This window comes from Artemia franciscana, chromosome 1 (genome assembly GCF_032884065.1).
Source record: "Artemia franciscana chromosome 1, ASM3288406v1, whole genome shotgun sequence".
Classification (NCBI taxonomy): Eukaryota; Metazoa; Arthropoda; class Branchiopoda; order Anostraca; family Artemiidae; genus Artemia; species Artemia franciscana.
Window position 1 is genome coordinate 46,654,339 of NC_088863.1, and position 144,179 is coordinate 46,798,517.

A 144,179-nucleotide genomic window follows, 5' to 3' on the forward strand; every position below is an offset into this window, starting at 1 on the left:
TCATTCCCAAAGACATAGTTTATTATGGTTTTCGACTATGCTGAACAAAATGGCTATCTTAAAATTTTAATCGGTTGACTTTTGGAAAAAATGAGCATGGGAGGGGGCCTATTTGCCCTCAAATTTTTTGGTCACTTAAAAAGGGTACTAGAACTTTTCATTTCCGTTAGAATGAGCCCTCTCGCGACATTCTAGGACCACTTGGTCGATAAGATGACCCCTGGGGAAAAAAAAACAAACAACAAACAAATAAACACGCACCCGTGATTTGTCTTATGGCAAAAATACAAAATTCCACATTTTTTAGATAGGAGCTTGAAATTTTTACTATAGAGTTCTCTGATATACCGAATGCGATTGTGTGATTTTCGTTAAGATTCTATGACTTTTAGTGGATGTTTCCTCCTTTTTTCCAAAATAGGGCAAATTTTCTCAGGCTCGTAACTTTTGCTGACAAAGACTAAATTAATTGAAACTTATATATTTAGAATCAGCGTAAAAATTCGATTCTTTGATGGATCTTTTAGCATCAAAATTCCGTTTTTTAGAGTTTCGTTTACTATTGAGCCGGGTCGCCCCTTACTACAGTTCCTTACCACGAACTGTTTGAAAAGAAAATAATTCGGTATTTCGGGGCTTCTGACATTATTACTCCTTTGAGGAAGTTAGGCTCAAAATTGAAAAAGGATTATATTTTTTCTCTGGGCCCCTTCCACCTCTTAGTTCGTTTATTTGCCCGTTAGTTTTCACCTGTTTTCGCTTTATAGTTGTGTTATCTCTTAGCAGTTCTTTCGTTAGTTGAGTTATGGTTGTGGTATAATGTTTTATCGCTTGTATAGTTGTGTTATTTTCAAATTATACTCCATAATAGAGAGGCTCCGAATACCCAGCATTGTATATAAAGCTCTTAATTTGAGGTTTTTTTTAACGTGACCAGATTCGTCCTGCGCCCTTTTCATTGAATTTTTTCCCCCATGGCATATTTCTCCAAGGAAAGATCCTCCCACATAGCCTCTTCCCTCAACCCTACCCCCAAAACCAAAAAAATCCCCCTGAAAACGTCTGTACACTTTCCAATAACCATTATTATATGTAAACACTGGTTGAAGTTTGTAACTTGCAACCCCTCCCACGGTGACTGTGGGGGAGTAAGTCATCCCCAAAAACATAGTTATTATGATTTTCAACTATGCTAAACAAAATGGCTATCTCAAAATTTTGATCCGTTGACTTTGGGAAAAAAATGAGCGTAGGAGGGGGCCTAGATGCCCTCCAATTTTTTCGGTCACTCAAAAAGAGCACTAGAACTTTTCATTTCCGTTAGAATGAGCCCTCTTGCGACATTCTAGGACCACTTGGCCGATACGATGACCCCTGGGAAAAAAAAACAAAAAACAAATAAACACGCACCCGTGATTTGTCTTCTGGCAAAAAATGCAAAATTCCACATTTTTGTAGATAGGAGTTTGAAACTTCTACAGAAGGGTTCTCTGATACGCTGAATCTGATGGTGTGATTTTCGTTAAGATCCTACGACTTTATAGGGGTGTTTCCCCCTATTTTCTAAATAAGGCAAATTTTCTCAGGCTCGTAACTTTTGATGGCTAAGACTAAAGCTTTTGATGGCTAAGACTAATGGCTAAGACTTGATGAAACTTATATATTTAAAATCAGCATTAAAATGCGATTCTATTGACGTAGCTATTGATATCAAAATTCAATTTTTTAGAGTTTTGGTTACTATTGAGCTGATCGCTCCTTACTACAGTTCGTTACCACGAACTGTTTGATATTAATATTTGTGATAATAATAAATTAAGTTTTAAAATGTATAATAAAACGGACGATTTTGATTTTGAAGTGATTAGTTTCCCATTCCCTGAAAGTAATATACACTCAAATATCACATATTCAGCGTTTTCCCACAGTTACTTCGTTATGCAAGGATTTGTAGTAATTATATTGATTTTAAAAATAGATGTAAAATCTTAAGCCAAACATTGATATCAAGAGGTTTTCTGCAAATAAATTAACTTGGCAATTTAAAAAATTTAGTTTTCATTATAACGAACTTTTGAATAAATATCAAAAGAATTATCTAGAAATACTTAAAGAAATTTTCAACTAATTTCGGAGGTTCGAGAAATGTTGTCGCAGCGCCATTTATTTTGAATTGTGTTTCTAATTGAGCGGATTTTTTTTTTAAATTAGCCACATGGTAAAGATAAATTCTATAATTTTTTAGTTCATTCAGGTTTTCTGCAATGTGTTAATATTTGTGATTTGGTAAAATTTATAATATTTAGTTTACCTATTGTTGCTAAAAAGATGGATATATTAACAGGATAAGCTTGTTTTGGTTTTACTTGGTTGTTTTACATTTGCTGTTTTTTTTTCTTTCATAGGCATGAATTTTGGGGGTGATACCTGACACGGGGATGCCATGGATATTCTGTGGTAGCCACAACACTGTGCTGGGTAGAGAATTTAAAGTGGCGAAACCCTATATAGACCAGTTTATTCTCCTGATGAGCCCTTGTGTTGGATTTTGCCTCTGAATTATTTGTCTATATTATTTTTTCTATTGTTTGGTAAATGACGACTTATACTTATTGACGACATGACTGCCTGTCCATGGATTATTCTTTATGGTTGATTGTGTATGGCTATGCTGTTTGACCTATGTGATTGTATGGATGAGTAGGGTTAAGGCCTCATTCAAGTGCTGGTCTATATTAATCACTAATTTAGGATAACAGTCTTCCTTTTCTCCTTCTGTCTCTCTCTCTCTTTTTTTTTGTGTTTGTGTTTGTGCTGTTGCATTGGTGATTTCTCTTTTAATGATATATATATATATATATATATATATACTAGCTGTTGGGGTGGCGCTTCGCGCCACCCCAACACCTAGTTGGTGGGGCGCTTCGCGCCCCCCCAAGCCCCCCCCGCGCGCGTAAGTCGTTACGCGCCATTGTAGTTGTGTCCCTGTGTCCCACCTGTGAATAGAGATAGATATAAATATATGTTTTTAACTACGTAAAACATGCGAATATACAACATTCTTCGCTGTCCCATTGTCTGTGCATATAATAGATTGTCAGGTTTACTAACTCTTGAACATGCAACATATAATTGTCCATGGGAAAAACAATCCGTATTCAGATCTATACCTCATTATTCTAATGATGTGTCCTGTGTCCCGGTCGTCATTTTATATTCCCTGTGTCCCGGTCGTCATTTTTTTCCCGGTGTCCCAGTTTGTAATTTCTCTTTGAGTGTCCCGGTCGTCATTTATATTCCCTGTGTCCCGGTGTCCCGGTCGTCATTTGTGTCCCGGTCTGTAATTCCTATTCGAACAATCCCTGTGTCCCGGTGGTCATTTATATATCCCGCCTGTGCCCCGGCGTCCCTGTTGTAGTTGTGTCCCTGTGTCCCGGTCGTCATTTATATTCCCTGTGTCCCGGTCGTGATTGTGTCCGGGGTGTCCCAGTCTGTAATTTCTCTTTGAGGTTCCCGGTCGTCACTTATATTCCCTCTGTCTCGGTCTAATGACGTTACCGTCAAAGCAAAAATGACGACAACTAATTTCATGACGTCAACCGACACAGAAACATGACGTCACCTGATCCACAGATCTTCAGACAGACAGACAACTTATTTTTATATATATAGATATACTAGCTGTTGGGGTGGCGCTTCGCGCCACCCCAACACCTAGTTGGTGGGGGCGCTTCGCGCCCCCCCCAAGCCCCCCGCGCGCGTAAGTCGTTACGCGCCATAATAGTTACGCGCCATTGTAGTTGTGTCCCTATGTCCCACCTGTGAATATAGATATATATATATATATGGTTTTAACTACGTAAAACTTGCGAATATACAACATTCTTTGCTGTCCCATTGTCTTTGCATATAAATAGATTGTCAGGTTATCCCCTGTTTCCCCCGGTGTCCCCGTTGTAGTTGTGTCCCTGTGTCCCGGTCGTCATTTATATTCCCTGTGTCCCGGGTCCCGGTCATCATTTGTATCCCGGTGTCCCGGTCTGTATATACATTCGTTTTTTAGTTTTGTTTTCTCCTTTATTTTTTTCCTTTTTTTTTCTTTTTTAGCTTATTTAGATTTTTAGATTTTTTAGTTTTTTTTATTAGTTTTTAGTTGGTGGGGGCGCTTCGCGCCCCCCCCCAAGCCCCCCCGCGCGCGCAAGTCGTTACGCGCCATAATAGTTACGCGCCATTGTAGTTGTGTCCCTATGTCCCACCTGTGAATATAGATATATATATATATATGGTTTTAACTACGTAAAAACTTGCGAATATACAACATTCTTTGCTGTCCCATTGTCTTTGCATATAAATAGATTGTCAGGTTATCCCCCTGTTTCCCCCGGTGTCCCCGTTGTAGTTGTGTCCCTGTGTCCCGTCGTCATTTATATTCCCTGTGTCCCGGGTCCCGGTCATCATTTGTATCCCGGTGTCCCGGTCTGTATATACATTCGTTTTTTAGTTTTGTTTTTCTCCTTTATTTTTTCCTTTTTTTTTCTTTTTTAGCTTATTTAGATTTTTAGATTTTTTAGTTTTTTTTATTAGTTTTTAGTTTTTATTTCTTTTTAGTTTTTTTGTCCCGGTCGTCATTTATATCCCCCTGTTTCCCCCGGTGTCCCCGTTGTAGTTGTGTCCCTGTGTCCCAGTCGTTATTTATTTTTTAGTTTTTTACCTTTTTTTAGTTTTTTAGTTTTTTAGCTTTTTAATTTTTTTATTAGTTTTTAGTTTTTTTTGTAGTTTTTGCCTTTTTTTTAGTTTTTTTAGTTTTTTAGCTTTTTATTAGTTTTTAGTTTTTTTTGTAGTTTTTTGCCTTTTTTAGTTTTTTTAGTTTTTTAGCTTTTTATTTTTTTTATTAGTTTTTAGTTTTTTTTGTAGTTTTTGCCTTTTTTAGTTTTTTCAGTTTTGACGTCACCTGATCCAGTTTTTCAGGTGACGTCACCTGATCCACGATCCACAGATCCACAGACAACTTATTTTTATATATATATAGATAGTTTTTTTTTTTTTACTTATGTCCTGGTCGTCATTTATACTCCCTGTATCCCGGTGCTTTGTTGATTGCTAATCGAACATTCCTTTTGTCCTGGTCGCTTTCTCTTTGAGTGTCGTCATTTATTAGTTTTTTTCCTTTTTTTTTTAGTTTTTTATTGGTTTTTACCTTTATTTTAGCTTATTTTTCAGTTTTTTCCTTTTTTTAGTTTTTTTTTATTTTTTATTTTTTTTAGTTTTTTACCTTTTTTTAGTTTTTTTAGTTTTTTTAGTTTTTTAGCTTTTTACTTTTTTTATTAGTTTTTAGTTTTTTTTTGTAGTTTTTGCCTTTTTTTAGTTTTTTCAGTTTTTTTTTAGTTTTTTATGGTTTTTACCTTTATAGTTTTTTTAGTTTTTAGCTTTTTTATTTTTTTTATTAGTTTTTAGTTTTTTTTTGTAGTTTTTGCCTTTTTTTAGTTTTTTCAGTTGTGACGTCACCTAATCCAGTTTTTTCAGGTGACGTCACCTGACACATCCATCCACACATCCACAGACAACTTATTTTTATATAGATAGATAGATATCTATCTATCTATATCTTCTATATATATAAAAATAAGTTGTCTGTGGATGGATGTTGGGGTGGCGCGAAGCGCCACCCCAACAGCTAGTATATAAAAATAAGTTGTCTGTCTGTGGATGGATGGATGGATGTGTCAGGTGACGTCACCTGAAAAAACTGGATTAGGTGACGTCAAAACTGAAAAAACTAAAAAAAGGCAAAAACTACAAAAAAAACTAAAAACTAATAAAAAAAATAAAAAAGCTAAAAAACTAAAAAAACTATAAAGGTAAAACCAATAAAAAACTAAAAAAAAAACTGAAAAAACTAAAAAAAGGCAAAAACTACAAAAAAAAACTAAAAACTAATAAAAAAAGTAAAAAAAGCTAAAAAACTAAAGAAACTAAAAAAACTAAAAAAAGGTAAAAAACTAAAAAAATAAAAAATAAATAAAAACTAAAAAAAGGAAAAAACTGAAAAATAAGCTAAAATAAAGGTAAAAACCAATAAAAAACTAAAAAAAAAGGAAAAAAAACTAATAAATGACGACACTCAAAGAGAAAGCGACCAGGACAAAAGGAATGTTCGATTAGCAATCAACAAAGCACCGGGACACAGGGAGTATAAATGACGACCAGGACATAAGTAAAAAAAAAAAAACTATCTATATATATAAAAATAAGTTGTCTGTGATCTGTGGATCGTGGATCAGGTGACGTCACCTGAAAAAACTGGATCAGGTGACGTCAAAACTGAAAAAACTAAAAAAAGGCAAAAACTACAAAAAAACTAAAAACTAATAAAAAAATAAAAAAGCTAAAAAACTAAATAAACTAAAAAAAGGCAAAAACTACAAAAAAAACTAAAAACTAATAAAAAAGCTAAAAAACTAAAAAAACTAAAAAAAAGGCAAAACTACAAAAAAACTAAAAACTAATAAAAAAAATAAAAAAGCTAAAAAACTAAAAAACTAAAAAAATTAAAAAAAGGTAAAAAACTAAAAAAACTAAAAACTAAAAAAAAACTAAAAAAGGTAAAAACTAAAAGAACTAAAAAAGAAAAAAATAAATGACGACACTCAAAGAGAAAGCGACCAGGACAAAAGGAATGTTCGATTAGCAATCAACAAAGCACCGGGACACAGGGAGTATAAATGACGACCAGGACACAAGTAAAAAAAAAAAATTAACAAAACTAAAAAGAAGGTAAAAACTACAAAAAAACTAAAAAGAAAAAAAAACTAAAAACTAATAAAAAAACTAAAAAATCTAAAAATCTAAATAAACTAAAAAAGAAAAAAAAAGGAAAAAAATAAAGGAGAAAAACAAAACTAAAAAACGAATGTATATACAGACCGGGACACCGGGATACAAATGACGACCGGGACCCGGGACACAGGGAATATAAATGACGACCGGGACACAGGGACACAACTACAACGGGGACACCGGGGGAAACAGGGGGATGTAAATGACGACCGGGACACCGGGACAGGGAATGGTCGATTAGCAATCACCATCAACAAAGCTCAAGGGCAATCATTAGAATCATGAGGTATAGATCTGAATACAGATTGTTTTCCCATGGACCATTATATGTTGCATGTTCAAGAGTCGGTAAACCTGACAATCTATTTATATGCAAAGACAATGGGACAGCAAAGAATGTTGTATATTCGCAAGTTTTACGTAGTTAAAACCATATATATATATCTATCTATATTCACAGGTGGGACATAGGGACACAACTACAATGGCGCGTAACTATTATGGCGCGTAACGACTTACGCGCGCGGGGGGGCTTGGGGGGGGCGCGAAGCGCCCCCACCAACTAGGTGTTGGGGTGGCGCGAAGCGCCACCCCAACAGCTAGTATATATATATATATAATATATATATATATATATATATATATATATATATATATATATATATATATATATATATATATATATATATATATATATACGTACCTAGTTGGTGGGGTTACGCGCCATTGTAGTTGTGTCCCTGTGTCCCAGCTGTGAATATATATATATATATATATATATATATATATATATATATATATATATATATATATATATATATATATATATATATATATATATATATATATATATATATATATATATATATATATATATATTAACTACGTAAAACATGCAAATATACAACATTCTTTGCTGTCCGATTGTCTGTCCATATAAACAGATTGTCAGGTTTACCAACTCTTGAACATGCAACATAATAATTATCCCTGAGAAAACAATCCGTATTTAGATCTATACCGTATTTTTCTAACGATTGCCCTTGAGCTTTGTTGATGGTGATTGCTAATCGAATATTCCCTGTATCTCCGTCGTCATTTATATATCCCCCTGTGCCCCCGGCGTCCCCGTTGTAGTTGTGTCCCTGTGTTCTGGTCGTCATTTATATTCCCTGTGTCTCGGTCGTCATTTGTTTCCCGGTATCCCAGTCTGTAATCTCTCTTTGAGTGTCCCGGTCGTCATTTATATTCCCTCTGTCCCGGTGTCCCGGTCGTCATTTGTGTCCTAGTGTCCTGGTCTGTAATTTCTCTTTGAGTGTCCCGGTCGTCATTTATATTCCCTGTGTCTAGGTCGTCATTTGTGTCCCGGTGTTGCGGTCTGTAGTTTCATCTTATAATGACGTCATATACAAAGCCTTATATACTTATAATGACGTCAAATGCAAACCCACAAACAAACAAACATGCATATATACAACTTATTTTTATATATATATAGATACAGTTTCTTCTTTAGTTTTTTTCTTTTTTAGTTTTTTCTTTTTTTAGTTTCTTCTTTTTATTGATTTGTTTTCTTCAATTTGTCAATGTTCATTCTAACATTGACATTTGGAAAAATCTTTACGTGCCAAGCATGCTAAAGCTCCAACAATTTATATTAAACCTCAAACTTTGGGGTATCTGTTTTAAGGTTTTCAAATTACTTTAATCTATTGTCAAAATATATTGAAATATTTGTGCAATTCCCAATTTTTTTTAGTTTTTTTCTTTTTTTTTAGTTTTTTAGCCTTTTTTATTTTTTTTTTATTTTTAGTTTTTTATCTTTTTTAGTTTTTTAAGTTTTTCTTTTTAGTATTTTTTTTAGTTTTTTACCATTTTTTTTTTCGAATTACTTTAATCCATTGTCAAAATATTTCGAAATATTTATGCAATTTCCAGTTTTTACATTCTAGTTTGTTTTCTTTTATATATATATATATATTATATATATATATATATATATATATATATATATATATATATATATATATGTGTGTGTTTTAACTACGTAAAACTTGCGAACATACAACATTCTTCGCTGTACCATTGTCTGTCCATATAAATAGATTGTCAGGTTTACCGACTCTTGAACATGACATGCAAAATATAATTGTCCATGGGAAAAACAATCCGTATTCAGATCTATACCTCATGATTCTAATGATTCCCCTTGAGCTTTGTTCATGGTGATTGCTAATCGAACATTCCCTGTGTCCCCGTCGTCATTTATATATCCCCCTGTGCCCCCAGTGTCCCTGTCTGTATATGCATTCGTTTTTGAATTGGTATATGATGAAATTTTTAGTTTTTTTCTTTTTTTCTTTTTAGTTTTCTTTTGGTTTTTACCTTTTTTTTTAGATTTTTTTTGTTTTTTTTTTCTTTTTTCTTTTTAGTTTTTTTTGTAGTTTTTACCTTTTTTAGTTTTTTTATTTTTATTTATATTTTTCTAGTTTTCTTTTTCTCCTTTATTTTTCAGTTTTTTTCCTTTTTTTATTTTTTTTTATTTTTAGTTTTTATTTTTATTAGTTTTTTACCTTTTATCATTTTTTTTAGTTTTTAGTTTTTTTAGTTTTTTTATTAGTGTGTAGTTTTCTTGTAGTTTTTGCCTTTTTTTAAGCCAAGGTTCGAACCTGGAACCTCTTGAACCTAGAACCTGGAACATAACGCCTTACCAACTCAGCTACATCGGCTTGAATACATTCGTTTTTGAATTGGTATATGATGAAATAATTCAGACGTCATATGCGGACAAACACGATGTCACTCGACAGACAGACAGACAACTTATTTTTATCATGAAAAGAGAAATCACCAATGAAATAGCACAAACGCAAAAAAAAGGAGATACAGAAGGAGAAAAGGAAGACTGTTTTCCTAAATTAGTGATTAATATAGACCGGCACTTGAATGAGGCCTTAACCCTACCCATCCATACGATCACATAGGTCAAACAGCATAGCCATAGACGATCACCAATAAAGAATAATCCATGGACAGGCAGTCATGTCGTCAATAGGTATAAGTCGTCATTTACCAAACAAAAGAAAGAATAATATAGACAAATAATTCAGAGGCAACAACCCAACACAAGGGCTCATCAGGAGAATACACTGGCCTATATAGGGTTTCGCCACTTTAAATTCTCTACCCAGCACAGTGTTGTGGCTACCACAGAATATCCATGGCATCCCCGTGTCAGGTATCACCCCCAAAATACATGCCTAGGAAAGAAAAAAAACAGTAAATGTAAAAAAAACAAGTAAAACCAAAACAAGCTTATCCTGTTAATATATCCCTCTTTTTAGCAACAATAGGTAAACTAAATATTAAAAATTTTATCAAATCACAAATATTGACACATTGCAAAAAAACCTGAATGAACTAAATAATTATAGAATTAATCTTTACCATGTGGCTAATTTTTAAAAAATCCACTCAATTAGAAACACAATTCAAAATAAATGGCGCTGCGACAACATTTCTCGAACCTCCGAATTTAGTTGAAAATTTCTTTAAGTATTTCTAGATAATTCTTTTGATATTTATTTAAAAGTTCGTTATAATGAAAACAAAATTTTTTAAATTGCCAAGTTAATTTATTTGTAGAAAAACCTCTTGATATCAATTTTTGGCTTAAGATTTTACATCTATTTTTAAAATCAATATAATTACTACAAATCCTTGCATAACGAAGTAACTGTGAGAAAAACGCTTAATATGTGATATTTGAGTGTATATTACTTTCAGGGAATGGGAAACTAACCACTTCAAAATCATCTGTTTTATTATACATTTTAAAACTTAATTTATTATTATCACAAATATTAATATTTAAATCTAAGAAATGATCTTCATGACCAGCGCCATGACTAGGCTTAAGAATAAGCTCTGATGGATATATATTTTTAGAAATATCAATGAAATCCTTACAATTTAAGACCAAAATATCATCTAAATATCTTTTATTATTTGACAAAACATGTATTAAATTAATTGGATTATTCTTATCCATCATATATTTATATTCTAGTTGACTTAAAAACAAGTCAGCCATAAATGGGCTGGCATCCCCCCCCCCATGGGAATTCCCACAATTTGCTTGTACAAATCACCCCCAAATCTTATATAAGTATTGTATAAAACCAATTCTAATAACTCAAAAATCATATCTTGTTTCAGAGTTCAATGCGTTAACAGCTAAAATTGGATATTTAATGAACACTGCTAAATCAGTGAGTTTCTTGTCAAGTGAATTAATTTAAGATTTCACAATATTTGGTTTGGGATCACAGAGTTTTTTAATCCTGACCTAAGCTTCATAATTAATTCAGTGACCTTGTTATTTCGCAACAATTGCCTTGGAATTATAGAGACTCTTAATCCTGACCTATGCTTCATAATTAATTCAGTAACCTTGTTATTTCGCAACAATTGGCTTGGAATTTGTAATGTCATATATCAGTGACCTACATTTATAAATTGAACGGTTTAAATTGTGTGGTGGTTGAAAACAGGTGCCTTGAAAAGATGCCAAGTATTAGCGAACAATCGGAGGATCTGAATGACTTTGAACAGATATATTCGCCTGTGTTAAATTTTGTCCAAAGTAATTGGCAGAATTCGATTTCCGAGAAGGAAATTATTGAATATGGAGTGGATTTTTTTGCTTCACCAAAAATAGTTGAAGCTAAGGCTGATTTATGGTCGAAACTTGCGCCTGATGAAATTCCCCCTCGCCGCAGTGGTGCAGAGTCTGCAACCAGTAATATTAAAGACATTCTCGATCTTTTGAAGAAGTGTGATGAAGCTAGTATCTCTATGCCAACTTATGTTATTAAACTTCCAACTGAAGTTCCAGTGTTGCCAGCTGTTGCCTATTCACAATTAGCCTCTAAAGTTTCTAAAGTTCATCAACTTGTTCAAATTGTGTCAGCAAAGTTGGACAATTATAGCCTCAGTTACCAAAACCTATAGGCTCTAATCGCCAGTCAACCACTATTGTCGTCTCTCAAGTGCCGTCTCATCTATTGGATCCAATTAAAAGGAAAGACGCTATTGATAAAATCAGTGGCCATGAACTTGTATCCAGTATTCGCCCGGTTCACGATAAGTGGTATGTAAATATTGATAAATCTTCTGCCGAAGACTTCCGTGCATCTGTTCCCGTCATTCTCGCCGGTACGTCAACCAAAGAAATTTCTAAGAAATATTCGGCCATTATAAAAGGTGTTCCAGAGGATTATGCGATTCAGTCTTTCACAAATTGTAGCGGTATTGTTGCTGCCAAAAGGCTTGGCTCTTCGAAAACAGTTAAGCTTGATTTTGTTGATTCTTTTGCTAAAGCAGCTTATTTCAAAGACGGTGTAAGAATTGGTTATGAATTCTTTAGACTGAGTGAGTTTAAGGAAATTCCAAAGTGTTGTTTTAAGTGCCGATCGCCCCATCATTTCCATTCTTCTTGTCCCAGTCCTGCGCCCAAATGTGCTCGTTGTGCCGGCCCTCATATTAGTTCAAAAGAAAATCCATGCAATGCCTCACCAAAATGTGCCAATTGCAATGGTGAACACGTGTCCTTTAGCATTTCATGCTCCGTTCTCCGTGGTTTTGCTAGTCAACAAACCTCTAAATGACTTTACAAATGTCAATCATATCGCACAATATCAATGGCACAAAAAATAAAGATGCTTATATTGACGATCTGTACGAGAACTTCGACGTTATCTGCCTGCAAGAAACTTTGTTAACTGCCTCTAGCAGAAATTTCCTTCATCGAAGCTCTGTTCATTCGGTTTTTACTTCTGATGCTGTTACCACGCGTGGCCGCCCTTCTGGAGGCCTGGCCTGTATTTTAAAAAAAAGTATTGATCTTTCGAACCCATCCCTTTTTTACTCGGATAATCATATTCTTGCTGTTAGAGTAAATAGTACTGTGTTTGCTAATGTTTATCTTCCATATAAAAATAATACAGTGGAGTCAATAAATAAATTTGCTATTACATGCAAGTCTTTAAAGTCCGTGATGAATCGTGTCAAGGAAAATAAACTTGATTCTGTAGTTCTTGGTGACTTTAACACGGATTTGGATGAACAAAGTTATCGATCCCGAGAAATATTGGAGTGCATGCCCCCTTACGTGATTCTGAAGAAAGATTTATCATACTCCTATATCCATCAATCTGGTAGTGTTTCTAATATTGATCACATAATCAGTTCATCACAGCTAAAATGCTCGATTATTCATGTTGATATTGAGTCTGATGACATTGACCATCTATCGCTTTCATTTACTACTGAACTGAAACGTAACCTTCGCAATGTTGCCCCTATTGGGAATTCTAAATGGTTTAAATGTAGTAATTGGAAAAGAGCCGATATTGCTTTATATATGTTGTCTTTATCTACACTGCTTAATTGTATTCGTGTGCCTTATCATCTACCCCAATTGCAAATAAAGAGTAGTAAGCGTGATCTTGATAGATATTATGATGATATAATTAGATGTATGAAAGAAGCTGAAAAAATTGCGGTTCCCCAGGAACGTATTCGTATAAAAACGCGGAAATCTATATGGGCTGCCGATCCTGAATTAAAGAATTTTATAAATAAGGCAAAACTTTGGCTTCGAATTTGGGTTGATTGTGGTAGACCTATAACGGGGTCTGTTGCGGATATAAAGCAGAAAACAAAGAATGATTATAAAAAGTACCTTAAATCCATTCGTTATAAGGGTATGGAATTTCCAGCCTCTAAAAAGGATTGGTCTAAATTGATCAATTCTGAGAAGCTGGATAAAAGTGATCTTTATAATAGTGATTCGATTTCTAGTTCAACTTGGTATGTTTACTATTCGGGAATTTTTTTCCAAAATTAATTTTTTTTGTGCAGTCACATTATTCTCAGTTACTTTCTAAAATTCTACCGCCTTCGCTTCATCAGGGCCATATTATTCCAGTATCAATAACTGCTGTTGAAAATGCAATTAAGCAACTGAATTCTTCATCCATTGATATTGATGGTATTAGTGTAAATAATATAAATCCAAAGTGTGTTGTTCTTTTATTTCATTTGCAGTTGTTGTTCCAAATGTGTTTAACATCTTCTCTGGTTCCGGATAGCTTTCTTTGTGGAAATGTCACCTCAATTCTAAAGCGGGGAAAACTCCCTTCTCAATGTTCATCTTATCGCCCTATAACCACTACGTGTAACTTGAGTATAATTCCTCATTTAAATGAAAATATAAATTTCGGATCGAATCAATTCGGGTTTCAAACTGGTATTGGTTGTCAACATGCACACCGTGTTCTTTCTTCCGCCCTTAAGAATAGCATGGCTGAGGGGTCCCCACTTTATTTGTGTACTTTGGACCTTTCTAAAGCTTTTGACAATGTAGTTCACAGTCAAGCTTTTTTTTCCCCTTTTTAATAATGGTGTAAATCTTTCAGTCATTTTTCTTCTTCGTTTTTGGTATGAGAATTCTTTTCTCCGAATTAATAAGTCTGGATCTTCGTTTGTCCGTTTATGTCGAGGTGTCAAGCAGGGAGGGGTTTTATCACCAAGTATATTCAAAATGTTCATTTCTGGTTTTTAGATGAAATTAGATCAAATTATTTTATTGGACTCTCAGATGTTTCTTATCTTGCTTATGCAGATGACCTTTTACTTTTGTGTAAAAATAAGCAAGGTCTCTCGTTTATGGTCTCAAAAGTTTCACGTCTATTTTCTAATATTGGTCTTTCTCTTAATGTTGAGAAATGTGAATTTCTAGTTTTTAATGGTCCGACTTCCTCTAATGCTCCCTTAGCTTGTTGCGGTTTTTCAATACCCTTTGTTTCCACCTTTCGGTGGTTGGGTATTACTGTTACAAATTCAATTTCTTGCCTACGGCAGTGCACTGTTCGTGATGTTCAAAAGAAAATTCAAACGGGCTATTCTAAGATAGTTGCTTATCGAGGGAAGTATAATAGACGTGCACTCGGTAGACTATATGCTACATTTTGTGATCATTCTGTCCTTTACCTTTCTGGCCTTTATCCCCCTCCAAAGAAAAAAGATATTAATCAGATTCGGATTTTTTATTTCAGATATTGTAAATTTTTACTTTATCTCCCCCCTTGGTATAGCAATAGGAAGATAATTCGTAAGTTTGATGTCCCCGATATAAGTGCAAAGTTGGCCCTCATGTATGGAAGGTTGTAGGAATCAGCTTTTTATCGTTTATCGCCTCATCATCTTTTGGTCCGTCTGTTCGGTTAATCTCATTGTAGCATAATGTTTTTTCTATTTGTAGTGTATTTTACTTGTAGTGTATTTCATTTTTTTTTCTTTTTGTTACTCCACAAGTGCCATAACTTGTTATGATGTGGGTTAAAAATAAATTATTATTATTATATCCAAGCTGTAACATCTCAAGTTAACTGTAGTATTAAAGCAATTTGTCCATATAGCTTTTTTATTATAAGTGTCTATTTTTAAGAACCTTTTACTAGATAAGAGGAAAGATTTCTTGATAACAGTTTTTAAATTATCAAACACTACATTAAGTGATAAATTAGTATACATTGTCGCAAAATCGAAAGACTCAATTCTTTTAGCTGAAACCATTGTTAAAGAATCTATCACCTGCAGTGAATTGTTAACACTCCAATATAGATTAAAATTCGAAAAATTTTTAATACCAGAACAATAGGTTTTAAGTTTATTTACAATTTCCTTTAAAATTAAAGAGAGGTCAGTAGCAGCAATGCGGGTTGGACATTTAGCTGCTCCAGCAATAAACCGTGGTTTATGGGGATTCCTATGAAATTTTACAGTACAATATAGGAAAGGGAACTTTTTATCATTGTCATTTATTTTAATATTAAAATTTTTAAAAATTATATATTCAGTCTCTCCTTTTTTTTGTGTTTGTGCTATTGCATTGGTGATTTCTCTGTTCATGATATTATTCCAGGTTGGATCCAGTGCTGGTGGAGAAAATTTAATTCCCTGTCTGTATTTCTGTCCCGGTCTGTGTTTTGTTCTTGTTTTTGTTTTTTAGTTTTTTACCTTTTTTTCTTTTTTCAGTTTTCTTTTTCTTCTTTATTTTTCAGCGTCACTATGAAATACATATCGCCGAACCTTTGTTTTTTTTTTAACTAAAATCCGGTAGGAATTGATGACCTTATCCAAGTCAAAATCCCAAACCCAATCATCATCGCTATCATTTCCAGTTTTGATATGTTTTGACTCTCGCTGTCCAGGTGGATTTTCATCTAACTGTGCGGTTTTCCGTTCTTTAGCCGCAAGCCTGTTTTCTTGCTGTTCTTGTGATTCCTCGGCACGCTTTCTTTTCTTACTTTTTCTATCAGCCGCAAGTTTTTTGGCATAGACTCTTTGAGCAGCCTCCTCGGCTGTTGCCATAGTAGGTTCTTCGGTCATTTTACAATTAAACATTTTTCCGTCCACGATCTTCTTACAATTAAAAATTTGTCTTTGAACGATTTTCTTAAATACTTTTAATGACGTCGTCGTCATAACAAACATGACGACAACTAACTTCATGACGACATGACGACATGATGACATGAAGTCACTCAACAGATAGACAGACAGACAGACAACTTATTTATATATATATATATATATATATATATTTATATATATATATATATATATATATATATATATATATATATATATATATATATATATATATATATATATATATATATATATCTTATATATATAGATTTATAAATAGAAGAAATAAACAAACAATATATAGCACCAACATTGCTTGTTAATTATCCAACGACGACATAATTTGAAATATATATTATTAAACCCAGCTATGTTGCTTGTCATTACAATTCCGTTTCTCGTTAGTTGCTGGAATGTTGATTAGTTTGGTTTTAATTTGGAAACAAAAATGATGATCTAAAATTTAAATTTTAAGTAATTCCAAACAATCAGCCTTCCTTTCAATTCATACATTGTTGTGTGCAATGTTAAAGTATTTCAATATTTGTGGCATTAGATGTCTTTGTATATAATGCAGTTGTTTTTTTTCTTTCTAGAGGATAACAGACGAAATCAATATTTCAAAAGAAGTTCAGTTCAAGGAAAGTATTCCTAACAAATTAGATAACAGTGAGTAACTGAAGTCGAAGACGAAAGTAACTATGATGATCAATGAAGATATAAATTACTGTTTAATTAATGCGGTTCGGGAAGGAAACCTAGAAAGAACAAGGGAGCTACTCAGTTTTAACAACCCTTTGGGGAGTACCAATTTAGTTATCTTAGCTTGTGAACATAATAAGGTGAATATTTTAGAATATCTACTTAGCAATAATGGTAAAATTCTCAGTAACTTCTCCCTTGACGCAAGAGAAGCTGCTATAGTACCAAGTGATGAAGATGAAACCTGCCATAATGCCTTCTATTATGCTATACGATCTGGTAATGTTGAACTTCTTGATATACTTATTAGTAAATGGCCTGGCAATTACTTTTCTGTTCATTTGAGTGAATTAGATGAAATTCTTTCTCGAACTTACGAAGAATTAAAACTTAAGAATGTTTTATTGTCAGAAGAGATGGAAATTTTTGTTGAGAATAAGTTAATAGACCTCCGTTTTTTCTCCAATTCTTTTGAAAAAGATAAGAATGTAAAGAGTAATTTTAATAGCATAAGAGAGAGGATTGAGTTATTACTTCACAATGTTAGCGTGTTAAGAACAGAATACTGCAACAGAGAAGAAATAGATGAAAAGTTTATATTTATATCGAAGTTTATTGCACAAAATATACATATATTAAAGCGACAGTTGAAATCTTCCTATGACAGAATGCCTTGGGAAGAAATGGAGTTCTGTTTGATAAGCTTTGTTTCATTACATTTAAAACGACAAGAAATCAATTTATTTCTTAATGCCATATTGAATAAAAAAAAAATACTCAACCACCTGGAAAATTTTTCTGGGAAACTTAAAGAGGAAAAAGATTATTTAGAAACTGTGGACCTGAAAACATTTGCTATACTCCCAAAATTAAGTCGTGAGCAAGTTGTTTCTAAGATCGTTAGTAGTTTTCCTCAATTTGGAGAACTATATAGCGATTATCAACAAATTAGAGACATTCATTCTTTGAAGAAAATAAGTGATTATATAAAACTAGTATTATCTGCTGATCTTAAACAAAAGGAAGGTGAATTGATTATTGCGAGGGTCCTACAAGTTACTGGTGAACATTTAAAAAACACTCTAGAATCTCCAAAGTTATCTAAGACTACAAGTGAACTTCTTCTTCTGTCATTACCAAGGGACACAAGAAAAATCATCATAGATTTACGTAATTCCTTATCACATGCATACTCACTCTCAAAGAGAATAGAGATTGAGGATAATTCTAGTGTCAACTTCTTTGTTGGGGTTCAAAATGATCTTAAAAGAATCGATGATGTAATTACTGACATTTTTCAAAGCAAAAAAATGCAAATGATTAGAATGTTGCTAGTTAAAATTAAAGAAAGTGAAAGCTTGGAAGACATAAAAGAAGTTGCAGGGATGTGTACTAGCGTTGAATTAGATGAAAGAGATGAAATATTTACAGAGTGTTTTGAGTTGTTGGAACATGATAAGCTAGGAGAACTCATTCAAAAATTTAGGAGTGTTATTAGTGAAAAGACAGATTATGAGAAGTGGCTCTTTAATAAAATTGATAGCATTCAACGTTTTGCAAAAACTAAATCAATAAGTACTAGAAGTGACTCTTCAATTGCAACTACGTATTTAATGAGCTTATTTCTTATTTTGAAAAAAATTAAGATAGATCATAACGATATAAGAGTAATGAAGTTTTCTACAAATAAAATAATAGAAAACATTCCTTTCCAAATAGAGTCCCATAATCTTGAAGAAATCAGCAAAGTTTCCGTGGAGATTTATCTTAGTTTTCGGTCAAGAACACCAGAAGACAACATAGGTGAACTAGAACTATTGTTAGGTCAAATTCTTAATGCTGCTGCATTTAGAACAAGTGACATGAAATGGGTTGAAGAGTTAAGAAACAAGTTCAGTGATACAAGTTTATTTATTAATAAAAATAAAAAAAATAAATCCGACAATATAACAGAAGAAAAATACAATAGCTTGCTTGAACGTAAATTGTCTCATCTGAAAAGTGTTTTAAGAAGTAACGCATTATATGGCACATTAAAAGAAGAGCTCTTATCCTACAAGAGAAATAAAAAGATGCTTGGAGTAGTAGAAATGCTTGTACTAGATATACTGTCTATTTTAAGTAGATTAGGTAAGCATCTAGAAAATACACTATTTTTTTTAGATAAAAACACTCCTTTATTAACTGGAAAAGGTTTGCGGAACCACATAGCCCACTATAATGATATAGTTGATGTGCTGTCATCTGATCCTTCAATAGCGGTTATTTTGAACGCTAAAAAACTGATTACAGAGAATATAAGAAAAAGCAAGATAAGAATCGGCAAGTCAGTAAAAGACAATCCTCCAAAACTTAAAAACAAATATGATCAAAACATTGATATTATCAATAATCAGGGAAAAATGTTCGCAGCGTTGAAAGAAGGAAATCTTGAGGACTTGAAGAGTTGTCTCAGAAAAGGATCAGATATCAATGGAAGAGATATTAACTCAACGACATCACTGCATTTTGCTGCTCAAGGACCCAGTGTTGAGGTTTTAAAGTTTATCGCTGATCAAGACGTAGACGTCAACACTAAGGATGTGAATGGACAAAGTGCACTTCATGTTGCTGCCGCATATGGAAGGGAAAATATTATAGAATTTCTTATAAGAAAAATAGGTGCGTATTTTGATGACCCAGACAATATTGGCCAAACAGCACTACATGCTGCTGCTGACAATGGTTACAAAGATGCCACTGAAGTTCTACTGAAAAATAATGCTAATTCGAACATCATAGATCATTTAGGATATTCCCCTTTACACTATTCAGTACTAAATAACCATGTGGATGTTGTTAAGATTTTTCTGGAAAAAGAATTGAATGTTGACAGCAATGAGACTATGGGTGGCTTTACGTCGTTGCACATTTCTGCAGAAAGGGGTCATTTGGAGTTAGTGAATTTTCTACTTAAAAATAAGGCAGATGTTAACAGAAGAACTGACAGAGATGTGACACCATTACATTTAGCAGCACTTAATGGTCATCTTCTTGTAGTAAAGGCCTTAATTCAAAAGGGAGCAGATGTAAATGCTTTAGTTATCGAAGGTTGCACACCATTACATTATGCTGTAGAAAATGGTCACGAACAAATAGCTGATATTTTACTAGAGCATAGAGCTAACGTTAATGCTGTTGATAAGGCCTATAATTATGCTCCTTTACACTATGCAGCAAAAGATGGGCATGAGAAAATTGTATCCGCCTTACTAAAAAACAATGCAAATTCTATCATTGCCACTGTGGATGGTCTAACACCACTACATTTGGCAGTACTGAGTTGTCAAGTAAAAATAGTTGCCACTCTCCTTCATTATGGAGTCAGTATTTGTGCTAAAGATAAACATAATGCAACACCATTACACTGCGCAGCAAATAGCGGGTGCAAGGCAATTGCTGAGCTTTTAATAAGCAAAGGAGCAGAAATCAATGATAAAACCGATACTAAAGCAACACCATTACATATAGCTGCTCTTTATGGTCACAAAGATATTATTGAACTCTTATTAAGAAATAAAGCTCAAGTTAGTGCTCAAGATATTATGGGTAATACAGCACTGCATTTAGCTGCTATGAGCGGCACCAAAGATGTCATTGACCTTCTCTTACAAAATAAAGCTGAAGTCAATGCTAGAACTAATAATGAAATCACACCGTTACATGTGGCTGCTACCATTGGCAATTTAGATATCATTGCTTCCTTGATAGAAAATAAAGCTGAAGTAAACGCTAATGCAGAATTTGGTCTTACACCTTTAGATGCAGCTGTCCTAGGGGGCCACAAACATGCAGTTAACCTTTTAATAAAAAATAAAGCTGAAATTAATAAAACTGGTTTTGCAGAAAGTACAGAAAGCACACCATTACATTTTGCTGTAGCAGGAGGTCATAAGGAAATAGTTGAAATTCTGGTCGCAAAAGGGGCTAATGTTAATGTTAAGCGTAACAAAATAACACCATTGATCTCTGCTATTCAGAAGAATCACAACGAGATCGTCAAAATTCTTATAGAAAATGGAGCTAATATTAATGCAGAGGGTTGTAAAGCCTTGTCTTTGGCATCACATGCAGGTTTTAGGGACATAGTAGAGATCTTATTAAAAAACAAGGCCAATGTTAATATCAGATGTAGTGAAGATATTCCCGCTGCTCCCTTACACTTTGCTACTATAGGAGATCACACAGAGATAATAAAGGCTGTTAACATCAGATGTAGTGAAGATATTCCCGCTGCTCCCTTACACTTTGCTACTATAGGAGATCACACAGAAATAATAAAGGCTCTAATAGCAAGCGGAGCCAATGTTAATGCTTTAGCTTTTGGTGGTTTAACACCACTACATATGGCAGTACTAAACGGTCATGAAGAAGCAACTAAAGTTTTGATAGAGAATAATGGTAACATTAATATTCGGGATGTCGAAGGAGATACACTACTACTTATAGCCGCAGGATATGGGCATACCAATGTTGTTGAAATCTTACTAAGAAATGGAGCAAAAACTAACATAAAGGACAATAAGGGAAGAATGCCCTTAGAATTAGCTGTTGCAAATGGTCATTTGGGAGTGGTGAAAGTAATACTTAAGCATGAAAAATTAGATATAAATGCTAAAGGTAACGATGATTGGACGGTATTGCATATTGCTTCACAAAAAAACAACTTAGAAATTGTAAGATATCTTTTAAGTGAAGGGTCGAATATCAATGCTAGAACCAAATCTGGCTCAAAGCCAATACATATTGCTGCAAGAGAAGGTCATAAGGATACTGTGCAATTATTTCTTAGTAAAGGAATTAATATTAATGACGCTGGTGCTGGCGATCAAACATTATTACACTATGCTGCATTTATGGGTCATTTAGAGGTTACAAGGTACTTGATAACGGAAGGTGCTGAAATCAACGCAAAAGATATCTTCGGCTCAAGTCCTCTGCATACTGCTGCTAACTTTGACCATAAGGACGTTATTGAATTTTTATTAAAAAATGGGGCAATTTATGATATGGTTGATAAGCTTAACAGAAAACCTGTAGAAATGAGTACCAACAAAGACACAATAAATTTACTAACGTTAACAGAAATGTTAATTCAATATGTGAAGCGGAATATGTCTTCAGAAGTTGAGAAATGTATCAAAGCAGGAGCCATTGTCGATGCAAGAAATATTGCCGGCAGGACGTCATTACATTATGCTGCATGGAAAGGCTATGAAGGAATTATTGAATTCCTTTTACAAAATAAGGCCAATCCCAATGTGGTTGGTAGCAAGAAATCTAAACCTTTACATTATGCAGCAAAATTTTCTCATTTAAAAATTGTAAAAGTCTTGTTGTCCTACGGTGCAGTGTATAATGATGCCTCTGATAGTGGCAAAACACCATCAGATTTATGTGTAAATACTGATATAACTATAATTCTCAACTTAATAAGTGAGTCATTTAGAAAAGTTAAAGAGTATGATGTTGAAGTTATTCATGACCTCAACAAGATAAAGGATATTGATACAATAAAAGCAATTATGAGTGCTCGTAACAGAGATAACCAAACGCTAATAACTGCTGCAATGCAAAGTAATTTTCCCGAAGTCCAACAGTTGAAGGAAATATTCCAAGAAAAAGTATCTACTCAGATTGATAAAGCCTCAATCCTCTCGTTTCAAGGAAGTTACCAAAAAGCCTTAAGCATTTTGAAAAGTGTATTTGAAAGAAGAAAAGATATTTTAGGACCAGACAATCCTGGTACATTAGATATTCAGGCAGAAATAGCAAAAGTGCTATATAAACAAGGAATGTATCAAGAAGCATTAAATATACTTGAAGATGTTTTTCAGAAACAAAGTGAAATGCTTGGTTCGGATAATAAGGATACTCTAGGCACAAGAAGTTTCATCGCTTTAGTGCTGCATAGACAGGGGAAAAATGAAAAATCTTTGGATATTTTTGAAGAAGCGTATAAGAAACAAAAAGAAGTACTAGGGCTAAATCACTCAGACACCTTAAATACTATGTTTCATATGGCTTTAGTATTGGATGGTCTGGAAAAATATGAGGAAGCCTTAAATATCAACATTGTAGTTTTTGAAAAGCAGAAAGATAGACTAGGTGCAAATAATTCAATCACTGTTAGTGCCGAAAATAATATAGCAATGGTACTATCTAACCAAGGTAAATTAGAGGAGTCCTTAAAAATCTATAAGGAGGTTTTTGAAAAGAAAAAAATTATTTTCGGTGTTAATCATACCGATACCTTGAGAACACTAAATAGCATTGCTGGAGTACTTTTCAGACAAAATAAACAGCATCAAGCCTTGAATACTTATCAAGAAGTTTTAAGCATCCAAAAAAAGGTTATGCAACAGAATCATCCAGAAGCCTTAGCTACTCAACGTAACATCGGAAACATTCTATTTGCTCAAGGTAAGTGGATCAGAGCACTTAAAGTCTACAGTGAATGTTTTGATCAAATCAAAGCTGTTTTTGGACCAAGTCATCCAAATACCTTAGATATTTTACAAAAGTTAGAACTGATTAATTTTAGATTGAAACTTGATGGTCAAGAAGCATCAGAGATTCTCCGTTATTTGCAGAAAGATATCAACATTGCTGCTAGTAAAGGTGATAGACCAACTGTTCAGCGTCTTTTAAAAGATGGGGTTGATCCCAATGACAAAGATAGTGATGGAAGAACAACGTTGCATTTTGCTGTTGACTATGGAGACTTAGATATTGTGAATACCTTAATAAAAAATGGAGCTAATATTAATCAAACAACTAATAAAGGCAATACACCCTTGCACACTGCTACTTCCAAATGTAACAAAGAAATTGTTGATGTTTTGTTAGAGAATATCAGTCGTGACAAATTAAACGACTTCATTAATGCTAAAACTACTTTTAGTGGTACTACATCTCTTCATATTGCCGCTAAAAACGGCTCCTTGGAAATTGTAAAATCTTTATTAAAGCATGGTGCAACTTATAACATTGAGAACAAAGATGGGAAATTACCTATTGACCTTTCTAAGGACCAGAAAGTTATTGATTTGCTGAAATTAATCGAAGAACTGTTTAGAGATATAAAAAATGGTAATGTTGAATCGATCAGCCGACTTGAAGAAATAAAACCTAATGAGGTCTTAGCTATAACAAATGCTTGTAATAATCAAGGCAATAAATTATTGGTAGTTGCTATAGCTAATGGACAAAAAATTGTTGCAAGTAAATTGCTAGAAATGCTAAAAAGATTTCAAAAATAACAGAATGTAAATATAGAATGGAGTTGAATTTCTTAAGCTCTGAATAATATTGCTAGAGACCTTATGCCCAGCCATGGTTAATGATAATTTCTATTTAAGTACTTAAGATAGTAATAATAAAGGTCTACTTCATGTTTTGTTTCCTGTAAAATGCATATAGACTCTATATCGTCTTCTAAAATATAGAATCTGTTTTAATAAGTCATTCCTATACTTACAAAAGAGAGGAATACGTATAAAACTTAAACGTAACAAAACACGTAAAAACGGAACAAAATTAAATATAAACCGATTTCAGTTGTGTTTTTCAATTTTTATACCCCCCCCCCCGGAAAAAAAATATTTTTGTATCGTTGTCTTTTAAGTCTCTATTCCAAAAAAGGCATGACTACTCCTTGCGCTTGAAGTTTAAATATTATGTAGTTCAAATGGCAAAATCAAACGTGTATGTACTTTAACATGGGGAAAAGATTTTACCACTGCAAATGACAGCAAGAAAGGCAGAGGCTGAAGTTGTTACGGTGTTTTTAAATAAAAAACTGTTGCAGATTATTGTATATAACTGTTGCAGATATTATGGTGCTATTATTAGGCTTACACAGAACGTTAAGGGTCTTGTACTATCTTACTTTACACAGAACAAAGATTTGTCAAAGATAAGAAAGTTGTTTTATGCAAAAACTTTTAAGGCATCAAGCTGACATTGATAATCAAGACAAAATGGTAAAACGACACATTTTATTACATAATAATAATCTCTTGAAATCGTAACATGTCTTGGCTATGGTTAAAAAATCAACGATTGTTAAGATGAATTATAAAAATATTAAATAACCGTTAATTCGCATTATAAATAGATAAATCGATTGTTAAGCATATTATAAAAATATTAAATGATCGTAAAGATGTATTATAAAAACATTTACTGATTTCTAAGGCACATTACAAAAATATCAAACGTTGTTAACGCGCATTAAAGAAAAATATTGGATAAATATTAAGACACACTGTAAAAAATTTTAACGGTTTTTAAGGTTTTTAAAATTTTAACGGTTTTTAACGGTTTTAATATATACATTTAGAAATATGTCTGGCAAATTTTTTATATTACAAAGTGCTTTTCCCTTTTTTAATTGTTTTCCAGTAGCTACAGTTGTTCATATATATTGTATTTTTGGTACGGTTTATATACCTGTGTTTTTTTTCCTTTTTATCTTTTGCTGTTTGTACTCTTTGTATTTCCTTTTTTGTTTTCTTTTATATTTACTGTTTTTCCCTTTCGTTTCCATTTTTATCTTGTCGGTTCTGCCAAATTTACACTTTTCCCGTTGTATTCTAATGACCTGGCTTTTCGCTTTACCTGAACTTTTGTTTTTTGCAATTATCAATCTGTTGTTTAACACTAATTATTGGCTGAATAACTATCTTCTATTAAAGTAAATCTTTTGTAAAGTTTGGCCTTATCTGAGCCCAATTTATGGGGAAATTCAAAATTTAGGATATATAATGTATTTATATATCATTTTAAAACTAATAGCATTTAAAAACTAAAATTACTGCACTAAATTTTCTAACTAAGTTTTGAGAACAATAAAATGACGTTTATTTGTGGTTTATTGTCTAAAGTAGCATTGTTTACAGTTTTTAAAATCTTTTGTTGTATGTTATTGTCAGTTTTTATTGTCATTGTATATTATGGTTAAGTTGTTTATAAAGTGTTAATTTGTTAATAATGACCGTAAGAGAAATATCTTGAATAAAGCTGGTTGATGCAATATTCATTTATTTTTAATATTTGACTGGAAATAAGGGAAGAAGATTCTACCCTCTGTTTCTTATCTACCTTGTGGACGAGTCATATATCTGACAAAGCTCTATTTAAGGTATATCTCGTTCAGTTGTGACACCAATGTGAAAAAATGACATTCCGTAGAACAGCGTATCTATTATTAGATTTTTATTCTTAATTTTAGAAAATTTTGAGTTAAAAAAGCTCAATTTCAGGACATAGTCTCCTAAGAAATATGACACTGGAACTTGCACCCTGTTGCAAGCGTAGAACAACATTTTTTATTGACATTATTATAACATTACTATGAATTGTTTATACATTGTTTATTCGTATTGACATTATTGTTGTACGAGTTATATTTTACACAAAGCTTTGGTTGATACAAGTTGATACAAGCTTTAGTTGATGCTCATTTTTAAAGATTAAGGAGAAATAGAAAGGGAAGTCTTATTTCATCAAATAATTTCATTTGTTTTTCTATCAGCTTTTAAATTGTGTATCCCATTTTCTTTCAATCCTAAGCTGTGAACTGCCACAAGATTTCAAAAACTACAGTAGAAGAGGAATGTATTGTACGGAATATTAGATATTTATTTTTATTTTTTAATAACTATTTCCAAAAAGTGCTACTTAGGAGTTCTTCAAACCTTCTAACTCCTTTCCTGAATACGGCCTTGAGCTAATAGTATGAAACAGCTTTAAGAGACGTAGGTTTCCTTTGAAGCTGTAATTGTCTTTGGGATTAAAAGTTGTCTTTAGACTATTAATGCAAAATTTTTTGTTAGCGAAAAGCAGTGTTAAATTTAACTTATTAGTTCTGCTTGTTTATTTTCACCATTCAATATGGCAACACTGAAGAAATGGAATTTGCGTTTATTAATGAATATGGACACATTTAAAAGTCTGATATACTTAATCTCTTTACCCATCGTATTTATAAGGTTTGTATACAAGGTCTATAAATTTTTGTATTTACGGTCCATTCGACTGTAAGGTTTAAATGAGTAAAAATTAAGTGAGAAAATCACAACAAAGTTGGGACTGGTAGATCATGAGAAATAATTATAAGCAGTGATATAGCGTTGCTTAAGCAAAAAGCGGCGTGGACACAATCTGTTATCTACTTTTTTCTGACTAAGGCATTTCGTATAGAAAAAAATGTCCTAGAAACTTCAAAATGAGCCCATTTGATTTCAAATTAAAGGATCTGGTACCCTTTTTAAGAGTTAAAAGTGATGGGAGGGTAACCACCCCCCCCCCCTCTCCAAACACTCATCACTTCTCCAAATACATTTAATCCAAATTTTGAGATATAAATTTTGTTCAGCATAGTTGACAGGTCAAGTAATTATGTCTTTGGGGATGATAACTCCCCTCACAGCCCTCAGGGCAAGGCCTATTAGTCATAGTAGTTCCCCATTAGTATCATTTAAGGTTTTATGAATGGGATGGTCGAATAAACTTTGGAGGGGGCTCATTTGATTAAAAGATCAAAAGTTCTAGACTTAAGAGTCAGAAGAAATTGGAGGCTAAATAGCCCCCTCCCCATGTCCACTTTCCCCGAATGCATCCAATCAAGATTTTGAGGAGCCCAAAATACTACTACTAATGCTGCTAATAACTCACCGCACCAGGAAGCCACCTGAGGCCAACGCAGCTACGTATGCTCCTCTTCCAACCCAATCTATTCAAAGCCTCCCTCTTGACACCCTCCCAGGAAGTTCCATTTACTTCAAATCCTTATATATGAAATTCTCCCGTCCCTGAAGAAAACGACCTGCTTTCTGTTCAGCCCTAGAAGGTTGGCCGAAAAGGACAATCTTCGGACATCTGTCATCCTTCATCCGCAGAACGTGGCCTAGCCATCTAAATCTTTCTTTCATCATAGCCCTAGAATGAGTGATTGAACAACATTTTTCGTACAGCCTACTGTTTGAAATACGGTCAATAAGCTGGGTACCCAGAACAATCCGTAGGCAATTTCTCTAGAAAACATCTAGTAAATTTTCATCCAGTTTTTGGAGCACCCATGCTTCAGAGCCATATTTGACCACTGTCATCACTGTAGTTTCCAATATTCTAATTTTTGTTTGCAGACATATCTTCCTATTCTTCCAAACTTTATTTAACTTTGAAAATACACCCTGAGCCTTGGCTATTCTACTTTTAATAACTTCACTGCTCCCACCGTCTTTATTAATAATACTACCACTTTTACTACCACATAGCACTCGGTACATAGTACTAGCACCCTTTGCGAAAAACAAAAGGACCAGGTTATGCATAGCCACCAGTGAGTCAGAGGCTTTCGGGTATAATCATACGGACGTAGCCTCACACCGTTGTCCGTTCGAAAACCTGCGGTTTCTATCGTACTTTGAAGGACTTCTATAGACACAGCTTTGAATGTCTGTAGGATAAAACTAACCTATCCCACTGAAGTTTAAACCAAGTTCACGTTATTTGTAGGTGGGTGAGCAATCCTGCACTTGGTGAATGCTGCTTTGCAATGATACGAAGAGCCGACATCGAAGGAGTGAAAAACGACGTCGCTATGAACGTTTGGTCATCTGTGCTCATCTGTGTGCAACATCATGTTGGTCATCTGTGGTCATCACAGTGAGTTATCACTGTGCTGGCTTTTCTGACAACTCTTGCTTAAAACTCTTAAGGCGTGAAGGATCGATAGGCCGTGCTATCTCAATTTGTGCTCGTAGTGTAAGTCGGGATCAAGCCAGCATTTGCCCATTTGCTCTAAGGTTTCTCTCTTTCCTGAGCTGGCATTAGCACACTATGTGCATCCAGTTTGTCAAAATGAAGGATCTCCAATATCTCAGGAACGGCTAAAGGCATTAAGTTGAAACTTTTAGGGCATATTGAGCTACATCAAAACATAGTATGTGTGTCCTTTTCATCATAAAGCCGTATACAATATCTCATGAATGGCTAAGGATATGAAACTTTCATGGCATATAGGGAAGATACTGAAATAGATCAAGACATTGTGCGCATCCAGGTTGCCAAGTGGAAATATCTACAGTGTCTCGGGAATGGCTAATGGTATTTAGCTAAAGTTTCTAAAGGATATAGAAACTCAACAAAAATGTTGTTTAAAATATGGTGCGCAAACAAAAATAAAGGTAAAGATCTAAATAAAAAGGGGCAATTACCCCCTCTTCCCCCTCATAGAAATACCTCTGATGAAGGAATAACTAAAATGGTTAGAAATCACAGCGGAAAGCCAAGTCAAACAAAGCCTTGTAAAAGCCAAGACGTCTTTTGCACTTTACTAAAACAAATATATATTCAGTATTTTGTGTTTAATAAAGTTCATTAGTCTAATAAATGTTCGTTAGTCTTCTGCGAGGGAAAGAAGGGGATAGATAGTGCCACTCTTGTTTTTAAACCATGTTTAGCCTTGAGACAAAATGTCATTGCTGTGTTGTTGCTGATGCTCAGACAACAAATACAAACAGATCAAAATAAAAAGTTGTTTTCAGTAAAGCGTAAATGACGCTCTGGAGTTTTGAAGGTTTTGAGGGCGTTAGCTCTACTCCTATTTGTGGTAATATTTGCTTGTTTTAAAGTTGCCCCAATAATTGTAACTTGTTTTCGTTTTTGATCTCATTTATCCGTTGGTAGCGATTTCGGTTCGTTCTGAGTTTGTATTAACATTTGAATTTATATCTGCTCGTCTATTACTAAATTTTGCTCCTTTATTTTTTTTAACTATGACTTCATTTCTGTTTTTCTTATAACTTCATTCCCGCTTTTCTTTTTCTTATTCTTTACTTTTGTTTGAAAATCCTTTTTTGGAAAATTCTTTTTGATTAATACATGGAACGAGCTCTTTTTTCGAAGCGCTATGATAAAAACAAACTTAAAAATAAAGTGAGAGTATTGAATTTTCTAAAAACTAGGCTGATAGAAGGGTTTGAAGTCACTTATCCTACAGGCATATTTCCAATATCCTTATCAAGGAATATTTACTGTAAGCAAAATATATAAGAAATTTCCTTAAATTTTGTTTTCAATTGGATGCATAAGTTGGCATCTAAACTAGTTAGACAGCGAAGATGTTTAGTTACTTAGCCGGGAAATAATAAAGCTTAAAAATAATTTTAAGCCTTTTAAATACCCGGGTCGGTCTCATTTGATCTGAAATTTGGGGGGGGGGTATTTTGAATGAACTACCATAAATAGTTTGCTAGCTCCTCCATGAGGATATGAAAGAAAAATGGTGGTAAACTTTTTTTCGTTTACTACCCCTATCCTCCTCCCCCAAAAGTTACAATAATAAACGAAGCTTGGGCTGGAGAAGGGGCTTGAAGCTTCATACAGTTTATTCCTGGAGTTAAATTTTTGTAGAGGTACCTTAGTTCAGGGTGGTGAGGTCAGTTATTCCCAAATTTAATATTCTTAAGGGAATGTTCTTGGATATGTGTTGAAATTAACAATAATCCTACCTTATATATAGGCCTTATATGCAATGGTGACAGTTCACAGAAATATTAGGGCGGATAAATGTATTTTTTCTGTCTAAGGGAAGGGGGGTATTTTTCTGGTATTTCCAAAAAAAAAATACCAACATGGTTCCTTTTTGAAATTTCAGATGGGAAAAAATATTCAGAGGGCAAAAGAAAAATTCGAGTAGAATAATAATCGAGACCTCCACTTGACCGTCATCTGTCCACAGAACTAAATTAATAATTGAAAATTATCAGATAAATGTCCTAAGAACAAAAAAAAATTCAAAGACAAGCACTAAATCAAAATCTAGTGGGAGGCCAATATATGGAAGGAAAAGTTTCTCCACAAATTTATACCACTGCTTATGAACTACCCACCTTATATACTGCCTTACTTGCAAGTAGATATTATTGTATTTTGTAGTTTGCTCAGGTACTGGGATTGGCAAAGGGATATCCCATTTTAGGATGTCTTTGGGCCCCAAAATTAGCAAACTTCTACTCCGACTCTAGATCCTAAAGAGCGCCAGCCTGGGTAACGACGAGCCACATTAAGTCAGCACCAAAATAAGTTTCTTCTCTCAGACTTGGCTTTAATAGGCAGGTAAAGTTTATATACACCGCTATATTTGACCACGTATTTCCTTTCCTTTAAGATTATTAGTATTTTTAAAGGAAATTAAAGAACATACCAGGAAAAAAAATGTTAGTTACGAAAATGGAATAGGTTCCATTTATAAGCAAGTCAAAAAAAATTTTATCAAGGAAAATTTGGGAGGAAAATGTACAGTAGTATTGCGATCATATCATTGATTATCTTAGTTTTAAATTCGTGTTGAGGAAGTTCATTGCCCAGATAATGAGGGGTAAATTTCAAAGGTTATTAAAGGCAGTGGAAGCCACCCTAACTAAAAGTTACAACGTAAGCCACTTCAAGCTATATTCTATTCCTAGTTTTCTATCACTAAGGCATAAGGTGCTAAATCATACTGTCTATTTTGCGGGAAGAAGACGAGAAATAGTTGCCCTTACCCGTATCAGAGGGATAACTTTAATGAACATTTTTAATCATTTTTCATAATTGCGCAACGTTCGTCAAGTCTCAAACAAAATGAATTGGGTAAGTCTCTAATTTAGGGAGGGGGGGGCTATTAAAAGTTTGAAGAGGGATAAATTCTTTTATTTGACAATAGCAATCACATTACTGGATAATTTGGTCACATGTACAATAAGTGTTATCAGCAGTATTTCTGCTGATAAACTTTTGAAGATTTTTTTTTACCATTTTTGATTTTTTAATCTTCTCTGAGAGTAAAAAGTGTTTAGTTTTACTCTAAGAGGAAAATTTGTCTTATCTAAGATTTGAACCTTACTCCCCATTTTATTATTTCAACTTTTGGGCAAAGAGATTTTTCCCAGATTAAAAAGCGTAATTAAGTACGCCAATATAAGAACTTTCTTTTCACCTTGAGCGCAAAAAACTTCAAATCGTGCACCGAGCCCGTATTCAAAATACGTGTCTCCCTTCCATAAGGGCCAAGCATTAATGCACTTTTGTGTAATCCGTTTTTAGATCAAATTAAATAAAAAAACAAGTATTTTTAACTGAAAGTAAGGAGCGACATTAAAACTGAAAACGAAGAGAAATTACTTCGTGCATAAAAGGGGATGTTCCCTCCTCAAGGCCCAGCTCTTTACGCTAAAGTTTGACTCTTTCTCTCAATTCTACTTTATGAAACAGTAAATAACTTTAGCGTAAAGAGCGGGACATTGAGGAGGGAACAGCCCTTTTTATACACGGAGTAATTTCTATTCGTTTTAAGTTTTAATGTTGCTCCTTAATTTCAGTTAAAAAAACTTTTTTTTAATTTAATTTTTGAACATTTTTGAATTAATGCATGTTTGATTTTGGCTATCTGCAAATGAATAATTAGAACGAAATTTGCGTTTTTTTTTTTTTTTTTTTTTTTTTTTTTGTAAATGGCTTTCTCTTAGTTTTGATCAGATGATTTTGAGAACAAGGGTGGGGGTGGAGGCCTAGTTGACCTCCAATTTTTCAGTTACTTAAAAAAGCAACTAGAATTCTTAATTTTTAAGAAGCATTTTTATTAGTAAAAAATATACGCAACATACGAATTAACTTACGTAACGAACTTCTATATTCGTATATTTTTATTATGTATTTGAGGGAGTTTGCCCCCTCGTTAATACCTCGCCTTTCACACTAAAGCTTTACTTTTGTCTCAATTCTTTAAGATTGATCCATGAATCACAAAGAACGTAGAATAAATAGTTTAAATTACAAAAAATACTTTAGCATACAGAGCAAGGATTTAGGAAGAAATGAACCCCCCATATGCTTAATAATCTCTGTTCGTTTTAGTTTTTAATGCTGGTCCTTACTTTCAGTGGAAAAATGCTTTTCATATTTATTTTTTCATTGTTTTTTTTAAACAATATTAGAAAATCATGTGCCCCTTCATGGAATTTCTCTTCTTCCATGAAAAGTTCCTCTAAGGAAAGATCCTCCTACGTAGCCTTCTCCCCTCACACCCCCCTCCTAACCAAAAATTCCCATGAAAAGGTCTGTACACTCCCAAATAGCCATTACTGTATGTAAACGCTGGTCAAAGTTTGTAACTTGCAGTCCCTCCCCCGGGGACTGTGGTGCAATAATTCAGCCCCAAAGACATAGTTATTATGTTTTCGACTATCCTGAACAAAATAGCTACCTCAAAATTTTGATCCGATTATTTCGGGGAAAAATGACATTGTACATAGGCGTGGGCCTATGTGCCCTCCAATTTTTGGGTTACTCAAAAAGGGCACTGGAACTTTTAATTTCCGTTAGAAAAAGCCCTCTCGCGACATTCTAGGAACACTTGGTCGATACGATCGTCCCTGGGGAAAAAACCACAAACAAACAAATAAACACGCACCCGTGATCGGTCTTCTGGCAAAATAAAACCAAGTTCCACATTTTTGTAGAAAACTTGAAACTTCTACACTAGGGTTCTCTAATACGCTGAATGCGATGGTGTGATTTTCGTTATGATATTGTGACTTTCAAGGGGAGTTTTTACTATCTCCCAAACAAGGCAAATTTTCTTAGGCTCTTACCTTTTGATGAGTAAGATTAAATTTGATTAAACTTACATATTTAAAATCAGCATAAAAATCCAATTCTTTTGATGTATCTATTAGTATCAAACTTCCGTTTTTAAGAGTTTCGTTTACTATTGAGCCGGGTCGCTCCTTACTATACTTCGTTACCACGAACTATTTGAAAAGCGTAAAATCTTAAGCATTACGGGATTGTTTTCCCCTATTTTCATATTTTATTGAATTTTTCAACCTTCCACTTCTATTCTTTCTAATCTATTTTTTTCCAATGAAAAAGGTAGAAATTGTTATTAAGAACAATCTCAATGATATGCGATTTTTTTTAACTCCTGGCTATACATATATATATATATATATATATATATATATATATATATATATATATATATATATATATATATATATATATATATATATATATATATATATATATATATATATATATATATATATATATATATATATATATATATATATATATATATATATATATATATATATATATATATATATATATATATATATATATATATATATATATATATATATATATATATATATATATGATTTAAAAAGAAAATTTTGAGCTTCTTTGGCCATTTACTTTGGGTAATTACAAGTTGAACCAAATTTTGTCATCCACTGCCACGCCTTACTAAGCATTTATTTTAGTCGTTTTCTAGAACCCAAGGTAAAAAGAAAAAACAACAACAAATGATTGATAAGCTTTTGATGCTGTTTTTAGGAAGATTTTGAAGCTGTTTCTTAGGAATTCTCTGGAATCTTTTTTTCGGTTTCTCTTTAGTGTGAAATGGCAGATAAGCAGAAGTGACATGAGAAAATAGACTTGCTTCACTTTGTCAAAGGATATATCTGAAAAGGTTTGAACATTTTGTGAACAGCTGTTTCAAAATTAGCTGTTTCAAAAGTACCAGTTCAGGGGGTGGAACAGTAGTATGGCCTTATCAAGGCCTGTCTTATCTCATTAGAATAACCGAATAAGCAAAAAATTAGAGCAATGACCTACTATCATGAGCATGGTACAAGAGATACATCATTAACATAATCCAACCAGCATCTCATTAATTCAACCTTCGCTGAATAAGAGGAATTATCAGTCACTATAAAACTCAATATTCAGTAATATCATGAAAATTATATATACATATATATATATATATATATATATATATATATATATATATATATATATATATATATATATATATATATATATATATATATATATATATATATATATATGTTCTTTAGGGTTGAATGAAATTGATACTACGACACCCACTTGGGTAAAGTAAACCAGATAATTTTGTTTTCCTCTATGAATCAATTTTTATTGCATTTTCTAGAGAAAACTTAAGGTCAGCTTTGTCCCAAATCCATGAGCCTCAATGCCTCTCCCCCCAGATTTTTCCCCCTTCTTTTTTTTCTATAACTTAGAAATTTTGGGATTTTTTGGACTCTTTGGAATTTCTTAGACTCAGAATCAAATGTGCAGATCAAAATTTTTTGTAGTCTCTTTTGCCCAAAGCTCGATGAAGGTAAGTTTATTTGAATCAAATTTGTGGTTTAAACTTTTTTTTTAGTCAGTTTTTCCCAAAGCTCAATGAAGGTACGCAACTTTCAACCAAATTACATAAAAAAACTAGTTTTTTTAACTGAAAGTAAGAAGCGACATTAAAACTTAAAACGAACAGAAATTACTCCATATATGAAATGGGTTGTCCCTCCCGCAATCCCTCGCTCTTTACGCTTAAGCTTTTAATTGTTTTAGACAGCAGAATTGTGGCAAAGAGTCAAACTTTAGCGTAAAGAGCGAGGGATTGCGGTGGGGACAACTCATTCCATATACGGAGTAATTTCTGTTCGTTTTAAGTTTTAATGTCGCTCCTTACTTTCAGTTAAAAAAACTAGTTTTTTTTATGTAATTTCTGAACGTTTTTGAATTAATGCATGTTTGATTTTGGCTCTCCACACATAAATTATTAAAATGAAATTTGCATATTAATTCCTTTTTTGGCTAAATGGCTTTCTCTTAGTTTTGATCAGACGATTTTGAGAAATAAGGGATGGGGAAGGAGGCCTAGTTGCCATGCAATTTTTCGGTTACATAAAAAGGCACCTATAAATTTTAATTTTTAACTAATTTTTTTATTAGTAAAAAAATATACGTAACTTAAGAATTAACTTACGTAACAAACTTTTATATTCTTTAATTTTTATTATGTATATGAGGGGGTTCGTACCCTCGTTAATACCTCGTTCTTTACACTAAATCGTAAGTTTTGTCCCAATTCTTTAAGAATGACCCCTGAATCAGAAAGGCCGTAGAATAAATAGTTGAAATTACTAAAAATAATTTAGCAAAAAGAGCGAGGTACTTATCTCCTCCTAAATACCTCGCTCTTTATGCTAAAGTATTTTTAGAACCCCTCATATGCGTAATAATCTCTGTTCGTTTTAAGTTTCAATGCTACTCTTTACTTTCAATTGAAAAAACTTTTCCATGTCTATTTTTTCATTGTTTTTTTTTATAGTAATTTTAGAAAATCCTGCGTCCTTTTCATTGAATTTCTGTTCCCCCATGACATATTTCTCCAAGGAAAGATCCTCCCACATAGCCCCCTCCGAGGGGGTATAGTCATTCCCAAAGACATAGTTATTATGGTTTTTGACTATGCGGAACAAAATGGCTATCTAAAAATTTTGATCTGTTGACTTTGGAGAAAAAATGAGCGTGGAAGGGGGCCTAGGTGCCCTCCAATTTTTTCGGTCACTTAAAAAGGGCACTATAACTTTTCATTTCCGTTAGAATGAGCCCTCTTGCGACATTCTATAGGACCACTTGGTCGATACGATGACCCCTGGGGAAAAGAAAAAAAAGCAATTAAACACGCACCCGTGATTTGTCTTCCGCCAAAAAATACGAAATTCCACATTTTTTTAGAAAGGAGCTTGAAAATTTTGCTATTGGGTTCTCTGATACGCCGAATGCGATGGTGTGATTTTCGTTAAGATTCTGTGACTTTTAGAAGGGTGTTTTCCCCTATTTTCTAAAATAAGGCAAATTTTTCAGGCTCGTAACTTTTTATGACAAAGACTAAATTTGACGAAACTTATATATTTAAAATCATCATGAAAATTTGATTCTTTGATGTATATTTTAGCATCAAAATTTCGTTTTTTAGAGTTTCGTTTACTATTGAGCCGGGTCGCTTCTTGCTACAGTTCGTTACCACGAACTGTTAGATATGTGGTTCAAAATGTTTTGCACCCTGTTTTACCCAAAGCTCGATGAAGATATGTTTCTTTGAGTAAACTGTGTGGTTCAAAATGTTTGTACACTCTTTTGCCCAAAGCTAGATGAAGATATGTTTCTTTGAATCAAATGTATGGTTCAAAACTGTTTGTACTCTGTTTGCCCAAAACTCGATGAAGATACGCTTCTTTGAATCAAATTTTTGGTTCAAAATGTTTTGTACTCTGATTACACGTCTCTCTGTTTGTCTTTGTGAGTTTGTGTGTCTAACTCTGTGTGTTTTTATGTGTTTGCTTTTTTTTTTGCCTTTGTGTTTTTATGTCTTTTTCTCTGTGCCCGTGTGTTTGACTGGCTGTTTTCTTGTCTCTCTCACTGTGTTCTGTGTATCTGAGCGGGTGTTTGCAAGCTACTGTGTTTTTGTGTGTGTTTCTATGTCTGATTCTGTGTGTTTGTCTCTCTCTCTCTCTCTCTCTCTCTCTCTCTCTCTCGTCTCTCTCTCTCTCTCTGTCTCACCGGGTGTTTACTTGTCTCTCTCCCTTTTTGTGCCTATGAGTTTGAGCGGGTTTGTGTGTTTTTTGCTTTGAATCTGTGTGCTTGTGTGTGTTTTTGTGTATCTCACTCTCTTTGTCTGTGTGTCTGAGCGGGGCTTTCCTTGTTTCTCCTTGCGTGTTTGTGCGTGCAACTCTTTGTGTTTGTGGAGTTTTTTTCTTTCTTACTCCTTCTGTGCCTGTGTTTCTGAGCGAGTGCTTTTTTGTCTCTGTGTCTGTCTTTGTTGGTTCTGACGTCTGACTCTGTGTGTTAGTGGGTGTATTTGTCTCCCCTCTCCGTGCCTGTGTGTCTGACCGGCTGTTTGCTGGTTTGTTCCTCCCATCTGATTCAAAGAAAAGTATCGTTATTGAGCTTTGTACAAAACATGCTAGATGAGAGAGATGCTATTGATGCTAGATGAGAACTGGTAGGATGAAAAACACCTGACCTTGAACCCACAAATCCGTAAAAAATACCTTGAACCACATATTTGATTTAAAGAAGCATATATTCATTGAAATTTGTATAAAACAGAACACAAAACGTTTTGAACCACATATTCGATTCAAAGAAATATATCTTCATCGATCTTTATGCAAAACAGAAAACAAAACATTTTGAACTACATATTTGATTCAAAGAAACGTATCTTCATCGAGCTTTGCATAAAACAGAGTACAAAATATTTTGAATTATACCTTCGATTCAAAGAAACGTATCTTCATCGAGCCTTAGGCAAAACAGAGTGCAAAACATTTTAAACCATACATTTAATTCAAAAAACGTATAACATATTGCTGAAAAACGGCTATCACAAGCCCAAATGGGCCAAATTTTTATTTTAGCGTCAATAAAACAAAGAAAACCGAAAACAAACAACAACAACAAAGTTATAAAAGGGTCAATGTCGAATAAGTAAACATTTCAAAAATAATTAAACAATTAAAACTCAAAAATTAAAATATCAATGCGAAATCACCAAAATGTTGAAACAAAAAGAAAAACTCGTAAAATTAAAAAGGGAATAAAATAATTTGAACAAAAACAATTTAGCTATACGACCACAAAATAGAAAAATCGACAATTGCAAAATGAACACCAAAAATATAAAGTGAAAAGGGAGATAAGAGGAGGGGGTAACTGATTGAATATGTCAACCATGTAAGGAATGAAAGTAGCTCTTCAGTGGAAATTTTTGTTAGGCAAGGAGGGGGATTTTTTTGAAGCAGAACACCAGAGGCGGGGTCTAAGGGATGAATATAGACTAGGAAAAAGGTTAGCTTTCTGAGGGTTGGGAAAAGAACTTACTCTTTTGAAAATTTTTACTCTTTTTTCATTAAGGGTAACTAGATTGGCTCTCTGAAAAAGCGAAATATAAGGCACTTTACCGTTATTAAAGATAATTCGTAGGCAATTTTTTGAAATGCCTCTATTCTTTCCGACAATTTAACGGAGATTCCAGGAGGCCAAACAGGACAGGTATAATTGAGAATTGGTTGTAAAATTGAGAAGAAAAATCCTCAAACAATGAGATTTGGGACATTTAAATTTCGTATGGAGTTTAAAGAGGGAAATGCAGCAATGCATGTTTTAAAATATCATTAATATAGCAATCCCATTTTAAGTCGCATGAGATTGTAACACCCAGTAATATCACAGTGGTGACAGACATTCAGGGGGGTTAGGCAGGAGAAAAAAGGGGGAGTTTCGAAGAAATTAATAATGAAACCGTTGACTTTAAGGGGTTGACTCTCATATCATTAGAAACAGCTTCGTCTAATATTGATTCCTAGATGTCCATTGGGCTACTTTTCAAATATTTGAAACATTTCTCTAAGACAGTTAGATCATCAACAAATTTTAACCTATTTGGGATATCGACACCAAGTATGTTTATCGTTGTAAGAAATAAAATTGGGCCAAAGAGGGGTCCCTGGGGCATGCCATTACAGATTGGGAGGAGGACAGAATATACATTCTGGTATTTGACGATTTGAGTTCTATTGGAAAGGAAAGACGCAATCATTCTAATTAAATAGGGGTCAACTCGAAAGTCATTGGACAGAAATCTACCAATATATTGAGGTGGATTAAATCAAAATTTTTGCAAGTCCACTGCAATAACATTGAGCCAGGTATTCGTTTTTTCAAGTGTGCTAGATATTGTGTCCATGAGGTGAACAAGATAGTGGGTGGTAGATGTAGAGCGTAAGTTTCCAAATCATTTTTTGTCAACATTTGGGATTATCCTCACTTTCAACCATTCATCTAAATAGCTTTCATATAACTCGGAAAAAAATGGAGGTACTGGGACAAACACCTTCAAAATCTTGCTTGATACCTTATTTTTTTACGGGAGCAATGAAACTTAATTTTTAACAATTTAGGAACTTACCACTAGAGGCAATTTCTTTAAAAAGTAAGGACAAAGGCTCTGAAAGATTTTCAGCATAGGTTTAATTAGTACAATCAGGATGTCTAGTGGACACGTAATGAACTTTTTAAAGTTCTTAAATTTTTGTCTCCGCATCTGAGGGTGAAAAAAAAAGAGGAAATTGAGAAAGAACAGATCATAAAGAGTGTCAAAAGGGATCATTGGATATAACTGAAACCTCTTATTGGAAACAAAAATCTATATTATTATGTGTTTTTCCATATTTATTTTTTATTCCATTATACCATTGTTTTGGCTTACTATAAAACAAATCTTTGACTTTACATTTGTAATATAAAGAAGCAGATTTACGAATTTCTTTTTGTGTGCTTACGCAGAGTTTGCTTTGGATGTTTTCATTTTATGTAATTTTCATTTATTATGAATCTACATTTCATTATGTAGATTCATTTTAATTCTAATAAGCTTTTTCAATTGGCTAGTAATATATGGTTTGTCAATAGACCCTGTTTTTACTTTTTTCTCAGGGAAGAAATCTATGCATTTTGTCTGATAAAATTTTGGAAGTAAGAGACCTTAACATTAATGTCAATGCTCCCGCTGAGAGTCAGTCAGTTAAATTAGTTATCCAAGATCCAAATCCCTACTGGCTATAATTGGAAATTGGGCAATAAGAGAATTCAGCAACAGAAAAAGCATAATTAAAGCTAGAGAGAAGTCTACTTTAGGCCATTAGCATCGCCTTCTAAAAGAACACCAAGGTTCGAGAATTTGCAAAAGAACAAAGTCAGCACTACTAGGCATTTATACCAAATCCCTCTTTATCTAGTCAGATTACCTAGTCTTTATCATTCTTCATCGTTCTTTATCATACTAGTCCTCTTTATCTAGTCTTTTATCTCCCCCACTTTCAATGGTTTTCATACAAGCTGTGAAAAGATTAGCAAGGCTGTAAAATACCCAAACGATTTCATCATAATCTGAAACGTTGGGAGAATGAATTAAGGAAAAGATAATTACCTACAAATAATTATATACCACCTCCCTCTTTATCTAGGGAATTGTCATGAGGACACTTTTTCATGAATTAGGAGTGGTTATTAATAGTCAGTAAGTCATGGACCTCTGTTGCGGTAATTACATCAATTTTGTGCATAGGGGCCCTTGTTCGATCAACTGGTCAAGATCCAGGCGTTCGGCGTCCGTAACAAGGAACTTTGGGAAAGTAAAACGGTTACTAAAGAGAGTTCAGGTGTTAAGGACGGGAGTTGCTTAAAAGAGGGGGGAGTTGGTAATCGGGTAGGGTTTCTTCATTGTTGAGGCTTCTCCTGTGCTCAACGAACTTTGATGAGTAATTTTTGCTTGGTTGGTGTTTACTTAAAAAAGGACGGCTAAAATGAGAGGAGTGACTCTCACAATTTTTATCTTTTACAGACATGCGCATTGTTCTTCCTAGGGGTAGATAAAAGAAGGGGGAATCTTGACATGAGCTTCAGTGCAACCAAAACAGCGATTACTGGAAAAAACGGTAAAAATACTAATATGCTTAAAATTGCACACAAGCATACTGCATTTGCTTAATAGGTAGAATCCACGTAAAAGCAAAATATTGCAACGACTAACTCTACAATTACCACTTAAGAATTGTTTACCAATGTTCAAGGAAATATCATCTTTGGTAAGGTCAGGGTTCATACGGTGATTTCCTTTCTTGAGGTTGGGAGCAGCTGTTATAACTGTATGATTATGGGTTTACTTTTAGTCAAGTTTGCAATTCCCATGCTTGAAAAACTTGCAATCTTCTTTAGGACTGCTACTATGATTATTTTTTGTATGAAGCACGATCGTGTCCAAAAGTCCAAAAGCTCCAAAAGGCACGATCGTGTCACGCTTGCCTGAAGCACGATCGTGTCCAAAAGTAAAGTCATCTCCTATTTTGCACGAACCAGCCAAAATCATGTTTGCACATTTACCTATGTGAGACAAAGTGAGTTTCTTATTCGCCAGGTTATTCCCTTCATTTTCTTCAAAAAAAAAATTGGATTTCTGGAATAGGATTAACAAGGTCACTACACTGATTAGTAGAAATATAATCGCTCAGACATGACACAAGGTCAAAGGGATTAGCCAGCTTATGAATAGTTGATGAATCTTCAAAATTTTTAACCTGACAGATCCGGTCACTAGCATTATTTTCTTTATTTTTGACCTCTATTTGATTGGTGTAATTGTTTTTTGGATTTGCCTTCGTCTGACTGAGTAGAAACAAAGGAGGGTTAAGAATATCCAGTTGGGGAGGAGTATCATTACATTGTACTGTAGACAGGGGGTGAGAAATAATTTTCAAAATTTGTTTTAAAGCCTCTTTTATCCTGTTTTTAGTTCCAACAATGAGAAATCCGGGGTGAGGAAGTCAGGTTTCATAAAGCGAAATTCTTTTTGACACCCAAAATCTCTAATAAGGGCATTCTGATGCATTGATTCATCGTTTGGAAGACTGGAAAAAGGTTTGGTCTGAACTGATGCCTTACGTGAGCAGGGGAGCAAGTTTTTACGGGGGTACAAACAATGGAAGAAGGGTCAACAAAAAATTAATGTTATTTTTAGTCTTGCTGGAGGTTTCCCGAGAGGAAACTGCCTCTTTATGACGGACACATTGAGAAGATGGAATCTTCTGTGACATGAGGGGCAACAGTGATTCATTATTAAGTTCTTTGGGGATAGTAAACATCCTTTCTCTTGAATTAGGAGAAGGGTGTACGAGGGGAAGGTAGAACAGGTGAATTCAACAATTTACCTGTAAGATTGAAGTATTCTTTGAGGAACAATCAGGACACAACCCTCTATCCGTCTAATTAGCTGCATCAATTTTTACATACTTTTCAATGAGTTGAAAAATACTCTCAGTCTCCATTCAGGATAGACTAGTTTTTGCTTAGCGAAAAACTATTCCTTGTAATTTTTTACACCAAGAGGCAAACAGTCAGAAAGTTAAACTTGAGGTGTTCACAGGTCGGATGCTAGATCAGAACTGGTAGTTTTATGGAGCTTTGTCAAAAACAGAGTACAAAACACTTTGAACCACACAATTGATTCAAAGACAAGTATCTCTATCGAGCTTTGAATATAATAGAGTAAAAAAAACCATCACCCATCGACCTTTCAGGAAAACAGAGTACACACATTCGTATCAAACATTGGATTCAAAGAAACGGACCTCCACCGAGCTTTGGGAAAAACAGAGTAAGAAAAAATTGACCGAAACAGTTTATTCAAAGAAAAGTATCTTCATCAAGATTTATATAAAACAGAGTAGAAAATATTTTGAACCACACATTTGATTCAAAGAAACGTATCTTCATTGAGCTTTGTACAAAACAAAGTAACAAATATTTGAACCAAACATTTAATTCAAAGAAGCGTATCTTCATTGAACTTTGTACACAACATAGTGCAATACATTTTGTACCACACATTTAACTCAAAAAAGCGTATCTTCATCGAGCTTTCTGCAAAAAAAAGTAAAAAACACTTGATATTTACTTCAAAGAAGCATATCCTCATTGAAATTTGTTCAAAACAGAGTGCAAAACATTTTAAACCACACATTCGATTTTGAATCACTCATTTAATTCAAAGAGGCATATCTACATCAAGCATTTTGAACCACACATTTGATTCAAAAAAGTATATCGAGATTTGTGCAAAATAAAGTGAAAAAATATTTGAACCAAACAGTTGATTCAAAAAAGGGTATCTTCATTGAACTTTGTACAAAGCAGAGAACAGAAAATTTTGAACCAAACATTTGATTCAAAAAAGTGTATCTTCATCGAGCGCTATGCAAAACAAAGTAAAAGAAAAAAAATACTCGAACCATGTATTTGATAAAAAAAATCCTTGAACCGCAAACCTTTGAAAAACAAAACAAAAAAAAAAACACCTGAACTTGAACTCACAAATCCGTAAAAAAAAACCTTGAGCCACATATCAAACAGTTCGTGGTAACGAACTGTAGTAAGGAGCGACCCGGCTCAGTAGTAAACGAAACTCTAAAAAACAGAATTCTAATTCCAAAAGATACATCAGATTTTCAGATTTTCATGCTGATTTTAAATACATAAGTTTCATCAAATTTAGTCTTTGTCATCAAAAGTTACGAGCCTGAAAAAATTTGCCCTAAAGGTCATAGAATCTTAACGAAAATCACACCATCGCATTCGGCGTATCAGAGAACCCTACAGCAAAATTTCAAGCTCCTATCTACAAAAATGTGGAATTTTGTGTTTTTTTGCCAGAAGACAAATCAAGGATGCATTCCCCAGGGATTATCGTATCGACCAAGTGGTTCAAGAATGTCGCAAGAGGGCTCATTCTAACGGAAATAAAAATTTCTAGTGCCGTTTTTAAGTGACCAAAAAAATGGAGGGAACCTAGGCCCCCTCCCACGCTCATTTTTTCCCAAAGTCAACGGATCAAAATTTTGAGATGGCCATTTTGTTCCACATAGTCGAAAACCATAATAAATATGTCTTTAGGAATGACTTACTCCCCAAAAGTCCCTGTGAGAGGGGCTACAAGTCACAAACATTGACCAGTGTTTCTGAACTAGCTTTCATGGTGTCAACATCTAAACTAATCGGATTATTTTTCATTTTCACATACCTGATAGTCTAAGGTAGGAATTTTAATCCCACTTGCTAGATCTCGCAGTATTTGGCAAAATACCAGTTTTTAATTAAAACTTGTGTGACGGTTTATCAAGGGGTCAACATCTATTGATTTCACATATTTGATAATCTGTGGACTTAAATTGAATGTAAGGAGAGAGGGGATTGTAGGAGAGGAAAGAAAAAGAAAAGAAAAGAGAGGAAAGGAGGAAGGAGAGAGTGAAGGTGGAGTAAAGGAGTGAGGCAGGTTAATTTTAGAAAGTTTCATTAAGTGACATTCATTAAGTGCTGATTTTTTCTCAGAACAAGCAGAAGAGGGGAATGAACCCCCCGGACGTGCCGGATTGTACCCGCCGGTATTCAATTACCCGTAAATTGCGGGGAATAGGTGAGGGGGTCCTTACACTTCCCTTGTTCCTGGGTTATTTCAGTAACTTGGGTATTCAGTATTCATTCAGCGCTCGGCGCGGGCACTTTAAATAGACACTCCTGGATTATTATTAACCTGCCCTACGGGTAACGACTTGTGCTTGCTAGAAGACTGATTGCAGAATAGTTACGGTAGTGACGTAAACATGGCTGGCTGCAGTTATGTTCATGCGCCAGTATTGAGCTTTATAGAAACGGCGCTGCGATATCAAGACAGCGTAACGAAAGATGCAACAGTGAATACAGCGGTGAAGTTTTTTACGAGAGATGCTATCCGTGAAAACCACGAAAAAATAAACGAGATAGCGGATAGTTTTGGGGAGCTGTATGTGAAAGAAAGACGTAGTCACTCTTCGAGGGAAACCCTAGTCAGTGATATGTATGATACTGTGAAATTACTGAGCTCACTCCCCGAATTTAAGACCCACTTCACCCTCTGGAAATTATCTGAAGTACCGAAAATTCCACAAGACACTTTTACAACATTGTGCGTGAAAGTTAACGAATGCACGGATATGATTGACAGTGTTATGGAACAGTGTAAATCTATCCTTCTGTCTCAGAATGATTGGCCTCGTCTCCCTCAGCCCGAAAAATCTTTACACCGGGTTTTCATCAGCAATGTACCTACCTCAGAAATAGATTCCTGTTCCAAGCAGAAGCAGTTTGTCAAAAGACACGCTAGTGATGGAGGCATTGATCATATTCAACAGACCAAATCCGGCCTGGTTGCGTACATGAACAGACCCAAGTCGGCAGCTACTCTCGCCAACTCCCTCAAGTCCTCCCCTGATATAAGTGCTTCTTTTCGTAAGGAAAAGTTCTTCGCGATCGCCAAGTTTGTGCCCCTTGACACAACAGATGATGATATTCTCTCTGTTAACTCCAAATTAGTCAGTGCCAAGCGATATGGTCAATCTGAGACAATCAAACTTACCTTTAGTGACGCTGACTCCCGAAATGCAGCAGTCAAATATGGGTTATTCATTGATTATACTCACATCAAAGTCCTCCCATTCAGACAAATTCCCAAGCGATGCTTCAAGTGTCAGTCATTTGATCATCTTGCTAAAGATTGTACCAATAGCATGCGATGCTCCAGATGTGCTGGACCCCACGAGAACAGTAGAGAAAGCTCTTGTGACTCCCAAACAGTGAAATGCGCTTTGTGCCCTGATACTAATAATAGCCATCCTAGCTTTAGTCTACAGTGCCCATCAGTCCGACGAGCTATGCAGAAAGTTTCTCCTCAAACAAGAAAATTAATGAACTGTCTATACTTTGCCGCAATGTTTACGGCCATAATGCTGCCAAATTAGACTACATCAAGAACTTGTGCCTTGCATATAATATTGTTTGCGTCTAAGAACACTTGTTAACTACCGATAACTTCGGGCTCTTTAAGTCGGTTCCTAATAAATCCGGCCACATTCATGAGGCTAAGCGCTCTAGCGCTAGGGGCCGACCTAGTGGTGGACTTGCAATATTCGTTGACGAGAGCATAGACTGTCGTAAACTTGAGTCGTGCGATTTCTATATAGCTGTCGAGTTCTCAGGCCCAAGTGCTTTTACGCTAATCAATGTATACCTACCAACAAACATGAACACGGATCATAGTGAAAAACGGTATGCCGAGGCTTGCGGTCGAATTGGAAGGTTACTCCGTAGGCTGGGAAGCTTGCGTTTTTTAGTCTGCGGTGACTTCCAGTGTGACCCCTTCTCAAAAGGAAAGTTACAGGACGTTCTTATGGCATGTATTCTGACTGATTGTTCTCCAAATATTAAAGATCAAAACTTTACGTTCATTCATAATTCAAGAAGCACAAGTAATATTGATCACGTCTTTTCTAACTTTTCTATTACCTCGCCTGTACATGTGGATTCAGAGCATACCGCAAGTGATCATCTTGGTCTTAAGTTTAATGTTCCTTTTAGTCACGATGTGAAATCAAAAAGCCCAGATTATACAGAGAGACGCGAGTGGAAAAATATTAACCTTAGTCTGTACCAGTCGACGTGTGACGAAATTTTGGACAAAATAAAAGTCCCGTTCCAGCTTCTTGCCCATGGGTGCGATGACAAGATTGCACTCGATACATACTGCGCTAAAATTACTCACGCGCAAAAACTTGCTGAGTCTGCAGCCGTACCTAGTGCAGTTATTAGGAAAGGTACAAGGAAAAGAGGATGGAGCGACCATCCTTACGTGTAGCATGCCAAATGGAGGTCTAAGATGTGGTATTCTGTGTGACGCGACTCCGGCAAGCCGAGGACTGGCACTGTCTTCAATCCCTTTCGTAAAACAAAAAGAGAATACAAAGCATATGTGGATGAGCTGAAAGTGAAGGAAGCAGAAACTGCTTCGGAAGAGGCTATCTGTGACCCACAAAATATGTGGAAAAAATTCAAAAATAGTAAAGTGCAGTCCAAGCCATGTGCCATGATACCTGAGGAACAGTGGTTAAAACATTATTCGAAGGTCTTCGGGTCTAAAGATACTCCTTTGGAAAAGGAATATGATGAATCGCTTAAATTGCGTCTTGATTTACTGCTGAAAAAGAGATATTACTTTTTCATATCCGTGAATGATGTTTTGAGGGCTGTTCGCCAGTTAAAGGTTAACAAGGCTCCAGGTCTTGACGGTGTCAGTAGTAATCATCTGCGCAATGGTTCACCGCTTTTGATCCAGCATATGCAACTACTTTTTCAGATGTGTATAGATAGTGCCACCGTCCCCAAATCGTTTTGTACCGGAGTCGTTACAAACATCCTGAAGAAAGGAAAAAACGCAAATGAGTGTGGAAGCTACAGGCCGATTACTGTCTCAAGTACATTGAGCAAGGGGCTGGAAAAATTGGTCCTTCGCGAAGTTATATCGAAGTGTGTGATAGACTACAGGCAGTTTGGGTTTCGAAAGCATCTCAGCTGTGCTTTCGCCCATAGACTTCTAAAGCGTATTCTTACCAAGGCTGATTCACTTGAGTTATCCGTACATATATGTAGTGTTGACATTTCCGCTGCATTTGATTCAGTGATCCAGTCTGCTGTGTTCCACACTTTGCTAGATGCCGGTGTGAACGCCCATATAGTAGCTATGTTATCATTTTGGTACTCTAATAGCTATATAAGAGTGAAACTTGGGCTTGAAAAACTCAGCGAGCCAGTTAAACTAAAGAGAGGACTTCGACAAGGCTCTGTCTTAAGTCCGATATTATTTAACACGTTGACTTAGGTTACAAAACAAGGTTACCTAAGGTTACAAAACAAATTTCTGACGGGCTAATATTTGATACTTGTGATTTGAGTTTAATAAGCTATGCTGATGATTTACTTATGTTGAGTTTCTCATTGAGTGTACTGCAGGATAATTTAGATGAGCTTGTATCTTGTTATAGCGTTATTAGTCTACAAGTTAATGGCCAGAAAACTGAATTTCTGGTTTTCAGCTCTCCAAAACAGGAGGCACCAGCACCAACTGTATCCGTAGATAGTGCTATTATTGCACCGTCTTCATCACTCAAATATTTAGGTCTTCGGTGCGGCCGAGATAAGAAAAGTACACGAACTATTTGCATTGATACCCTGGAGTCTAACCTGCGAGTGAGCTATGCTAAACTAGCCCCACTGAAGTATTCTTACAATCGGCAAATTTTGGCGAGGATGTACAGAACAGTGGCATTAACACATGTCCTTTACCTTTCCCCACTTTGGGAATGGTTCACAGAAACAGAGAGACTAAAAGTTAGGTCCGCGTTTTGTAGATATTTGAAGTTTTTGATACGCATTCCGCTATTCGAGAGAAAATCATTTCTTTTGAACAAGTATCAAATTCCAGATCCCCGTGAAGCTGTGGCAGAACAGGAAACTAATGCTAGAAAAGGTGCCCTTAAGCACCTTTATGATTTCCTGCAGTTGCATGTCATATATGAGCTATGAATGTATATAGTGAATGTAATCTAATCATTTAATCTTGAAGTATTGTTTTTCGCCGTTTTCATTTTCCTTTTTATTTTTTTTTCTTTATACTCCGCCAGGTTGTTGTTCTTATGGTGGGCTTAAATAAACCATCTATCTATCTATCTATACACAGAAATGGTTATTGGGAAGTTTACAGACGTTTTCAGGGGGATTTTTTTGGTTCGGGGGTGAGGTTGAAGGGAGGGGGCTATATGGGAGAATCTTTCCTTGGAGGAATATGTCATGGGGGAAGAGATATTTAATGAAAAGGGCGCAGGATTTTCCAGCATTACTATAAAAATACAATAAAAAATAAACGTGAAATATTTTTTTCAATTGAAAGTAAGGAGTAGCAATAAAACTTAAAACGAACAGAGATTATTACTCATATGAGGGGTTATAAAAGTACTTTAGCGTAAAGAGCGAGGTATTTAGGAGGAGATTAGTACCTCACTCTTTTTGCTAAATTATTTTTAGTAATTTCAACTATTTATTCTACGGCTTTTCTGATTCAGGGGCCATTCTTAAAGAATTGGGACAAAACTTACTATTTAGTGTAAAGAGCGAGGTATGAACGAGGGGACAAGCCCCTCATATACATAATAAAAATATAAGAATCTTAAAGTTTGTTACGTAAGTTATTTCTTAAGTTACGTGTATTTTTTACTAATAAAAAGTTGGTTAAAAATGAAAAGTTCTAGTTGCCTTTTTAAATAACCGAAAAATTGGAGGGCAACTAGGCCTCCTTACCCTCCTCTTATTTCTAAAAATCGTCTTATCAAAATTAAGAGAAAGCCATTTAGCCAAAAAAAGAATTAATATGCAAATTTCATTTTAATAATTGATGTGCGGAGAGCCAAAATCAAACATGCATTAATTCAAAGACGTCCAGAAATTAAATAAAAAACAATTTTTTTTTTAACTGAAAGTAAGGAGTGACATTAAAACTAAAAAAGAACAGAAATTACTCTGTATATGAAATGAGTTATCCCCTCCGCAATCCCTCGCTCTTTACGCTAAAGTTTGACTCTTTGCCACAATTCTACTTTTTAAAACAATTAATAGCTATCGAGCCCCAGTCACAAAGTGCAAGATTATATCCTTTTTAACAAACGGTTACAACTTTACGGTCACACCTTTTTCCAAAACAATAAGGGATGAAAGACTATACTTGTCCCTGTGGTCTAGCCTTGGCTACCAATGTATAACACCTACCGGGGCTAAGAACCCTTTCCCTGAGAGTAAAAGCAACTGCGCACAGTCAAATATTTCAAGAACTTGTATGTTCTGCTGAGAATCGCTGAGTTCAAAGCCGTATCAACGGGGAGATGTTTTGGGGTTTGAATCATACCCCTCCCACCACCTCAAATGTTTGTCCAACTCCTAAAACTGCAACAAAAATGAATAAAAAAATTGACAGCTTTTTTAAAAAAAATTTGCCCCCTTACACTTGGAGAATAATTCCTTGTAAAATACCCCCCACCCCAAAAATATCTTGGATATAGCCCTGGCTGAGATAAACGTTTTCCACTGAAAATCAGACCCTAACCTTGCCCCCTGAGAAAAAAAAATCAAAAAAACATGCGAGCCTTGGTTTGACCACTCAGAATTTACAGAAATCAAGAAGGATTTTACTAACAGAATATTAATAGAAGTAGTGACTTGTTTTCATTTACTCATATATATTCTTGATGCTTAAAATTAATGTATTGTCTTCCGTATTGCATAGTTATAGACAAATATGCTATTTGAATGTTAATGCGGTCAAAACGGCTTTTATATTTTTTCGGATGATTTAGTACTCGGAAATGGTTATTTTATGGATGATGATTTGTGTGACCAGTACTGTTTCTTTTGTTTGATGGGACTTTTCCTATGTATTAACTAAAGCTTTGATGTAAAACAAAACAGTTGTAAGTATGACTCATATCATCTTCTGAAAGCTATTTGATCAATTCAAAGGGTTGCCCACTTTGCACCCGTCTGATATACATCTCAGAACACCATGTATGTCGTAATGTCCCTCCACGCTTGGTACAGTTTCCGCCACGCGCGGCACAGTTTATTTCACGTTTAGTAGAAATCACCCCGTGTACGTGATTTCTGAAAGTGGGTGTCCCCATAGATCGATGCTTGCTTATTTATGTAAAAATAGGCTAGGAATGCAGACGTGGGCAAAAACATTCCAATCTTCCTCGGACTCTCAAAGTTTTTAGGATGTTTTGCATAATCTCGTACATTTTCTGCCCCCCCTTAAATTAAGTTTGTACTTGTGTGTCTGGTTTGAGCAACTCAAATTTGGTTTTATATGGCTCTCACTTCATTACCAGGGTTTTCTTAGCTCAACTGTACCTTTACATACCTTGGTAGTATTCAATAAAAAAAACAAATTTTTTTAACTGCAAGTAAGGAGCGACATTAAAACTTAAAACGAACAAAAATTATTCCGTATATCAAAGGGGTTGTCCCCTCCGTGACACCCCGTTCTTTACGCTAAAGTTTGACTTTGTCACAACTCTGCTTTTTAAAACAATAAAAAAAATTAGCGTAAAGAGTGAAGCATTGCGGAGGGGACAACTCCTTTTACACACGAAATAATTTCTGTTCGTTTTAAGTTTTAATGTCGTTCCTTACTTCCAGTTAAAGAAAGTTGTTTTTTATTTATTTTTGAATTAATACTTGTTTGGATTTTGGCTCAGCACACATGAATATTTAAAACAAAATTTGCATATTATTTTTTTTTGCTAAATGGCTTTCTCATAGTTTTGATCGGACGATTTTGATAAGAAAAGGGGTGGGGGAGGAGGCCTAGTTGCCCTCCAATTCTTGGTTACTTAAAAATGCAACTAGATTTTTATATTTTTTGTACGAACGTTTTTGTTAGTAATAAACATACGTACCTTACGGACTAACTTACGTAACGAACTTCTACATTTGTGTATTTTTATTCCGTAAATGAGGGTTTGTCCCCTCGTCATTACCTCACTCTTTACACTAAAGCTTGAATTTTATCCCAAATCTTTTAAGAATGGTCCCTGAATCACAAAGGCCGTAGAATAAATTACTAAAAATACTTTAGCGTAAAGAGCAAGGTATTGTAGAGGAGACGAACCACCTTATATACGTAATATCTTATGTTTATTTTTAAGTTTTATTGCTACTCATTACCTCCAGGCGAAATTTTTTTAAATTTATTTTGTCATTGTTATTTTTAAATTATGCTAGAAAACCCATCACCCCCTTCATAGAAATTCTCTTCACTCATGATAAATTCTTCCTTGGAAAGATCCTCCCACTTAAACCCCTCCCCCCTTCTCCAATCCACCCCCACCCCGACACGAAAAAGTCCCCCTGAAAACGTCTGTACACTTCATAATAACCATTACTATATCTAAAGAATGGTTAAAGTTTGTAACTTGCAGCCTCTCCCCCAGGGGCTGTGGGGGATTAAGTTATCCCCAAAGACATATTTATTAAATTTTTGACTAAGTTGAACAGTATGTCTATCTCAAAATTTTGATCCGGTGACTCTGGGGAAAAATGGGTGTGGGAGGGGGCCTAGGTGCCCTCCAGTTTTTTCGGTCGCTTAAAAAGGGCACTTGAAATTTTATTTTCCGTTAGAATGAGCTCTCTCACGACATTCTAGGACCACTGGGTCGATACAATCACCTCTGGGAAAAAAATATCAAGAAAAAAACAAATAAACACGCATCTGTGATTTGTCTTCTGGCAAAAAATACAAAATTCCACATTTTTGTAGATAGGATTCTCTGGTACGCTGAATCTGGTAGTGTGATTTCGTTAAATTTCTATGACTTTTAGGGGGAGTTTCCCGATATTTTCTAAAATAAGGCAAATTTTCTCAGGCTCGTAACTTTTGATGGGTAAGACTAAACTTGATTAAACTTATATATATTTAAAATCAGCATTAAAATGCGATTCGTTTGGTGTAACTACTGGTATTAAAATTCTGTTTTTTAGAGTTTCAGTTACTATTGAGCCGGGTCGCTCCTTGCTACAGTTCGTTACCACGAACTGTTGGATTATTAGTAAAGCCGGTGGGAACAGTGAAGATGTTAAAAGTAGAATAGCCAAGGCTCAGAGTGTTTTTTCACATTAAAAAAAAAGTTTGGAAGAATAGGAAGACAAGTCTGCAAACCAAGATTAGAATTTTGGAAGGTACGGTGATGACAGTGGTCAAATATGGCTTGAAGCATGGGCGCTCCGAAAAGCGGAAGAAGATTTACTAAATGTTTTCCAGAGAAATTGCCTACGGATTGTTCTGGGAACCCGGCTGACTGATCGTATTTCAAACAGTAGGCTGTACAAAACGTGTGGTTCAATCCTGCTTTCGAGGGCTATAATGAAAGAAAGGTTGAGATGGTTAGGGCACGTTCTGTGGATGAAGGATGACAGATTACAGAAGATTATCTTTTTCGGCCAACCGTCTAAGGCTAAACGGAAAGCAGGGTGTCCTCGTCTGGGGTGGGAGAATGTCATAAAGAAAGAATGAAGAAATGGAAACTTCTTGGGAGGGTTTAAAGAGGGAGGCTCTGAATAGATCAGGATAGAGGAGGAGCGTGCATTGCTGTGATGGCCTCTGGCGGCTTGGTGCTGCGGAGAGTCGTTAGTAGTAGCAGTAGATAGTTGTTATATTTTACTGGCCTAGTCTATTTTAAAATATTCGCTGTTTTTATTTTACTTGACATTACATATCGACTAATATCTCCCGATTTAGTACCAGTTGTAATTAACTTACATTGCCTTTTCGTGTTATGAAATTATTGTGTTGGTCTGTCCTTGCAGTTACTTTGTTTAAATGCAAAAAATGAATGACGTACGCAAAATAAATCAATTTGAAACAATTTTCTCAGGTGTTTTTCGAAACTGGTTGAAGGTTAAATATGAAGACAATACTAACAATTATTCAATAAATGAATCCGAGATAGCGCTTGCAGTTTCTGTGCAAAAAGCAATTGAAGTGAATACTCATTCGGGATTGTTCATTTCAATTTCATTTTAGTTTGGGTTTCTTTTATTTGTTGGTAGCAATTTAAGTTCGTTTTAATTTTTTATGACTTAACTTTTGCACGATTTAGATTTAATATACGTTTTAATTTTTTTGTAAGTTAATCTTTTTTTAATTTTCCTTTAAGCTAATTAACTCAATAGCGCAGCTGGATAAAATTGAAATTAATTGAGATTGATAAATGAAATTGGATAAATTGAAATTGAAACGTCTATGCAAAGAGCATTGAAGTGATTACTCAATCGTGATTGTTTATTTCAATTTCCTTTCAATTTGGGTTTCTTTCATTTGTTGGTAGTAATTTCAGTTAGTTTTGACTTTGAATTTAATATGACTTACTTTTGGTCGATTTAGATTTAATATACATAACTTCGAAGACCACACTGCCTTTCCATGACGAAAGTAAAACGTGTTCCATGACTCATATACAGTGTTCATCATCAGCAGTAAAACTGCTGATTTTTTTTTAAATTTTTCTTTAAGCTAAATAACTCAATAGTGCATCTGGATAAAATTGAAATAAACTATGAAGCAAAAATAATTAAAAAAAGGAAAAATTCCTGGGCCAGGAGAAGCCAAAAAAAAATATTCTGGAAAAGAGAAGTTTATCAGATTTTATTTAACAGAAAAAATACTGTTTAAAATTAGTTAGCAAAAGAAAATCTAGTAAATAAAAAACGTGTGTTACTTTTTAGTTACCATATAAAAAATTAGTGGAAAAAAAATACTAAGCTTCAGTTCTATGAAAAAAATTTATGAAAATCAAGTAATCTAATTAATAATCTGACTAAAATCATAAATAACAAAACGAAACTTAATGCCCACAAAATTAAGGCCTAACTCTAATTAGTTTTTTTCATTGATTTAAGAATATGCGGCAAGTCTTTCTTATATTTCTATATGCGGCTATAGTCTTTCTTATATGCGGCTAGTCCTCCTTTTTCTTATTTTCAGTGAAACTATCAAACAGCCTGTCTTGAAACACGTTACAAGTATGTTGTGAACTTGCTAGTTTTTAAAAATGCTACTTACGGGCTCTTTCATACCATGTCCGCTCTTTCTTCTTCTTGAACTTATAACTTATACTTGAACTTATACACTCCTCGTGAACTTATCTTTACAGATGCTACCAGACTAAGGAAGAAGGGCATATGAGGTGGGACTGATTACCCCATTTCAACGACCTTCTTTAGAATCGAATTATTTCAATTTATTTATTTAAGTCAGTATGGCTCTTTGACAGTATAACACTTATGTCAATAATTCTTTTTTTAATGTGTTAGAGTTAATTATTCGATGACAATGAAAATATAAAAGACAACTATTATCCTGCTTAAGTAATTCAGACAGACAAGAACATGAACGAGGTCTTGATCCTAATGAACAATCCAATAGACTAGGACAAACAATACAACCAAACACAGCCAGAAGCAAGAAAAACAAGCAGTATTGTCATTAGTAAACGTAATCCATCATAAGCTTAGAAAAAAAACACCTCAAATCTATGAAATGTTCCAAGTCCAGTGCTTATCAGAGGAATACAGACTTGCATATACGGGTTTCCTTGCATTAGATTCCTGGCCCAAGCACAGCGGCCCACATGTCATAAAATCTTTTTGAAATTGGGAGACTTTTTATTTACAAATACTGTCAGATTTATGGGAAGGGGTGTGTATGACAGTGGTGGTTGCTCCAATTCATCATTTAAAGATTAATTTTGTTTATTGATTTGAGTAGATATGGCTCTTTTAATAATATGAAACTGGTGTCCCCAATTCTATTTTTTATACAGTCTGCTGAAACACTCACATAGCCTGCCATACAAGACGTTACAAGAATGTTGTGAATTTACTAGTTTCTTGAAAATAATATTTACGACCTTTTCTGTTTCTTGGCTGCAATTTCATATAATGACAAGTTTATATTTGCAGATCAGGTCAGATCATGGTAACGCCATAGCGTTGCCTATAGTAAAGGCTGTTGATTCTATTGTTTTATTAAATAAATAAAAACAAGTTTTTTAACTGAAAGTAAGGAGTGGCATTAAAACTAAAATGTTTTTAGTTTTAATGTCGCTCCTTACTTTCAGTTAAAAAAACTTGTTTTTTTATTAATTTCTGAACGTTTTTTAATCAATGCATGTTTTGATTTTGGCTCTCCGCCCATAAATAATTAAAAACGTTCTTATGGAGGGGATGCTCGCATAAACTTCAGAGAGGGCTTATTTGATTGGAAATTGAAAACTCTAGTTCACTTCTAAAGATTCAAAACTGATCGAAGGGCAGCTAGCCCCCCTCCTACGCCATTTTTTTCCCAAATGCATCAGATAAAAATTTTGGAATAGACATTTTGTTAAAAATAGGTCAAGGGTCAGATGGCAAAGGTCCGGTGTCGATACGGCCCCAAAGGCCCGGAGACAGGCATTATAAGTTATGTCTTGGGGGCACATATGATTCTTATGGAAGGGTTGCTCGCATAAACTTCAGAGAGGGCTCATTTGATTGGGAATTGAAAGTAGTAGTTAAATTTTTAAGAGTCAGAAGTGATAAGAAGGCAGCTGGTCCCCCACATTTTTTCCCCCAAATGTATCAGATAAATATTTTGAGGTAGCCATTTTGTTAATAATAGTTCAAAGGTCACATAATAAAATTTATGGTGTCGACACATCCCCCTGTATACATAGTCGTATAAAAGCCATATGACTTCATTGTTTTATTATTTTTTTTCCCCAGAGGCACATCATATGGAAGCGGTGGTCGTATTAACTTTGGAGGGTGCTCATTTGACTGGAAATCGGAAGTTTTAGTACGTTTTTTGAGAGTCAAAAGTGATCGGGGGCAACTTACACCCCCAAAACACACTTTTTTCTCCAAATATATCAAATAAAAATTTTGAGAAAACCGTTTTGTTAAAAATAGCTCAAAAGTCAGATAACAAAATCCTGTGTCGACGCAGCCCCCAGGTCCCAGGGGAAGGTGTTGTAAATTATTCCCTGGGGGCATATATTGTTTCTATGGAAGGGATGCTCGGATAAACTTCAGATAGGGCTTATCTGATTGAAAATTTAAAGTTCTTGTTCAATTTTGCGAGTCGAAAGATATCAGAGAGCAACTACTCCCCTCCCCTACCAATTTTTACTCAAATGTATCAGATAAAAATTTTGAGATAGCTATTTTATTAAAAATAGTTGAAAGGACATTTAACAAAAGCTCGGGTACCCTCCAAGGCCCAAGGGCAGGAGCTGTAAGTTATGACCGGGGGGCATACAGAGTTCTTACGGAAGGGATGCTCGTATAAAGTTCAGAAAGGGCTCATTTGATTGTAAATTTATTTCTACTTTCTAAAAGTCAGAAGATATCCGAGGGGGGCAACTAGTCTCCCCCCCACACCATAAGGCTTCAATGTTTTATTGTTTATTAATTCTTCCACAATCACTTAAAATGCAACAAGTGGGCGTGTAATCTTCAGAGGGGGCTCATTCAATTGGATATCCAAAGTTCTAGTGCCCTTTTTAAGAGTCAAAAGTACTCAGAAAGCAACTAGCTCTCCCCCTGCGCCTTTTCCGACATAAATCTGACACAATTTGGAAATAGGGATTTTTTTAAATAGTTCTAAAATCAGATAAAAAAAAACTCCAAGGTCCATATAACCTCCCAGAGTCCTGGGGCGGGTGTTGTAAGTTATGCCCTTGGGGTATATTTGGTGTCTTTTGGAGTGGTACCTATATAAACTTTAAAGGTACTCATTTGATTGGAACTTCAAAATCATATTTCACTTTTTAAGACTAAAAAACAGCCGGGGGAAACTAGCCCCCCCATGCCCCTTTTCCCCCGAAGCCATTCGGTAAAAATTTGAGATAGCCAGTTTGTTAAAAAGTCAGATAACAAAAACTCTGGAGTCGACTCAACCGCCGAGGTCCCTTGGGTAAGTTTTTTAAGTTATGCGCCAGGAGCATATAAATGTTTATGTAAGAGGTGGTTGCATAAACTTCAGAAGTAGCTCATTTAATTGAAAATTGAAAGTTCTAGTTTCCTTTTTATCAGTCAAAAGTGGTCGGAGGGCATTTACCCCCCCCCCAAACACACACCTTCTTTTCCCCAAATGCATCCGATCAAAATTTGGAGATAGCCAGTATGTTTGAAATATTCCAATGATCATATAACAGAACTTCGTCGTCAACATAATCTCCCCCCTGATCCTGGGGGAAGGGTTGTAACTTGTACCATGAGGCGAAAAATTAAGCAAAGAAAAAACGGGTTTAATTTCTACAAACCAGTGAACAAAAATAAAATATAAAAACTACACTTTAACAAAAAAAAAGGGAAAAGCAGTAAGGTCTAAGAAATTATTTATACCCTGAGGGCTGTAGAGTTTTTCATGGAAGAGGTGGTTGTATAAACTTGGGAGGGTATTCAAATGATTAGGAATTGAAAGTTATAATTTCTTTTTTAAGAGTCATTTTTAAGAGTCAACAGTTCGTTTTTTAGTGATCCGATTGCAAATATCGATTGCAATTCGATTGTAAACCGAAATTCTAGTGCCCTTATTAAGAGTCAAAAGTGATCGAAGGGGAACTAGACCCCTCCTTCAAAAAACCTCTTTTTTCCCAAATGCATCCGATCAAAATTTCGATACTGCCACGTTGTTCAAAATACTTTATAGATCAAATAACGAAAACTCCCGGGTCAGCAAAACCCCCCAGAGTCGAAGGGCAATTGTTTTAAGTTATTCCCCGGGGCCCTATAAGATTTAATGTAAGAGGTGGTGGTACAGACTTCAAAGATGAATCATTTCATTGGAAACTGAAAGTTCTAGATACTTTTTAAGAGTCATCAAAAATGATAGGAGGGTATCTCTCCTCCACGCCCTCATTTCTCAAAATGTATTTGACCGAAATTTCGAGGTAGCCATTAAGTTTGAACTAATCCAACGATCAGATGACAAAAACTGAGGTTCAACTTGACCCTCCTCCAGTACAAGGGAAGGGTTTTAACTTATACCCAGGGGGAAAAAGGTTTCAGGAAAGAGGTGGTCGTATGCACTTTAGAGGGGAATCAATTAATTAGAAATTGAAAGTTCTAGTTTCCTTTTTCAGGTTATTTGCTAAGAAAAAAGGGCTCGTTTGATGCTGGATATTTTGGATTCGTTACTAGCTAAGCACTAAGATTAGTGAAAACAGGGCGACCGATGGAAGGTTGTTCACAGCCATCCCCGTTCACACCCTAACATCGAATTCAACCTCCGAATATCCTCCCATTTGCAGCGCAAATGAGAGGATAGCTCTATATACCGGTTATGAGTGGTGGTCTCTTATCCCACCCCAGGCCTCGGGGAAATGGCTATGATTTATAGAACTTGCTTATTGTTACTTTGATACTTTGTTTACTGTGACACTTTAGTGATTTACGTGGCAACTTCGGTTTACGGTGCAAGGTCTATAAGCTGCGCAAGCTGCTTATTGTTACTTTGATATCTTGTTTACTTTGATGTTTTCTTTACTTTGTTATTTTTTAATTTTGATATTGTTGCTTTGATATTAGTTTTGATACTCTGATGAAAGTTTTATATTGAAAAAAGAAATTTGAAATAAGGAAATTTTTGAAAATCAAAACTTTTTGCAATCAAAAATGAACAAAAATTAATTTAAAAAAAAAATCCGAAAAAGAAGTTTTACAAAGAAAAGAAAAAGTCATAGTAAACTTAAGATCAGCAGATACAAATACCTGTTAAAATCCAAACTTAAAACGACCAGAAATTACGATTAAAGAACAAAGGAAATCCAAAACGAGCAGAAATTAAATAAACAATCATGGCAAAAAAAATAACAAGTACAAATATAAATGAATAAATAAATCTTAAAACAATCAATAATTAAATTGAATATGCAAGTAAAGCTTAAAACGAAATAAAAATGGTTTACTATTGAAGTATAAATGAAACGCAAAAGGAAAAGTAATTAAATAAACAATCAATGCAAACAAACATACAACAGATATTACTATAAATGAATAAATAAGTGTTAAAATGATTGAAAATTAAATTGAATAACAAATCTAGCTTAAAACAATCAAAAACTACTAAGAACAATTGGGTATAACCTCCTTCTCTCACTGTAAAAGTCTAAAACCTACTGCGTCATTGACGCTTTACTGAAAATGAACTATATTACGAATATTTTCGTTTTTGCTTAATATTGAAAACAAACATTAAAATTATACCAAAATTACAAACTGATGAGCTTTCAGAAATTAATATAATTATACATCAAATATTCTCTTAAATTTTGTAAGTTCTCTACGAAACTGTTCAAGAAAAATATAGTTTTACTACAAACAAGAGTTTGGATACTCCCCCTTCCTTAACTGTAAAAATCTAAGGCCTACTGCGTCATTAGCGCCTCACTAAAAACAAATTATGTTACAAATGTTTCTTTTCGCGTTATTATATATTGAAAATGAGATTAAAAACTATAGGGAAATGAAATCTGTAACTGATAATCTTTCAACAATAACTATCATTATATATCAAATATTGAGTTTGATTTTATTTGTAATTTCCAAGACAGTTCAAGACACATATAGTTTTCAGCAAAGCGCCAATGATGAGGTAAGTTTTAGATTTTAGAGTGAGAGAAGGAGGCAATATCCAAACTTTTGCTTTTAGCGATTTTTGTTCATTTCAAGCTTGATTTACGTATTCAATTTGAGTTTCACTTGTTTCAAGATTTTTTTATTCATTTATGTTAGTACCCATTGTATGTTTTTGGTAAATTTTTTTTGCTCTTGTTTTTAGTGATTTTTGTTCGTTTCAAGCTTGATTTGTAAATGCAATTTAAGTTCCACTCGTTTTAATATTTGCTTATTCTTTTATATTCACTTATTCATTATTATTCATTTGTATTGTATGTTTGTATGCATTCATTGTTTACTTAATTTCTGTTCGTTTTGGGTTTCATTTATACTTCAATATTAAAATGTTTTTTCTTGTTTTAAGCTACTTTCTGCATATTCAATTTAAACATTAATTGTTTTAAGATCTATTTATTCGTTAATTTTAATACTTGATATAGGTTTTTTTGCTGTGATTATTTATTTAATTTCTGTTCGTTTTTGGTTTCATTTGTTCTTTAATAGCAATTTCTGTTAGTTTTGAGTTTGAATTTTACCAGGTATTTGTATCTCCTGATCTTAAGTTTAATATGGCCTTTACTTTTCTCGGAAAAAATTTCTTTTCAGAATTTGTTTTTAATTAATTAAGGAAAAAGGAACTATTTGGCAGGACTGGTTGCACCATTTCTGTTTCAGTGACTCTTTTTTTACTTTATTTACTGATTTAAGTAGATATGACTCCTTTGATAATATGACACTGGTGTCTCTAATTCTTATATATATATATATATATATATATATATATATATATATATATATATATATATATATATATATATATATGCTGAATCACTCGGATATCCTACCTACGGTGACTTTACCAGAGTTTTATGAATTTGCTAATTTTTAAAAGCAAGATTTATGGCCTTTTTGTTTCTTGACTGCACTTTCTCATAATGATGAGTTTCTATTTACAGACACTTTCAGATTATAGGCAGTGCAATAGCACTGCCTAAGTAAAGACAAATGTAGGCAGAAAGTTTTTTTTTTTTTTTATTAGTTCTTTTCTTTTAGACCAGGGCACTTCGTATAGAACGACGTGTTATGGAAACTTCTAAAAGGACTCATTCGATGGGACATTGAAAGGGCTGGTACATAAACTAGCCACAATAGCCCAGCACATCCAGTTTTGAGATAGACATTTTTTTAACGTAGTTGAAAGGTTTGGAAATTATGTCTCTGAAGATGACAACCCATCTTCAGTAACTGAGTGCAATATTGATCCCTTACTGGTAAAACTGGTTGCCTCCTTTTTAACAAATAGATCGCAGGTGGTTAAATACCAAAACCATTACTCAAATCATCTCCCTATCTACAAATGGCATACCCCAAGGAACTCTCCTAGGCCCCCTCCTCTTTTCAGCCATGATCAACAGCCTCCCAAAAGAAGTTCCTGACCGTTGGAAATTTATTGATGGCCTAACGATTGTTGAAAGTTGCTTCAGATATTTAATAAGCGACCCTATGAATATCCTCAATGAAATTGGAAGTGAGGCTTTGGACTTAAACCCCGTGAGGAGATATGACAGTAAACCCCTCTAAGTCCATGATAATGCCGATTTGTTTGCTCAAATCCTCGCCCTGTTTTCTTAATCCTATCCCTCATGAAATTTATGTGTCCTCGGTTAAATTACTTGGAGTCACAATTTCTTCAAATTTAAAGTGGAATATCCACGTTAAAGACATAATCCATAAAGCTAATGCGTCTATCGTCCTCCTTAAGCTCCTAAATAAATATAGCGTCCCCTTTTCTCACTCCTTAAGGTTGTTCACGTCTTTTGCCCGCCCGCATCTTGAATATACTTGTCCAGTTTCGCACCCTGGCATCTCTCGTGAAGAATCAGAAAAAATTGAGTCAATCCAAAAAAGAGCCTTGCCAATAATTTTCAAAGAAGGCAAGGTGTCTTATTCTCTGCTCCTAAAAAAAGCTAGTTTGGAAAGCCTTGAGCTAAGGGGTTTGTCGCTATGCCTCCGTTTTTCAAAAATGCAATAAAAAACCCTCGGACGGCAAGTATTTTCCCCAAACGTCACTCACCATCCAGATTAAGACAGCCTCGAGCTGTTTCTGAGCCCATCCCAGTTTTTTCCCCCATTCGCTGCGTTACTTCCAGATATGAAAAAAACCTTTGTCCCCTTCATCACAGAAAAAATGAATAAAATATCCAACTAGTTTCTCCCTTTTTGTGAGGTGCTGCCTAGGTCGTTGCACTTATTTGCTTCCCCCCCCCCTGTTTTTGTTTAGTTTCCCTTTTAATCATATGTGTTTTTCGTGTATTTTATGCTTCGTTCTTTTTTTGTGAGTTTTTGGACTTTTTTAGTGTCCTTTTCAATTTGTAGATATACACGTTTATTTCTAGTTCTTTTCTGTATTATTTTGTCCCCTTACTTTTTTTTTCTGACTTGTTTTGTTAAAGTTTAGTTTGACCGTTTTTTTTTTTTTTTTCTTTTTGTTTGCTTTGTTAGTCGACTCCGAAGTACGAACTCGGCCCTTTGAAGGCTTGTGATAGAAATTTTTTTGAAATAAGTATCTTATATCTTATCTTTCCATTCCCCAAAGCCCTCAGGCCAAGGGCTGTAAGCTGTGCCCTTTGGTCATACAAGTTCTTTGGAGAAGATTGGTTCAATAAACTTCAAAAGGGACTCGTTTGATTGTAAATTGAACGCTCTAGTGGCCTTTTTTATGGTCGAACATGATTGAAGGGTAACCAGCCCTCCTCTCCTTCCATCATTTCCCCAACACACCCAATCAAAATTTTGAGATAACAATTTTATCAGGCGTATCGAAATGTCCAGTAATTGAACCTTTGAGGATGACAACCCCCTACAGTCCTCGGAGCAAGGGTTATGAGATATTTCCTGAGGTTATACAAGGCTTTTATTGAAAGAGTGGCCGTATAAACTTCGGAGGTCGTATACTACTACTACTGATATGATAATTAAATCGGAGCATAAGATACCCACACAAATTGTTAAGAGAACGTATAAACAATGCTTCAGAAATACTTGATGGTAAATAAATTTTTAAAGCGTGTAATGAAGGGGGTGTTGAAGAAACCAAAGGCACTATGCACATATTGCTACTACAACTATTTCTGCTACGCAAGTTAAGGGTATTCAGGAAATGCTTTGAGGGAATATTAAGGCAGATGTTGAACTAAATCCAAACGAACTAATATTATGTAGATTTTCAAAAAGATGACAAAGCAAAATCTCAAAAACAGCTTACATTACTAAGTTAGATCTTTCAGGGTAAGTTGTACAGATTATGAACTAGCAAAAAAAACACCATATACTATTATATATTATTAATAATATATAATAATTAATAATTAATAATATATATTAGTATATAGTATTATACTATTAAGTATATACTATATACTATTAACACTATCAGTACAGTTACTGCAACTAATGACGCTAATAGTATCAAGGTGAAACATCTAGGAACGTTTTGGGGGAGTTTAAATCAAAAGACAAAAACTAAATATACGTAAGCATTCAAAAAGGCATATAAGCAATATCATAGGCAGCGCCACTCTATAATAGTAATCAATTTAAATGAAACTTTAAAAGGAGCTAATTCGACTGGAAATTGAAAATTCTATTGCCCTTTTTAAGAGTCAAAGGTCATTGGAGGGCAAGCAGCCCTCCATTCATTTCTCAAACACATCTAGTCAACATTTTTAGATAGCCTTTGTGTTCAGCATAGGAGAGCGGTCCAGTAACTATATCTTTGGGAATATTGGGTATATTCACCCTCCACAGTTTTTCGAATTTTACCATTATTTTTTAAAACTGAATCTTCAAATAAAACTAAATCTAAGGCCACTGTGGTTATGGTTACCAACAAGACAGCTCAGCAATATCTCGAGAACGGCTGGGGGTGTTAAGTTGGAACTTGTAGTGTTACTACTATTACTACTTCTGCTCTTATAACTTAAATGAATCAAGAGAGTGTGAGTGTGTCCAGGATGTACAATGGCATACAAAAATTTTTTTGGGAATGATATTCAGTTTCATTTTTCAGGTCAACTTATAATAGCAAGCCTAACTATGGATTCTTATAGAATTAAATAAAAAAACAAGTTTTTTCAACTGAAAGTAAGGAGCGACATTAAAACTTAAAACGAACAGAAATTACTTCGTATATGAAAGGGGCTGCTTCCTCATCAACGCCCCGCTCTTTACGCTATATTTTGACTCATTCTCTCAACTCTTCTTTTTAAAACAGTAAAAAACTTTAGCGAAAAGAGCGGGGCGTTGATGAGGAAGTAGCCCCTTTCATATACGAAACAAATAATTGAAGAAAAAACGGGTTTAATTTTTTTAATAAAGCAGTGACAACAAAATAAAATAAAAACTACACTTTAACTAACAAAAAATAAAAATACTCCGAATATTTCGGCCCCACCTCCGAGAGCCTTTCTCAACGTTCTCTTCGCCCCCTCGTCAGTACCTCTCTCTTTACACTAAATCTTAAATTTTGGCCCAATTCATTAAGAATGACCCCCTGAATCATAAAAGCCGTAGAATAAATAGTTGACATTACTAAAAATACTTTAGCGTAAAGAGCGAGGTATTAGGAGGAGGTGAGCCCCTCATATGGATAATAATTTCTGTTCGTTTTAAGTTTTAATGCTGCTCCTTACTTCCAGCTGAAAAAAACTTTTTCATATTTATTTTTTCATTGTTTTTTTTTTAATAATGCTAGTAAATCCTGCGCTCACTTCATGGAAATTTTCTTCCCCCATGTCAAATTCCTCGATGGAAAGTTCCCCCAGTATATCCCCCTCTTTTCAACCCCTCCCCCAACCAAAAAATCCTCCTGAAACACCTGTACACTTCCCAATAACTATTACTATATGTAAGCACTGGTTAAAGTTTGTAACTTGTAGCCCCTCCCACGGGGACTGTGGAGGAGTAAGTCGTCCCCAAAGACATAGTTATAAGGTTTTTCGACTCCGCTGAATAAAATGGCTATCTCAGAATTTTGATCCGTTGACTTTGGGAAAATAATTAGCGTGGGAGGGGGCCTAGGTGCCCTCCAATTTTTTTGGTCACTTAAAAAAGAGCACTAGAACTTTTCATTTCCGTTAGAATGAGCCCTCTCGCAACATTCTAGGACAACTGGGTTGATACGATCACCCCTGGGAAAAAGAAAAAAGAAAAAAAAAAACAAACAAATAAACACGCATCCGTGATCTCCCTTCTGGCAAAAAATACAAAGTTCCACATTTTTGCAGATGAAACTTCTACAGTAGGGTTCTCTGATACGCTGAATCTGATGGTGTAATTTTTGTTAAGATTCTATGACTTTTAGGGGGTGTTTCCCTCTATTTTCTAAAATAACACAAATTTTCTCAGGCTCGTAACTTTTGGTGCGTAAGATTAAACTTGATGAAACTTATATATTTAAAATCAGCATTAAAATGCGATTCTTTTGATGTAGCTATTGATATCAAAATTCCATTTTTTCGAGTTTTGGTTTCTATTGAGCCGGGTCGCTCCTTACTACAGTTCGTTACCACGAACTGTTTGATTTTTATTCTTTTAAAAAGTAGACTTGTGACAAAGAGTCAAACTTTAGTGCAAAAAGCGAGGCGTTGAGGAGGAAAGAGCGTCTTTCATATACAAAATAATTTCTGTTCGTTTTAAGTTTTAATCTTGCTCCTTACTTTCAGTTAAAAAACTCGTTTTTTATTAAATTTTCTGACCGTTTTTTAACTAATGCAGGTTCGAGTTTGGCTCATCGTACATGAAAAACTAAAACGAAATTTATATATTAATATTGGCACATTTATTCCCTATTAACAATCACCCTCTCCTCAATACCTTTCTCTTTACGTTAAAACTGTTAGCACTGTCAAAAAAGCGTCCTATCAAACACTTCGTGGTAACGAACTGTAGAAAGGAGCGACCCGGCTCAATAGTAACCGAAACTCGAAAAACTGGAATTTTGATACCAATAGTTACATCAAAAGAATCGCATTTTAATGCTTATTTTAAATATATAAGTCTCATCAAGATCAGTTGTACCCGTCAAAAGTTACGAGCCTGATTAAAAATGTGATTAAAATGTGCCTCATTTTAGAAAATAGGTAAAAACACTCCTTAAAAGTCATACAATCTTAACGAAAATCACACCATCAGATTCAGCGTAAAAGAGAACCTTATTGTAGAAGTTTCAAGCTCCTATCTACAAAAATGTGGAATTTCGCATTTTTGCCAGAAAACAGATCACGGATGCGCGTTTATTTGTTTTTTTTTTTTGTTTGTTTTTTTGTTTGTTTTTTTGTTTTTTTCCCAGGGGTGATCGTATCGACTGAGTAGTCCTAGAATGTCGCGAGAGGGCTCATTCTAACGGAAACTAAAAGTTCTAGTGCCCTTTTTAAGTGACCGAAAAAATTGGAGGACACCTAGGCCCCCTCCCTCAGTCATTTTTCCCAAAAGTTAGCGAGTCAAAATTCTGAGATAGCCATTTTATTCGCCATAGTCGAAAAACCTAATAACTATGTCTTTAGGGACGACTTACTCCCCCGCAGTCCCCGTGGGAGGGGCTGCAAGTTGCAAACTTTGACCTGTGTTTATATATAGTAATGGTTACTAGGAAGTGTACAGACGTTTTCAGGGGGATTTTTTTGGTTTAGGGGGGAGTCGAGGAGGGGGTTATGTGGGAGAATATTTCCATGGAGAAATCCAAGTCGAATATCCAAGTCAGACTCAAAACGAGCAGAAATTAACATGAGTAGGGTTCAAAACCCCTATGCTTTCTAAAAGCTTGAATATAATTTGTACTTTACTGAAAAAATTCAAATGAATGTGCATTGTCAGTTTAATATACATATGCTGATATTTGTTCCTTAAAATCTCAATTAATATTTGATTTCTTAAAGTTATAAAAGTGAAAACATTTAAAAGAATTTTTCAGTGAGGTGCAAATTATGTTCTGGCTTTTAGAAAGTATAGGGGTTTTGAACCCTGCTCATGTTAGTTTCTGCTCGTTTCGAATTTGACTTGGTTATTTGTTGTAATTTCTGTTCGTTTTGGGTTTAATTTATTTATTGATGTTGATTTTTGGTAGTTGTATACTTGGTAGATTATTTGATTCTTTTTTTGTTCAGTTTGTTTAAATGTAGTAGTAGTGGTAGTATTAATTTATTAACCAAAGGAAATAACACAGATAAAATCAATCGGTTGCACACCAAAAGCGGTGCTTGTGAGGGTGTGTTACTAACAAAAAAGAACCAAAATAGAAGAGAAAAAAAAAGAGTTAATCTAAAATGAGCAGAAGGGTGAAACCGTGTACCAAGAAAAAAAAACTTACATAAATAATTCATACACAATCAAACACATAATTTCATGATCCCGAAGCAAAAAAAACGAAAAAAAAACACAATAAACAATTATTTCCAATATTAAATCAATCAATCTCAATCTATTTCAAAGGTATACTCCACCAAGCAACCCCACACGCAGCACGGTTTTAAATTGATTAATGGGCAATTCTTTGGTACTTGGAACAAGCTTATTCCACAGCTTAGCCCCTCTATAAATAACTGAAAAAGCAGTCCTACTTGAAACTAGGCGTGGAACCTCAATATCTCCACTTGTTCAAGTTCTGTGACCACGAATATTAGATCTATCCCGAAAAATTCCTGTAAAACATTCTGAAACGCACCCATACAGCACCCATTGCTGCGCACAATTGCTGCGCACAATGCTGAAAAGAATTGATGTCTGAAAACTTTGTTGGGTATGGCAAATGATGGGTGTAGGGGCTCTTTCAAATCGTTTTGACTCTTAAAAGGGCACTACAACCTTCAATTTCAAATCAAATGAGCCCCATCTGAAGTTTATGTGACCATCCATTCCCTAAGAACCTTATATGCCCACAAAGCATGACTTACAACCCTATCCCCAGGGCACTGAGGGGTTGCGTTAATCCTAGAGGCAATGATTTTACTCTTTGGATGATCAAACAGTTCGTGGTAACGAACTGTAGTAAGGAGCGACCCGGCTCAATAGTAACCAAAACTCTAAAGAATTGAATTTTGATATCAATAGCTACATCAAAAGAATCGCATTTTAATGCTGATTTTAAATATATAAAATTCATCAAGTTTAGTCCTACCCATCAAAAGTTACGAGCCTGAGAAAATTTGCCTTATTTATGAAAATAGGGGGAAACACCCCCTAAAATTCGTAGGATCTTAACGAAAATGACACCATCAGATTCAGCGTATCAGAGAACCCTACTGTAGAAGTTTCAAGCTCCTATCTACAAAAATGTGGAATTTTGTATTTTTTGCCAGAAGACAAATCACGGGTGCGTGTTTATTTGTTTGTTTTTTTTGTTTTTTTTTTTCCCAGGGGTCATCGTATCGACCAAGTGGTCCTAGAATGTCGCAAGAGGGCTCATTCTAACGGAAATGAAAAGTTCTAGTGCCCTTTTTAAGTGACCAAAAAATTTGGAGGGCATCTACGCCCCCTCCCACGCTAATTTTTTTCCCAAAGTCAACGGATCAAAATTTTGAGATAGCCATTTTGTTCAGCATAGTAGAAAACCATAATAACTATGTCTTTGGGGATGACTTACTCCCCCACAATCCCTGGGGGAGGGGCTGCAAGTTACAAACTTTGACCAGTGTTTACATATAGTAATGGTTATTGGGAAGTGTACAGACGTTTTCAGGGGGATTTTATTTTATTTGGGGGTGGGGCTGAGGATAGGGGGCTATGTTGGAGGATCTTTCCTTGGAGGAATCTGTCATGGGGGAAGAAAAATTCAGTGAAAAGGGCGCAGGATTCTCTAGCATTACTATAAGAAAACAATGAAAAATAAACATGAAAACGTTTTTTTCAAATGAAAGGAAGAAGTAGCATTGAAACTTAAAACGAACAGAGATTATTGCGGTTATGAGGGGTTCTAAAAATACTTTAGCATAAAGAGCGAGGTATTTAGGAGGAGATAAATACCTTGCTCTTTATGCTAAAGTATTTTTAGTAATTTCAACTATTTATTCTACGGCCTTTCTGATTCAGGGGTCATTCTTAAAGAATTGGGACAAAACTTACGATTTAGTGTAAAGAGCGAGGTATTAACGAGGGTACAAACCCCCTCGTATACATAATAAAAATATAAGGTTATGAAAGTTTGTTACGTAAGTTAATTCTTAAGTTACGCATATTTTTTACTAATAAAAACGTTCGTTAAAATTAAAAGTTCTAGTTGCCTTTTTAAGTAACCGAAAAATTACAGGGCAACTAGGCCTCCTTCCTCACCCCTTATTTCTAAAAATCATCTGATCAAAACTAAGAGAAAGCCATTTAGCCAAAAAAGGAATTAATATGCAAATTTCATTTTAATAATTTATGTGCGGAGAGCCAAAACCAAACATGCATTAATTCAAAAACGTTCAGAAATTAAATAAAAAAAAACTAATTTTTTTAGCTGAAAGTAAGGAGCGACATTAAAACTTAAAACGAACAGAAATTACTCCGTATATGAAATGGGTTGTCTCCTCCACAATCCCTCGCTCTTTACGCTAAAGTTTGACTTTTTGCCACAATCCTACTTTTTAAAACAATTAAAAGCTTTAGCGTAAAGAGCGAGGGATTGTGGAGGGGGCAACCCATTTCATATACGGAGTAATTTCTGTTCGTTTTAAGTTTTAATGTCGCTCCTTACTTTCAGCTAAAAAAATTAGTTTTTTTTTATTTAATTTTGAGCAAAATCGGCATTTCATAATTTTAATCAGATTTGTTTAAAGAAGAGGGGCTGTCGGAAGAAAAGGGGGCTAGATACCGTCCATCACGTTTTACTCTTAAAAGGGAACTAGATATCTCGATTTTTAACCAAATGTGCCTCCTCTATAGTTTATACAACCATCCCTTTCATAAAAAAACCTCACAAACCCCTAGGGCATAACTTACAACCCTTTTCCCTACACTCTGGGGTTTGTTTCCACACCAAAAGCGTTGTTGGATGATACCATGGGCGGATCCAAGGGGCAGGGGACTTAGGCCTCCCAGGATTTTTCTGGTGCCCAAGTTCGCATTCCGTTCTTCTTTGTTTTGTTAAATTTTTTTCAAATGAACTTGTCAATTTGATAATTAATCTTAACTGATTTACCCAAATAACAACAAAAAGCAAAACTTTCCTATGAAGGTAAAGAGCAAAGTTGAAACTTAAAACGAACAAAATTATTTATGTTCTGCCAGCTCAGTAGAAAAGTAATCTGCAAATTATAGTAGAAAAGTAATCTGCAAATTATAGTAGAAAAGTAATCTGCAAATTATAGTAGAAAAGTAATCTGCAAATTATAGTAGAAAAGTAATCTGCAAATTATAGTAGAAAAGTAATCTGCAAAATTAGCATAAAAATCTTTGATTACTGCTATCTTCCCCTATTTTACGAACGTGGAAACTCATGTTGAAGATGAATCATTTTTTCTAGACGTTCGGTAAGTTATAGCTGTTTGTCTATTCACAATGACAGATTAAAAAGTAGAAAATGGATAAAAATATAAATTCTGGACAAGAACATATAATGGATAAGAGACGAATACTGATGACTGAATGTGGAAGGGGACTGAAGGATGTTATCGGATATTTAGGTAAAATATCCAAAAATACCCGGAAATCAAAAGGTATGTTTCGACAAGTAATAAACCCCCCCACCCTCAAAAAATACTTGATTTTAGTTTTGTGACTAATTAAATAGCGAGTGGCCCAATAGGACTTTCTTGTGAATAAATCTATCTCTCTATCTTTTTAACTATATAGCTAATTTAGTTGAAATTAGATGAATGAAAGAGTTAAAAGCAATCTAGGCCAGGAACAGATCCATGAGGTTGGAGGGGGCGAACCTCCCACCAAGAAACTTCTGGCATCCTTATTCCGTTCTTTTTTCTTTTTTAAAATAAACTTTTCAATTTGGGGCCCACCTCGAGCCATATCGGCACCTTTGGTCCAGTGGCCCCCACACCCAAGATTTTGCTCTTGATCTGCTAGAGAATCAGACATGGAACTGCTCAGACGATCATTTTACGAATCATTTCGTCATAAAATTATAAGATAGACCTCGTTTTCAGGAAAAATCAATCATATAATTAAACTTGCTTACTAGATCTTCCTCTTTAGATCTTGTTTCCTTTTTTCTTTTTTTTTTTGGCAGATTTTCTTATTCTGTTTCTTAAGAGCCCGTCGATTCAGGGCACGGTTTCTGAGTGTCAATGATGGGGGTATAATTAGGCAACTTACAGCATTAATTTATGCTAAGGAGTAATTTTTTGAACTGCCCCTGCCCCCTCCCCACTCAGAAAATCCTAAACTTTAGTTTTGTGATTAATTAAATAGCGAATGGCCCAATAGAATTTTTGTGTGATAAATCTAATTATTTATTTTAATTATAAGAGTTAAAAGAAATTTAGGCCAGGAAAACATCCACGGGGTCGGAGGGGCTGACCCTTCCCCCAAGATATTTCTGGCGCCCTTATTCAGTTCATTGTTCTTTATTTAACCTTTTTTAAAATAAACTTGTCAATTTGGTGCCCACCTCGAGTCAGATTGGCGCCCTTGGTCCAGGGCCTCCTCCAAGATTGTTTTCTAGATCCACCCCTGTATGATATTTAGACGGTTTTGAATAAAATGGCAATCTTAGAATTTCTATTAGATGCATTTTGGGACAATACGACGCGTATGTGTGTGTGTGTGGGGGGGGGGGGGTTTAGCTGTCGTAAGATCACTTTGACTCTTAAAAAGAGCATTAGAATTTCTAATGATCAATCCAATGAATCCACTCCGAAGTTTGTATGACAACGCTTTCTATGAAAATCTTATATACCCCCAGGGCATTATTTACGACCCTTGTCCTGAGGGCTGGAGGGATTTGTTATCCTCAAAGACTTAGTTTCCAGACATTTCAAATACGTTGAACAAAATGTATATTTCAAAATTTTGATTGGAGAGTGATGGGGGGAATGGTGGGCGTGGTAGGGGAGTTAGTTGCTCTCTAACTATTGACTATTATAACCTTGACTATTGCAAATTGCACTAGCCCTTTCAATCTTGAATCGAACGAGCCCTTTTTGAAAGTTCTACGTCTACGACAACGCTTTCTATATAAACCTTATATACCCCAAGGGCATAACTTGCAACCCTTGTCCTGAGGGCTGTGGGGGGATGTCATCTTCAAAGACGTAATTTCCAGGCCCTTCAACTACGTTAAACAAAATGGCTATATCAAAATATTGACCGGAAATGTTTGTGGAAATGGTGGGCGTGGGGGGCGGTATTCACCCTCCGATCACCTTCGACTATTAATAAGGGGACTAGCCCTCCCAATATAAAATGATATGAGCCCTTTTGAAGTTCTACGACTACAATTTCTATACAAGCCTTATATGCCCCTAGAGTATAAACTACAACCTTTGCCCTTGAGAACTATGAGGGGGGGCTCATCCTCAAAGACATGATTTCCGAGCCTTTCAACTACGTTTAAAAATTGGCTATCTCAAAATTTTTATTGGATGTGTTTGAGAAATGGTGGGCGTGGAAGGGGGCTAGTTTCCCTCTAACAACTTCCATAAGAACCTTATATTCCCTTAGGCCGTAACTTACAACCCTTTCCCTGAGGGGTCTAGGGATATTGTTGTCCTCAAAGACATAATTTCAGGATCTTTCAGCTATGTTGAAAAAAATGGCTATCTCTTAATTTTTATTGAATGTGTTTGGGGAAATGGTGGCTGTTGTATTAGTTACCCTCCAATCACTTTCGACTATTAAAAAGGGGATTAGTCCTTTCAATTTCTAAAAGGAATGAGCCCTTTTGAAGTTTCTACGACAACTCCTTCGATAGGAAGTGCCTGTCTAAACCAAAATAAATAACACATTGTGCCAACATCGTATGCAGTGCTATTGAGCCGGCTATTATTTCTGTTCGTTTTGGATTCATTTATTTACTGATGGTGAATTTGTGGTAGTTTTATGCTTAGAAGTTATTTTACTTTTTTTGCTCATTTTGGTTTAATTGAACTCTTCAATTTTCTTTGAAAAACTTGTTTCGTGAAAAGAGGTTTTTTAATTAATAAAAGGAAAGGAGTGTATGTGGTGGGACTGGAATCCCATTTCCATTTCAATGATCCTTTTAGCTTTTATTTATTGTTTTAAGCAGATATGGTTCTTTTGATAATATGACAATGGTGCCAAATTTTTTTATATGTTCTGCTGAAACAACTTGACAGCCTGGCCTAGGAGACGTTACAAAGAATGTTGTTAATTTGCTAGTTTTTCAAAATATGATTCATGGGCTTTCCCAATACTTGTGTGAACTTTCTTCTGATGGTAAATTTTTATTTGCAGATACTGACGGTAAAACATAGCTGGAGTATGGACGTTCGCTTGGTTTCCAAAAACGGAGAATGTAACATAAGTAACGCAAATCTAACCCAAAATTCTCGCCTTCTTTCTGACCTTTTCACCACACTAGTAGACGCAAGGTGGAGATGGATCGTCTTAATCATTGTTATTACGTTCTGGAGTAGTTGGTTATTCTTCGCAATTTTTTGGTATATCATTTGCTATGCTCATGGAGATTTTGAGATTGATAATCTTCCCCATGGCCGTAAGTAGTAATAGTTTCGAAATTATTTTATTGTTTAATTTCGTCTCTAGGATAAAAGTAATGACACCAGGTCAAGCATTGCACACTTAACTGTTAAAAAAAATTAAAATAAATAAATATTAAAAAATATTAAACAAATAAAAAAATTATCAAACAAAATAAAAAATTATTAAAATGAAATATAAAATAAAAATAAATAAATATCAAAAATATATTAATAAAATGTTAAAATAGATAAAGAATGCTTTTCTGGTATATCATTTGCTATGCTCATGGGGATTTTGAAATTGATAATCTTCCCAATGGCCGTAAATAGTAACAGTTTTGAAATTGTTTTTATTGTTTAATTTTGTCTCTAGGATAAATGTAATGACATCATGTCAAGCACACAGAAAAAGAAATTTGAACACTTAAAAAAAAATAAAAAGGTAAAAAACTAAAAAGATAAATTTAAAGATAAAAAGATAGAAATAAATAAAATAAAAATAAAAGGTAAAAGTAATTAAATAAAAGGTAAAAAAATGTTAAAATAAATAAAGAAAGTTTGCAGCAAACGAAATTTCTTAGATTGAAGTAAGATACGAGATTATGTGAAAAGAGGTTAAGGTTAAGTGCAACATCAAAGAATCGCCCAATTTCCCCATTATATAAGCTTTTAGTTTGTGTGGTAAAACTATTCAGAATTGACTTGGTGATCTTGCCATAACTTGTAAACCTTGGATAAGAAATCCAAATCAATAACAGAAAACTAAAGGCCAACTTTCACTTTCGTGGAAGTCTTGGAAAAAAAAATTTAACCCCTCCCGCTTTGTATCAGAAATAAGAATGTTCAGGTTTACTGAAACTTAAATCAGTAGTAAGTGTGAATTTTGTTTTTTTAATCAAACAGAGTAAAAACAATGCAATAGAAAGATAGGGTGCAAAGAAAATTTCGAAAGCGGATATAAATTCAAATTCATTCAAATTCATTTAAATTCAAAAATTCCAATTCCATAAATTCAAAAGGAGAGCCTACGAATGTCAGTCAAATAAGTTAAAACAGTTCGTGGTACCGAACTGTAAGTAAGAAGTGACCGGCTCAATGGTTACCAAAACTCTAAAAAACGGAATTTAAATACCAATAGTTACATCAAAAGAATTGTATTTTAATACCGATTTTAAATATAAGTATCATCAAGTTTAGTCTTACCCTTCAAAAGTTACGAGCCCGATAAAAATTTGCCTTATTATAAAGAAATAGGGAGAAATACCCCCTAAAATTCACCCAAACTTAACAAAAATCACACCATCAGATTCAGCGTATTGGAGAACTCCACCGTAGAAGTTTCAAGCTCCTATCTACAACAAGAGCTAAGAGCTCATATGGCACTTGTGACGAGGTATGAAGAGCTGAGAGCCAAGAGATCATATGGTATAAGCTTAAAAAAATTCTATGGATCAACAGATTGATTTAAAAGGAAAATAAGAGGCTTAATGCCGGTCAGGATTTAAAATAAGAGCTCTGAGTCACGATGTCCTTCTAACTATCAAAATTCATTAAGATCCGATCACCCACTCGTATGTTATAAATACCTAATTTTTTCTAATTTTTCCTCTTCCTTTAGCCCTCCAGATGGTCAAATCTGGGAAAACGACTTTATCAAGTAAATTTGTGCAGTTCCCTGACACGCCTACCAATTTTCATCGTCCTAGCACGTCCAGAAGCACCACACTCGCCAAATCACTGAACCCCTCCCCCCCAACTCCCCCAAAAAGAGCGAATCAAGTACGGTTCCGTCAATCACGTATCAAGGACATTTGCATATTCTATCCACCAAGCTTCATCCCGATTACTCCACTAAAAGTGTTTTCCAAGATTTCCCCCTCCAACTCCCCCCAATGTCAAAAGATCTGGTTGGGATTTGACATGAGAACTCTGAGAAATGAATTCCTTCTAAATATCAAATTTCAATAAGATCCGATCACCTATTCGTAAGATAAAAATATCCCAATTTTCACGTTTCCCAAGAATTCTGATTTCCCCCTCCTATCCCCCAGTGTCACAGGATCTGGCCAGAATTAAATATTAGAGCTTTAAAGCACAAAACCCCTCTAAATATCAAATTTCATTAAGATCTGGTCACCCATTCGTAAGTTACAAATACCTCAATTTTCAAAATTATTCCCCCCCCCCAACTCCACCAAAGAGAGTAGATCCGGTCCGGTTATGTCAGTCACGTATCTTAGACAGGTTTTTATTCTTCCCATCCAGTTTCATCCTGATCTCACCGCTTTAAGTAGTTTCGAAGATTTCCGGTACCCCCCAACTGCCCCCCCCCCCAATTACGCTCGATCCGGTTGAGGTTTAAAATAAGAGATCTGAGTTACGAGGTCCTTCAAAATATGAAATTTCATTAAGATTCGATCACTCCTTCGTAAGTTGAAAATACGTCATTTTTTCAAATTTTACAGAATTAACCCCCTCCCCCAATAGAGCGGATCCGTTCCAACTATGTAAATCACGTATCTAAGACTTCTGCTTATTTTTCCCACCAAGTTTCATCCCGATCCCTCCAATCTAAGCGTTCTCCATCATTTTAGGTTCCCCCACCTCAAACTCCCCCCAATGTTACCATATCCGGTCGTGACTTAAAATAAGAGCTTTGTGACACGATATCCTTCTAAATATCAAATTTCATTGAGATCCGATCACCCGTTTGTAAGTTAAAAATACCTCATTTTTTCTAATTTTTCAGAATTAACCCCCCTCCCCCCAAGTACCCCAAAAAGAGCGGATCCGTTCCGGCTATTTCAATCACGTATCTAGGACTTGTGCTTATTTTTCCCACCAAGTTTCATCCCGATCCCTCCACTCTAAGTGGAGATTTTAGGTTTCCCCCTCCCAACTCCCCCCAATATCACCAGATCCGGTCGGGATTTAAAATAACAGCTCTAAGACACGATATCCTTTCAAACATAAAATTTCATTAAGATCTGATCGACCGTTCGTAAGTTAAAAATACTTCAATTTTTCTATTTTTTCCAAATTAACGGGCCCCCCACTCCCCCCCCCCCAGATGGTCAAATCGGAAAACGAAAATCGGGAAAAAAAGAATTTTTCTAATTTAATCTGGTCCGGTCCCTGATACGCCTGCCAAATTTCATCGTCCTAGCTTACCAGGAAGTGCCTAAAGTAGCAAAACCGGGACCGACAGACCGACAGAATTTGCGATTGCTATAAGTCACTTGGTTTATACCAAGTGCCATAAAAATGCGGAATTATGTATTTTACAGATCACGGATGCGTGTTTATTTGTTTTTTTATTATTATTTTATAGAATAGAAGTGTTACAAAGAGTCAAACTCTAGCGTTTATGACCCTTTCTCACAACTCTAGTTTTTAAAACAATAAAAGACTTTAGCGTAAAGAGCGGGATGTTGAGGAGGGACAGCCCCTTTCATATACGGAATAATTTCTGTTCGTTTCAAGTTTTAATGTCAGTCCTTACTTTCAGTTGAAAAAACATGTTCTTTTATTTAATCAATATGAAAGCACAAAGAAAAATCTACTAAATATATAAATCCTAACAAATTTTAGAATTCAGAATAATAAAAACAGTTATTAAAGATAAAATCAATTTAAAAAAATTGGATATATTGGGGGGGGGGACGAGGCAAAACAATCTGAAAAGAAATTAAGCATGAATTCTGGAAATAAAGAACTAGTCTATTAGTAAACGAGTCAGTCTTCCCGACGTGAAACAAACAGTGGTGAATTATTGTATGTTTCTCCAGACAAAATCCCTCAAAACATTATTTTGTTTTCGTTTTTGTGTCGTAAATTTCGATAATCGCCAATAGTGTTATTATATAAATTGTCACCATTGTCTGTCGCCATTGTCATTGTCAAGTGTCACCATTATTTGTCATTGACGCTATCATTGAATAAAATGTGATTGTTCCTATTTGTTTTTGAATAAATTGCTATAATATATCTGTGCCATCAGACTAGTGATTTTCGTTTATATATCCTTATAAGAACTGTCATTTTTTTTCTGTTGGTAGACCAGTAATTATATTTAAGTGATATTACAAAACGGACACTGTTTTTATGTTATTCGTTGTTTCCATTTATTATTAACTTATCCCCTTCTCATTCCCCAAAGAAGTTTTTTTTTACCCAAAGCATTTTAAAACTACAAAAGAAAACACTTTCCACACCCCTACAAAAAATTCCTGAAAAGTTCCATTCAAACCCCCAGGAGTGAGACAAGACATGAGGCGTGAGAAAAATTGTGTAAAACCCATTACTTTGAATCAGAACTGCTGGTTAAATAAAATATCTTTAATTTATATACAAAAATCTCTGACACTCAGGCATTAAAAAACGAAAGAAAAAGACATACACCCCCTCTGATTACAGGAAACCAAGCTACACTGAAGGAAAAATATACGAGAGCAAGGTAATAAAACTTTTCATTGTTTTAAAACAGTACCATCGACGGGGGGGGGCAAGGGAAGTGAGTTTTTCATAGGCCCCCCTCCCCTAAATTTTTAATAATGCTTTTATGGTAGGCCTTTTCGTTGAAATGTGCATTTTCAGTGAATTCAGCGTTTTCAACAAACAATCAGCACTGGTAATTTAATCGCGAAAGAACCATGCATATGCCAAGATATGAAATTTATCACATGAGTCATTGGCTCACGTTTTTACGGTTTTTAGGGCAGTTAATGCTGTAGCACGTATGGCCTGGAGCTCTACAACTAACACAAAAAGGACTGTTCTTACACGGGGATTTAAATTTATACTTACGGTCCTTAGCTCCGCATTTTGAGCGCAGGTGTTTGTGCAGTTTGCTGCACGGTGGCCAGTCATATGGCAGTTAAAGCATCGACGAGGCAAAAACACAAACTCCTGGGTGGCAATTTGCCCATAGCCGATTTTCACTGATTCTTGAAGGAACTGATCTAAGTCTTTTCTTGATTTGAAATACGCTTTGAATGTGCGTGACGCACCACACTTAACTGTTTTGATACATTTTGGGATTAATTCCTTCATTGACGAGTAGACTAGTTCGTCCGGTACTTGTTTAATAACAGCAACAAAAGCAGGCTCCTTAAGTGAAGGAGCCTGTTAGAGTGGCTCCCGGAGCCTTCATTTAGAGTGGGATCAGAACACTTTGCCTTTTCAACAATTAGACTAGCGGTTTCTTTAGATGAGACGACTAGTTTCCATCCATTCTTGCCACGGCGTAGCTCAGACACATCGCTGCCAGGGCTATCACAACGACCGTCTATAGATGCTTATCGCTCAGTTGGGCCTTTAGGCTCTTTTGGAAGTTTTTTTTTCGTATTACAGCATAAGAGGGTTTAGGCATTGAGTCATGATTTTGGGGCAAGACCAGTGACGGGTCAGAGAAGCTACTTGAAGGGTGAGATATGTTTGCCAGAGCGCTGTCCAATTTACGCAATAACTCATTGATCTTGGATACAACTGTGGTATTTACAGCCTCTCCTATAGTTGGGACTTCACATGGACTAAGAATAACAAATTTTTGGATTTTTAGGTTTTGCTTGGCAACAGCAACTACAGTTTTACACATGTTAAGAACATTATCTTCATCTTTAGAGTGAGTCACCATTCGGGTTGTAACACTTAGTTCGGCATAAAGAACTTTCTTTGCTTGGATGATGGTATCCATGATGGTTAGGCAAGATTAACTCTTGCCCAACTCCATCAGTTAGGGATCGGCTTAAAAAATTCAAAACAGGATTCAAAATTAATTTGTCTTCCATTTTACACTGACCAAATGCTTTCTAAAATTAACCTGCCTCAATCCTCTACTCCACCTTCCCTCTCTTTTATTTTCTTTTTGTTTCTCCTCCCTCTATACCCTCTCATCAGTTCTCATAATACCTCTCATCAGTTCGTCAAAAAGAACTTTCTTTACTTGGATGATGGTATCGCGATCAAAATAAGCGACAGCTGCCTTTTGGATTAACTCTTGCCTAACTCCATCAGTTAGAGATCGGCTTAATAAGTTCAAAACAGGATTCAAAATTAATTTGTCTTCCATTTTACACTGACCAAATGCTTTCTAAAATTAACCTGCCTCACTCCTTTACTCCACCTTCCCTTTCTTTTCCTTTTCTTTCCTCTCCCTCTCGCCTTACATTCAATTTAAGTCCACAGAATATCAAATATGTGAAATCAATAGATGTTGACACCTTGATAAACCGTCACACAAGTTTTAACTAAAACTGGTATTTTGCCAAATACTACGAGATCTAGCAAGTGGGATTAAAATTTATACCTCAGACTATCAGGTATGTGAAAATGAAAAATAATCCGATTAGTTTAGATGTTGACACCATGAAAGCTAGCTCAGTACTGAAAGCTAGTTAAGTACTGATCATGTATCTACGACATTTATAAGCGTTTTCCAAGATTTCCAGTTTCCCCCTCCATCTTCCCACAATGTCGAAATATCTGTTCGGGATTTGAAATAAGAGCTCTGAGACATGAGTTCCTTCTAAATATCAAATTTCATTAAATGGAGCATCTAAGACATAAGATTCTTCTATATATCAACTTTCATCAAGATCTGATCACCTATTCGTAAGATACCTCGATTTTCACGTTTTCCAAGAATTCCGGCTTCCCCTTCAACTCCCTTCAATGTCACCGAATCTGGTTGGGATTTAAAATGAAAGCTCTAAAGCACAAGATTCATCTAGATATCAAATTTCATTAAGATCTGATAACCCGTTCGTAAGTTATAATTACCTCATTTTTTCTAATTTTTCCGAATTACTCCCCCTCCCCAACTCCACCAAAGAGAGCGGATCCGGTCTGGTTATGTCAGTCACCTATCTTGGACTTGTGCTTATTCTTTCCACCAAGTTTCATCCTGATCTCTCCGCTTTAAGCATTTTCCAAGATTTACGCCCCCCCCCCCCCTAATGACACTGGATTCAGTCGGAATTTAAAATAAGAGATCTGAGGTTTGAGGTTCTTCTAAATATGAAATTTAATTAAGATACGAACACACTTTCGTAAGTCACAAATACCTCATTTTTTCTATTTTTTTAGAATTAAACCTCCCCCCCAACTCCCCCAAAGAGAGCAGACCGTTCCGGTTATGTCAATCCCGTATCTAGGACTTGTACTTATTTTACCACCAAGTTTCATCCCCGATCCCTGCCCTCTAAGCATTTTTCAAGCTTTTAGGTTCCGCCCCCCCCCAACTTCCTCTTCACCGGATCCGGTCGGGAGCTCTGAGAAATGATATCCTTCCGAACATCAAATTTCATTAAGACCCGATCACTCCTTCTTAAGATAAAAATACCTCATTTTTCTTATTTTTCAGAATTAACCCCCCCCAAAAAAAAAAAAACTCCCCCAGAGAGATCGGATCCATTCCGGTTATGTCAATCACGTATCTAGGACTTGTGCTTATTTTTCCCACCAGCTGATCCCTCCACTCTAAGCGTTTTCTAATATTTTAGGTTCTTCCCCCTCAATTTCCCCCAATGTCACCGGATCCAGTCGGTATTTAAAACAAGATCTCTGAGACGCGATATCCTTCCAAACTTCAAATTTCATTAAGATCCGATCACTCTTTCGTAAGTTAAAAATACCTCATTTTTTCAAATTTTTCAGAATTAACCCCCCCCCCTCCAACTCCCCCAAACAGAGCAGATCCGTTCCGACTATGTCAATACCGTATCTAGGACTTCTGTTTATTTTTCCCGCCATGTTTCATCATGATCCCTCCACTCTAAGCGTTTTCCGAGATTTTAGGTTCCTCCCCCTCCAACTCCCCGCAATTTCATCGGATCTGGTCGGGATTTAATATAAGAGCTCTGAGACATGATATCCTTCCAAACATCAAATTACATTAAGATCACATCACCCGTTCGTAAGTTAAAAATACTTCCTTTTTTGTATTGTTTCCGAATTAACCAGCCCCCTACTCCACCCACTCCAGACGGTCAAATCGGGAAAATGACTATTTCTGTACTAATCTAGTCCAGTCCCTGATACGCCTGCCAAATTTCATCGTCCTAGCTTACCTGGAAGTGCCTAAAGTAGCAAAACGGAGACAGAGCGACAGAATTTGCGATCGCTATATGACACTTGGTTAATACCAAGTGCCATAAAAAATTTTGGTGAACTCTGGTGTTTTTGAACTCTTCAAGTAAGATCATAAAAATGTTGTACCTTTATATGTTCCATCACACCTACATATTACCACACATTATCCCTGTTACTCCTGGGACCATACATTACCCGATTTTGCTCACACCTACTTCAACAAATGGCATAAAGGCAGCCATAAAAGTTTAGAAGCGAAAGTTTGGTGGTCTACACTTAAGAGTATCAATGGAAACTAAATAGAGGAAGGGTGCCTCAAAAGTGTTTCCAGGTGAGTCTGATGTGTAGAAAAGTGATTAATACTAGAAAATATTTCACATTTGTTTTAAACATAGCATTTTTTTTTTCGTGGAAGGAAAGGAGAGTCACCTCGCCATGGTGTCTCTTTCACTCTTACTCACTTTTTTATTCAAGTCCATTCCTCCTGATTGAACGTCTTGGGTCACTCCTTTTGTTACGTATGAAGGTAGATTTCGATGTAAATATCTGTCATGCGCAGTTTTCAGCATTACAACTTTTACTCTAGTTTCATCCGTTAAAGTTAGCTTTTATGTTCCAGAAAGAAGCTCGTCCATCCTATTGCATGCTTCGATTTTTGTGACTATTTGTGTAACAATTTTCAAAGACATAACTGTTTATATCAAGACATTTTGTGACAATTTTCAAAGGCATAACTATTCATATCAACCCATTTCCTAGTTAATAAAAGGTACAATAGAGGTCTTTCTACAAGAACATTTTTAAGATTTTCTTTAAAACTTTTTTTGTGGTTTTTAAGTCTCATTGAATCTTAGTTTTCTAAGATTCATTCTTTTGTAATTTTAAGACTTTTATTTGTCATTTGTCATTTTAAGATATTCTTAAGACTTTTTTTTCCGTTTTTGGTCATCACCGGAAGTGTAATTCCTAAAAGTTTTGAAAGCGTGTCAGACAACCTTTCAGTTTTAATATATTCGAAAGGTGTCATCTCTATTTTTCGATAAATCTGAAAGTAGGAACATTTAAACTTCACCAACAACCTTTCGCAATAGATTATATTACTCCAACACTTTTTCCTATTTTATTGCAATATATTTTGTCACCACTCTGTGTTCCTTATCTCATCATTTGTTAAGTTCTGTTCACACTCTCTTGAGTCCTTTCAAGCAAATAAAAGTTTGTAAAGTAAATATTGTGTGATGATCTTTCATGCGCAAATCCTGTCAGTCAACCTACAATACTAGCTGCATCTATAAAAGCTAGCTTTTAAGTTCCGAAAAATATATTCGCTTCACGTGTGCTTTGGCACTTGTCATTTTAACCAATGTTAACCCTCTCTGTCTTCCATGCTGAATGGTTTTTCAGAGTTCACTTACACACTTTTGAGTCCTGACATTTTGTCAAGCGAATAAACCTTTAGCAAATAAATTTTGATTACAAAATAATTTTTTTACCAAGTGAATTACCATTTTTTTTTTACCAAGAATTGCCAAGTAAATTTTGATCCACCACGCTCACTTCGTTAGATTCAAACTATTACAGCGATTTCATCTATAAAAGCTAACTTTTAAGTTCTGAAATAGCGACAGTTCGCTCCATAGCATGCTTCACCACTTTTCAAGTTTTCAAAACGAATACAAAAAATATCAGTTTTTTATGTAATTATAAATTAAATCATGAATTTTCATGAATTATCAAGCTCCATTCACATTCTGTTGAGTCTTATCAAGCGAATAAAACTTTATCACGTAAATATATTCCGATGACCTATCATGCGTGGTTCCTGACAGTCTTACTATCATACTGGTTGTATCTATAAAAACTTAAAATCCGAAAATAGGATGACCCATTCCAAATGTTTGCTTTAACACTTATCTTTCCAACCAAAACGGAGATATAGATCTTAAGCTTTATCAACAGCTTCTCATAACGGATTATATCAATCGAACGCTTTACCTTAATTTATTATAACGTATTTTATTCCATTTATGTCCCACGCTGTTTAATCTGTTAAGCTTCGCTCATATTGTCTTGAGTTCAGAACGTTTGTCAAGCTAATAAAACTTTTCAAGTAAATTTTTCTTCAAAGGCTTGTGTTTATGGTTAAAAATAAAACTCTCTAACACCATCTTGCAAATTTCTCAGAAAACACTGTTTTTTTTTAAAGTAACCAACTAATATCTTAAAAATGTAATCGGTGAATATTTGATTAATTGAATGTATAATATTTACGTAGGTTTCCTATCGTTTCTAGGAAAGATTTCTCGAAAAACATTGCAATGATTCTCAGCATCTTTCAAACCTTTAACATGAACTTAAAATTATCAAAAACATTTTGTGTGCAATATTATTCTATATTTTTACCTTTTTAGGTCCTGAAAATGGTCTCTAAAAAGCCCCACTCCCCTGAAATTCTTCTTGTTCCTCGTGGTTTGGGATCCCTTCACTGAAATTTTCTGATGGTCAGCTAACCAATCATGCGCAATTTCTTTAGTTCGAATATATTTTTTAAATTCTCAGGAGAATACGGAAATAGGGGAAGCTTAAGATAAAATCAGTCATTGGTGTTGTAACCTAATCATACTTGACTGGAATATTGTATAAGGCAGACACTGTAAAATACAAAATATAAAAACTTGTAAGATGACGCACCAAGAACTTGCAACGTTAACATTTAGCAAAAGTTGCCAACTAACAAAAACAGAGTACTTTAATAAGAATACCACTATCTTGGAGGTTCATGGAATATGTTTAATCCAAACATCACACGACTGTCTCTAATACTCCGACTAAAGGTGACATAAGAGAGAACACCCAAAATACTTTTTGACATATCAATATCAGCAAAGAACCAGAAACTCCAAAATTTACACGAAGTCGAAATGCAGTTACAAGATTAAGGGAACCTAAGAAATTATTGTCGAAACTGCAGGAAGGAGACATAAGGATTTAAGAGATTAGCTTGGGACTAAGTCAAAATGACCCGTATGTTTGAAATGTCTAATCACAACCGGCCTTTTACCCCCCCCCCCTTGACTTTTTCTCTCAAATCTACTTTTTAAAACAGAAAAACTTTAGCGTAAAGAGCGTTGCGTTGAGGAGGGAACAGCCCCTTTCATATACGGAGTAATTTCTGTTCGTTTTAAGTTTTAATGTCGCTCCTTACTTTCTGTTAAAAAAAAACTTGTTTTATTTTTATTTAATTTATAGTTTTTGAATTAATTTAAACTTAGTTTTTGAATTATAGCATGTCTTGGTTTTGGCTCTCCGCACATGAATACTTAGAACAAAATTTGCATATTTTTTGTTTTTTTTTGCTAAATGGCTTTTTCTTAGTTTTGATCAGACGATTTTGAGAAAAGAGAAGTGGGAGAGGAGGCCTAGCTGCTCTTCAATCTTTTGGCTACTTAAAAAGGCAACTAGAACTTTTAATTTTCCTACGAACATTTTTATTAATAAAAAACATACGTAACTTCCAAATTAACTTTCGTAACGAACCTCTATATTCCTATATTTTTACTACATACCCCTCTTTAATTCCTTACTCTTTACACTAAAGCTTAAATTTTGTTCCAATACTTTAAAAATGACCCCTGAATCACAAAGGCCGTAGAAGAAATAGTTGAAATTACCAAAAATACTTTAGCCTAAAGAACAGGTATTTAGGAGGAGATGAGCCCCTCATATGCGTAATAATTTTTGTTCGTTTTGTTTTAATGCTGCTCCTTACTTTCAATTAAAGCAATTTTTCATATTTATCTTTTCATTGTCTTTTGTTTTAAGTAATATTAGAAAATCCTGCGCACCCTTCATGAAAATTTTCTCCTCCCATGACAAATTCCCCCATGGAAAGATCCTTCCACGTAGCCCCTTCCCCTCAACCCCCTCCCTAACCAGGAAAAAAATTCTCCTGAAATCGTCTGTACACTTCCCAATAACCATTACTGTATTTAAACACTGGTCAAAGTTTGTAAATTGCAGCCCCTTCCCCGGGGACTGTGAGGGAGTAAGTCGTCCCCAAAGACATAGTTATTATGTTTTTCGACTATGCTGAACAAAATGGCTATCGCAGAATTTTGAATCCTTGACTTTGGGTAAAAAAATGGGCATGTAAGAGGGTCTAGGTGCCCTCCAAATTGTTTGGCCACTTAAAAAGGACACTAGAACTTTTAACTTCCGTTAGAATGAGCCCTCTCGCAACATTCTAGGAGCACGGGGTCGATACGATCACCCCTGGGTGATCGTAATAAACATCACCCCTGGGTGATCGTAAAAAACACGCACCCGTGATCGGGCTTCTGGCAAAAAATACGATATTCCACATTTTTGCAGAGAGGAGCTTGAAAATTCTGCAATAGGGTTTTCTGATACGCTGAAGGCGATGAAGATTTTATGACTTTTAGGGGGTGTTTCCCCCTATTTTCCAAAATAAGGCCAATTTTCTCAGGCTCTTATCTTCTCATAGGTAAGACTAAATTTCATGAAACTTATATATTTAAAATCAGCATAGAAATTCGATTCTTTTGAAGTATCTATTAGTATCAAAATCCCGTTTTTTAAAGTTTCGTTTACTATTGAGCCGGGTCGCTCCTTACCTCAGTTCACGAACTGTTTGATTTGATACGACACGAGAAATATCAAACAGTTCGTGGTAACGAACTGTAGTAAGGAGCGACCCGGCTCAATAGTAACCGAAACTCTAAAAAATGGAATTTTGATACCCATAGTTACATCAAAAGAATCGCATTGCAATGCTGATTTTAAATATATAAGTTTCATCAAGTTCAGTTATACCCATCAAAAGTTACGGGCCTGAGAAAATTTGCCTCATTTTAGAAAATGGGGGAAAACACCCCCTAAAAGTCATACAATCTTAACGAAAATCACACCATCAGATTCAGCGTATCAGAGAACTTCAAGTAGAAGTTTCAAGCTCCTATCTACAAAAATGTGGAATTTCACATTTTTTTTGACAGAAGACAGATCACGGATGCGTGTTTATTTGTTTTTTGTTTTGTTTTTTTGTTTGTTTTTTCCCCAGGGGTGATCGTATCGACTGATTAGTCCTAGAATGTCGCGAGAGGGCTCATTCTAACGGAAATTAAAAGTTCTAGTGCCCTTTTTAAGTGACCAAAAAAACTGGAGGGCACCTAGGCCCCCTCCCACACTCATTCTTTCCCAAAAGTCACCGGATCAAAATTCTGAGATAGCCATTTTATTCACCATAGTCGAAAAACCATAATAACCATGTCTTTAGGGACGACTTACTCCCCCGCACCCCGTGGGAGGGGCTGCAAGTTACAAACTTTGACCTGTGTTTGCATATAGTAATGGTTACTGGGAAGTGTACAGACGTTTTCAGGGGGATTTTTTTTTTGTTTAAGGGGGAGATTTGAGGGGGGTTACGTGGGAGAATATTTCCATAAAGAAACTTGTCACGGGGGAAGAGAATTTGAATAAAGGGGACACAGGATTTTCTAGTATTATTTGAAAAAAAAACAATGAAAAAATAACTATGAAAAGTTTTTCTACTGAAAGTAAGGAGCAGCATTAAAACTTAAAACGAACAATAATTATTACGCATATGAGGGGCTTACCCCGTCGTTATACCTCACTCTTTACGCTAAAGTATTTTAATTAATTTCAACTATTTATTCTACGGCCTTTGTGATTCAGAGCTCATTCTTAAGGAATTGGGAAAAAATTTAAGCTTTAGGGTAAAGAGCTCATACACGCAATAAAAAATACGAATATAGAAGTTGGTTACGTAAATTAATTCGTAAGTTAAGTATATTTTTTACCAATGAAAACGTTTGTAAAAAATTAAAAGTTGAAGTTGCTTTTTTAAGTAATCAAAAAATTGGTGGGCAACTAGGCCTCCTCCTTCACTCCTTTTTTCTCAAAATCTTCCGATTAATTGCAATTAATTAATATGTGAATTTCGTTTTAATTATTTATGTGCGGAGAGCCAAGATCAAAACATGAATTGATTGAAAAACGTCCAGAAATTAAATAAAAAAACCAAGTTTTTTTAAATGAAAGTAAGGAGCAACATCAAAACTTAAAACGAACAGAAATAACTCCGTACATGAAAGGGGCTTTTCCTCCTCAACGCCCCGCTCTTTACACTAAAGTTTCTTACTGTTTTAAAAATAGAGTTAAGAGAAAGAGTCAAACTTTAGCGTAAAGAGCGAGGCGTTGAGGGGGAAAAGCCCCTTTCATATACGGAGTAATTTCTGTTCGTTTTAAGTTTTAATGTTGCTCCTTACTTTCATTTAAAAAAACTTGTTTTTTTTTATTTAATTTAGTGTTTCATTAGTTCCTCTTGAGTTTCATTTATTATTTCTTTTAAAGTTGATGCCGATACAGAAGTTGGAGTTGATGGTGCTAGGCTGGATTTTCCCTTAGTTTTAGTGGGTAGTGATAAGTAGGTTTTACTTAGAGTCTTGAAAATATCAGGGGATAAGCGCTACTCTTCAAAAGCCTTATTTACATCTTTATCTGTCCTCACAGAAGGTTCTTTAAATTGGTCATCAGTTGCGGATAGGTGCTTCAGCTATATTATGCTCAAAGTGTCTACCATAGCAAAAGACTAGATATCTAGCTTGATTTTTCTAGTCTTTGGTGGTTTTAATAACTACTGATGGCCATAAAAGGTATACCTGAAATGAAGCTAGGACAAGATTTAACGGTTTGTATTTTGCCATTTTACGATCTTCAATCACAATGGGGTGGGGGACATTACAAGTAACAAATTTCAACAACAAAATGTTCCAATTTGCTGCCCCAAAAGTACTCACGTTTGTAATATGTGCTTGGTTATTCACGCAAGTTCATCAAATCAAACAGTTGGTGGTAACGAACTGTAGTAAAGACCGACCCGGCTCAATAGTAACCAAAACTCTAAAAAGTTGAATTTTGATATCAATAGCTACATCAAAAGAATCGCATTTTAATGCTGATTTTAAATATATAAGTTTCATCAAGTTTAGTCTTACCCATCAAAAGTTACGAGCCTGAGAAAATTTGCATTATTTAAGAAAATACGGGGAAACACCCCCTAAAAGTCCTAAAATCTTAACGAAAATGACACCATCAGATTCAGCGTATCAGAGAACAAAACTGTAGAAGTTTCAAGCTCCTATTTACAAGAATGTGGAATTTTGTATTTTTTGCCAGAAGACAAATCACGGGTGCGTGTTTATTTGTTTTTTTTTTCTTTCTTTCTTTTCCCCAGGGGTCATCGTATCGACCAAGTGGTCCTAGAATATCGCAAGAGGGCTTATTCTAACGGAAATGAAAAGTTCTAGTGCCCTTTTTAAGTGACCAAAAAATTGGAGGGCATCTAGGCCCCCTCCCACGCTCATTTTTTCCCAAAGTCAACGGATCAAAATTTTGAGATAGCCATTTTGTTCAGCATAGTCGAAAACCATAATAACTATGTCTTTGGGGATGACTTACTCCCCCACAATCCCTGGGGGAGGGGCTGCAAGTTACAAACTTTGACCAGTGTTTACATATAGTAATGGTTATTGGGAAGTGTACAGACGTTTTCAGGGGGGATTTTATTTTGTTTGGGGGTGGGGCTGAGGGGAGGGAGCTATGTTGGAGGATCTTTCCTTGGAGGAATCTGTCATGGGGGAAGAAAAATTCAATGAAAAGGGCGCAGGATTTTCTAGCATTACTATAAGAAAACAATGAAAAATAAACATAAAAACGTTTTTTCAAATGAAAGGAAGGAGTAGCATTGAAACTTAAAACGAACAGAGATTATTATGCATATGAGGGGTTCTAAAAATACTTTAACATAAAGAGCGAGGTATTTAGGAGGAGATAAATACCTCGCTCTTTATGCTAAAGTATTTTTAGTAATTTCAACTATTTATTCTACGGCCTTTCTGATTCAGGGGTCATTCTTAAAGAATTGGGACAAAACTTACGATTTAGCGTAAAGAGCGAGGTATTAACGAGGGTACAAACCCCCTCGTATACATAATAAAAATATAAGATTATGAAAGTTTGTTACGTAAGTTAATTCTTAAGTTACGTATATTTTTTACTAATAAAAACATTCGTTAAAAATTAAAAGCTCTAGTTGCCATTTTAAGTAACCGAAAAATTGGAGGGCAACTAGACCTCCTTCTCCACCCCTTATTTCTCAAAATCGTGTGATCAAAACTAAGAGAAAGCCATTTAGCCAAAAAAAGAATTAATATACAAATTTCATTTTTATAATTTATGTGCGGAGAGCCAAAACCAAACATGCATTAATTCAAAAACGTTCAGAAATTAAATAAAAAAAAACTCATTTTTTAGCTGAAAGTAAGGAGCGACATTAAAACTTAAAACGAACAGAAATTACTCCGCTTATGAAATGGGTTGTCCCCTCCGCAATCCCTCGCTCTTTACGCTAAAGTTTGACTCTTTGCCACAATTCTACTTTTTAAAACAATTAAAAGCTACAGCGTAAAGAGCGAGGGATTGCGGAGGGGACAACCCATTTCATATACGGAGTAATTTCTGTTCGTTTTAAGTTTTAATGTCGCTCCTTACTTTCAGCTAAAAAAATTAGTTTTTTTTATTTAATTTTCAGCAAGGACTATATCCGATTCAATTGAAAACTGGTTTAGCTCTTCACTCTTTGAACTCTGACAGTGAACTGTATTTGGTTGCAACAAACATTTTTTTGTTTGTTGAACTTTGTCAGATGTCTGTTGAGTGATTTTTTTTTCGAGAGAGTAATAGGAAGATGGTCTTGGGTCTTCGACTCACTGCTGATGGAGCTCACTTTCCATAGTTTAGTTTTTTTTCAGGAACTTTTTTTGAAGAAATGAGTCTACTATTAAAAAAAAAAAAGAAAGGAACAATGATCGAGAATAGAACTTTTTAAGGCCAACAGAAATACTGAACGAACAAAACATATATTTTGGGAAGACAACCACCTCCTACCTCAGCGTTATGAGAGAAAATTAGAAGTAAACACGTTCACATTATCTGAACGGAAATGTGTACGAGACATTCCGGATACAAACAAACTTATGAAAACAATCAACATAGAAAGCCACAAAAATTAGGAGAGTTGAAAAAATCTGAAAACCAAAGAAAACGGATGACCATCAAGAGTAACAAATAAATATAATCCAAAATTAGCAGGATTAAAAATTTAATTCTCCCAAAAAAACAATATCAAAAGTGAGCCACTCACAGATATATACGATTATCATAATCCAATAGTGCTCGCTCAATAGTAAATAAGAAACTGATTAAATAGTAATAATTAAATAGTATAAATAGTATAAGTAAATAGTAATAAGAAACGGATAATAGTAAATAAGAAACTGGTAAATCTAATTTTTAAAATAATTATTTAGTATAGGGCTAGTAGCATATCTTTTTGCTGATTTTGTTTGTTTCTCCTCGTTGTTTGGTTTTTAGATTGTTTTTAGTTTTTCCAATTTTTTTATGGTGGCTTTCCACGTTGCTTGTTTCTATCAGTTTGTTTTTATCCGAGTTGTTTCATAATCTTTGTTCAGATAATGTGAACATGTTTACTTTTAAATTTCTCTTATAACGCTGAAAAGGACAGCGGTTGCCCTCCCGAAATACTCTTATTATCAGTCCATCATCTTTGTTGGCCTTAAAAACCCTATTCTCAGTCTGCATTTTTACAGTTTATTTTTGCTATAGCTGGCCAATATGATTTATAAAATTTTCTTGTTTTTTTTCTTCTTTTTTCAATATTTGGAAAGTCAGATAGTCTACTTTGTAATAAAAGTATCCCTCTTCATGAAATCTTTGTATCCCTTTTGTAATCTTTGTATCCCTCTTTATGAAAAATTTGAAGAAGAATATCCCTTTATTGAGGTTCCTGATTTTTATTTTAGCTCGGCAGAAAAGTGGTGAATTCATCCCTTGCGTCGGCGAAATGTACAGCTTCACCTCGGCCGTCCTTCTCAGCATCGAAGCACAACAAACAAGTGGGTTTGGAGGGAAAAGACCAACTGAGCACTGCCTTGACGGAATATATCTTTTCTTCATTCAGATCATCTTTGGTTTAATTCTTGAGGTATTTTTTTATGTCAAATAATATAGGAAGTAAAAAAGTTATATGTTTGGCTTAAGAGTTTTCAAAGACAGAGACAAGTATGGGTCTAAAAAGTTGATTTTGTAAAAATGCTAGGTAGTTGATGTAGTAGTGCATGTGGTGAAGTTCCACATCAGCTGCCACATCAACATCCTGGTAGTGCACTGGTAAGTCAGTTTGTAATACCGGTAGGACGAAAATATCAGAAGCCTAAATGGTATCTTCTCTTGTGAAACTAACATTTGCAACAGGCTTCCAGGCGTTTCCCAAAAACACTACAGGATCACATCCCTATCTGTTGAATGTGTGCCAAAGGCTATTGGTACTTAGCAAGACCGTATCCAGGGGGAGGGGGGTTAAGGGGTTTGACTCCCTCCATAAATGTTTGTTGGACTCGAAAAAAAGTAACAAAAAGTAAATATAAACCAATTTTTGTTGCGTTTTTTAAATTTTTTAGTAAACCCCTTCCAAAAAAATCTTCCGTAGAATCCCTCCCCCCGAAAAAAAATCCTGGATACTTCCCTGGTACTTATCATCTCACCTAGAGGCAAAAATTTGAACAATTAAAAGTTCTTTTTTGGTACTTGAGAGCCATAGTATACCAAGCCCCATCTTAATTGGTATCGATGTTTGTCCGTACTGTCGAACCCCAAAAGCCAATGCTTCAATTTGGCATTACTGACAAATATATAGATCGGTTACATCTAGAGTTTAGTATATATTCCAATGAAGAGCGAATACTTCGGTCTAAAAAAAAATTGTAATTATTTTTGGTTTATGATCAAACGGTTCGTGGTAATGAACTGTAGTAAGGAGCGACCCGGCTCAATAGTAGCCGAAACTTTTGATACTAATAGTTACACAAAAAAATTGCATTTTAATGCTGATTTTAAATATATAACTTTCATCAAGATTAGTCTTACCTATCAAAAGTTACGAGCCAGAGAACATTTGCCTCATTTTAGAAAAAGAGGAAAACACCCCTAAAAGTCATAAAATCTTAACGAAAATCACACCACCAGATTCAGCGTATCAGAGAACCTAATTGTAAAAGTTTCAAGCTCCTATCTACAAAAATGTGGAATTTCGCATTTTTTGCCAGAAGAAAAATCACGGATGCGTGTTTATTTGTTTTTTTGTATTTTTGTTTTTTTTTTGTTTTTTTTTCCCAGGGGTGATCGTATCGACCCAGTGGTCCTAGAATGTCACGAGAGGGCTCATTCTAACGGAAATTAAAAGTTCCAGTGTCCTTTTTTAGTGACCTAAAAATCGGAGGCCACCTAGGCCCCCCCACGCTCATTTTCTCCCCAAAGTCACCGGATCAAAATTCTGAGATAGCCATTCTATTCACCATAATCGAAAAACCTAATAACTATGTCTTTGGGGACGACTTATTCCCCGCAGTCCCCGTGGGAGGGGTTGCAAGTTACAAACTTTGACCTGTGTTGACATATAGTAATGGTTACTGGGAAGTGTACAGACGTTTTCAGGGGGATTTTTTTGTTTTGGGAGGGAGATTTGAGGTGGGGAGGAGGGTTACGTGGAAGGATCTTTCCATGGAAAAACTTCTCATGGGGGAAGAGACTTTCAATGTAGGGCACGCAAGATTTTTTTGCATTATTAAAAAAAAACAATGAAAAAATAAATATGAAAAGTTTTTTTCTACTGAAAGTGAGGAACAGCATTAAAACGTAAAACGAGCAGAAATTATTGCGCATAAGAGGGGTTTACCTCCTCGTAATACCTCGCTCTTTACGCTAAAGTATTTTTAGTAATTTCAACTATTTATTCTACGGCCTTTGTAATTCAAGGGTCATTCTTAAGGAATTGGGACAGAATTTAAGCTTTAGTGTAAAGAGCGAGATATCGACGAGGGGTGAACTCATATACGCAATAAAAGCATACGAATATAGAAGTTCGTTACGTAAGTTAATTCGTAAATTACGTATATTTTTCACTAATGAAAATGCTCGTAAGAAAATTAAAAGTTCTAGTTACCTTTTTAAGTAATCAAAAAATTGGAGGGCAACAAGGCTTCCTCCCTCTCTCCTTTTTTCTCAAAATCTTCCGATCAAAACTATGAGAAAGCCATTTAGCCAAAAAAAAAATTATATGCAAATTTCGTTTAATTATTTATGTGCGGAGAGCCAAGATCAAAACATGCATGAACAGAAATTACTCCGTATATGAAAGGGGCTTTTCCTCCTCGACAACCCGCTCTTTACGCTAAAGTTTTTTACTGTTTTAAGAAGTAGAGTTAAGAGAAAGAGTCAAACTTTAGCATAAAGAGCGGGGCGTTGAGGAGGAAAAGTCCCTTTCATATACGGAGTAATTTCTGTTCGTTTTAAGTTTTAATGTCGCTCCTTACTTGTATTTAAAAAACTTTTTTTATATATAATTTACTGAAAAGCACAGCATGTACTTTTTTTCTTTTTTTTTTACAAATTTTTTAAGCAAGAGGGGAAAACTACTTTAAAAAAAATACGAAGAAGTTGTGAATTAAATAAAAATATGAGAAAATTATAAGAAATATTGTAGAAGCTTTGATAGCTCAGGGGAGCAGGCCTAACGACCCCTGCGCACGTACCGTAGGTTTTTAAGGGCCAAGTCTGTCCTAACACATTAGCACAGATTCCACATTGCATCAAACAAACTTTTGAAGCACATCAAAACGCGGTTGGTTCTCCTTTGTTCCTGAGTCTTTTTAAAGCCAATTAAAATGATTTCAGTTCAAGCAAGTTAAATGTCAAGTAAGCAAAAAGAACGGAAAATTTTCACAAAATTTCAACAAGCCAAACCTCTGTTTCTTTATGGTAGAAACTTTGAGCCTTACTTGACTCAATGCTGACAAATAAGATCTTTCACCATTTTTTCTTTATGCAGGCTTTCTTAGTGGGTGTGGTGATCGCCAAGCTAGCTCGGCCAAAAATGAGATCACAAACAGTTCTTTTCAGTAAGAAAGCTGCAATATGCATGAGAGACGGAAATCTATGTATCATGTTTCGTGTTGCTGACATAAGAAGGTCCATGATTGTAGATGCTAAGGTTAGAGGAGAATTAGTACGGACAAGGACAACCATAGAAGGGGAGCAAATTACATATTGTCAGCAGGTAATATATGACACAATTAATTACATTTGTTAATATGTATATACGTGGTTATAAATTATATATCTATTCTCGTTTCAGTTAAGTCGACTGTATTATAAGCTTCTGAAGCTTGATTAGCCTTAGTCCAGAATCTCATTTGTAAGGATAAAACTGGCAATAAAAAAGAAACTGTTGTTATGCAACATCATCACAGTATATGCTATTTATATTCCAGAATCCAATAGAGAACATGAGCTTCAGTGCTCCATTTAAATGGGGAGACAGACATATCGTACATTGTTTAAATAGGAGTCATATAAAAATAGTAGATTCATTTGAGTCAAGGACCAAAGGAATTCCCTTGATCCTGCTCCTCCATTATTTTGTCTTTCCTTTTAAAGAAAGGCGGGAACATACTCTATGTTGAAATTAGTCAAAAAGACTAATTGGGCAACTTAGATGTCTAAAAGAAACATATGTCAAGTAAGTATTCCAGGGGGCTTATGTTACCACCTGCTCCCCGCCCCACAACGCAAAAATTATAGATTGTCAGCAGGTAATATATGACACAATTAATTACATTTGTTAATATGTATATAAGTGGTTATAAATTATATATCTATTATATTTTATTAGAAGTATTTCTATTATAGTATTTCTATTATATTTATTTTATACTCTATGTTGAAATTAGTCAAAAAGACTAATTGGGCAACTTAGATGTCTAAAGGAAAACATATGTCCAAGTAAGTATTCCAGGGGGCTTATGTTACCACCTGCTCCCCGCCCCACAACGCACAAATTATAGATTGTCAGCAGGTAATATATGACACAATTAATTACATTTGTTAATATGTATATACGTGGTTATAAATTATATATCTATTATATTTTATTAGAAGTATTTCTATTATAGTATTTCTATTATATTCATTTTATACTCTATGTTGAAATTAGTCAAAAAGACTAATTGGGCAACTTAGATGTCTAAAAGAAAACATATGTCCAAGTAAGTATTCCAGGGGGCTTATGTTACCACCTGCTCCCCGCCCCACAGCGCACAAATTATAGATTGTCAGCGGGTAATATATGACACAATTAATTACATTTGTTAATATGTATATACGTGGTTATAAATTATATATCTATTATATTTTATTAGAAGTATTTCTATTATAGTATTTCTATTATATTTATTTTATACTCTATGTTGAAATTAGTCAAAAAGACTAATTGGGCAACTTAGATGTCTAAAAGAAAACATATGTCCAAGTAAGTATTCCAGGGGGCTTATGTTACCACCTGCTCCCCGCCCCACAACGCGCAAATTATAGATTGTCAGCAGGTAATATATGACACAATTAATTACATTTGTTAATATGTATATACGTGGTTATAAATTATATATCTATTATATTTTTTTAGAAGTATTTCTATTATAGTATTTCTATTATATTTATTTTATACTCTATGTTGAAATTAGTCAAAAATACTAATTGGGCAACTTAGATGTCTAAAAGAAACATATGTCAAGTAAGTATTCCAGGGGGCTTATGTTACCACCTGCTCCCCGCCCCACAACGCAAAAATTATAGATTGTCTATATAGACGGGTCTTTTCCTTTTACTCGAGATCTTTCAGAGATTTTTCGGGAATAGTCCTTAAATAATGAATTTTATTTATTAGAATCCCTTTAAATCGCAATATGACTGTTTTAAATAGAATAATTTTGGAAAAAGTAAGCGGGTGCAGAGCTCATCAGCCCTCGCGTAACCAGCCACTATGACATTTTTCCTTGTGTTTTTATATAAAGCTTCCCGTTCAAGACCAACTTAAAACCTTCAGAACTGGAATAAGGACGCCCATAAGCTAATTTTAGGGGGGCCTGGTCTAATGATTACTTCTAATATTGTATATAGACCCCGGACCCGCGTCAGTCTATGCATCGAATGCCGCTGACAAGATGTGGGGTCGACCACAACCTAAGTATCGTATATCTGCCGGCACACCGCCACCGACCAAGGTGGCGGCGTTCCACTGACTTTGAAACAATTTGAGCCAATTCTTTAATGCGTCAACCGCAATGTTGGAGCTTTTCTTTTCTCGTTTGGTTAAAAAATTTCGATTTTCCTGCTAAGAAATCAAGTGCGGTTAATAGTTTGTAAGAATTTCTTGTGCTTCCAGAGTGAGCTTATAGTCAGCACTAGTTCTTGTAGCACATTCTTTGAATAGAAAATTATCCTTCGAAAAGATACCAGATTAAATTCCAGGTAGGAACTTAAGATTTATGGACCTCTCTATTTCAAGACACCTTGGTATAGCAAAGAATCAATATATCTAGAGGCCTTGCTATAGGCAGGTGTTTATAAATACTGAGGTTTTGTTTCTGTGACATAGCACCGTTGCTTAAAATGGTTGGTTCTGAGAAATCTCAAGTTCCTAACTGTCAAGTCCTGAATTTAACATCAAGGACAATTAATGTTTTTCCTTATTTGTCGTAAAACCCATGGAGGGTAATAACTAAGAGTAGACTGGGAGGTGTCTAATTACAGGATGGGCAACTATTTCAGACATCGACTGAAATGAATTGGAAGGAAACTACTAACGCAGGTCTCCCTAATCACCATCTCAATAGTTATATCTATTATACCACCTGGAAAATTAATTTTTCTCTGCTAAATCTGTCCAAATTTTCTTAAAAAGTATTTCACTAGTTTGAAAATATCCCTCATATACAATGGTAACTATTTTAACTGCACAGAAAGTTAATAGTAGAGGCCTATTTGTAATTACAAATTTTTGGCTTGAATCTAATCTTGGAAAATAGGCTACTACCCAATCTTGAACAAAGGACCTTAAAACTGAAGCATCTCCATCATGGACAGACTCAATTACTGACATTTGTTGTGAAAAAAGTAATCATATTTAAATAGCCTTGTCTATAAGATTGTAGTCAGCCAATCCCAACTATCTGTATCAGGTCAAGATTTAAGAACCTACTCCCCTTGTTTAGGAAAGATTCATTTTAGTCAAAACTTTTTTCCAAGATATTCCACTGTCCAAGTACTGGGGTTTTTTACCCCAAATCCTCTTTCATATAATAAATATAATATGGTAGTTCCAGCCGCTTTCACACATTACTTGTTCCACCACATATAGTCGTCACACTGAGCTCTGCAGTAGGGTCTACCTTCTCCCTAATGGCCCTCGTAGATGACTTTTACAGAGTTGCCAACTGCGACCCAGATCAAAAGTAAACTCACTTTTCTTTTCACTATCGTACCCAATAGAACATTCTGAGCCGTCATCATTAGTCACTGTCTCAACCTTTTCAGCTTCATTCTCACTCTCAGTGCTGTCTTCTCAACAAGTCTATTCACAGCCTGCTTCTTTGTTTTTCTTGCTTTTGTTGCTTCATTTTTCTTTTCTTTTCCACCTCTCTTTTGCCTTCCTTGTAGCAAAGGCAGCTCCAATTTTGGTTTTCACTGATGTGTAAGTGAGCATTTTTTAACCCCTCCTTTATTCTTTGAAGTGTTTTGCTTTGTTGGTGGTGCTGGGATGAGATTCCGCTTGTTCAGGTATGACTATCCTACTTCATAGTGGCTGCAAAATCACAGGGCTCACTGAAAGCATTGGTTGAGAGGATGGCAGAGTAGGTAGGTAAGGTGCTGGAGCTAGAGTATCTGATGAGTTTGACCATTTGCCACCAGCTTCATGGGCTAAAAAACATTTGGTTCCTCTGTATTTAAGAGCACATATCACAGATCTTTATTATCCAAACAATCTGGATTGAAAGGGGATATACTTTCCAAACCCCTTCTGGATGTTTGATGGTATCAAAGCTAAGGCGAAAGATTTTCCTACGAACCCTGCTGTGATGTAAATGGTGACAGTTCTTCTCGATGGTGACGGTTGCTTGATGAAAAAAAAATGTTACAAATTTTGATAGTTAATTTTGTTGGGAAGACATAGCTATAAAATATTTAAACTATTACGCAACGTTTCTGAAGCGCCACAGCCATTTTGTTTCTACCAGATTTCTACTTTTTTTGATGAATAACAAAGACTATCAGCTTCCAGCCAGCGACTCGCAAAGTTTTTTAACTCGTGAACAAGCCCAAATCTCATTTAAATTAAAGCTGGGATTTGAGAAAGACTAATCAAAACATAAATGTTTGCGGTCAATAATGATCACGCCTGGGGCGCGCCGCTGCTGCCATTTTTCACCCCCCTCCACCACCAACATTCCCTAATTGGCGTGGCGTCAGGGTCTTGTTGTATATTAGAAATCTCAAAACAAAAATATAAAACTTAAGGCGGCGTCTTTCAGCCAGGGGGTTGGACCCTTTCCCCCTTATGGGCGTCCATGAACTGGACGTCCCTAGACTTCATAAGCACAGGTACCTATATACCCATTCTAGATTTATCTTTATAAAATCTGCAGCTAAAGTAATGTATCGGGCAATTTAACTCCGAGCTTTTCTCAGTCAGGTTAAATTCTCAAAGTTTCAGTTTTGTTCAATAATATTTATCTAAATTTATCAAATTTGGGGGTAGTTCGGATGGGAAAGGGGTATATTACTCATAAGAAAGTAGTGATAAATATAACAACCTTTATTACAAAGTGACTGTCTTTCTTCTTCTAAAATTGTAGGAACAAATCCATTTTATCCATGATTGTTTTACCTTAACATTTCCCGCTTAATTGGTCTAAAAAGTGTGACCAACACTGATTTAAGTTTTAGGTCGTTTTTTCCACAATATTGATGAATTAAAACCCATATTAGTCACTGCATTACTGATCAACAATGGTTGTCACTACAAACTGTTGATCAACGACGATGGCCAACAACATCACCAGAAACGACCAACAAAGTCGTCAGCAAAGTATATCTACTGAATGCTGATTTACACCTTTATCTGAGTTTTTATAATTTGCAAAAGAAAAGTTTATGACCCACGCTTTAGAAACTATTTAAACTGGGTTGTGATATGCTGGCACGTCCACCAAGTCACCTGACCTAGGATCGTCAGATTTGCAATTTCATGTACGATCCTCCTTCAATATGATCCTCACTTCAGGCAAGTTTGAATTTTGTCCCTATTCCTTACGAACGACTCTTCAAACACAAGGCTCGCTTAATTAAAACAATAAGAAGCTTTTATAATTGTACTAAAAGACTTTAGTACCAAGATCGAGGTATTGAGGAGGAGACGACCCCCCTAATATACGTAATAATTTCTGTTCGTTTTAAGTTTTAATTTTGCTCCCTACTTTCCGTTGAAAAAACTTATATTTTTTAATTTAATTTCTTTGAAAGAATGGCGATTGTGTCAATATTGCCATGCCTTTCAAACAGTTCGTCGTAACGAACTATATGTAAGGAGCGACCCACCTCAATAGTAACCGAAACTCTAAAAAACAGAATTTTGATACCAATAGTTACATCAAAAGAATCACATTTTGATGCTGATTTCAAATATACATGTTTCATCAAGTTTAGTCTTAGCTATCAAAAGTTACGAGCCTGAGAAAATTTGCCTTATTTTCGAAAAAGGGGGAGAAACACCCCCTATGTATATTACGCGGGGAGATCTTTCCATGGAAGAAGTTTTTATAGGATAAGGAACATTGCTATGAAGGGGGTGCCGGATTTCCCATCATTATTTAAAAAACAATCACAGATTAGATAATAAAATTTCAACTTAAAGTAAGGAGCAACATTAAAACTTAAAACGAGCTGAAGTTATTACGTTTATTAGGGCGTCCACCCCCTAACAAACCAGGGGGTTCGCCCTCGCATTTAGCATACATAAATACGTTTGTGTATCTGCGGGTAAAGAAGGCACGAAGAGAGCGACGTCCACTATACGTGGGCCGAAGATTTGAGCTGTCAAAGGTAGCGAAAGATGCAGATGAAAGGATGCAATAAAAGCATGGCTCATTTACCTTTTATGTAGCTATTTTTGGTATTTTGTATTTACGTATATTTCATATATTTGCGTAATATTTCTATTTTTATAAAATATTATAATAATTATAAACGTATATACAAGGTTAGGTTGAAACTATATAAGGTTATAAAAGCCTTATAATGTTATATATCCCAATAAGGTTATAAATATAGAAGGTCAGGTTAAAACTAAACATATTAAATATATTATAATTATAATCTATTATACATAGGGTTAAAATTGAATATGCGACAAAAAAGGTTATTGTGTTCAGAAAACGCATAAAAAAGGCATCGATTGGATTGTTCAATTTATTCGTAGGCCATTTATGTAAACTGCTCAATATTTACCGCCATCTATTGAATCCTAGAAACAACCACACATTTAAAGCTAAACCTTCTAGAGGTGTTTGGTGCCATATGTTTTTACGCTGTTTCTACCAATTTTTTACGCATGTTTCCGTTTTTTAATTTTGCACCCATTATTGTCAGAAACACTACTACCGAAAAAGACATGGAATACTTTCTTTCATTAAAGATTAGGTTTCCGATTTTTCTTTTTTTTATAAGCCATATATGGTTGTGTAGCCATTTAGCCAATTCAAACCAACAGACTTTTTTCACTGATCTGGGTACATTAAAAATATATTTATTAATTGTTTTATTTTTAGGATCTTGAGCTAAAGGCAGAAAATGGCCGAGACTCATTTTTCTTCTTTCTACCAATAAGGATCTGCCACGTCATAAACCAGAGTTCTCCCTTTTATAAAATGTCAGCTGACGACTTAATGAATGAAGAATTTGAAATAATTGTTGTTATAGAAGGTGAAGCTGAAGCTACAGGGTTGCCAGTTCAAGCCAAATCGTCTTACATAGCCAAAGAAGTAATATGGGGCTATAGATTTAAGAATATGGTGAGCTTAAATAAAAATAATAAAACACATTCAGTGAATTATAAACTCTTTGATGAAATGGATGAAGTAGATACTCCTTTATGTTCTGCTAAAGATTTGGATGAAGTTAGAAGATTAAAAGAGGAATATGGAGTAGAAATAGATTTCAGGGTAAGTGGAAGTACAGGAAATTTAATGAATTAAAAATATTTACAGATATAGTTTGGCCTCGTCGCTCACCACCGCTGCTCAAGCTGCTCACTAGTTGAATCACCACCATTACACGGTAATGCAGCCTAGCATTTGACGTAGTCTGAATTTGCTCTCACTAAATTTGAATCAGTTATTGTTTTTTTTTTACATCGCATAATTTTATGTTATTTATTATGGAAAATAAAAATGTATTTCTTTACTATTATAGTTAATAAATTCTCTAAACAGTTTTAAGGTCAGCAATGCGGTATGAAGCTTTTAAAACTAAATACATTCCATTTCTAACATTAAAACTCAAAATGAGCAGAAATTATTCCGTAAATGAAGGAGGTGATCCCTTCTCAATACCTTGCTCTTTACGCTAAGGTTTTTAACACTTTTAATAAAGCTTCCAATTCTAATTAAACAACCCTTGTATTTCAGGAGCCGTTCTTAAAATTATTGGGACAAACAATCAACGTTATGATTCCTTGACTTTTAAAGGGTGCTTCCCCGCTTTTTTGGAAATCAGGCAAATTTTGTCAGGCTCGTAACTTTTGATTGGTAAAACTAAACTTGATGAATTTTATATATTTAGAATCAGTATAATAAGCTGATTCTTTTAATGTATATATTCAATTCTGATATCAAAATTCTGTTTTTTAGAATTTCGGTTACTATTGAGCCGAGTCATCCCTTAGTTACAGTTCGTTACCACGAACTCTTTGATAATCCATAAAGGTAAGCAAAACTAATCAGAAAAAAACAGACTTAGACACAAGCACAGAACCCAAGACACAAACACAAACAGTCAACTAAATATTAGTCAACCTATATTTAATTCAGTTTTTGTTAGCCCAACTGTCATAGCTTAAAAATGGGTTCACTTGCCTAACCCTCCAGGCAGAAAGGCACTTTTAGACTTTGGACGCTTATTCCCCTTGCAATTCCAGTCAACTTGTTGGTCAACCAACATTAAGTTAAGTTTTTACTTGTGCAAATGTATAAGTTTATGAATTGAATCAATTGCCTTACCTGACACTCATTGTAGATGGCAGGCTAAAGTCAAAGATGGTAAAGATGCTAAAGATGGCAGGCTGTCGCTTGTTTGCCTGTCGCTTGTCGCTTGATTGCCTGTCATTCCATGCAAATTAATGGTCCTGTGTCAATTCTAAATTCTTGTTTCAACCTGCCTAAGACCATAGGTTGGCTGGCGTGCCTTGTTTACCTCTCATTCCAGGAAATTTTATTTATTTAAGAATTAACGACGCTTCTTGACTGTTATGGTCCCTGCGTCGGCCCTGCAGTGCATTCCTGCAGCGTGATTCGATCTCTGGGTCCCATATTACCAAGCTAAGGTCAAATCCACTGCGCCACCACAGGACCATTCCAGGCAATCTAATGGTCCTATGTCAATTTTAAATTCTTGGTCCACCTGCCCGAGACTCTAAGCGGGCGTGCCTTGCTAAAAGATAACAAACAAGTATTGGTCCAATAAGAGAGGCACCCCTAAACTTCCGCCGTTTACCCGTGCGATTTAACCAAACACTTGGAAAACTATATAGGTTCTATGACTATCTCAGTTCTATGACTATCTACCTTAGTTCTTCTGCCCTAGGAATGACACAAGGACGGATACTAGATAGACTTATCAATTAAAAAATAAACTAAGATCATTTTTATACAATCCTAATAAGGGGGGTAATAGCAGATTTGCCTCTCACTCAGTCCAACTATCTCTCTTGGCTTTTTCTACAATTAGCCATGGCTTGATGCCCGCAACTATCCGATTTTAATTCACCTGACAGAATTTGAACCGAGAGACGACAAAAATTAAATTGACACAGAGCAAGGATGGATCAAAGGGGGAGACCAGTGGCGGTTCTGGACTCTCTTGCACCAGAGGTAAAATCTCGATTAGTGCCCTCTCCCTCTAGTGTCTCCCAAAATTTGCGAGTAAATGTTTTACAAAATTTTCATTTATTAAAAAGATTTTAATTTATTAACAAAATTTTTCATTTACTTAAATTTGACTTTTATTACTTGATATGGGTAACGATATGGGAAAATTGAAAATTCTCAGCTAAAATTACTGCGAACTGCGCCTTCTACTTTATTTTAATTAAAGTTGAATTTCAAAAATTACAAATGATTATAACAATTTGATTATTTACTTGAGATTTTGCGCCCCTTGATTTATACGTCCGGAGCAAGTGCCCCCTCCATCCCCGAAAAACTGTCTCTGAGGGAGACTTTGAGGCATAGACCCTTCAAAATCCTATATTTCTGGGTAGTTTTTGTTCAAGATATCAAATAAAAAGATTTTCCTTGTTGTTGACCCCCCTCACTCCCCAAAAATAATATATGCCTGTCATAGATGGTTACCTACTTGGTAAAGCCGCAAATATATCGCAGCTTTGACACTCAGGAAAAGCGAAGTTGCAAAATACAAGTTAGAGAGCGATAAAACTAAAATTACTTTACTTTTGCACCAAACAATTCGTGGTAAACTGCGCGTAAGGACCGACTGGTGTCGTTAATAACTTAATTTCTAAAACTATGAAGTTCTGAGAAAATTGATAAAAATGTAAACACCATTTTATGTTGCCCTCTCTAATAGTAATGGAAACTCTAAAACTTGAGAGTCTGAGGAAAATATTAACATAATAATAAAAATCACTATGCTTGCGCTAGATATATAAAATCTATGAAGTTTAAAGCTACTGAACCAATCCGTTATCACAGTTAGATTTGTAAGGAAAATGAGGAAAACGCCTATGAAAAGTGTCTAATCTTGCTAAAAACTGCATTATCAAATTCTGAATTCCCAATAACTATCTAACTAATTGCCTAACCTTTAATTGCAAAAATGTTGTTTTGTATATCTCTGTTTTTTGTTTTATGTTTTTTTGTTTTGTTTTTTTTTAGTCTGGCTTGACTCTAACAAACCTGTAATCATAGAAATTCAAAAAAGTCTCATTCAGATGAAAAACGTGAGTTTTAGTCCCTTTCTTAAGACCCAAAAGTCATTGGAGGCCCACTAGGGCCCCTTCTATTTCTTTTTTCTTTAATGGGGTTAATCATGCTGAAAGACGACCTCAAGTCAGTATTTTTACGAAAGTTTTATTTTCGGGCTGAAAATGCTTAGTTTCAACAGAAACGATACTTTCTTTTTTTTCTTTTTTTTTCTTTTCTATCATCTTTTTTTTTCTGGTTTGGCTCTGACAAACCTGCAATCATACAAAGTCAGCAGTCTCATTCAGATGAAAAATGTGAGTTTTAGTCCCTTTCTTAAGACCCAAAAGTCATTGGAAGCCCACTAGGACCCCTTCTATTTCATTTTCTTTCCTGAGGTCAATTACGATGAAAGATGACCTCAAGTCAGAATTTAGACGAAAATTTTGCTTTCGAATTGAAAATATTTTGTTTCAGCAGTAACGATACATTCTTCCCATCTATCACGTCCTAAATTATAAAAATAACAGAGAATTAATCAACACCCGACAATTAGTTATGAAAAGAACCCGACATGGTCATTCATGTGATCTTTTTTTTTTTTTTTTTTTTTTTTTTTTTTTTTTTTTTTTTTTTTTTTTTTTTTTTTTTTTTTAATTCATGAAAGAGCGACCCATGCACCCAAAGTTCTAAAACAAATAAATAACAACATGCCCATCGAAATAATCTCCTTCTCTCGGTGACTGAATGTGTAAAATTTTTCAAGTTTAAAGGACCATTAAAAATGTATTAGCATAATAAAACTTGGTAAATTTCAGAAAAAAGAAGAGATTATTTTAGAAATGGCTTTGTTTCCCCCCCCCCATCCCAAAAAATTACAAAAGAGACAAAAATAGAAATGAGAAACGAACCAAAAAAGTAGCTAATAAAAATAAATTACTTCCAAGTCTGGATATATAATCAAAAAATATATCAAAGTATAATAAAACGTATATTTTCCGTTTTGAAAACGTATAAGTGTAAAAATTTAATAAAAACATAATCAAATATGTATAATTAGACCTACTTAATTCTGCTTCTTTTTTCTTGATCAGCAAAAATAATCTAAAAATGTCTGGAAAGGTATGCATTATATTAATTTGTTATTTATTGTTTTTTAATTTGTTAATTAAATTTGTTGTTAATTGTTGTTTAATTTGCTTGTTTTTTTTTTGTTATGTAAATTTCCTATGGCCCACGGGCTTATTCTGGAATAAATTATTATTATTATTATTATTATTTAAAGTGATCCAAGCATATGTGGAGAGGGGCTTCTGGGTCCAGTCCTCCCTCCCTTATCCTTTCAAAACCAGAACATATCTGCGATTCTTTCATATAATTATAGCGCTATCTACCAATTTTTCGTGATTTAAACACGCACACCCCCCTCCCTTTATAAGAAACAAACCTTCAAAAAATTTACTGTCAATCGACCTTGTGTCTCCGGCTTGACCCTTTTTTTTATATTGTGTGTGTTGTACAGAAGCTTAAATAAAAATCTTGAGTCTTGAATCTTGTCAAGATATATTTACTTTCAAAAATCGCAAAGAGGTATAGCCAAATTGAAATATGCCAACTCAAGGTGCAAAGAGAACTAGGCTTGGCGAAATAACTGGCAGAGAGTGGGTACTGTCTAGTGTTTCTATACTTCAATTTCTTGTTAAATTATTTTTTTCCCTTTCAGGAAAACCTGGTTCAATGACCTTTTGAAGAGAAAGCTTTCTGATATTTTTGTGTTCAAAGTATCACAGATTCACCATGCTATTCGAAATGAAAAATAAACTGTGATCATGGCTGTGACATGAAGATTACCTAATTCGGATTCGGGCCTCTATTTTAAAAAATTTGCTGATATTGCGCTGTCTTTGTATTTTCGTCTTTTTTTATCTTTATTTTGAAAGGGGGCCCAGGGTTCCATATAGTAAAGAGGAAAAGGGCTTCTATTATGCTATCTTTCTTAATTTTGTTACCAATTTGTATGGAACAGGTGGTCGCTGAAAGTTCTAGTCCTCTTTTAAAAGCCAAAAGTGGTTTAAGTGCAAACGGCCCTCATCTTATGCTCTTTCGCTCATCACCCCTCACCACAATCACGAGAAATCCGATCAAAGTTTTGAGACAAAAGGTTCAAAGAAATGCCTGCGAAGATGACATAACCCTTAGAGGCCCTCGGAAAAGGGCTGTAAATTATGCAAGTTGCTAAATATTTTTAGTTGATTTTGAGTTGTCAATTGTACCCATAGTTGCAGCTGTGGCTGCAACCGAGTAACCAGAATCAAGAAAACCAGAGCCCAAAGTAGAAAAAACTTAAAAATGGATAAAAAAAAATATGTAGTGGGAAAAATTGCTGTTGGAAGCTAATTTAGAGATAGTAACTATTTCATTAATCTTAATGGCAAAAGTTTATAGCAAAAAGAAATTACTGAAATTTTGAAGAAAAGCCCGAAAAAAGTCGAAAATGGTGCAGGATCGATATGAAAAGTGCACCATTGGAATCACCATGGTCAAAATCTTGTGCAGAAGAATTATAGCCCCCCCCCCCCTTCTTCAACTTGAATAACAAAAATATTTTTTGTATGGGAAGCACTGAGGTGTTTCGTTTTATTCCCCAGGGATGGTCAGATTGAATCAATGGTCGTAAAATATTGGGAGAAGGCCTCAAATTGAAAGAGCATCGCCGAATATAGAGACCATATATAGAGACTTTTTCAGAGACAATGCTTGAGTGTTGCCTATGAAGGGCTAAAGCACAACGCTCAAGCATTGCCTGTAGTAAACAGTCATACGTATTATATCTTTTTGTTTTTTTCACCGAGCAATTTTTTATGGAAGAGGTGGTCTTAAAAACTTTGACAGAGGTTCCATCGATTGGAAACTGAATGTTGTAGCGCCCTTTTTAATACTTAAAAGTAATCAGAGGGCAAACAGCCCTCCTCTCTTGTCTTTTCATCTAATCCCCCGTGCTTCCAAAGAAAATCGATCAAAATCTTTAAGATGTAATTTTGTTAAAAATAATACGAAATTACTGTCTTGATCAAAATTGTTGTTTACTGTCTTCAGGGAATATTGACTGTGTTCCTAATATAGCTTACATCTTGTTAGCTGTAAGGGCCTTGTCCCCTTGTTGCCTTGATGCCCTAGTCACTTACAGCTTACAATGCAGTTTTCAAAGGCTGTACTGTTGATTGCCCAAGAAATTAGACAAAATTAGTCACTGTTGTTTGATAGTGCAATTTTTATACCTAGATCCCTCCTTTCTTCCGGGATTGCTTCTACCCTTTTCTCTTTTTAAACAATAAGTCAGTTTTGTTCTGATAACAATCTATTGATAAATTTAAGCTCAGTTTGCTTTATACATTTGGAATCAGTATTTTAAAAAAAGAACATTTTTGTTTATGTTCAGCTATATTTTTTTATAGTAAAAACCATTCTTCCATTTATGATTTCCCACATAACGTATCAGTACTTTTCTATATTTAAAAAATATAAATAAATTTTAATTATTTAATTAATTATTAAAGGCAGGGAACAAACACTTCTTAGTTGTTCTTATTATTCTTAATATACATCACCAAATCTTCAATTACTTTGCGCTATAGTTCGTTCTTGGTACTTGCTATTTATTCAGAACACACCCAAACAGTAAAGTTAGGTAATTCTAATGAAATATACTAAAGTATGATGAAAAGATAATACTTTATAAACAAAATTGTGGGGGCTTAACCAAAAAAATATGGAAAACAGGCCACCCAGAACGTATTATATTAAATACCTAACCTAACCACCTCTATATATTAAATATAGGATAAGCTTATTTTGGTGTTACTTGGTTGTTCTACATTTGCTTGTTTTTTCATAGACAGATATTTTGGGGGTGATACCTAACACGGGGATACCATAGCGATTTTATGGTAGACACACCACTTGCCTGGGTAGAGAATTTAAAGTGCCGAAACCCTATAGGCAGGTGTGTATTCTCCTGATGAGCCCTTGTGCTGGGTTGTTGCCTCTGAATTATTCGTCTTTTTTTTTTTTTTTTTTTTTTTTTTTTTTTTTTTTTTTTTTTTTTTTTTAATGTGTTTGTGCTGTTGCATTGGTGATTCCTCTTTTCATTATTTAATTAGAATATACATGCAGCGTAGTTTTTCTCACTCAAAATAAGCAAATCGCAACCGATTGCAGAGAGGTGAACCGGTTTTTATCAGATCTTACAAAGCGAAATTCTTCAGTGTGTTCTGAATAATTAAAAAGTACCTTGTTCTTTACTAGTAGCTGCAACCATGATATTTTTTTTAATTTAACATAAAATCATTGGAAAAAATGTGAATTTTTCAAACAGTTCATGGTAACGAAATGTAGTTAGGAGCAATCCGGCTTTATAGTAGCCGAAACTATAAAAAAACGGAATTTCGATACCAATAGATACAACAAAAGGATCATATTTTTATGCTGATTTTGAATATATAAGTTTCATCAAGCTTAATCTTACCCATCACAATGTTACGAGTCTAAGAAAATTTGCCTTATTTTTAAAACAGGGGGAAACACCGCCTAAAAGTAACACAATCTTAATGAAAATCACACCATCAGATTCAGCGCATCAGAGAACCCTACTGAAGATGTTTAAAGTTTCTATCTGCAAAAATGTGCAATTTTGTATTTTTTGCCAGAAGAAAGATCACAGATGCGTCTTTGTTGTTTTTTTTTTCCCAGGGGTGATCGTATCAATCCAGTGGTTCTAGAATGTCGAGAGGTCTCATTTTAAGGGAAATTAAAAGTTCTAGTGGCCTTTTTAAGTGACCAAAAATTGGAGGGCAGCCAGGCCCCCTCTCACGCTAATTTTTTCCTTAAGTCACCGGATCAAAATTTTTGAGATAGCCATTTTGTTCAGAATGGTCGAAGATCTAATACAGATTTCTTTGGGGACGACTTAATCCTCCACATTCCCCGGGAGAGGGACTGCAAGTTATGAACTTTGCCCATGGTTTGCATATAGTATTGGTTATTGAGAAGTATATTAAAGTTTCCAGGAGAAACTATTTCTATTTCTGGGGGGTCGGGGGGAGGAGGTTATTTCCTCCTCCCCCGTGGGGAATTGTGGGGAAAGAAAACTTCAATGAAGGGAGCGCTGGATTTTCCAGCGTTATATAAAAAAACAATGAGAAATTAAATAAAAAAAAAAATTCTTCAACTGAAAGTAAGGAGCAAAATTAAAACTTAAAACGAAGAGAAATTATTACGTATATGAGGGGGTTCGTCGCCTTGTCAATACCTCGCTCTTTACGCTAAAGTATTTTTAGTAATTTCAAAAGATCTATTTATTTTAATTAAACGGCCTTTGTGATTCAGGGGTTATTCTTAAAGAATAAGAACAAAATGAGAGGCTTAGTATAAAGAGCGAGGTATTGACAAGGGGGCGAACCCCCTCGTATACGTTATAAGAATATACGAATACAGCTCGTACGTTCGTTAAGTAATTTAATTTGTAAGTTACGTATATCTATTAGTAATCAAAAACCTTCGTAAATAAGATTAAAAGTTCTAGTGGCCCTTTTAAGTAACCAACAAACTGGAGGGCAACTAGGCATCCTCCCCGTCCCTTTTTTCTCTAAGTCGTCTGATCAAAACTAAGAAAGCCATTTAGCTACAAACAAATAATATTATTTTGTAAATTTTGTTTTAATTATTCATGTACGGTGAGCCAAAATCAAAACCTGCATTAATTCAAAAACTTTTAGAAAATAAATTAAAGAAAGTTTTTTTAGTTGAACAGAAATTATTACGAATATGAGGGGGTTTGTCCCCTCCTCAATACCAAGCTCTTTACGCTGAAGTATTTTTAGTAATTTCAAAAGAGCCATTTATTCTAATTAAACGGCCTTTGTGATTCAGGGGTCACTCTTAAAGAGTTGGAACAAAATTCGAACTTTAGTGTAAAGAGCAAAGTATTGACGAGCGGGCAACCCCCACATATACGCAATAAAAATATACAAATATAGAGGTCCGTTAAATAAGTCAATTTTAAGTTACGTATAATTATTACTAATTAAAAACGTTCGTAAATAAAATTAAAAGTTCTAATAGCCTTTTTAAGCAACAAAAATTGGAGGGCAACTAGGCCCCCCAGCCCTTTTTTTCTCAAAATCATCCGATCAAAACTATGAGAAACTCATTTAGCCAAAAAAAAGCTAAATTAATAGGTAAATTTCGTTTTAATTATTAATGTACGGTGAGCCATAATCAAAACCTGCATTAATTCAAAACGTTCAGAAATTAAATAAGAAAAACAAGTTTTTTTAACTGAAAGTAAGGAGTGACATTAAAATTTTAACGAACAGAAATTATTCTGTATATGAAAGGGGATGTCTTCTCCTCGACGCGCCCCACTCTTTCAAACAGTTCGTGGTAACGAACTGTAGTAAGGAGCGACCCGCATCAATAGCAACAGAAACTCTAAAGAACAAGATTTTGATACCAATTTATGCATCAAAAGAATCGGATTTTTGTGCTGATTTTAAATAAATAAGTTTCATCAAGTTTAGTGCTCAAAAGTTACGAGCCTGAGAAAATTTGCTTTATTTTTGAAAAAGGGGGAAACACCCCCTAAAAGTCATAGAATCTTAATGAAAATCAAACCATTAGATTCAGAGTATTTGAGAACCCGACTGAAGAGGTTTCAAGCTCCTATCTGCAAAACTGTCGAATTTTGTATTTTTTGCCAGAAGAAAGATAACGGATGCGTGTTTATTTGTTTTTTTTTCCAGGGGTGATCATATCGATCCAGTGGTCCAAGAAAGTTGTAAGAGGGCTCATTTTAACGAAAATTAAAAGTTCAAGTGCTCTTTTTAAGTGACCAAAAAATTGGAGGGCAACTAGGTCCCCGCCCATGCTCCGTTTTCGCAAAGTCACCGGATCAGGAGATAGCTATTTTGTCCAACATAATCGAAAAATCTAATAACTGTGTCTTTGAGGACGATTTAATCCCCCACAGTCGCCGGGGGGAAGAACTGCAAGTTATGAACTTTGGCCATTGTTTACATATAGTAATGGTTATTGGAAAGTATACTGACGTTTTCAGGGGGGATTTTTCTAGTGGCGGAGGGGGGCGCGGTAAGGAAGTTACGTGAGTGGACCTTTTCATGGGGGAATTTATCATGGGTGAAGGGAATTTCCATAAAGTGGTTTTGAATTTTCCAACGTTGTTTAAAAAAAACAATAAGAAATTAAATAGTGTTTTCAACTGAAAGTAAGGAGCAACATTAAAACTTAAAACGAACAGAAATTATTACGTATATGAGGGGTTCATCCCCTCCTTAATATCTCGCTCTTTACGCTAGTCTTTTTAGTAATTTCAAAAGAGCTACTTATTCTAATTAAACGGCCTTTGTGATTCAGGGGTCGTCCTTAAAAAACTGGAACAAAATCCAAACTTTAGTGTAAAGAGTCAGGTATTGACTAGGGGGACGAACCCCCTCATATATGTAGTAAAAATATACAAATATAGAAGTTCGTTATGTAAGTTAATTTATAAGTTACGTATATTTATTACTAATAAAAACGTTCGTAAATAAATTTTAAAGTTCTACTGACCTTTTTAAGTAACCAGAAAAATTGGAGGGCAACTAGGCCACATCACCTGCTCCTTTTTTCTCAAAAACGTTCAGTCAAAACTTTGAGAAGGCCATTTAGCCAAACAAGCAAAATTGATACCCAATTTTTCTTTAATTATTCATGAACAGCGAGACAAAATCAAAACCTGCATTAATTCAAAAACGTCCAGAAATTAGATTTTAAAAAACTATTTTTTTTTAAACTGAAGTAAGCAGCAACACTAAAACTTTAACGAACAGAAATTATTACTTACATGAGGGGGTTCGTTCCCACCTCAATACCTCACTCTTTACGCTAAAGTATTCTTAGTAATTTCAAAAGAGCTATTTATTTTAATTAAAAGGCCATAGTGACTCAGGGGTCATTCTTAAAGAACTGGAACAAAATTCGAACTTTATTGTAAAGAGCGAGATACTGATGATATACTGACCTCCTCATTTACGCAATAAAAAAGGCGAATATTGAAGTTCGTTACGTAAGTTAATTTGTAAGTTACGTAAATTTACTACTAATAAAAATGTTCATCAATAAAATTAAAAGTACTAGTGGCCTTTTTAATTAACCAAAAAAATGGAGGGCAACTATGCCCCCTCCCCAGCCCCTTTTTTCTCAAAATCGACCGATCAAAAATTTGAGAAAGCCATTTAGCCCAAAAAATAAAATAAATATGCGAATTTCGTTTTAATTATTCATGTACAGGGAGCCAAAGTCAAAACCTGCATTAATTCAAAAACGCTAAGAAATTAAATAAAAAAACAAGTTTTTTTTTTAACCGAAAGTAAGGAGAAACATCAAAACTTAAAAGAACAGAAATTGTTCCTTATATGAAAGGGCTGTTCCCTCCTCATCGCCCCGCTCTTTACGCTAAAGTTTGACTTTTTCTGACAGCTCTACTTTTAAAACAATAAAAACTTTAATGTCGTTTTAATGTCGCTCCTTACTTTCAGTTGAAAAGCTTGTTTCTTATATTTGATTAATACACAGAGGCTGTTTATATGGTGAAAATAAACGGTAAAACGTTAAATCTACAGATGGCTTTATAAAGAAATTAAATAAAAAAAACAAGTTTTTTTAAATGAAAGTAAGGAGTAACATTAAAACTTAAAACGAACAGAAATTACTCCGTATATGAAAGGGGCTTTTCCTCTTAAACGCCCCTACAGTTTGACTCTTAAGAAAATTTAGCGTAAAGAGCGGGGTGCTGAGGAGGAAAAGCCCCTTTCATATACGGAGTAATTTCTGTTCGTTTTAAGTTTTAATCTTGCTCCTTACTTTCATTTAAAAAAACTTGTTTTTTTTTATTTAATTTCTGGACGTTTTTGAATTAATGCATGTTTTGATCTTGGATCTCGGCACATAAATAATTAAAACGAAATTTGTATATTAATTATTTGCAATTAATCGGAAGATTTTGAGAAAAAAGGAACGAGGGACGAGGCCTAGTTGCCCTCCAATTTTTTGATTACTAAAAAAGGCAACAAGAACTTTTAATTTTTTACGAACGTTTTCATAAGTAAAAAATATACATAACTTGCAAATTAACTTACGCAGCGAACTTCTATATTCGTATGTTTTTATTGCGTATATGAGGGGGCTCATTCCTCGTCGATACCTCGCTCTTTATACTAAAGCTTAAATTTTGTCCCAATTCCTTAAGAATGACCCCTGAATCAAAAGGTCGTAGAATAAATAGTTGAGACTACTAAAAATACTTTAGCGTAAAGAGCGAGGTATTACGAGGAGGTAAACCCCTCGTATGCGTAATAATTTCTGTTCGTTTTAAGTTTTAATGCTGCTCCTCACTTTCAGTGGAAAAAACTTTTCATATTTATTTTTCATTGTTTTTTTTTCATCATGCTAGAATATCCTGCGCCCCTCCGTTGAAAGTCTCTTCTCCCATGAGAAGTTCCTCCATGGAAAGATCCTCCCACGTAACCTCCCCCTCAACTCTCCCCCCCAATCCAAAAAATCCCCCTGAAAACGTCTGTACACTTCCGAGTAACCATTACTATATGTAAACACAGGTCACAGTTTGTAACTTGCAGCCCCTCCCATGGGGACTGCGGGGGAGTAAGTCGTCCCCAAAGACATAGTTATTAGGTTTTTTGACTATGGTAAATAAAATGGATATCTCAGAATTTTGATCCGGTGACTTTGGGGAAAAATGAGCGTGGGAGAGGGCCTAGGTGCCCTCCAATTTTTTTTGGTCACTTAAAAAGGGCTCTATAACTTTTAATTTCCGTTAGAATGAACCCTTTCGCAACATTCTAGGACCACTGAGTCGATAAGATCACCCCTGGGAAAAAAACAAACAAACAAACAAAAAAACAAATAAACACGTATCCGTGATTTGTCTTCTGGCAAAAAATACGAAATTCCACATTTTTGTAGATAGGGGCTTGAAAATTCTACAATAAGGTTCTCTGATACGCTGAATCTGATGGTGTGATTTTTGTTAAGATCATATGACTTTTAGGGGGTGTTTCCCCCTATTTTCGAAAATGAGGCAAATTTTCTCAGGCTCGTAACTTTTGATGGGTAATACTAATCTTGATGAAACTTATATATTTAAAATCAGCATTAAAATGCAATTCTTCTGATGTAACTATTGGTATCAAAATTCTATTTTTTAGAGTTTCGGTTACTATTGAGCCGGGTCGCTCCTTACTACAGTTCGTTACCACGAACTGTTTGAAAACATCCTACGCAGGAAAACAACCTTGAGCTTTTCCTTCACTGGATCTGGTAAAGAACGAGCCACAGGGGATCAAGCAGCCAAGTCACTCTAGTATGACATAGTATCATGTCAACCTACAGCTCATAAACCTGTATTAGCACAATTGATTGCCTCTGCTTGGCAACATTGGATCTGAAGCTCGATCCCAAATATGGCAAAGTTGGGTAACGGTCTTGTTACCTACCCTTGTAAAAAAAAGACCTGGCGACTGAAATGTTAACAACTGTCAACGTCACATGAGTCATTCATGGCTCTGGATGCTCTTTATTATTACTAGGATAGACCCAAATGACCTCTCTAAGTTCTAAACCTGGCGATAAACGTAACTTCTTTTACATTGAAAGCTAAACTGGCAGTTTTTGTAATGAATTGGTTGAATGTAACAATTTTGTTTTTAACTAACAAATTTAAAAAAAAACTTTTGAAAATCTTACCAACAATTACCTAGACTTGAATTTTTTTATCGAATAAAAATAATAGGTCACACTAGGCACCGACTTTTGACAAAGTTAGACAGGGGGTTGGAATTCAAAGCATATTCTTTTTCACAAAAGAAGAGGAAGAAGAAAAGAAGAGCGAAAGAAAAGAGGAAACGACAAAGACACGAAAAGAAACGAGACAGAAGAAGAAAAGATGAAACCGGGAAAAGGCACTGGTTCCCTGAGCAAGTTCTTAATAGGCATACCTCTGCCTTTGCTTTGTTTTTTCTTTCTCCTGTAGAAAGAAATAAATAAAGGAAGGAGAAAAAGCCGTAGCAATAAAAGTATTAACATTTTATTCTTTCATAAAAAAAAAAATAACACAAAAATAAACAAAATTCTAACAAACACAACATCCGACTATTTATCCAAATCAAAGGGGTTAGTTAACACTCAATCGAAAACACTTTGTTCATAGGGTTACAGTGAATGAAAACACAGCTGTCCAACCTCTGAGGGGCACCAGTTTGTGTTTTCATTGAAAAAACGCCCCTCCCTCTAAATTTTTGTAAATTGGCGCCCCTCAATTTCATCCAGTATATATTCACATTAAGAAAAATTGATTAGGGTGCACAATAAATAAGTAAGTCTGTCACAGTTGAGCGTGATAACAGCTCTAGAAAATTACAATTAAATTGTACAACAGACAGTCCTAAATTTAAAATCGATACACTGTAATGGGATTGAACAGTTAAGCTAGCACAAAAAGCTAAAAATTTGAACGGTGAAAAACGATATAGCATTCATTTGTGCATGAAATACGTGGAATGTGCTTATATATTCAATAATATCACAAAAAAAAAAGTCTATTAAGAGGTTAGTAGCCTTTTAGATATTAAAATAATGGTTCACCTTTATGCCCCCTTTCCTTCCTAACTCGGAAAAAAAAAGAAAAAAAGAGGATAAAAACAAATTATTGATAAAAAGTAATCGTGCAACTCTAAAACGCAACTGTGAACTCAAAATGAATTTGAACAAGAATCACTGTACAAGTTTGGTCGAGGATAAACTTACGGTTCAATGGTCACGCCATTGCAGGTACATATTAGTTCCACCCTCAAAATAATGGGGAGGGGGTGCAATTAGTACCTTTTTGATAGCGATTTCAATTTTCCTTTTTACCATTGTTATGGTCCCCTCCTCTCCCTGTATCCATTTATAGGGCATTCTTTTTTACTTCTGCAGGAAAGTGGGCAACCGAAATTTGATACCGTGATGATATTGTAATACAAATACAAACAACCCCTAATGTATATCTATAAGTAATATCCTAATGTATGCCCCTAATGTATATCTATGTATATCTACAATGTATATCTATATCCATATTCCAAAACTGGCCTACTGGCTCTGGGGGGGGGGGGTTGTTATCCCTGGAGTTTTTGTTATAGTAAGAGATTACTTTAGCACTGATTTGCATTTATTTTGCACTAATTTTTATTACAACAATCGTTTCCACCAAACCACCTGTAAATCGAACCGCAACAGAAATCAAACATGCATATGGTATATACTAATGGTGCATATGAGTACATACCGTTGTTGTTACGTCTGAAAGCCGTATCTGGCATTTTTCATGCTCTTAAGATAATTGCAAAAATCTATTTACTAAGGCTCTTAAAGGGAGGATTAGCAGAACAAGGTATGCTCAACCGCACTTTGCCCCTTTTCATTCACGTTTCGCTGCTAAGCCTCCTTTAAAAACAGCTTGGTTAATTAATTTTGGCAATTACCTCAGAAATGTGGATATGTCAGATAAAACTCTATGGCGTGGGTAAAGACAAAAGGTATATGGTACAGGTCTCAATCTGATCATTTTTTTGTTAACCAACAAATTTTTCTTCTATTTCAGAAAACGTGGGCTTTTCAGTTAAGATTATTTAACCCTTTTCTGTTTGACTCCCTCTGTGAGTTGATACGAGCTACTGAAATGGTTGTTCCTTATTTATCTTAAATCTTCTTAGATATCTTGCAGTAAATCTTTTGATTCTAGGAATTTAAATATCAGAGGATATACACTGTCTTAAGCGCAATAAATTTGGCACTTGCCCTAGTTCATCTTCATTTTCTTCCAAAAATATTTTCACAAATGTTGTCTTTTAAGAGCAAACTTATTCAGAAGACTGTTTATGAAAGAAATTCAAGAGAGTTAAAGATAACTTGAGAAATATCCATAAACTCTCTTGTGATCACTTATTAAAATTAATATTATGACTGATTAATACATGCTGTTTAATACACATGACATTCTCGTTTGAGCAAACTGATCGTTTAATAAAGATGGCAACACCATCTTCAAAAACACTGTACCGTCTACACGCAAAGCGTCAACGACCGATATTTGACCCTCATTTTAACATGGCAGGATAGGCCATTTGGGTATCTGTATTATAAACTTTTTGTCTGTGGCGTAACAGCCGTATACCATACATAACTTAAATTAACAAAAATGGTATATGTATATTGAGCACATTAGCAAGCATAATAGGTATACTCACAACCATAGACAACAAAGACCACCAATTTAGACAGTTTTCTGATAAAGAACAATATTTTTTTACCATCCAAGGGGTATATTTTGCGCAGTCCCCCCCCCAGAAGGTTGAAAGTCACAGTAATTACAGGGGTCAGGGGGAATACTAATGGGAAAGTCCAAGTTTGGTCCTCCCCCAACATTAATTCCGTATCCAGGCCTGCGTCCAACGCTTCTTGCACAAAATTCTTTCCTTAAAATAGGGCAAAGTCTTTCAAAATGATTTAATACTCGAAAATCGAAAATCCTGACAATGGGTACAGAACATAGAGAAAGACTTTGACATTACTAGGGACAAGATTCCCTTTTACTTAGGTTTTTCTTTAGCGCCAATTCGTCTTTGTATATTCATCTGATAAATAATTTGTATTTATCTTTATATATTAATTTTTATAAGGTCAAATTTGTCTTTGCTTCTGTGACCATGGCCGATGGGTTTTTGTGTCAACAAGTTCTAACTCAAATCCTATAGAACAGGTTATATCCACACAAAAGAGACATTAAATGTGCCTCCAGTCGTATTAGTTTTTGAGCACCTAACATAAAAGAAGAAGATGAATTTGAGAGAAAATTGAGAACATTAACACAGTTTTCCTGTGCAGGATCGTTGGCAGTGGCGTCAATACACAAAAAGGTAGGGAAGGAGCCAAATATATTTTCCAATATCGGAGTGTGGGCAAACTTGTCTTATGTCCTATTTTTAGTGAGAATACCAAAAAAAGAATTTTTCATTAAAAATACTTCAAAGGGTATTTTTTTCAAATCTAAGGTTGGAAGTAAAATAATTTAATTGAGGGGGCAAAAGCACCTCCCCTCCAATTGACGCCCCTGATCGTTAGTTGATAAAAAAAGGCTTGCATGAAAGTTGGTAGCCACATTAATTGAAATGATACATCTACACAGTCACCAAGATTGTTGTTTTGTATAGTCGTTTTGTTTTTGTTTACAAAATTTTATATTGTATCCTAATTTTACAAATTATGAAAAAACGATGCCATAATATAAAGGATATACGTCATCACAGGTGAACATAGTCTCAACCCTTAAAATGGAGGGAAGGAAGAAAAATTAAGATATATTCCGCCATCATTTTAGTTTTCCTTGAAACCAAACCCTTTCTTCCTTATGGAGCGCCCAAGAAAAAATTTTAGAATCAGACAAAAAACTTATCATTAAATAAAAAAAAAAATTTCACTCTCCATCAGTCTCAAATACAATGGATTATATACAAACACGCATGCAGTGATTTATTACATGATTTATTAATCCAACGTGGAAGGGTTACGAAGACCATGAAAAAGGACGAGTTATACAAAAATAGATAGTTCGTAAAAATCTAGCCATTTTAGGGAAGACAGAGTAGGGAGAAAACGGATAAACGGCCAAAGGTCACAACCCTACATTCGGAAGCCAATTTAAGGAAAAAGCCAACGATAATTACAGAAAAGGAATATCGAAATTTCTCCTCCTCCACGGCAAGAATAGTTCTGTTCCAATTTTAATAGCGGCTAAAGTTGATAAAAAAAAAGCAGTATGCAATTTAGTACAAAACTGTTTTTTTTTTTTTTTTTATATCGCTGTCAAACTAATTTCAATCCATAACAATAACAACGCCAATCTACAAAAAAATATTCAATAAATAAAATGACAAACTACTAGACAAAATATCCTTAGAAGAGCCAAAGAGATAGGATCTAGAAATCTGAAGAGCCAAAGTCAATCACGCATCTAGAAATTGTGTTTATTCTTTCCATCAAGTTTCATCCCGATCTCTTTACTCTAAACGTTTTCCAACATTTCCGGTTTCCAATATTTCTGTTTCCCCCTCCAACCCCCAATGTCACCGGATGCGATCTGAATTAAAAATGGAGCATCTGAGACATGGTATCTTTCCATATATCAAGTTTCATTAAAATCCGATCACACATTCGTGAGATAAAAATACATCATTTTTCACGATTTCCCCTCCCTCCAGCCTCCCTCCCCCAGATGGTCGACTCGAGGAAAGGAATGTTATCCTGTCCACTTGTGCAGGTCCCTGACACGTCTACCAATTTTCATCGTCCTAGCACGTCCAGAAGCACCGAACTCGCCAAAAAAATGGAAATACCCCCCCGCCCAAACTCCCCCACAGAGAGCGGATCCGGTCGAGTTATGTCAATTACGTATCTAAGACTTGGGCTTATTCTTCCCACCAAGTTCCATCCCGATCTCTCCACTCTAAGCGTTTTCCAAGATTTCCGGCTCCCCCCAATGTCACCGGTTCCGGTCGGTATTTAAAATAAGAGCTATGAGACATGAGATCCTTCTAAATGTCAAATTTCATTAAGACATGATCAACCGTTCGTAAGTTAAAAATACCTCATTTTTTCTAATTTTTCCGAATTAAAAGTCCTTTCACCCCCCCCCCCCCCCAGATGGTCGAATCGGGGAAGCGATCATTTCTAAATTAATCTCGTCGGGTCCTTGATACGACTGCCAACTTTCAGCGATCGCTATATTGATCACGTATCTAGTTTTGGATCTTCTTCATGTAAAAATTAGGGCGGTCCGGGATTCGAACCTACGACCTATCGCACCCTAAGCGAGAATCATACAACTAGACCAGCAAGCCAAACTTAATACAACATCATTATTCAACAATCATTAGCTTTATGGGCAAATAAAATTTTTCTCAACTATCCCGTTCTCCCCCCCCCCCCCCAGATGGACCGACAGACAGACAGACAGACCGGCAGACAGAAATTGCGATCGCTATATGTCACTTGGTCAATACCAAGTGCCATAAAAACGAATACAGCTGTGGAACAGCAATAACAAGGAATTTATAACTTGATTTGAACCTGAGCCGACAAACCTCCTTCCTCACAAAAAAACCTCACCGAAGCACATGTTGAAGATTAGGGAACAACTTCCATCAGCCCCTGAGCGATGGAGGGAGAAGGGGGCCGGTAGGCCAAAAACTCGTGATTCTTGGTCAAATTTTTCTTTTATACCTTTGTTCATCCCAAAACAAATTACTTCACTTCATCTGTGACCTAACTTTAAAAGTGAAATGAGAACATTACTAAAAACTGCAAAAAAAACTTGCTGGGCCAAAATAGTGAATCGTTCAACATAGGCTTTAGAATTTGTAAATCAAATCCATAATAGTATCATAGATCATAAAGGTGATGGCCACATCGAGACAAACTCTGCTCAATCTTGGTACAGTGCCTTTGTAAAACCTGAAATACAAAGTCGAATTCAAAAAAAGAATAGAAGAGTCCGTATCAAAAGGGACATTTTTTATTTTTATTTCTTTGCTAAAACAGACGAAGAATGTGGAAGACTAGTGACTTTGAACGTCAGCAACTTAACATAGCTCTAATAGAACGAAAGAATACCAACTATTAGTCCTACTACAGAGTGCCCAATGCACCAAACCCCCCAAAACACCCTCCTTCTCCATCCCACTTTCTTCAAGAGTTTCACCTTTAACTCGTATCCATGAATTTAATACTTCCTTTAAGTCTTTTATTATGGCATCAACTCCAATCAACACGAGTCAATGTCCTGCACAAGGAATCCCGTACTATCTCCAAACCATTATACAGTCATCCGACGAGACAAAGACGAACACTTTTGAGGGCTTCTGGAATAGTTCGCATTGAATGCAATGAGAAAGATGAATGCAAAACCATTCGCTCTTCTCAAGAACAATGTGGTTGCTCTTGCAAGGGCTTTTGTGACCCAGAAACGTGTAGTTGTGCACAGGGCTTTATTAAATGCCAGATAAATATTTTACCTGTTCTATCCAATATTCTTTTTTATCAATTTTGTGACACAGAAACGTGTAGCTATGCACAGGGCTCTATTAAATGCCAGTTAAATATTTTGCCTATTCCATCTAATATGTTTTACAAAATATCTAAAACTCCGACTAACACGAGTCGATGTCCTGCACAAGGAATCCCATACTATCTCCAAATCATTATATAGTCATCCCTACGAATATTATGCTACGACGGGAAGGAAGCCCATTATAAATAACATAGGAAGAAAGATGCAAAAACAAGTTTAAGTGAACTCACTACTCCTAGTTGAATTGAGAAGCGAAAATGTTACCCACTAGCGGTACGAGCAGTATAAAGCCCTACCAGTGTTCCCAACGCTTTGAAATAAACTGTACCAATTTTCCTACTAAAACTGTACCGTAAGAGTAAGTATGTACCATCTCAACAGCAGGTTAAAAATCTTCCATAAAAAGAGGTAAATTTTCAATAAACCAAATCATGAACAGATATCCGAGTCGGAACGGAGCAAATAAAAACCAAATGTATAGTAAAATTTGATTGTTCACAAAGATCCCAGAATGAACGGGGATGCGGGTGGTGGAGATGTGCATCCCCCAGAACGTTTCAATTTTTTTTTGAATCCATAAATGAAAAAAATGTTGATGATGTCTCCGTTCAATTGTTATAAATATTGATGATGTAAAATCTGACTGTTCCAAACATTTCTAAAAGTGACGCATTGTGCTAGAACCTCCGAATTGCGTAAAGAAAAACGGTACAATTGTACTGCGTTGGCAACGCTGACTCGCAGTCATAAGGTAAATTTAGGAAAGAATAAATAAAATATTCAAAACGAAATAAGAAAGATATATAAGAATGATATAAATAAAGTAGATACACACACAGTTGGAATTTATACATAAAAGCCTATATTATATTAAAAACAATAAAAATATGCTCTATAGTCACTAGATAGATAAACTACATTAAAAATAAACGAAAGATAAACAAAGAAAACCAACAATCGTTCCAGAGGGGATTACAATGATAGGAAAGAGAATTTATTCTGCTAGCACAACAAAGAGTATAGCAGCCCCAAAGAAAAATTGAGGAAGCATAAAAAGGGTTGCACAGAACTGAGCGTCATTAAGTCTGATATAATTGGATCTAACCTCAGGTTTTCTGTGAGCATACTCTTTTGCTTTGAAATACTAAGGTCATCAATATAAATACATTTTTTTTAGGTCTATTCATACCTGGCAACCACAATTTTCTAAGATTTTTCTTTTAGTTATTTCGGAATTATGAGGCTTCCAGGACAGTGTCAATTTCTGTCAGTGTTACCAAGGCCGAGTCGCGAAGATAATAAGCAAAATTAGTTAACTTGACAACGCTTTTCGTAGGTGAAAATGTTTGGTGTTATATGCTTTCACCTTGTTTTTTTGCTGATTTTTCGCCTATTTCTTTTTCAATCCGTCAGCCGCTACTACCAAAAGCATAGCTTTATATGGAGATATTTTTCATTCAAAATCGTATTCCTGAATTTCCCTAATTTTTAATGTTGCCAGGTTGAGTCGCAAAAATAAATAAGCAGAACTAATTGGTTAATTTGGCAACGCTCTCGTCCGTAAAAATCTACACCTCGACAATACATTGATTTCGAAAGACAACAACACCTTCAAATGAAAGCAACACTTTCTTAACTGTATGTTTTCAGCTTTTTTTGCTGATTTATTTTTTTAATTTGTTACCCACTACAATCAAACACTGCTTAACTTTATACGGAGATATATTTTCATTCAAATTGGAATTGCTGAATTTTCCTAATTTTTAACATATATACTGGTAACTTTCCACTTTACCAATTGAAAGAGTCAGAATATATTACCACTGACCTTTTACAAGTTAAAATTCTGCTAAAAAAGTGACTAAAAAAGTCACTAGGTGGCTTATTCTAACAATTATAACCAGCTTAAAACCTTTAGAAAGTAGACAAGCTCTGTTTCTTAAATTAATTTTCACTAATTATAGAGTTAATTGAAAAAATTGAAACTTTTTTTTATAGGAAATTTAAGAATTTAGAAGTAACGTAAGTAGCCTGTACGGACTGGATAAGACTGGAAAGGCTGGAGAAGACCAAAAAGTCGGAAAAGGACTATGAAAGCTGAGTTAGCTCAAGCAAAAATGAAAGGAACTAAAAAAGTCAGAAAGTTCTAAGGCAAGTTAGAAGGCAGTGAAAAAAAGTTGAATGCAACTAAAAGAGCCTGGAAGAGGTCTATGATAATTTTTTTGATTTATGTTTTTTAGATTTCATCAGGGCTGTGGAGTCAGATATGGGTTATAACCGACTCCTATTGAAGGGGTTTTCAAGATATCGACTCCAAATCCGACAGTACCAGTCCTACAGTACCAGTGTTACGAATAGCACAAACGGCCATCTTTCTGTTGGTTTATGTTCTTTAGATTTTATCAGGGCTGTGGAGTCGGTTATAAGTTATAAGCGACTCCTATTCAAGGGATTTTCAAGATACCGACTCCATCTCCGACAGTACCAACTCCTACAGTACCAGTGCTAAGAATAGCACAAACGGTCATCTTTCTGTTGATTTATGTTCTTTAGATTTCATCAGGGCTGTGGAGTCGGTTATAAGTTATAACCGACTCTTATTCAAGGGATTTTCAAGATACCGACTCCAACTCCGACTCCAGTCATTTTTACCGACTACGGTAATTTTTACCGACTCCGGGAAAAATTTTGCTAAAACTCAGACACAGCCATGTTTTAAAGCTTCATTTAACTAGATTTTATAAGTTATAACCGGCTCCAGCTCTGACTCCAGGCATTTTCGATAAATCGACTCCAACTCAGACTCCATTCAACAAAAATTTACTAAAACTCCGACTCCACGACTCCAGCTGCCACGGATTTTGCGATAAGCCTACAGCTATAACTTGTACCAAAAGGTCAAAATCATTTACAGTATCATAAGGTTTATTAGCTTCAAATCTACCCTATTATTGACTAAGAATTAAAATATTACTTAGACGTTTTCTTAGGAAATGATCTAAATTAAAAATAGGAACATAATCCCTTTTCCATATGTTTTTTACTTAATTTTTCAATCTAAAAAAAAACACACAAAGCAAATTTCAAATATGTAATTCGACAAATAGCTAAAGCTGAATCGTAGCTAAGCCAAATCGTTTTCTTACGCTGGAACGTTAAAAACATAGGAAAACGCATAAAGTAATATATCAAAATCGGCACTAGGAAGACAAACCTAAAAACAAAAATGACGAAAAAAATGAACAAAAATATTGACAAGAAAATAGATAAAATCCTTAAAGGGAAGTCGAAAATTTAAACTACTTACGCTTTTGGCCCTTCATTTTTCCAAATTTGTGAAAAGCAATCCATAGTGTTTTTATACTTTGAAGCTTCCAACCCCTAAAAATTAAAATTGAAAATTAAAATTGAAAAAAAAAATTGAAAATTAAAATTCTAAAAATGAAAAAAATTGAAAATTAAAATTCTAATTACTAGCCTTGTCATATCAAATTCGTTGGCCCTCTACGGCTACTATTTTTAACAACATTAGATAATTTATATTAAAACAATAATACTTCCTATGAAATTATGATACTGAAGGCTCTTTAAATCGTCATTAACAAAAAAAGCGTTTCCATATTTACCAGACCTATAGAACATCGAGCAACAAAATTTTCTTGGACAATGATGTTAATATGAATTTGACAAACTGTGAAAAAGGGGTAAATTAGAGCAAAAAGGATTGAATCCGCACTTTAAACTGATAATTTTTGCCGCGTAGGCTAGTATAATAAAACTAAATCTGACAACCATGGTTAAAAATCGTCAAAAGGTCAGGTAACAGTTAACACTCAGGCATCCTTCATCATGATAAACCTTTTTTAACACCCTGACTTCATAACAACCAAATATATACTGAAACATTGTCAATATCTATTGACCAATTTGTGCAAACTCCTTCTTCATTGACATTGTTTATAACACAGCCCAGATTATGGAGTATTTTACGCACTTAATTGAAGGGACTAAGCATGCAACTTACTCATGCCATTTTGTCCTATAATAATAATAATTTATTTGTTACCCGCTTGTTTTGACAAATTAAGCGGAGTAAAAACATTAAGGAAAGAAAAACGAAATAACACAAACAATACAATTAATACAGTCTAATCAAAGGGTGGTAAGGGCCCAAGCGTTGACAGGCCTCAGCACCTAATCTAGCATAGAGTTTTTTATAAAAGAAAATAATATCAGTGGCACAAAACTTTCTGATAATCTTCTGATTTCTATAAGAACGCGGCAGATACAATAAATATTTACAATAACGAAAATACATAACTCTTATGCCCTGCAAATCTTGATTATTAAACAACGGGCGCAAACCGGAAAGAAACAATATAGAATGATCGCAATATGTAGAATAAAGTCTGGATAAAGCCTTTCGTGAAAATCTGCCTCGGTTCGGGACAATTTTCGCGTACCCTTTTTTAAGTTTACTTTTAATATCATTTAGCCCACAGGATCGAAAAGCCGATAAAGATGAACAAATATTAATACCAAGCCACCGAATCGAAGAAACGAGCTTAACTGAAAAATAACCACAATCAAGATCACTACTTTGATGCTTAGCATTAAAAACTAAATATTCAAATTTTTCAGTATTAAGTTTGAGGCCGATTTCCTCAAAAGACTTAGAAACAAGCTGGGTCGACTTAATTAGGCTAGATTTAGTGCGGCTGATCAAAAGTAAATCATCTGCATATGCAATGTACGAAAGATTAGTTAGGCCTAAAAAACATGATGGATTAATACGTGGCAAAACAGAATAAAGACAAGCATTAAAAAGATAAGGGGATAAGACTCCTCCTTGCCTAAGACCAGAACGGATGGGGATATTACCAACGTAGGTGTCACCTGACTTGAGTCGAACATATGAATTAGCATACCAAAAACGAAGAGTTGATATAATAGACACATTTGCACCAAGTTGGATTAAAGAATACCAAAGTTGGCTATGACAAATTGAATCAAAAGCTTTTGAAACATCGAGTGCACAAAAATGAACCTCAAAACCATTTTTATGCGCTTCAAGTAATAGCGAAACTATAGCACGATGAGCATGTTGGCATCCTATATACGGCTTAAAGCCAAACTGATTAGACATATAATCTACATTAGACAGGAGATCAGGGAGCAAAACATATTCAAATACTTTACTTAAAGTACAAGCAACCGTAATAGGCCTATACGAAGCGCAACTAGTTGGGTCCTTACCGCGTTTTAAAATTGACGTAATGTTACCAACTAAAAAAGAATCAGGGACTAAAGAAGAGCATAAACACATCTGAAAAAGTAACTGCAAGTGATAAACTAATTCCTCCGAATCGGTGTTGAGGTGAAAAGCACTGATCCCGTCTATATCATAAGATTTCGATTTTAGTCTCTCTACACTTCTTTTGACACGGTCAACACTAACGGGAGGTACATGACCTTGAATGATTTTGTTAGGCAACAGATTAGAACAGAGCTTGGCAAAACGAAAATGAACCGCATATATCACTGTATCGAAAATGTTACTATAATGATTGATCCATGATACATTAGGGATTCGGTCAGCCGTAGGCGATCTATCAAACTTCGCGACATTGATCACTTTTTTCCACTGGCTAGGAGACTTAGGAAATTCAGCACCATTGTACCTAATTTTTCGAAGATAGCGTTTAAAATCAAGCTTTGTTCTTTGTTTAATATCGAAAACATTACCCCTTAAGGGGCGGCCGCAAGCTATCCAAATTTTTAGCCACAACTTAGCCCGATTTTTTATTGTTTTGAGCTCTGGGTCATTCTTCCAAATTGAACTTCTTGTTTTTGCTCTAAAGCGACATAGGGGAACAGCTACTTCTTCAGACCTCTTTAAGCACGATACAATGTGGCTATAATAAATATTAAGCTGAATTCTGGCTTGTGGGGACCCAACGCTTGTACACAACAGATTAAAAGGGACTTTAATCGTTGATAGAAGGCTAACAAGCGTAGAAAAATAAAGAGGCAAGTCAGCTTTGTTCCATTCTCTTTTAGAAATCCATTTTCTAGAATTGGGACGAAGGTTCTTCTCCGCAGTAGCATTAAGGGTAACAGTGAGGGATAGGGGGAGATGGTCGTAATCACGCTCATCCTGATCAACATGGACTTCGCCACAGATGAGACCAGAAGAAACGATACAATGGTCAATGTCTGAAAGTGAGCCACTATTATGGATATAGGAATGGGAGGCATCTTTCTTCAAAATTTTGTAACTATTCGGTAAGGAATCTAACAGAAGCTCAGTCCGCACTGATGAAGAGTGAATGTTACAGTTCAGATCACCGATTAATAACCAATCCAGTCCACTACTCTCAATGCCATTCAAAAGACTTTTTATTAATGCGCAAAATTTTGTAAATTTAGTTAAACTTCGGAGGGATTTCTGGTCGCAGGGGAGATAAACATTAATGAGTACAAGGTTGGCAAGACGAATAGCAATATAACAATCACTCTCGTGATAGCATAAAGGGGGTGGTGAAAACAGCGTCTTTTTTATTAAACATGCTAGGCCACCTGATGGTCTGCCAGAGGTTTTGCGTGCACTTTTAGAAAAAACTGAGTGTTCGTCACTTCTCTGTAGGGAGTTTAAGCTCACTAAAGGTAGGAGATGCTCCTGGAGGAATAAAACATCAAAATTTTCTAATTTCTGATCCAAAGAGACGTCTTTATCCTTAGTACCGTTAATATTGAACGAACATATAGTGAAATTAGTCTTAGCACTCATTTTCTAGTATAGGACGATCGTTTCGACAGAAGTTCACGAAGAATTCGGCATTTCATTGAAAATGACACATGATTGCCTTGACAGTTCGCACATTTTGGTGTAGCCTGGCACGCAGAATCAGGCGAGGATTCATGTTGCCCTGCGCAACGGGAGCAGCATTTTTCTTTATCACAATTTGATTTTAAGTGATTTGGTGATTGGCAATTATAACAGCATTTGGGTGGGCGTTGGTATTCGTAAACTCGATATATCTCATACCCAATCTTTATACCAAGTCGAAGTGCATTAGCCAGCGCAACAGCGTTTTCAAAAAACACTCTAACAGCCAAAGAATTGCCTATTCGCTTCGCATGAGTAATATTATTGCAATCAATTAACATTTCCTCATCAAAATTGGTCGGTATACCTTTAATGATTCCAATATATTTCGTTTCTTTTACTTTGACGTCACAATCTCTCATTACATTTGGAACGGCATTGCAAAAGTTCCTTGCAGCAATCTTGTCAATTCGTACCACTAGCTTATCGCCAGAGGGCTTAATGCTGTGAATACATTCATGACCTGGAATAGAGTCTATTATTTCGCGACGCTTGGCAGGATTATCTAATTCTGATGGGACTTTAGAAATAACAACGGTCGTCAGATCGGGATTCAATGACTGAGCGCCAGGGCTGCTAAGAGGGGGGAATTTAAGATCATACGACGAGATCTTCTCACGAATTTGCTTAAGTTCCGAATCAATGCTTACAAGCTTTGAGGCGAAGCTAGAATAAGCCACAGCAGGAATAACAGGAACCTCGGTAGGTAAAATAATCACGTATGTAGGCAAAGACAAATTTTCGCTGTCGCATTTCTGGAAGATTTCCATCATGTCCTTAATGTGACGGTAATTAGCTTGATCGCCTTGGCGTCTTTGCACACGTTCACCCTCGTAAACATGAGACCAAAGTTCTATTTTAGCCGCCATAATAGACTTCTCATCGAAAAACCCAACAGCATGGTTAGCAATAACTTCATCACTTACTCCTTTTTTAAGATTTGATTGCACGAAATTCAACACCGACGAATGTACATATTCCGTCATAATGGTATAACCAACAAATATGGACAATTAGCCAAAGTCCAAAATCAAATCAAATTATTACTCACCATGCTGTCAAACAGCTAACATCCGATTAAATTAGTTTCAAAATAATCCTTTTCAAAGTAACTGAATTCGTTATTTTCGTCACACTAAAGTAGACCGGTTTTACTCACAGTTCATAAATATCCAATTCAAACCAAATCCTTTTACTTTGAACTCCGAATCAATATAATCCAGTTATTTGAGATGTTCTCACAATCATAATAATCAATTATGATTAAGGAAACACAAATTAAGATATTTCATAACAACCAAATTGGCTGGCTTCAATGACATACACGCATCAAGAACTTCTCTAAGCAGACGTAAGGATCCTTACGCTCGGCTCCTAGGCATCATACTAGAAAAAATTTTTCATTTAAGTATTCTATTGATGTTATTAAAATGAAGGTCCCCAGAAATCTCGGAACACTTAGAAAGCTAAAACGCATATTTCCCAGGTCACTTCTTAGAATTCTTGTCTAGAGCCTAGTTCGGGTTCCCTAAGTAGACCTACATTCCATTCCAAAGCTCCTTAATTATTGAAAATCTTTCATTTAAGCATCATATTAACCTGATCAAAGCGAAAGTCTCCAAGAGTCTCGGAGTCCTTAGAAAGCCAAAAAAACATTTTCAGGGTCAATTCGTAGATTCCATTTCTACAGCCTAGTTTAGTCTTATATTTCATATTGTCTTGCTATTTTGATATCAACCTTTCCCTCTACACTGAAGACATTTTCAAAACTTTATGATAAAACAAGGACGATTATTCAGGAAATTAACAGTTCTTCCTTTTAAACCTTCCATTTTATATTTATTTTTTTCTGTCTTGTGCATCTTTCACTGTTCTACAGTCGCATGACCATCTTCCTGTTGCCTTATGTGAAAATGTATTTTTTAATTTTTGATCAGTTGGCCTATTATCTACGCACTTCCAAGAAATTAACGATTTTTGATGATCTTATGTGATAATCATTCTTTTAATTCCTGATCAATCGGCTTATTATCTACGCATTTCCAAGAAATTAATGATTTCTAACTATCTTATGTAATGATGATTCTTTTAATGGCTTATTATCTACGCACTTCCAAGAAATTAAAGATTTCTGATGATCTCATGTGATGATGTATCTTTTAATTTTTCATCAATTGACTTATTATCTACGCACTTCCAAGAAATTAAGATTCCTGATGATGTTATGTGAAGCTATACCTTTTAATTTTTGATCAATTGGCTTATTATCTACGCACTTCCAAGAAATTAGAGATTCCTCATTTTCCATAAGTGCAGTCATATCTGACTTCAAAACTCTTATAGCTTGTAACATGATCTGGAACAACCAGATTTTCCACGAAGCTACCACTCGTTTGGTGTCTTCAAAAAGAAGGTTAGAGAAGTTCTAGCTGACAATTGAGGTTTATTCCGGTTTCCCCTGGAGTTGATGTCTCTGGTTTAGGTTGGATGTTTACTTGAATTGGTGAAATCATGCGCTACCCCCTTAACCAACTTGCGAATCTGAGGATTTTCTAGTCACGCAACGGAATCTTGTGCTTAGTATTTTTTTTTTTTTTGGGGGGGGGGGGTATTTGTTTGCTACTTACTAGCCATGAAGGCTTACGGGGGAGAGTTTTTGAAGATTTCTTTTTTGTTGTTGTGAATTTATTGTTAAGTAAAAGAACTCAGAACTGAAATACTGGAAGTAAATAAAAGGTACCAAAAGCTTTACTATTCGGGCTAGTATAATCCAAGAAGACTTGGCAACTATGTTCAAAAATCGTCAAGAGGTCAGCTAATAGTTAAATCTAAGGCATGCTTCAGCAAGAAAAAGTTTTTTTTCTTACATTTTCACAGAATAAAGATCAAATATATCACTGAAACATGGGTAACGGTACTGACAGTTTTGGAAAAACTCCTTTTTTATTGACCTTTTCTATAAAAAGCACAGATTAAAGAATATAGTCAACCCTTAATTGAATGCACCGAGCATGTATCATAGTCAAACAATACCATGTATTGTTACCATGTTACCTTTGTTACTATTGTTAGGCCATGCTGTACCATGTCCTATAGGATAATCAATCATAACTAGGCCTCAACACATTTAAGTACTTCAAGCACTAAAATCGGTGTTCTTCAAAATCTAGTTGGGGGGAGGCACTTCTTTTTTTAGGTTGTTTAATGAAAACATCAAAAAAGAAAAATATTTGACCCCCATCAAAGAATTAAGCATAAAAGCTTAGGGCCATTAGCTCATTGAAATCTTTTTTTTTTTTTTTTTTTTTTTTTTTTTTTTTTTTTTTTTTTTTTTTTTTTTTTTTTTTTTTTTTTACCAACAAATAACACTCAAATAGGTATAGGGCTTTTTATTATGCAGTGAAAAATATATAAAAAAGTTCTGGATCTTTCGATGACATATTCAGTCATCATCACCAGCAGAGAACATGAACATATAAAAAAAATATGAAGATATAAGAAATATTTGACCCCCATCCCCAATTGGCCAGCCTGGCCTTATCTAGAATCTAAATATAAAAACAATGTGATTGACGAGCTATTTGATTTTCAGGTGTTTATTTGTCTTGAAATGCTGGGAGTAGATATTGACAACGTTGGTTAAGATGCAAATGTTAATCAAGCTTTCCTCTATACCCACATGAGACACATATCGCGTCAGCAATGTTTTCCAAGTTTAGAATACTATCTTTTCTTGTTGTATTTTAGTTAAAAGGGAGGCTATAAACATGAGACATACGGAAACAAGATTATTTAAAAAAGAACAAGAGTATAGTATTTATTCAAACGAGACAAGCCATACTGACCTGCATTCTGGTTTTAACAACATCAATTGGAGTATTGCCAAAGACAGATGCTGCACCAGCCATCGCGCCAAAGGCTCCTACCACTAGTTTGGGAACATCTTTTTTCGGATCTCCTTTCCTATACCAATCCTTACATGTTTCCATGACATAGAACCGGATGGCTTGATTCGATCCTTGTTTCATTATTGTGGCAGTAACACCTTGATATAAGCCTCCAATACCTAACGTTAAAATTTAAGTAAGCAACATATGAATTAAAAAAAAAAATCAGTATTCCATAACCATTTAATTCAAACTGGTGTTATTTAATTCGAAACTGGTGTCACTGGTTATTTGATTTGAACAGGGACCAGTGGCGTGACAGCAAGCTTAGCCAGAATCTACCCAGCACTAAATGGGTACCTGCAGTAATCTGGGGAAGAGAAAAGGAAAGGTGTACGAAAACAAAGGATAACTGACCCCCGGCCTCCCAATTACACTTCCGTGCTGAAGGGCCATGAAATGGAGATCAGCACTGCAGGTAGGGATTGTAAAAATCCCAAAACCGTATTCATTACCTTTTTTTATACATTCAATTCACATGAGCATCAAGAGTGTGATTTTTCGTGCTCTCTTGCATATTTTGATGGAAGGAGGGATATTTATAATTATGACAAAAAAGTATATTCCAAATTCAAGGGGGGTTTAGTTTCGTCTCTTTTTCTCTCGCCCTCTTGCACATTTTTTAGGGGTAGAGGGTGGTGAGATCAATTCCTGAAAATGTATTGGCGGAGGGAGATCAAGGGGGATTTGGGTTTTTCATAAAAAAGGTAATTTCCAAAATCAAGTGGGGAAGGGAGGGGGGTTGTTTTTCCATTTTTAATATGATAATACAAAAAATTATTTTCCAACATCTAGGGTGGCATCCACCTCCTTAAGTGGAGGCCCTCAAGTGGGACAAACTATCTTTTTAAATACACTATTAACCCCAAAATAACTAGACTTTACAATATAGTACTGAGCGTAAAATAAAAGAAGGTTTCAAAACAATAAATTGAGCAGTTGAGTTTATGTTGCCCGTATTAGCTTCAGTAATCTATTTTTCGGCACTCCTGCAGTTCTACATAAAAAAACATGATAAATAAAAATAGCAAAAATGAAAAAAACTCAAATCCCGCTACCTAAATCCGTGTTTTAAGTCTTCAGACCTGCCCCTGCCTTCCAAAGATGTAATTTGAATGCAACGAAAATATTATTCGAAAATGTCCTCCCCAGAAAAATATCATAGCTCCTGAACCTAAAGGAAAACAATACACTGTAAATGCTAAAATCATGTACAACAGCACGTGTGTGGCTTTTTGTCCACTAAGAAAACTATTGCACTAGATTGTTGTAGCTTTCAGGATTGGAGCTACAACCTTAGTCTCTTATCTCCACCATTTCATACTTGTAAGGTTAGAAATATTGTTTGATATATAGCTATAGGCTTATCGTAAAATTAAATAGTTTATATAGAAAAAAAACTTTAATCCCGACGAAAATCAATTTATAAAATGCGACAGTCTCCTTAATAGTTACTAATCAACATATGATGCTAAATTTTGATTACTACTACTAAGTAATCAGAATTATTGCTTAGTTAAATTATTACAGCATAAACCAGCTTAGACCAACACAGCTGCACATCCTCCCCCTCCGCCCCAATCTATTCATAGCCTCACCCTTAACCCCCCCCCCCTCCGTATACTTACAATTTCCTTTAAATTCTTTCTCATGACCTTGTTCCACTCCATTCAATCACGACCTGCTTTTACCTTGGCCCGACAATGATGGCCATAAAACAAGATCTCTGGCAATCGTTCGTCCGTAAAAGTTGGCCTAGCCACCTTAACATTTCTTTCATTATAGGCAGAGGTGTAACTTCGTCAATACCATGAGAGGGGGCAAAGTTGGAGCTGATATTCCCAAGTCAAGTGAAAAATGAATAATGAGCCATATAGACCATAAAGGCAAAGGTACAGTAAAGAGAACTCATCTTTTTCTGTGGATGTTTGAATTAGATAGGCCTATGTTAGTCTTCATAAGATTTTCAAAGACGCTAATTTCAGCTGGGGGGAGCAAACTGTGACTTGGGAGGGGGCAGTTGCCCTCCTTGTGCCATAGCACATTACATCCCTAGAAAGTGGGATCGAATCATATTTCCCCTACAGTATGTTGTATACTGGTATGCTATTACGGCTTCGCCGTTTTATTTCAATATAACCTTCTAATAACTATTCATAATTCCTTCATTGATCTCTATTTTCTTTATTGTATTTCTGTATAGACTCCTACCTTTTCATCTGTTATATGTTTCCTCAAATTCTTCAAAATAAATCAATGGGGATTCTTTTTAATATTGGTTATAGTTCATCAATTAAATCTGCCTACGGGAAAAGCGGGATTTTTTCTTTGGATTTTATTTATATTTCTAATATTTGTCATGACTATTTGCACACTATGTTGCCTTTGAATTTTTTGGGACATTCCCAACTAATTCCCGTTACAGTAAATAACTGACAAGTAATATATCAGATTTTTCATGTGATTAAACAAAAAGAAAACAAGTTTTTTTCAATTGAAAGTATGGAATTGATTTCTGACTGTTTTTCCAATCGTGCCATGGAATCTATCTCCCCTCCTCCGTGTAAATTTGAATTGAAAAATTCTCGACGAAAACTTTACTCCCTACAGAAATTTCTCCCCGTGGGAAACCCCCATAAAATTCCCGGAAGTTTCCTATTAAGAAATACAGTATGTAGACAATGGACAAACTGATAACTTACAGCCGTTTATCCAGGATCTCTGGGGGGGCATGTCACCCCTAGGGGCATAGTTATTGAACCCTTCAACTATCCTCAACCAAATGGATATCTCAAAATTTTGATTGGATGTCATTGGGAGAAAAATGTGCATAGGAGGGGGGATAGTTACCCTCCAATCTTTTTGACCACTCAAAGAGGACAAGAGAGCTTTTAACTTCCGTTAAAATGAGCCCTCTCCAAATCTTCTAGGACAATTGGTTAGATAAGATCACCCTTGGGAGAAAAAATAATAATAATAATAAATAAACACACATCCGTGATCTCCTTTCAGACAAGATACAAAATTACTACTTTTTGTAGATAGAAACTTCAAACCGCTACAGGATCTCATGTCAGGGGGTTCTCTGACATGCTGTGATTTTCTTTAAGATCGCTTTACTTTTTGGGTATGTTCCCCACTTTTTCGAAAATCAGACAGATTTTCTCAGACTCGTAGCTTTTTACGGGTAACATTAAACTTACTGAATTTTATGTATTTGGAATCAGCGTTAAAAACTAATTCTTACGGTGCATTAATTGCTATCATAATTCCTTTTCTTAGAGTTTTGGTTACTAATGGACCGAGTTGCTTTTTATTTATAGTTCGCTGCCACGAACTGTTTGAAATTCATTGAATATTAAGAGCGTGCTTTTTAGCCTTGTAATACTGTGCCAAAAATCTGAGCTCAGTTCTAGCTAAAATTCGGAGCATTTTGAAAAACAATTACTTCTGAGGTTACTGAAAAATTATCTGAAAATTAAATTTGTAGGGGAATAGTTCTGATTCTTTAGTTTTTAGTTTCACCACAGTACGCCACTAGCCAAAGATCATGAGTAACTTATGAGAGTGAAAACTGGCGTTAGTGTCGGGGGAAAACCCTCAACGCCATCTAGCGGTTGGCCACAATTAGCATTTTTTTGAACTTTAAAATCATTTTTCTGTAACAGGGGCGTAATTTGATATGGGATAGGGGGGGGGGGTAACTTTCCCCTCCAGAACTCATTTTGCCACCTCTCGAAACCTTAGTTTGCCCCCCTTCAGCTGAAATTTAATTTCTGTGAAAAACTTGTCAAAACTAAAATAAGCATCCACAGAAACAGGTCAGTTTTTTTAGTATATCTTTGTCCTAATGTTATTATATGGTTCATTTTTCGTTTTTCAATGGTCACTTGATTTGGAAAAATTGGCTCCAACTTGCCCCACCCCCCCCCCCGGATTTTGAAGAAATTAGGCCGCTGTTCTGTAAGGAACTGAGATTAAACACTTACCACTACACTAATTTTACCAACTACACAAGTTAGATGAATTATTCTTATTGTGAAACTTAAAAAACAAGTGTACCCAAAAGTTAGATGGCGTTGAGGATAATATTTGTCGACACTGGCGCTAGTTTCGACTCTAGTAAACTAAATATTCTCTTTACCGATAGGCATGTACACTTTTTTCCAAAATGTATATATGTTTTACTTTAAATAAAAATGTTTGAATCTAATCTAATTAAACGAATACTCAGTACTATCCTTAGACAATTTCTCCAGGAACAAATTATTGACTTGAATAAACGCCAAATACTTATTGGTTCTCATTAATAGTCATGAGGAAATGTAGGTAGTAATTGGTTCTCCAGGAAGTAATTGAAAAAGCCACAGTTAGTAACAAATGTTGATGATTAGGATCTGGATAAGATCAATGTACATACAATAGAAGTACAGCAGCAGCCAATATAAGGCTTTTGTAAAAAAATAGAAGAAAGTCAAAAATTAGAAATTTTTTTGGTCCATTGAATCCATTTTAGATCAATTCACACCTGAAAACTCCAGTTTCCTAAGGTTTATCTCTCGTTTTTGTAAAATTATCAAGTTTTTAGGCCGGCATCATATTTTCGTCAACGTTGCCACGTTGGACCGTAAGAATAAAAAGCGAAACTATTTATTTAATTTGGCATTCCTTTCATCCCGTTAAAATTAAAATATTAACAATCCGTTGCTTCCCAAAGACAACTACATCTGCAAAGGAAAGCTACACTCTCTTAAGCTGTTTGGTGCAATGGGTTTTTAGCTTATTTTGTTTATTTTTCAGCCGTTTCTCTTTTTTAATTTGGCACCTGCTCAGTGTTGCCAACCAGTGGGGAAAAAATCGCTAAATTTTATTGATTTTTTTTGTTTGTTTAGCGATTTTCTTCAATAACCTAGTGATTTATCACTGATTTAGAGATTTTTTTCTGTTTAGGCAATATAAATATCATTAGAAATAGTGATAAATCACTAGGGACGTCAACCCTGTACTTGCTACCATAAAAAACTGCATTTTGACGCCTCTTTAACTAAAGAGATCCAATGCTTACCAAAAACTTTTTTTCAAACTCCTTCATTGGTTAACTCAACCTTTTTTGGACCGTAGCCAAATTAGAAATAATTAATTGGAAATAATCAATTAGATATAGGGTTTAATTAGAAATTAATTAAGCTCAGTTTTCACCTTAGACTTATTCTCATTAAAAAGAAAAACGAGTGTGACAGTCTTCGGCTAGGTTGCTAATAAAATTCTAAGCTTTTGATAACTTCCTATAGAAAAGGAGAATGATTTGTCTAGCAGATCCTTATTCACTGATCAAATTCACAGACGCTCATTTACTTCAAAGGAGGTAAATTGGGAAAACTCACACAGATTAGGATAAGAAGTGTTTCAAAAATGTGCTTACCCCCTCCCTAAAAATGACTGCTATAGTCTTAGGCTGGGTTGCTTATATGGATCCAAAACTTTCGGTAGCTTTCAGCTAGTAGCCTATCCACCTTTGAACCAAACCCCCCCCCCCGAAAAAAGGCCTGTTAGATTTACTATATTACATTTTTGGCTGCCTCCCCTTGAAAGAGCCTTGAACATTCACCTCCCCCTCCCCCACTAATGTGAATTATGACACAATTAATCACTTTCCCCAAGTATGACGATTATTGTGAATAAAATCTTCCAGACTTTACTTCTAATTTTATTAGCGAACGACATTTAGCCGAGTCTCGAGCTAAGTCCGTGGCCTTGAATAGGGGTGCTAATTCACGGGAAGGTAGGGGTACATCATTCTTTTTAAAAAAATTTTTAATTAAGACAAAAAATCAAAATGTAGGGGGAAATTTTTTCTTTTCAATTTCCTTTAAACAAAATTGCAAAAAACATATTTATCAAAATATAGATGAGGGGGCAATTGCGGTGAGGAGGCAGTTACCCCTCTAATTGACAATCCTGGTGTATTGGGTATCCTGGTGTAATGGTATCCTGGTGTATCCTGGGTATCCTGGTGTAATCCTGGTGTAATGGGAATATCTCAGTAACGCGTCTATCTCACGAACTTACAGGAGAGAAGACATACTTTCAGTAAGAAACTTTCCCTTGAGGACAAGGGCATGTCCAGGATATGGGTAGGAGGGTAATTTTGGGGGGTTGATTTGCACAAAAAATATCAAATACTTGTTTAATTTTATCTTCGTCTATATGCGTTTTGAGAGACAAGAATTGCGGGGAGAAGGGGTTCAGACCCAGTAGCCACACCCCTTGGATACGGCCTTGCTTGAGGGTTCAAATATACATTGATTCTACTTTATATGAATATATAATGTATGTCGATTTCAAGTTTTATCGTCAATGTTTACTTTGATCTTAAAAAACTTTTTTTTTAGTTTATTTCAGCATGATGAAGCTGATGGCGACTCTTGGAAAAATTTCATCAGAAATGCTTCATCATGCTATTTATTGCTAATGAACTCAAGAGGACCGTCAAGCTTGTCACAGTTGTCATTGTCGCTATTTCCCCGAGAGATTAATAACACAAGCCTTGCACTTGCATAACACAAATCAAACCAATGCACAGAAACTTACTTCGTGGCGGAAGGGAGGGGGCAAGCTTGTAAAATAAAACGCAATATTTACATGGAATTCATAGAATAGAAGATAACGCAAATTCTGGAGGCAGGACATTTATAGCACCAAGGCCGTCAAAATATAAACATTTTTGTCACCTGGGCCATTCCAGATCTATTCATACCTAAAAACCGTGATTTTCTAATATTTTTTTGAGTTGTTTTAAAATTTTGGAGTTATTGGGAAAGTGCCACATTTCCGTCACTGTTGCCACGTTGAACCGTGAAAATAAATAAACAGAACTAATCAGTTAACTCTGACAACGCTTTACATTAGCAATTTGTTGATTCCCGAGAAAACTACACCTTCTTAAGCTGTTTGATATCACATGTTTTAAGCACGTTTTTGCTGATTTATTCTTCTTCTTCTAAATCTATGGCCCCATAGGACCCTTCCGATTCTGTTCGGTGTCTCACTGTTTAAGCTGATGTCAAACAGCTAATCATCCAAGTCCCTTTTTTAATTTGGTACCAGCTTATGGAGCAAAAACTGCTTCTGGAGGTCTTATTCATTAAAAATAAAGTTCCCAATTTTTCCTAATTTGTTAAGATACATAGGCTATGGTTGTGTGAGGTTACGCTCACACTTTCAACAATTGTGACATCTTTAATGATTTTAACCAAATTTCGGTTTCGCTGTCCTTGATACTTTAAAGTCCCTTTATTTTAGAAGTAAGAACAACATATTTTATTCCAAATTAAAAATTAAATATATGCTTTTAAGCTAAAAGTGCAATGAAATCAACTGTTATATCCAAAGATAAAGTGAAGCCAATTAAAAATGTTTCATTAGTAGTGTCTGACCCCGGTTAACCAAATCCCAGTCAGAGTAGCTATTATTCCATTTTGGGAGGGTTCCAATTCATTCTATTCAAAAGAAAGAAGAAGAGGTCCACTGATTCGGAATGTCTATAAAGCCATTGTTTTTTGTTTTCAAAAAACATATTTTGGTACAACTTACGTTCACTTGTGAAGGTTTAACCCCCTCCTCCCCCACTAAAAACACGTCCTGGCTACGTCATCAACATGGAAGGAGCCTTTATTACCCTTTCAGTAAATATTACAGCAGTCAATGCCTAGGAAGTATGTTGAGAGAAGTCTTTTTTTGCTGAGCACGGCAGATCGGTCACCTGCAGCAAGCATAATTTGAATGAAATGAACCTAGACTATAAACTTATGTTCATTCGAACTTGTTCCTTGTTCTACACGTTAATTCATATTAGTCTTACATCTCATCCAACTGGCAAACACAATACTTTCCATGTGATAGGAATCATCGGAAAATATCGTCGGAAATGTTTATTTTCTATTTATTATATATTTATTTATTGCTAATAAATGTCGGAGTGGACTCTCAAACTTGGCACTACTGACATTGTTTCTATTCCGCTAAGAGACTAATGACAGAAGCCCAAATATTGCAGAGCAACACTCACGCCCGCACACATGGATATATCGCGGTGAGGGGGAGGGGATCAATTTGCAAAGATAGTTGGATTGAGCTTAGTCCCCTTTATTTGGGTTGAGCTTAATATGTTGCAAGGCATTATTCTTGTATCTACTATTTATGGTGTTTGAACCATTTTATTATTTTGTTTCAAACGACAGACCACAAGCTCAAATGACCTGCAGTAAATAAATATAAAGATTGAAATAAATAAATACACGAATCAAAAAGAGCTAAGAGCTCATATGGCACTTGTAACGAGGCCAGAAGAGCTAAGAGCCAAGAGCTCATATGGTATAAGCTCTAACAAAATTCTAAGAATCAATAGATTGATTTAAAAGCAAAATCAGAGGTTTAATGCCGGTTGGGATTTCAAATAAGAGCTCTGAGTCACGAGGTCCTTCTAAATATCAAAATTCATTAAGATCCGATCACCCACTCGTAAGTTATAAATACCTCATTTTTTCTAATTTTTCCTCTCCCTTTAGCCCCCCAGGTGGTCGAATCTGGGAAAACGACTTCATCAAGTCAATTTGTGCAGCTCCCTGACACACCTACCAATTTTCATCGTCCTAGCACGTCCGGAAAAACCAAACTCGCCAAAGCAATGAACCCCTCCCCCCAACTCCCCCAAAGAGAGCGAATCCAGTACGGTTACGTCAAGCACATATCTACGACATTTTCTTATTCTATCCACCAAGCTTCATCCCGATTCCTCCACTCTAAGCGTTTTCGAAGATTTCCGATTTCCCCTTCCAACTCCCCCCAATGTCAACAGATCGGGTTGAGATTTAAAATCTAAGACATGAATTCCTTCTAAATATCAAATTTCATTAAGATCCGGTCACCTGTTCTTAAGTTAAAAATACCTCAATTTTTCTAATTTTACCAAATTAACATCCCAAAGCTCCTCCAAAGAGAACGGATCCGTTCCAATTATGTCAATCGCGTATCTAGAACTTGTGCTTATTCTTCCCATGAAGTTTCATCCCGATCTCTCCACTATAAGTGTTTTCCAAGATTTCTGTTCCCTCCTCCAACCCCCTGTGTCCCCGGATCCAATTCGAGTCGAAAATGGACCATCTGAGACATAAGATCCGTCTACACATCAAGGTTTTTTTTTATTAAGATCCGATCACCTATTCGTAAGATAAAAATACCCCAATTTTCACGTTTTCCAAGAATTCCGGTTTCCGTCTCCAACTCCCCACAATGTCACAGGATCTGGTCGGAATTTAAAGTAAGAGCTTTAAAGCACAAGATCCTTCTAAATATCAAATTTCATTAAGATCAGATTTCCCGTTCGTAAGTTACAAATACCTCATTTTTCCGAATTACCCCCCCCCCCCCAACTCCACCAAAGAGAACGGATCCAGTCCGGCTATGTCAGTCACGTATCTTAGACTTGTTTTTATTCTTCCCATCCAGTTTCATCCTGATCTCTCCGCTTTAAGTATTTTCTAAGATTTCCGCCCCCCCCCCCCAATGACGCTGGATCCGGTTAAGATTTAAAATAAGAGATCTGAGTTACAAGATCCTTCTAAATATGGAGTCTCATGAAGATCCGATCACTCCTTCGTAAGTTAAAAATACGTCATTTTTTCTAATTTTTCAGAATTAACCCCCCCCCCCCAAATTCCCCAAATAGAGCGGATCCGTTCCAATTATGTCAATCACGTATCTAAGACTTCTGCTTATTTTTCCCATCAAGTTTCATCCCAATCCCTCCACTCTAAGCGTTTTCTATGATTTTATATCCCCCCCAAGCTCCCCCCAATGTCACCAGATCCGGTCGGGATTTAAAATAAGAGCTTTGAGACAAGATGTCCTTCTAAATATCAAATTTCATTGAGATCAAATCACCCGTTCGTAAGTTAAAAATACCTCATTTTTTCAACTTTTCAGAATTAACGCCACCCCCAACTAGTCCAAAGAGAGCGGATCTGTTCCGGTTATGTCAGTCATGTATCTAGGACTTTTGCTTATTTTTCCCACCAAGTTTCATCCAGATCCCTCCACTCTAAGTGTTTTCCAAGATTTTAGGTTTCCCCCTCCCAATGTCACCAGATCCGGTCGGGATTTAAAACAAGAGCTCTGAGACACGATATCCTTCCAAACATCAAATTTCATTAAAATTTGATGAACCGTTCGTAAGTTAAAATACTTCATTTTTTCTATTTTTCCGAATTAACTGGCCCCCACTCCCCCCCAGATGGTCAAATCGGGAAAACGACTATTTCTAATTTAATCTGGTCCAGTCCCCGATAAGCCTGCCAAATTTCATCGTCCTAGCTTACCTGGAAGTGCCTAAAGTAGCAAAACCGGGACCGACAGACATACCGACAGAATTTGCGATTGCTATATGTCACATGGTAAATACCAAGTGCCATAAAAATAAAACAGTCAATAGCTACATAAAATAGTGTCATACTCTACACT

The 144,179-nt window shown here is 35.2% G+C and overlaps 3 protein-coding genes and 1 long non-coding RNA gene across 9 annotated transcripts in view; 3 read left to right on the forward strand and 1 right to left on the reverse strand.

Moving 5' to 3' along the window:
* The window catches only part of LOC136030606 (uncharacterized), a 311,523-nt gene extending 304,742 nt beyond the window's left edge, over positions 1 to 6,781 (forward strand). Inside the window, exon 2 of the long non-coding RNA XR_010618345.1 lies at positions 6,603 to 6,781. This is a non-coding gene — a long non-coding RNA (uncharacterized LOC136030606). The remainder of the gene's footprint in view (positions 1 to 6,602) is intronic.
* Positions 6,782 to 16,935: 10,154 nt separating this feature from the next.
* LOC136030619 (G protein-activated inward rectifier potassium channel 4-like) lies at positions 16,936 to 109,060 on the forward strand. Of its 6 annotated transcripts, none has more exons than XM_065709693.1 (6): positions 16,936 to 17,177; positions 74,041 to 74,302; positions 92,303 to 92,484; positions 95,386 to 95,613; positions 102,218 to 102,610; positions 107,310 to 109,060. In XM_065709693.1, the coding sequence occupies exons 1-6, from the start codon at positions 17,037 to 17,039 to the stop codon at positions 107,325 to 107,327; spliced, it is 1,224 nt and encodes a 407-aa protein (XP_065565765.1). In that variant the 5' UTR covers positions 16,936 to 17,036; the 3' UTR covers positions 107,328 to 109,060. The 6 variants fall into 6 exon arrangements, with proteins under 6 accessions (XP_065565765.1, XP_065565760.1, XP_065565769.1 ...); XM_065709712.1 differs by lacking the exon at positions 16,936 to 17,177 and adding an exon at positions 50,762 to 50,891; XM_065709688.1 differs by lacking the exon at positions 107,310 to 109,060 and having other exon boundaries at positions 102,218 to 102,815.
* LOC136030611 (uncharacterized) lies at positions 17,184 to 26,893 on the forward strand. Its single transcript, XM_065709681.1, has one exon. The coding sequence runs from the start codon at positions 17,454 to 17,456 to the stop codon at positions 24,336 to 24,338; it is 6,885 nt and encodes a 2,294-aa protein (XP_065565753.1). The 5' UTR covers positions 17,184 to 17,453; the 3' UTR covers positions 24,339 to 26,893.
* Positions 109,061 to 116,728: 7,668 nt separating the features above from the next.
* LOC136030646 (putative tricarboxylate transport protein, mitochondrial) overlaps positions 116,729 to 144,179 on the reverse strand; it is a 61,603-nt gene continuing 34,152 nt past the window's right edge. Inside the window, exons 4-6 of the mRNA XM_065709719.1 lie at positions 133,560 to 133,780; positions 126,133 to 126,206; positions 116,729 to 122,209 (exon numbers count right to left, since the gene is read on the reverse strand). Coding sequence (XP_065565791.1) covers positions 122,107 to 122,209; positions 126,133 to 126,206; positions 133,560 to 133,780 — 398 coding nt within the window. The 3' untranslated portion in view covers positions 116,729 to 122,106. The remainder of the gene's footprint in view (positions 122,210 to 126,132; positions 126,207 to 133,559; positions 133,781 to 144,179) is intronic.

What these genes read in the sequence shown, in the direction of transcription:
- LOC136030619 (XM_065709688.1), top strand. Translation starts at nt 17,037, where the DNA reads ATGATGATCAATGAAGATATAAATTACTGTTTAATTAATGCGGTTCGG. An exon ending in TAGCTTGTGAACATAATAAG is followed by an intron (nt 17,178 to 74,040) that starts GTGAATATTTTA and finishes TTTTATTTGCAG; the next exon opens with ATACTGACGGTAAAACATAG. An exon ending in TCTTTGGTTTAATTCTTGAG is followed by an intron (nt 92,485 to 95,385) that starts GTATTTTTTTAT and finishes TTCTTTATGCAG; the next exon opens with GCTTTCTTAGTGGGTGTGGT.
- LOC136030611 (XM_065709681.1), top strand. Translation starts at nt 17,454, where the DNA reads ATGGAAATTTTTGTTGAGAATAAGTTAATAGACCTCCGTTTTTTCTCC.